Raw genomic sequence first — 144,179 nt, forward strand, 5'->3', positions numbered from 1 at the left:
GATAAGAGGGAGTTATTGGGGTGGGGGGCAATGTAACTCGCTCAGGTTGCTATCATCATCCCTTCCTTAAGTGGATCCCCATGAGAAACACAAGCAGGACCTTGAATAGATGTGCCCTGGATACATGTTTTTCTATGAAATTTTCATGTCTTTTGATGCTCCATAAAGCTTATCAGTCGAGGAGAAAAATAAAAATAAAAAAGTACTACTTGCTTCCAGGCTGCTTCAGTCAGAATTTTCACAAATGCAGGACTAAATCTATAATCCATCCTCCTCTTCCCATCCTTGGCACCTTATATGGCTCTATTCTTTTGTGAGCACTCCCAATCTGGGGATTCTCTCTTTTTTCACTGGAAACCTTGACAAAACAAAATTTTAACGACCTACTCCTTTTAGGTTGACCAAAAAATGGTTGGTTAGGATTATATTACATTAGTATATGCAGTTTTCATCCATTTAATATTATAAATATGATGTATGTGAGGGCTGTCATGACTAATAATCAGCTCAGTATTCAATATTTTTGTCAAAGAGTTACCTGTTTGGTTTCTATGTAAATTCTTACCTCATTCAGACATGACAATTGTTAAATGCCAGAGATCTTCCTTTTTATCATCATTCTTTAATTTCTGTTAACTCTGAATATCAACTTGATAAGAAAAAAAATATGAAGTTGGCATATTATCCAGTTATTTATCCCCCAAAAAACCCTAAACAACAACAAATACTGCATTAAACTTAGTACAAATTTGAAAGCTATCCAACTCCAAACTTGCAGACGGCTATAACTTCTAAGTATTTCTTCCTAACACTGACTTCTAATAAAAAAATACAGGATTGTCTATGAAGTTTTAAATCACAGATGTTATTTTTTTTAAATAATGGGTTGGTAATGTCCCTGAAAATTCTGATTTAAATGAGATCTTAGGGACAAATGTCATTTTAAGATTAAAACACGGTTCAAAATGTGAAAGACTTTAAAGGTTTACATTTTTGTGTGTAATTTGTACTATATATAGGTATATATCTCTATATATAATTCTTTTTAATAATTTTACCAAGTATCATTATTTATTAACCAAAGTCCTCTATTTTAAGCCAGAGACTTCTACTATTTCATAACCAGATCTCTTTAACTAGATTTTTATCAAAACTTATATACTGAGATGATAATGTATTTTCTTGTAGAAGCAGTGGAAGACAGGTTATTACCAAACTTATTTAACCCAAGTTATAGATGATGAAAGGGATATCTGCAATGAAAAACAAACACAAAAAACAAATATTGCAATATTTATCATTCAATAAAAATAAATATGAAATGAACATGCTGAATGCTGGAAAAGTATATCAAATTAGATCAGGAGAAGAAATGTTCAGATGAAAACTGAAAATTATGGAGGGAAGTTCCAAAAACTTTCATTGGCCTTGGAAGTTGACAGTATAAGCACTTTATGTTTCTACTTGTGCAGTGCCCAAGGACTGCAAGTTTTCCTTTCTATTCTATGTTACTATAATTGATGCAAAATGCAAGACAATTTTAAAAAGTTAACAACTGCTTTTAGTAAGACTATTTTATTTTAAAATTTTTCAAAATATAAAAATAATAAACATTATGGATATTTAACAAACAAAACATAATTCAACTATAAATAATAAAAATGTTGACAACCTCACATAAACACGTAATACTATAAACATTCTAAGCATACAAGAGTAGTTTTCTAGTTCAAGTTTTACCATTTTCAGTTCAAGTTTTATTATCACTTTAAAAAATAAACAAAAAAAGCTGCTACAGCTTAACCAATTACTTTCGCTCCACTCAAAGAGCAGGGAATTTTTCCCCCATGCCAACACACATTCGTGAAATGGGATACTTATGGGCACAGGTATTAAAAACTGGAACAATCCAGTCTCCAGACAAGAAAGAACTCCTTTGGTGTTTTTCGGTTCAACAATCCACAGAAATTGAGTTAGACTAAACCACTATTAAAGGAAATCTTGTGCCAGACATGTTGTGAAGTAACATCATACCCAAAACAGGTTCAGGATTCTGAGAATCAAAAGTAAACATCTATGAATGCTTTGCTGATACTTAAAAATTGTATCTTAAGAACATTCACTAAGGTGCTGGAATGAAGTCTTGCAGATGTAGAAAACAATCTGCACATCAACACAAAACTTGTACAATGTAAATAATACATCTCTTTAGAACTTATCAAATGTTCTATAAATATTTAAGAATTACCCTGCCTCCTGTTGAGTAAAAGACAGATGGGAATTTAAAGCAGAACAGGATTACACCATATTTTAGGACTAGAAAAGTTTTCCATTTGAAATGTGGGAAAACTGAGCCATGCTGAATGTATCATTTTCTTTATTCTAGTCATATTAACACACCACTCCTTTTATCAAAAGAGTTAATGAAAAACTGAAGAAACTATTTTCTTTTGGGGAAGCTGGACACAAATTAGTATAATGTCATTCTCCATCTTATCTTTAAATTATGGGATGTTTCTAATTGGCTGGGCTCTTTACCCGACTCACCGCAGACCACTTTTATAATTATGCTGCTAGATTAGATTAAGTTATAAGCAATCATAGATTTAAGCCTAGCAAAGTCTAGATAACAGGTTGAAAATGATATTGAAAGGTTTTGTAGCACCAATGACTTTTTCCTAAGACACTTGAGGGGCTGCATCACTTTAAAGTATTATTTATCTTGTAAACAAGACCAAAAATATTCAATTGATCTGTATTTTGAGCACAAATATTTATAAACTCTATTAAAAAAAAACAAATATAGCATGACTAGGGCAGCTGATAGTGTAAAATCTAAGTATATTGAAAAATATAAAGATATATAAAAGGCTTCCATAATGCAATCATGCAGAGGTAAACTGCTTCACTCAATTACACAAAAGTGATTCTGTACAGTTATCTACACATAGCTCCGTAAGAATCCTCTTCAGGAAAATGAAATAATGAAAATCCCTATTTTTAATTAATAAACATATGGGAACTCAAATATGTACCTGACCTACCAGATCTCACAGCAATTTTCAGAAAGTACAATGATCTCAATGAGAATTAAATCATCTCGACTTCTGATTCCCAATGGCATGTTCAATTTAGTTTGTTTTTAATTTAAAAGCAAGGGGGGGGGGAGGAAGATGACAAAATAAAATTGAGAGAGGTGGGATATGATCCACATCTATTAACCAACCAAAACTGTTAACAGCAAGTATGGTCCCTTCAGAGAATGTTTTTTGGGTTTTTAGCCCAGCAGGTTAGAACTATTCTATTACACAGGCAGAGAATCTTTCCTTAAAAAGAAAAAACTACTGAACTAATCTGGGAAAATATTTGTGAACTCCCAGCAACTATATGTTTGTTCATAAATGTGAACTAAAAGAGAAGTCCAATTTTTAAAATGCCCTGTAGGCTATAAGGTCATAATTATGTTAACAAGACCTTCCTTTAAACCAAGCCTACATTAACCATGCTGTCTCCAACTAACGTGGATCAAAATAGATAACTTACATTATGTCTGACGGGTTCATTCTTTTTTTCATGAAGACAAATGCAATGCATACTCAAGAAAAAGTGCTTGCAGAATAGTTAACTTTGCACAAAAAGGTGAAAATATGAGCATGGCTGAATGAAACTAAAAAAAAAACACAAAAAACAAGGGAGAAAAGAATCAAGTATAATTTGGACTTTTCTAAAGGAGTTGCTATCAAGTGTAACTTCCGACTTCTCAAATGCTAATGAGAATCTATGAAGGAATACTAAGAAATTAGTTTTCTGAAAACTTTATGGTGCCCATTATAAAGAGGGTATTTTGGGTGAATATTTAGAATAAAATTTAATCACACTCTTTATAAATAATTCCAAGCCATATTGCTTATAAATAAATGATACGGACATACACCTTTTAAGGCAGGGAAACTATAGTTTTAACAATGCTAGACACACAACACTATTTCCCCTTGCTTTTAAAATTGTCTTTGATATCTTGGTTGCAACTGAGGAAAATAAGGAAAAACTGTGTAAATTAGACATTTAATAGATATTTCTCAATATCTACAATCCACAGATCATTTTATACTACTTTAAAAGAAAGAAAGTTATTTTCCTTGTTTACTTTGAAGAGTTAAGAGTTTTTTAAAAATTATTTGGGTAAGTGGCCTTGGCAGTGACTTCAATAAGTATATTTAGAAGAAACAGGCAAGTTATCACCATGTGAAAAAAGTATTTTACTAATTGTTCAAAATTGTTTTAAGTGACTATCCTAACTCCAGAAATGTATCCTAAAAACCCAGGAAAATTAAAGCCAAACCAAGGTTTAACTTTTTAATCATTTTCATCATTCTAAGTTGTTCATGCTAATGAACATAGTATCATGGCTTTACAGACTTCCTAGACACAATTTCAATTTGGCTGAGACTGAAAACTTATCTCAGGTTAGGAAAACCAAGAGGATTTTCTTTTTTTTCCTTCTTAGACTGTTTAAAAATAAATGGCTATAAAGGGGAGAAAACATTTAAGAATAAGGTCAGACAAAGCACACAATCAGATTTACTTCTGGACTCAGATGTACCCTCAAAGAACTGTAAAGATAAAATGCTAATTATGGTACATGTAAACATCTATTCAAAATGATAAAGGGCAAACATAAAATGATAGTATCATATTATTATAACAGTCGTCTCCAGACAGGAACAGGTCTTGCTGTTGTAGTCACAAAGCTAAATTCAGGCAATGATGATCTCTCTCTGCTGGAAAAAGAGAAGACTATTAAAAAAAACTGTGAAAACAGTAAATAAATCTAAAAACTGAATCATACCATACACTGAACTCTAATTTTTTTTAACATTAAATAAAATCTGAGAAAGGAATCAAAATGAAAGTTCCAGACAAATTTCACAAAGATCAGCCTTGGGTTAAAATGATTTAACAAAACTTCTCTGCATCATGCTTCACTGAAACATTAAGCTGCAAAGATCACAGCTCTGCAACATGGTTACGATCTAAAATTTTTGATTAGGAAATGTCATAACTGACCACATAGTAAATTTTTATCAGTGTGGGTTGGCAAAGTAGTAATTTTAAGAAATCACGAACAAATTCCAAAATATTGATATAAAATAAAAGCAAGAACAATTGTCTTAAGTTTCCCAAGGACTTCATTTCCTTAAACTCCATGTGATAACCATTTCATTCTTCAATCACACTACATGACATAAAATACTATACTAAGCATAATGATTAACAACAAAAGTAAATAAAAAGGAACATATCAAAATGAGACACTGCTTCGTATACAAAGGAAGACTAACTTGGATGATTGGGAAGATGAGAGGATGGATGAAGTAAAGTGACAGGGAGGGAGGGATGAGGAAGAAGCAAATATAATAAATTGATACAAAAAAGTAAAATAAAAATGCTTTTAATTATACTAAGTAATGAGTACATAATACTGATAAACTGTAAGAAAGTTATTAACCAAATTAGGAATTTTTCTACTGAACAAGTATGAAATTTTTCTTTGAACAAGTTTTCATTAGAAATTACTGAGTATGTCAGTCATGTTCACCAAGGTTTCTTCCTTTCTTAGGTCTTTTAGATAGCTATTTTGGAAGATAATCTGCTGTCATCTGATAGGTATACAATGATCAGAGAGAAAAAATCTACTCTTCTCTAAAAGCCTGTATGCTGTATACATACCTCGGAGCAACTAGCCAGTTCAAGAAGTTAACAAGAACAAGGTAGTTCCTGAGATCTGGGAAAAGGAAATTTTCTTTCTGCCTTACAGATACTGTATGCTGACAATTTATTCCTAGATTACATTTCTGCTTTAATTATATGGTTTTGGAAGAATGAGAAAAGCCCTGCAAAAGACCAAAAGGTGAACTAGCCTAATAAGCCAGAATTTTATGCAGGACATTTTTGTTTTAAAAGGCTAAAAGACTTCTTGTAAGGGAAGAAAAAAGAAAATCTTACAAATATTTACATAAATTCTGGAAGGACTAAAACTGATTTTCTATAATTAGTTCACACTATAGGTAAGGGGAAAAAAGAAAGAAAATATAGACTGATAAAGTTTGTATAATATTCTACAATAGCCATTGATATTTCAACATACCAAACAAGCAACTGTTTGCCTTCTTTTTGTAACCCTTAGAGCCAGTGATTAGTGTTCCAAGTAAGACTGAAAATACAGTCCCCATAAAACAGTTCTAGTAACAAGAAATTTCCTTCAATTAAGCTCAGCCATACTTTCTACAGGCAATCAGCTAAAACAGTGAAGTCTTATCTTTATAGTAAACTACTGTTTGATACATTTGATTATATTACAAAATAAAACAAGAGCTATGGAATACTCTCCCATTCATGCAACATGATTTCATTAAATGCTTGAGTACTGGTTAAATACTAAAATTAATTTTTAAATGTTACAATTATCCAATAACAGTTAAAGCAACACTGCTTACGTAGAGACATAAAATATTGAGTGAAGTATGTAAAATGACAACTCAACCATCCCTTGAGGTAATCCTAATCAATCTTTTAAACCAATGATACATAATTTCCTTCAATTTTTTCCTGGAAAAAGTAGCTACCTACGTCTCAATCCCTTTTTCACTCCCACCTCAGCCCAGATCTATACTACAGCAAAGAACTTGTTAGAACTGCAAAATTTAAAAGCGTGTATCAAGTTTTAGGTAGCATACTGTAATAAGAAAGAGTTTTAAACTTTAAGTTTGGAAGTGAAAGGAAAGTTACAAGCAAGAAGAAAAAGTGTGAATACAGAAGTTAATCTACACTTCCCAGGTTAAAAGGAATTTGGGTAGCAAAGGCAAACATTTGGGAACACTATATACAAAACTGTACCAAGACACACTGTATGAATTATCATAACCAAATCTAAGTTGTTTCCACTGATAAGATGATAGAAACAGCAACAGCAACAACAGGTAGGGAGAATTGATATAGATATGTTAAATTGTTTTAGATCAAACACTAATATACTACCAGGGAAACTAAAGACGTGGAACGGACCTCAGAGATCATCTAGTCCAACCCCTTTCATTTTACAGACAAGGAAACAACCCTGGATAAGTTAAGAGACTTGTCTAAGGCCAGAGAGTCAAATCACAGAGCTAGGGACCAAAAGCTAAATCTCTTAACCCTTGTCCAGTACTCTACACTAGCTCATCTTTGGATATAAAAAATTAACCGGGATGGACTAGATTAGTGGTTCTTGACATTTCTATTCTTACACACTGATAGAAACCAAAAGGCGATTTTACTCCTGAATGGACAACATTTAAAACTCCAAAATTTTAATAGCCTACTAATTGTTATGGAAATTCCACTAAGACTACTTGTATATTCCTCCATCAGTATTTGTAACCCCCACTGGTGCAATACTTAACAGTATCAATTGTTTACTAAGACGGTCCCAATGACTGAGAAGACCTTCAAGAGAGATTTTTAGAAAATTGATAAGAATTAACAAGGGAGGTAATTGTCACTCCATTGTTGGAGATTTAAATATGCATTCATCCATTAATTCATCCAACAAACAACTGAATGCCCACTATGAGCCAGGCTTTATGATAATAACTAGAGATAAAAAGATGAATAAGACATGGTCCCCTTCCTAGAGGAGCTTGTAATCTAGTGGGGAAGACAGACATATAAACCAGATAAATTATATTACAACATAAGTACTGTAACAGAGATATGAACAAAGTGCTGTGTTAAAAGGGATGGTTAAGGTATGAACTGGCTAATGACCAAGAAGTCTACTAATTTTGTGTAACAACTACCACATTTATTGTGAACACAATCTCATGCCCAATCAATAATTAGGAAGGAGGTAGCAATGTAGAGGTTTAAAAAAAAGTTGGCACTGAAATCAGAATGCCTGCAATTCAAATTTAGTCCTTCTACTTACTAGCTGTCACTTTGGGCAAGTCATTTCATCTCTATTAGCCTAAGTTTCCTTATCTGTAAAATGGGAATTAACAACTACTTCAAAGGGATATTTTAAGTTTTAAATGAGAACACATGAAAGTACATGTAGAGTACTAGTATTTATAAACATATGCATTAATTTGAAAAAATCCAATAGCAATTTCATACTACGTAATATTTATAATTAAAATCATATTAATGATAATAAAAATATAATTATGGACCTAATGATTGTTGCTAATATTTAATCCCCATACTGCAGGACCCTATCAAAACATACTTGTCTTCTGATTCATTCAAAGCAACATGGTGTAAAACCTTTTAATTTTAGGTTACTACAGAATTTAAGATTAGGGAAAGTGATTAGCTATTTATGGGTTTAAGTAAATAGTATGTGATTTCAGTTACATTATAAGGGAATTTTACAATAATTGCAAAACATCATGCTAAAATTTACTAATCATATTATAAAGCCAAAAATCAGCATGGAGATTTAACTGGCCTTTGCAAGATTTTCTTTCTTTATAATACCTGTTTGGTGTAAAGAGAAGAAACGTGAGCCTCTGCCAATTTGGCATCTTTCACGACTACTAAAAAGAAAAGAAAACAAACTTACCTAATGAATCAGAATAGCACATAGTCAACATACAAGAGACTACATCAAAATATATCACAGCTCTAAGTAGAGTAAAGAAGTTTCAAGTAAAGTCACTATTTTGACAAAAGAAATCTGATAGTGAAATTTTAAATATAAACATGTGCATCAACTGCAAGCCAAAACATTCCTATGAAATATAATACCATCAAGAATATATATACAACTTTAACCCTAAGTGTGGGAAGAAAAGGAAAAGAGGAATAGCACCCACTAGCTATCCACTGGCAAAAGACCATGGTGGTGAAATTACAGTCTGTGATTGTGAGGACCCCAGTATGGGAAGAAAGTAATTTTTTTTTATGTGACTTTTAATATAATCACTATATTCTCAGGAGGGGTAGAAACACTTGCAACCAAAAGGATAAACTGTAAAAGATAAATATGTAATCTTCCACCCTCCATTCTACAAAGAATGCATTTATTTCCTGGAAACTGCTGTATCAACTTTCAATGATCATGTTCACTTGTCAGAGAAAGCCACTTAAAAATCACAATATTGTTGCAAATGTCAAAGATTTTTTATACAAGTATAGGAAATGCACACTTAAAATATCAGACTGGAACACTTACCAAACAGTGTTTTCCTAAAGTAGTATCTATAGTACATTTCTTTATTCATACATCTTCAAATGGTCAAGTTTTCTTTCATACATCCAAAATGTAATGTGATGTTTTCTTATTCACCAAATGTTAGCTCTACTTGAAGTCTGGTTCCAAACTAATCAGCCTGCTTTTAATTTAAGACATCTGTTGAAAGTTTATAGGATCAAACCAAACTGAAGTGGTATAAATTTTAAACAATGGATTGAACATTATTGTAAAGGTACTGGTAACCATTATTATTATTATTAAGAATAAGTTAGTGATTATAGCTCCTTTTGTGATAATTGGGGGGAAGGGTAGATCACCATCTGGAATGGTCTATTTATTTTAACTTTTTTTTCTTTTTTTTTTTTTCTTTTTTTAAATCAAGGAACATTGTCTTTTTTTTTTGTCATTGCTTTTTTCTTTTCTTTTCTTTTCAAGAGACCATTCCACTTTATTTTTAACATCTGAATGCATAAGGACTCAAATGCAAAGCAGTCATACACCGTTATCATTAAAACCCATATTGTAAAATACATACACAAGTCCAACAAAAGGCTAATACATAGTAAAGCCTAAGCATACTACTATGTAATATTATGAATACATAACTTGGAGACTTTAGTTAGAGTACTATGTTACCTACTCATTTTTGAAAACATTCATTAAGATCTTAAATGCAAATGCATTCCTTATTTGGAGTAAAACAAAATCCTCTAAGTTATAACAAGTATTGGTCATTAAGTCTTCAGACCTATTCATTAAATTACAAAGAACCCAAAGAATTCTGTAATGTTCAGTAGAAGTATGTAATAAAAACATTGCATATGTTTCTAGTGTGATGTCTTTACCAATTGTTTACTGAAATAAAACTCAAACATCAATCTTTCAAAATACAGGATTCAGAAGGTAGTTTTCTTCTCTTTTGTCTATTTGTGAAATCCATCTTCATCACATTTTACCAAAAATTGTTTTTACAAATATGTAAAAGTACATTAGATAATACTAATGAAACACAGGTAGAGTTCTATCATATGCAGATCAATGATCAGTCAAATCATCTTCTCCAAGAGCGAGATTCATTGTCCTCTTCTTCTTCATCATCATCTTGAAGTAATGAGTCATCCACCAAAGACTCTTCCTGAAACTTTAGGTTAAAATGCATTTAGGAATTTACCCAAAAAAAAAAAAAAAGAAAAGAAAAAAGGTGACACTTTTAAACACTGATTACTCTCAACAGAGTTGAATACAAAAGGTATTTCTATAGCTAGAACATTCAAGAAACAAAGAAAAGCAATCTTTACTCAATGGTTTCTCAATACTATCTATTCTATTGCTTGCATCAAATAGACACTAAAAAAATATCAAAGTAAGCCTTTGTACATGCCGTTTCTCCTGCCTCTCTTTATCAAATTATGCCATCTTCTATACCTACAAAACATTGCTCCACACCTTTTTTTTGTTTTAAAGAAAACATCAATAAGTCTTCTCTGACACTAAATCAACCAACAACTTGAATAAAGTTTATCAATATTTATATTTCTTTTCTGCTATATGTAACAAACATTTTCTTTTATAGCATTCTTTTCTTTTCCCCATTCCCTTCATAAAAGCTTCTCAGTCTACTTTTCAAACTTTTCAAAATACCTAATACCAGGAGCTCTCCTGCTTTTCTCCCCATTCAATTCAAACTCATGGAAGGACAAAGGTATAATCTAAAATATAAAATGACAAATCATGTATATGAGTTTCAAAATACACATTTTATTCTTGCATTTGACTATGGATATGTATAACAGCCTTGAATGCTCTTCAAACAAAATGAAGTGCCATTATGAAAATCTAACCAATGTAAAACATGGAACCATTTAGTTTCCCCACCTTACCTTTCATTCCTTAACTTCCTCAACTTTTTCCTACAGCTTATTTCATGATTAAACAAAACAGAGTTGCTTATCTTTAGGTTTTTGGTTTCAAAGGGCTCTCCACTTCACTGTTCTTCATGCTCTCACCTCTCAGCCATCAGACTACCTGCTGTTACCCAAGAAAAAATATACTCTTCCACACCTATACTTCTGCCATTTAAAATGCCTCTCTCAACTATACTCCCAGTCCCAGCTCTTGGTTATGAAAAGTTTTTTTTATCACTCAGGGTTCAGCTCCACTGCCACCACCTCCTTCAAGATTCTTCTGGAAAGAAACAATCACTCCTTCCTCTGGGTTCCCACAGCATATTGTTCAAATCTTTATTTACCATATCAGTCTGCCTTTTATTATAATTAGTTTCTTATGTGTCTGTCACCACCCCCTCTTCCATATTATAAGCTCCTTGATAACAGGGACCGTGTCTTATTCATTTTTGTGCCTATCACAGTATCTACCATATAGCAGGCATTCATTCTAATGAACTAAAATGGTATGAATTAAAATGAAACCTGAAATGTTAATAAAGCAACTGAATAGAGTATATACTCTAAAACTTAAAATATCACAAGATTTCCTGTGGATAAAAATCTAATGAATAATTAATGTTTTCTAAGAGTAAATGAAAACTGAGTATATATATGATTTTCATATATTCTTTTTGGATTAGCAATCCACAGTTCTCATTAATACATAAAATTTAAAGTTGTCTGCATTTATCTGATATCCCCTGCCTGGAAGATGGCTCAGGAATAAAAGTTTTATGTTAAAATCACAGCCATAAAATCACATTTTATATAAAAACGTAAACACTTAAGGGTAAAAACAAGTGGAAAAAAAACATACTTCCTCTTCATCAGGTTCAACTTCTTCTGTTTCAACAGCTGAAATATTAGTTATTGGTTTATTCCAAGCCAGTTTTAGATCCTGCCCTTTGAAACGAGCTCCATGAACTGCAGCCTAAAACAATTAAGAACATTGGAATATAGAATATTAATAATTTGTGAAGAAAAAAATGAAATGTTATAGTACCTAATATTTAAACTAAATTAGCTAAACACAAGTGAAAGACAGTTGTGTATTTTTGCTTTGTGGTTTACTTCTTTATTTACTATTTATTATTGCAATTTATAATGTACTTTATACTGTTATTTACTTCTAAAATCAGCCTAGTGATTGTAAATTCCTTTATAAAAAGAAAACAGGAACAATGTCTCATAATCCAGTAGAGCTATTTCACTACTGGCCAATATCTGACTAGAAGAACTATGTCTCCATGTCTACAGTAAAAGGATAACTGCTACTTAAGGCAACAATCTCAAAGCACTTCAAGATTCTGGCTGTAGATCTTAATTCTTGTTAATTCACAAATGGCTCATATAATAACTATAAACTAGAAACCTTTAACAAATATAAGAATAATTTTGCATGTGTATTTATTTTTAAATTACATCAAAAAAATCAAAAAATACCATAAAATGTCTGGCGTATCACTATTACAAAATATAAATATCTCAATGAAGAAGAAAAAAACAAACAAAAACCCTGAACTTTTCTATTGAAAACTAAAGCACTTCCCTACAAAGCTTTCAGACCTGCATATGGTAAAACTGAGTAAACAGTCAAGTCTAAGTACTTGTTACATTAAATGGCTGGTTTAGAAAGAATGCTTTCAAATTAAAGTAATGTGAACTAACATAAATCAATGTTAGCAACATGCCAAAATAACTCATAGTCACAAAAGATTTATAGCACAATCTCAAAGTACAGCATAATGTGATATGTAGAAACAATTACATGTTCAATGACATCTGACTATGAATTGTGTGATATTAAAGTCCCCAGGTATAAATTTTAAACCTGCACATATAAATTTATGATAAATTTAAAATATTTCATGCCTATTAAAATGCAGCTCAGGAGTTTTTAGTCCATGACCCCATCATGTCATATAACTAAAAATTTTTAAGTACTTATATATAATATTTAAGGCCAGAAACAAACTGTAATCTTTTTGAAGCTATAACTGTTACATAAAAATATATTCCTGTAAGGAATTCCAATTGTCTCATGCAAAATGGCTACTCATAAAACTCATGTTTTCATCCAGCTAAAAAAGGCAAAAAATGTTAAGTGATGTTTTTTTATAGTAAGTTCTTCAAAAATTTCTTATGGGAACTTCCCTGGTGGTGCAGTGGTTAAGAATCCGCCTGACAATGCAGGGGACACGGGTTCGAGCCCTGGTCCGGGAAGAACTGACATGCCGCGGAGCAACGAACCCCATGCGCCACAACTACTGAGCCTGTGCTCTAGAGCCCACGAGCCACAGCTACTGAAGCCTGCGCACCTAGAGCCATGCTCTGCAACAAGAGAAGCCACCATAATGATAAGCCTGTGCACCACAACAAAGAGTAGCCCCTGCTCGCCGCAACTAGAGAAAGCCCGCGTACAGAAACAAAGACCCAACACAGCCATACATATATAAATTTATTTAATTTATTAAAAATTTCTTATGACCTAATTTTGTAAATCTCTATATTTAGCACATACTTCAAATTTGTAAGGTGAATCTACAACTCTCTAAAGTTTTAATTTTAAAATTATTTACTGGATGCCATCATCCAGGCTCTGTTGTTCCGTTTACAGAGCACAGGCAGAGTAGATTTAGCATAAATCTAAGGGTCCTAGGATTTTCAGAATGCTAAATGAGCTCTGGTTTCAACTTCAAGTCATCTGCTACATTAGCTCCTCACAAGAGAGTCAGCCTGACCTTTGAAGCTTTGAAACCAGGCATTGACTTCTCCTCTCTAGCTATGAATGTCCTAGATGGCACCTTCTTCCAATATAAGGCTGATTCATCTACACTGAAAATCTGTGTTTACAGTAGCCACCTTCATTATCTTAGCAAGATCTTCTGGATAACGCACTGCAGCTTCTATATCGGAACTTCCATTTTTATATTATGGTGACAGCTTCTTTCCTTAAACCTCATGAACCAACCTCTGCTAGCTTCAAACTTTTCCTCTGAAGCTTCCTCATCTCTCTCAGCCTTCACAAAATTGAAGAGAGTTAAGGCTCTGCTCTGGATTAGACTTTGGCTTAAGGGGATGTTGTGGTTGGTTTGATATTCTATCCAGACCACTAAAATTTTCTCCATATCAGCAATAAGGCTATTTCATATTCTTTTTTTTTTTTTTTTAATAAATTTATTTATTTATTTCTGGCTGTGTTGGGTTTTTTCGTTTCTGTGCGAGGGCTTTCTCTAGTTGCGGCGAGCGGGGGCCACTCTTCATCGGCGAGCGGGGGCCACTCTTCATCGCGGTACGCGGGCCTCTCACTATCGCGGCCTCCCTCGTTGCAGAGCACAGGCTCCAGACGCGCAGGCTCAGTAGCTCTGGCGCACGGGCTCAGTTGCTCTGCGGCACGTGGGATCCTCCCAGACCAGGGCCCGAACCCATGTCCCCTGCATTGACAGGCAGACTCTCAACCACTGCGCCACCAGGGAAGCCCCTATTTCATATTCTTATCATTCATGTGTTCACTGGAGTAGCACTTTCAATTTCCTGCAAGAACTTTTCCTTTGCTTTCACAACTTGAATAACTGGTGCAAGAGGCCTAGCTTTCATCCTATCTTGGCTTTTGACATGCCTTCCTCACTAAGCTTAATCATTTCTAGCTTTTGATTTAAAGTGAGAGATGTGTGACTCTTCCTTTCACTTGAACGCTTAGAGGCCACTGCAGGGTTATCAACTGGCCTCATTTCAATGTTGTTTTGTCTCAGGGAATAAGGAGGCCTGAGGAGAGGGAGAGAGATGGGGAATGACTGGTCAGTGGGAGCAGTTAGAACACACATTTATTGATTAAATTTGCTGTCTTACATGGGCATGGTTTGATGGTGCCCCTAAATAACCACAGATCACCAGAACAAATATAATGAAGAAGCAAGTTTGGAATACTGCAAAAATTACCAAAATGTGATACATACAGTGAGCAAATGCTATTGGAAAAATGGCGCTGACAGACTTGCATAATGCAGGGCTGCCACAAACCTTCAATTTGTTAAAACAAACAAACAATATCTGCAAATTGCAGTAAAGCAAAGCACAATAAAACAAGGTATACCTGTATACGTGTGTGTATAAAAACCATATAGTACAGAATTAAATGGGAAATATCAGTAGGATATGTATGTATATGTACACGTGTCTATATGAACATATGCATTTTTTTCCCCACTCCCAGCTCTTACCACTGAAAAAGATTAGTTATAGTAACAAACTCAGTAGTAATGAGCATCCCTAGTACTCAGATTGTGGTCTTTAAATACCTTTCCCAGTAAAAAGAATCAGAGCTCCTTAGAGAAATGGCCAGTTCCTAGTCTGGAAGAGAAAATTTATAAGATGAACCTAGAACACCTTTTCATACCAGAAAGCAGAGAAAGTATCATAACCCACTAGAGTCCTGTCAAAAGAACTCAGGAACAAACCTATATACTAGCCACTAGCCAAAGATGGGACATCAATAACTGAGGACAATGGATCAATGCCCATGAAATGTTTAAATCTATGAATTTATAATTCCACAATACCAATCAAGTTAAATCAAAATATGAATCTTATTCTGAATCCTTAAAGGAAGTAAGTAAAATATTTATAAGCAAACCAGAGAAATGTAAACGCTGGTATTTGGTAATACTTAAGAAATATTAATCATTTTTAGGTACGATAATAGTATTGTTTTATTTTTTTAAGGCTCTAATATCGAGAGAACAGGTTCAGTATAAACACTGAAAGGTTTACAGCTGAAATGATATGATGACTGGGAATGGTTCCAAAATAAGGAGGCAGAGGGTTGTTAGTGGGTGGAATACAGACAAAATAAGATTGGCCATAAGATAATTGCTAAAGCTTGATGATGAGTGTGTAGAAGTTCATTTTACAATTTTCTCTCATTTCTATGCTTTGAAGTGTAAATAAAAAGTATGTTTAAAAGCTGAAGCATTTTATTCATAGGCTTGCTTTAGACATTTGCCTATTTAGTCTTGCATAGTCATTCAAAGTTTGCACCATATTAGGACGTAAGGAAAGCAGGCACACCCAGTGACAGAAGAAAAAATTTTAAAAAAGGCTTTGAAGACCTGACAAATGAAGGAAGAAAAAAAAGTATGAAAAGTAGTTATGAGGTAGGTTCCATATCTTACATGGAAAATGATTCTGGAAACAATTAACATCTGGAAAAGGCTGGATTAAGCAAAATTAAACAGGTGTGTTTGCCTTTTCAAGTCATTGAGATTATAATTCTAAATTGAATATACAAAATGCAGCTCTTCACAAATTTACTGACAAGAGAATCCTTTGCTAGAGGAGCTCCTATAGAACCAGTGTTCTGTAAAAACAATGTGGGGAAATCTGACCTAAGGCCAGAAGAGCTAAAGCTGCAAGCCTAGTGTACCTAACTTTTTTTTAGTAACCATATCGATAAAGCTATCTATAAAAGAAGGTTAAAACCAAGCTTATTAATGTTTGTAATAACCACAGTATACAATGTTTAGGCAGAAGTTACATTAAAGGACCACAAAAACATGTAAATTCTGATTTTTAGAATTTATAGGGAAAGACTACATGGCCACTGTCTCACAAGCTTCCGACTTAGATTTACTAATTCTCATAGCACAGTGCCCATCACATAGCAACACTTAATAACTATTGAGTAAATCAGCAAGAACACACACACAAAGACTGTGAGATACATGATTTGATTTCTCTTGAATGAATCCACTTATACATTTACTTCTTGCTATAAATTTACTATTTACTCAGTCAGCCCCATCAACTTCTACTCTTCATGCTGCACTATCCTCTATGAATCCAATTTTGTGCTTCTATCTTCAGGTCTAAAGAATGAGAGTTTTGAAATCACTCTATCTTGTTTGTATTCAGTTTCACTGATTTACCAATCAATTCTCATTCTTAAACATACACACACACACAAATATTAAAAATAGCTAACATTAAGAGGGTTTACTATGTTCCAGGCACTGTTCTAAGTATACCTTACAAGTTCTGAGTCAGTGAATCCACACAACTACTGGGAATTGAGGCATGGGTGTCAAAAACGCACCAGTAGAACAAGATTCTCTTTCTTTGTGATATAAAAAGCTATATATCTTCTTTGAGTTTGGGACTGTAGAGTTTCATCTTTGGGACTGATTCTTATAAAACAGGAACTTAACTATTCCTATTCTAAAACTGGATCCTGGCTTCTTACAAAAGTATAGGAACAATTCAGAGTAGGAAAACTAACATTCTAACCAGTCATGGGAAGAGGTTACTTTTTTCTGTCCTGTTTGGGTACTTATGCACCTTTAGTACATTAGGGGTGGTGACAGACAAATTGGAAAACAGAAAATAAAGCAGTAGGATCCATCTTCTAACTAACCAGAATCAAACCTTAGCCATCTTAACCTAAAGCTAAAATGGTTCTGTTTATATTATTACTCCTTAAAATACTTCAATCTCTTTTCTGAGGAAAATTTCTTACTTTTCAGTCATATTTGAATGTCTTGATTATCTTATTCCTGTACTTTCCTTTGAAATATTATGCATCTATTGACTTAAGGAAATAGACATACATTCAGCCATCTAATACAATGATTCAGAAATTATGAACAATGAAATATTTGGAAATAAACATTAGCAAAGGTTTACAATTTTCTTTTCTTGGGAAGGACTATCCTTTACCTTGAGTTTATATCCACCTACATTTGGTATTAAATTTTTCTTTATTTTATATAATGATGGTACAATTTTTTTTGTACTTTTTAAGCATTCTTCCTTGACAAAATTAAACACTGGAAACCTAATGTCAAACACACTAGTTTTTAAATTCCTAAACCTCACTGTTCCCTAAAATCCAGAAGTTTGAAAAACACTATTTTAGCCTATATTCTGCTTGTATAAGATTAGCTTCAACTTAATTTTCTATCCTCTTCTAAAATAGAATGTTACAAAATTTTAAGAAATTTTTTTGGCTTAAGGAAATGTTTAACAACTTCTATAACCTAATTCCAAATGTTTATCATAGCAATGGTAGTTGTTCCTTTTAGTCTGTTACGTAAATCCAACTAAAATGGTATTTACCCTGAAAAGCTAACTCTCATCAGATCTAACTTAAGCTAAGTTATTCTGCCACTTATTCAACCTTCATATAATTCACTGTTAAAATCTTTCTTTATACATTAATCCCAGGTCTTTGAAATAACTGCTATTCATTTGGAAGATATATACATAGTATAAAAATATATATTAGAATTTATATCTGAGATAGAAAAAAGCAAAACCCAAGAAGATATATGTCAACAGGTCCTACTTACCAAAAGCAAAACATCCAAAAATTATTTAAGAGGCAGGAGCGTTTTTGTTTTTTTTTTCTCAGCCACATAAGTAAACAGGGACAAGTAGTAATATATATTTTTAAAGTAGTTACTAAATTCACAAACTTGGTAATACTGTAACCATTTGAACATAACAATTACCATTGTTTTATAAGACTACTTCCTAGAAAGTAAATAGAACATAAAAAGATGGTACTCAAGCAACGTATCCAACATTACACTGAAAACTGTCACTGAAGCTGTCATTTAAAGGAGGCTCATTCTTAACTTATATTCAATAATACCTCTCAGAGAAAACTTGATCAAAAATCTACTTTTTCAATATAACACATATACATATAAGCTTATAAGAAAGTTTTAAACTCTCATCAATTATAAATTACCTTTTATTTTCACAAAAGACCTTTAAATAGAAGATTTCTTAAAACTTAATAAAACTCTAGGATGAGGAATTCCTGTTCTATAAAACTATCCACTACCCACCCGCCTAACCCTGAAACTATGTTATTCTAGGGCCCAGTTAAACACTTTTCTGAGACTTATCAGACCAACAGTCTTTTTTATAGGCTGCAATGTGCCAAGAGCAACTCCTACCAGGTAAGTTCCCAGCAATGTACCAGCAGGGAGTATTCACTACAAAGAGAATAAATCAATTTAGAAGATTTTCAAAACTTATTTAGACCACAATCATCTTAAAACTTCTGAAAACCATCCTACTCTTTCATTCACATTAGGTTAACTGTTTGGAACGCTTACCACGTTTTTCCAAGGTCAAAATGGTACATCTATTTCTCTACAACCTTGAAGAATACTAAAAATGTTCCGATGAACCCGTTACACCTCGCACTCATTTTCCTTTTTTAAATCTTTTAAACCCAGAAGAAAGACAAGGCTGCATATACTTCTGGTCATTCTTTACAAAGATAATTCAAGATACACATTTTAAGACAACTATACTAAAAGGACCCTAAAAGCTAGCGCTATATATTCCTGTCTTGGGCAAAAAGTTGTAGAGGCCTAGTTGTGGGTATGCTGAGCTACGGACACTGTAGGGTTCAGCCAACTGGGACTAGGAAGTAGCAGATGAGGGATGGTTAAGAAGAGCAGCCATCAGGATTCTATCTCCGCTTGTATCTTACCCCTCACCACTCATTCTGCCAAAGCAGACTTGTTCTGGGCCAGCTGAGAAAGGGATAATGGAAAGTGGAGTGGCCCTATCTCCTGTGAAAGAGAATGGAAGAATTCCTGATGTCTCAAGAGAGTACAACTTGACATTCAACTTGGTGATTAACTATATATTCTAAATATTCATGTTATATATAAAACTGCCTAACTGCTTTAGGACATTCTTTGTAGCCATGAATTCCACTTCCTATGGTCTATCTACTGTCACAGTGTAGTTCTTTAGTAAGTCAAAAAAAATTCATTTACATTAAAACTTAGAGGCAATATTTATAGAACATTTAAATCTGAATTTTAATAAATTAGAATATTTATAATACTTACTGCTTCAGCTTCTGCTCGTGTCTTGAATGTAATTACTGCATGAAGTGAAGAGTCATCAATCTGACAATCTTCAATTTCACCATATTGCTTTAAATTAAAAAAAAGTATTTCCTCCAAATAAATATTTTGAAACATCCAAAATCCTAATGGTTTTTAAAATATTAAGACACCAATAAATATAACCCAGAATGCATAACAATTCAGGGTGATTAGCAGAAAGAAATTATGAATAATTCATTTTAGGACGTAATATTGTATGATAAAGGGTGTTCCTATTTTCCAATATTATTTACAATTCTATACTTTCTAGAACCAGGGTAACTTACACTTGATTGAACTACTCTTTAAATAGGGAAACAATGGTGAAAGATTGAGCTTCCTTATTGCCATTCCTTCTATACTCGTTATTCCAATTCCAGAGTATGTTAAATTCTTTCTAAAGCAGAATATTTAATCCTCAGAATATTGTGTGAGCTTTTTGTATCATTCCCAATTTAAAGATGTGGGGGGAGGTTCAGAGAATTTAAGTAATTTTTCCAAAGTAACTAACTTAATTACCAGGATGAGAGTCCAGTTTTTCATTCAAAAGTTTTCGATTCAAAACTTAAATTGACCCTGCTTTTACTCTTACTTTACCCTCCTCTAGAACACACTCTTTTAGGACATTTAAAAGCTAAACATATTAAATTATGCTTGTTTTGGGTGTGCTGGATTTTATTTTTCCCTGTGTAGGAAGATTTTTCTGCAAACAGCAGAAAACAGCACCTTTATCACATAAAACTTTAGTCCTTTATATATCATTACTAATACCTCCTTATTTCTTACCCCCAAATAAAATTATAACCACAATCTCATTAAATACACACACTCCACACAGAAAAATTCTGTAGGGCGTAGTAAAGAAAACGACCACAGAATCAGTCAGATCCCAGCTCTGTTAGTACTAGCTGTGTAAACTTGAACAAGTTACTTAATCTCTTCATGCTTCATTTTCCCGATCTCTAAAATAAGAATAAAGGTACCTACCTCATAGAGTTGTCAAAATAACTCATAATATGGTGAGTTATATAAAAAGCATTCAGAAAAATACCTGCCACAAAATAAGTGCTCTGTAAGTTTTAGCTGTAATGTTTATTACTGCTACTGGTTCCAATGGATAAATTAAAGAAAGCATTTTGTTAATCACAATTTGTAACCGTCAATGATCCTTTAGTAATGTAGATTTTTTTTCTCTGATACCTGTCATATGTTCAAATCACGGGTTGAGATAGAGAAGCTATCTTATTTAAAGACTGGCAATTTTTTAAATGTGCATTACCACTACTAACTTTGAGAAGAGTTCGAATCTCCAAATACATCCAAGAATATCCATTTAGAGGCTCTGACTGTTTCTAAAACCAAAACCATTTCAGTCTCATCAAAACACATTCCTAAACTCACCTTGTTTGTCTGGATTATTTGAGCATATCCTCTGATAATTTCCTGATTAGCTGTATAACGATATGTAGTACACCTAAGTTATCTGGATCTTCTTCCCCTTGGGAAGGTGCAGAAACAGGGTGTGTAGTAGGGAAGAATCGAGCTACAGTTATTTCCAAGCTAGAAAGCTGATTCCTTATTTTCTCCCTTTGAAGCCATAAAGCAGACTTTCCAGACTCACCATCCTTAAATAGTAATCATTTTAGTTATTTCTTAAACATATACTATTTCTTTCAATACCTCTCTATGTCCTGAAAAAGTACAGTTTTACATTTGTAACTGCAGTTAACAGTCTGGAATATAACTGTCAAATATTTAAATCTGAATATTCAAAACGTTAAATTATTTGTGTACCTATCTATAAGCTTACCTATCCCTCAAGACCCAAGCTCCAGCTTTACTACCTCTTGAAACTTTCCTCTACTGTTCTTTCACCATCATATGTCTGTGTGAAAAATACTTCTCTAAGTTACTGAAGTATTTATAGTTTTTAATAAATTTAACTTGATTTTAAATTATTTGTAGTTTAACTGGTTTGTGTTAAACCATTATATGTAAAATCCTTGAGGGTAAAGAACTGGTTATTTACTTTTTATTTCCAGAGCAATTACTCTAATGCTGCAGGCAAGACCAATGGTTAGTAACTAACCTTTGGGATAGCACTAAGAATCATAACATTTAAGTTGAAAGGGCTTTAGGCAGATATGATCTCCATTCTGCACATGAACCCAACAGATCCCAGGAAATCCAAGTAAAATAATGGATTAGCAGGGACTAGAATCTTATTCTCCTTCCTCATAGAAGGAAGTCCACTGCAATTAGACTGACTCCCTTTAATTATACCCTGGCACCAAATAAGGCAATGTCAAGATCGTATTCCAAAATTGTGTCTTGTGTCATTTCTAGGTTGGCTAGGTCAAGAATACAGTATTAACAAATAAAATTCCATCTTAATTTTTAAAAATCTGGATGGCCCATGCAATATGCTAAATTTTTCCTAAAAGTAAATATCAAATGAAACTAAACGATAGGATTTCCCTCTCTGAAACAATAAGGTCTAAATCATTCCTTTCATAAGCTGAAGGCCTACTAAGTGTAAGAATAGTAACATTTCTTCCAGACAATGATTAAACAAAAAACCACTAGAGCTTGTTTTTTAAGTAATTAACAAAGGATTATTATAGATTAATCAAAACCTTTGGTGAGATTAATGGGCTTATTCATTTCATTTTCATACTTTCCCTTTAATATCCATTATCCCCAACAATGATTATCAGTATTTGTTTTGTTGGACAGTAAGAAAGTACCGCAAAATGAGGAAGAAGATCTTCTCTATCACTCTCTGTAAATGCAGAAATCTCCAATGCCCTGGGACGGTGATCCACCACAGCATGACCAGGCACACCTCGACCTCGACCTCGACCCCTGCCTCGGCCGTGAGCTGCCCCTCGACCTCTTGAATGAATTCCTCTACCACGACCAGATGAGAGAATCCCCCGTTTCGCAGCCTAGAAGAGATTAGACAAATAGGTTAAACATCACAATTACTAACACGAGCCAAGTGTTATACTCAGTCAGATGAGTCACACAATCTGACATGAGTTATACAATTTGATACATATTTACATATTCAAATAATGCCCTACAAAAGGATTTCATAATTTAAGTTAGGGTTTTAGTTTCTAAAGTGAAAAAAAATTTAGACAGCTAATGAATTTAGAAAACAAAGTAACATTAATTTAAGCAATGTTTTGAAATTAATAAATGTGCCTTATCTACTAAGACATCAAACTATATCACAAAAAGACCAGCAATTCTTGAGTTCCAAATAAGGCCCAGAGCTGAATGTTACTTCAAAAGTTAGTATAGGGACTTCCCTGGTGGTGCAGTGGTTAAGAAACCTCCTGCTAATGCAGGGGACACAGGTGCGAGCCCTGGTCCGGGAAGATCCTACATGCCACGGAGCAACTAAGCCCGTGCACCACAACTACTGAGCCTGCGCTCTAGAGCCCACGAGCAACAACTACTGAGCCCGTGTGCCAAAACTACTGAAGCCCACGTGCCTACAGCCTGTGCTCCACAACAAGAGAAGCCACCGCAATGAGAAGCCCGTGCACCACAACAAAGAGTAGCCCCTGCTCGCCGCAACTAGAGAAAGCCCGGGCGCAGCAACAAAGACCCAACGCAGCCAAAAATAAACAAATAAATAAATCTATTTAAAAAAAAAGAAAAGAAGTTAGCATAATGTAGACATACAAGATACCTATATATATAAGTGTATTTTTTCTAGTTATGGCTTTCAAATACAGTGTTTCCATTTGTTTGCCCGTTGACTTCAATATGTACAGTTATTTCAAATTCATCATTTTGATCATTTACACTAACACCATCATACAACCAAAGCAGCACAGTAACACATTCCACTTTATCGCTCTATATGAATAGCACACCATTCCTTCATTCCACAAATATTTAATGAGCACTTCCTGTGGTCTAGTCTTTACCCTCATGAAGCTCAAATCCTAGAAGGGTAGAGACATTAAGCAATCTAGTTATTTGATTATATTAATGAGAAGTGATTCAAAAAATGAGGAAATGCTCTACTTAAAGATTTGAATAGAATATTAAAGATCTGCAATGAATAAACTACTAGAATAAAAGTTCCATGAGGAATATTTTTCCTTGTTTTACTCTCTACTTTATCCCCAGCACCTAAAATAGCAGCTAGCAGATTGTAGAAACTTAATTATTTGTTCAATGCATCAAAGAAGGTACAAAGAACAAGCAAGGCAAGGGTGAGGGGTGGGGATTAGAGCATGAACAAAGGAACCAAGGCTGAAAGGAACTTGGTACTTCTAAGAAGGAATAAAATCCAGTACAGCTGGACCACATGTGATGAAGAGATGAGGCTAGAGAGACAGGCAGAGCCAGATAATGAACAACTTTAAGAACCACGTTAAAGATTTTGATTTTATCCCAAGAGCCATGAAAATCAATTAAAACATCTAAAGTTCAGATGTAGGGTGATGTAATCAAATCAGTGTTTAAAATATTATTCTGGTAAAAGGAAAAGAGAACAAGCTGGGAAACCAGTCAGGCTACTACAATAGTGCCAACAACTGAAGATAGAAGCTTAGTCTACAATGGTGGCCATGGAGATAGAGAGAAGTAAAATAAACACTTTTAAGACATACTGAAGAGGTTTCCCTGGTGGCACAGTGGTTAAGAATCCACCCGCCAGTGCAGGGGACATGGGTTCAAGCCCTGGTCTGGGAAGAATCCACATGCCGCGGAGCAACTAAGCCCGTGTACCACAGCTACTGAGCCTGTGCTCTAGAGCCTGTGAGGCACAACTAATCAGCCTACGAGCCACAACTACTGAAGCCCGCGTGCCTAGAGCCCGTGCTCTGCAACAAGAGCCCGTGCTCTGCAACAAGAGAAGCCACTGAAATGAGAAGCCCGCACACTGCAATGAAGAGTAGCCCCTGGTCACCGCAATTAGAGAAAGCCCGCGCATAGCAACGAAGACCCAACGCAGCCAAAAATTAATTAATTGATTAACTAAGGAAAAAAAGATACACTGGGGAGTAATATGTATAAAACTTGGTAATTAAACGTGTATGAATACTGAAGGAAAGGGAGAAATCAATGATGACTCCCAGATTTCTGGTTTGGGTAATTGTGTAGATGAGTTTAGGGACAAAGTAAGCACAATTTTGAACATGTTGAGCCTGAGGATGTGAGACATCCAAGTGAAAATGTCAAGCAGGCACCACTGCCAAAATCTCTGCAAGTATAAATATTTTAGTTTATTCATCTCAAGACAGTTAATTTTAACATTAGCTAAAGTAATCATCTAAAATCCAAATAACAAACTTCAAAGGTCAAGGATTAATGTCAATAACAGCACAGCATATACAAAAGTATACTCTTAGGAACTTCAAAATGCTCCTTAAAAAAGGGGTCCCTGGACAAGTAAGTTTGAGCAATACTGAGTATTTAAACATGTGTTTCTGGAGATTCACAGATTACAAGCCTCTAGAAAACCATATACAAAACACATGTTTATAGATACACTGCCAAATGTAAAATAGATAGCTAGTGGGAAGCAGCTGCATAGCACAGGGAGATCAGCTCCGTGCTTTGTGTCCACCTAGAGGGGTGGGATAGGGAGGGTAGGAGGGAGACGCAAGAGGGAGGAGATATGGGGATGTATGTATACGTATAGCTGATTCACTTCGTTATAGAGCAGAAACTAACACACCACTGTAAAGCAATTATACTCCAATAAAGATGTTAAAAAAAATAAAAAATAGAATGTGGGGAAAAAAAAAAACACACGTTTACTATAACCTCTTCCAAACTTATTTGGCCTCAAAAGCTTTTTTCACTAATACCTATTAACAAAATATGGAATTGATGTGGTGAATGAACACACTCTGGCAAACACTGCATTACTGCATATACTAATATTAATTGCAAACTAAAGTTTGGCCATCATAAAAGAAAAACAGAAGATGTCATTCAGTGTTTAGCTATATCATGATAAGAATGAAAACATGGACCAATAATATAAAGGATATTAGTAATACTATTATTTATTTGCTAAAATTATGGGCCAAAATTTTAAAAATGATAATGTATTTTTTTAAAGTCGCATGACCACAGGCACGAAATCTCCAGAATGGTGAAAACACAATTTCTATATTAACATAAAAGGAACCTATCTTTTCCAAAACTTGTTATCTTAGGCAGGACACACAGACAACCATATCAGTTTTCCAGAGAACGCAAAATATATGCAGGTTTAATATACCATCCTATGGCTTCCTATGACAGACAAGACAAGAGCCTTAAGACAAGAACAATGGCTGCTAAATGTTAAAGTCTTTAATAGCTGGATACCAGTACTCAATACAGATTTCTACTATGTTAGAAAAAGAAAATCAAGTTGCTAACGAATTTGGAAAAAAAGCATTATTTTCAGATTAAGCAAAAGGAATAAGCTAAAATACAAAAAATTAAATTGTGGCAACGATAAATATAGGCAAGTACCAACTACACTAATGACATAAATGTCCCTGTACTTCAAAATGTAATTCTGATTCTTAAACATCTTTTTGCTAAATGTTAAAAATTCTCATGTATAGAGATCAATTTTACTAGATTTTTCTTATATAATCATATAACTAAATTATAAGAAGTTAGTTTTTTTTCTCTTTAACATCCACAGCACCATCTATAGGCAAAACTTAAGTAAGCATGTTCTTCAATATAATTCTACCACTAAAAGTCTGATCCTTATAGGAACTCAACGTAACATGCCTATACATGCACAGAATATCTCCCTAAGAATAAATGAAAAGCCTTTAATAGATTTTGGTCCTAAGAAGAAAAACAAACCGAAAATAGAAAAGGAACAAAATTCACTAGAAGTAGAGGGACTTGTGTATAAAAGTAGAATGGCTATCACCCCTCATTAAATACTAAGAGATTTTCTATTAGCTCTGAAAGATTTGCTAACCTCTTCCCTCTTTTCTACATCAACTCCCAACATGCCAACGACTGCTGACCAGAATGAGAGGAATGTATTTTCAAATAAACCATCAAGACTGTAACTACTCCTCTTTAGCGTACTGTGTGGCTATCATGAAACATACCTCCAGCTGTAATTCGGTATACTTTCTCCTAAGTTCAGTGACTTCTTCTCCAGCTTGCATCTTCTTATATAAATCCAGTTCTGTGTCAAGTAATTCTTTCTGCATCTAGAAAATAGTAATAAATATTTTAGGTGATGACAATCAATATCCTGCATTTATACCAAACTTCTTACAAAGAATTTTTTACACATTCTCATTTAATCCGTACATTTCTTCTCTATCTCCAGTCCTACCATCCTAGTTCAAGCCACCAGTCACCTCTGGTCTACACTACTGCAACAGCTTTCTAACTTGTTCCTACTTCCACTGATTTCCCTATAATTCATTTTCCAGACAGAAGCCAGAGTGAGATTTCTACGGACTGATATGGAGTAATTTTCAGGAAATAACTGAAAAGAAAAGCAAAACACCAAGGTGTTAATGAGGAATATACAGTATGCTTTTATGTAAGAAAGAATACATACACACACACCAAGAGGGAGGGAAGAGTGGGGAACAGAGTGTCAGGGCTCAAAGGGGAATGGTTGTTTATATAAACCTTTTTATATAGTATAACTTTTGAATCATGTTAATGTTTTACTTATTCAAAAAATAAAATTAAATCAGCAAGAATGACAGGGAGAGCGATCCAAAACTGAATACAGACAGAAATAAACCTAACTTTATCAAATTAATAACATAACCACACGAACGGAAAAACACATGATCCTACACCACGGGTCTGACTCTATACTCTTAGTGGAGTATATTATGAGGTTGTAAAGAATGCAAACAAATTCTTAATTTTATATTTAGTTAGTTGTTGGAAGTGGTATTGTTTTAGCAATTCTGGAACTATTCGAATGGATTACAGGACTGTGCAAACGCATACTGTATTGATGTTAGTGGGAACCAAGTTGTCATCATGGGAACAGGGAGATAGGGCATAAGAGAAAGAAAAGAAGAACGCTGTGGTATTAGATTAGAATGAGAAATATCAATATAAACTCATAATTTTATATATATACATATATATATACACACACACATATATACATACACACACACACAACAAATACACACATACACACACACTAAGTATAAGTATTGTATAACTCCACGGGTTTTTTTTAAATCACTTATTGTCATCTGAAATTAACTTGCTCACTTTTTTGTATCTAATCAGTTAATCTACCTGAATTTCCTCCCTTTCAATCATTCATTCTGGAGACTTCACTGGTGGCACAGTGGTTAAAGAATCTGCCTGCCAATGCAGGGGACATGGGTTCGGGACATGGTCCGGGAAGATCCCACATGCCGCATAGCAATGAAGCCCATGTGCCACAACTACTGAGCCTGTGCTCTAGAGCCCGCGAGCCACAACTACTGAGCCCGTGTGCCACAACTACTGAAGCCTGTGCACCTAGAGCCCGTGCTCTGCAACAAGAGAAGCCACTGCAACGAGAAGCCCGCGCACCACAACGAAGAGTATCTCCCGCTCGCCGCAACTAGAGAAAGCCCGTGTGCAGCAATGAAGACCCAATGCAGCCAAAAAATAAAAATAAATAAATAAATTTATTAAAAGAAAATACCATTCATTCTGTACAGTGACATCAGATTGGTACTTCTCTGTTCATTAATATTTTATACCACCAATTACTTACAAAATAAATCTCAAACTCCTCAGTCAAGCATTCCAGTACCTATATTGTTTTGTCCTCTAGCTACCTTTTTAAGATTATCCATAACTATTTGTCTAATTACTGACTTTCTAACTAAAATTGACTTTCTAACTACAATGTGCAGGGTTCAAAAGATGAGTAGAGTTTGCTTGTTTGTGTTTATTTACTTATTAATTACTAGAGAAGGAGAAGAATGGTAGTATATAATGATCAAATTTTGAGCAAAGAATATTAGCTAAAGGAAAACTGAATCTTAAATAATGTAGTGTTTTAATGTTCTTTTAACAAGTAGTAATATGAATAACAATACAAATTGAAATACCTGAGTCTTGGTTTTTATACTTTTTGGAAGACAGCGTCCAGGAGAAGCAGCTTTGACCTCATCTTTCAACTTGGTAATATTTTTTGTCAAAATCTCTAAAGTTTTCATTATTTCTGCTTTATCTTCAGACTTCATTGCTTTGTTTTTCTCCAGTTTCGAAATTAACATCTGGCAAATTTTTAAAAACAAATATATGATACATTCCTACTATTATTTAAAAAGCAAACATGGCAAAGTAAATATAAATAACTGCTACTTTTAGTTTATGTATTCATGACAAGGCTTACAATCACTGAGATAGCAGAAGAGCAGATTGGTGATGCTAACTATCTCAATTCAAGTCTTAATCTTGGTTTACGTTGTGAAGAACTATATTACTACTTAAGTCTCTTAGAACATAAGTTCAAAGCATACAACCACAAGAAATTTAATTCAATCCCTGAAAAGTTGTCATTTTGAAATAGCAACAATCTTACTTTCTAATCCACTTGCTGATATTACTGATCCTAAGTATTCCCACTCCAAACATAGTCCGTAACCCAGAAAGAATCAGAGGAAAAGTTTTACGGTTTCCCTCCATATGAGATATTAGAAAAATGGCATATTTAGTTACCTACTTTCTTTGTCAGAGGGAACAGTAACTGGCTAGGCTAAGAACAATATGCCCAACATAGATAGGAAGTAAGAAGATAAACATGGTAATATGGAGAAGACATCACAAAGTATTATAGGTTCTCTGAGTCAAGATGGTTTCAGTTTTGGGTGTAAAGCATTGTGATGTCTCTTTATCAAGTACATACAAATTTAAATTAGAAAAGACATACATTTTAAACCAAAAGGTAAAAAGTTTGTGTATTTTCAATATTTTCAAGTGTCATAACTTTTATTACCAGACATAATCAAGAACTGACACTAATTAAATGCCATAACTAGAGCAACACTGTACAAAAGAAATACTGCAAGCCACATAATTTTTAATTTTCTAGCAGCCACCTTACAAAGATAAAAGAGATACATTAAAGTTAATTAAATACATATTCTATTTAACTCATTTTATCAAAAGTAACATTTCAACAAAAACTACTGGGATGTTTTACCATTTTTCTTCATACTACGTGCTTGAAATCTGGTATGTATTTTACACTTACAGCACATCTCAATTTGGATTAGACACATTTCAAGTACCTGATAGTCAGATGTGGCTCTTAGCTGCTGTACCAGACAACATAGGACTAGAGGATCACAAGCCAATTAAAGAAAGGTACATATGTCAACAATGAGAAAAAGGTTCCATTTACTATCTATTGAACTACTGTGCAGCAACATACCTGGATAAATATTCCTTATTTTCATTTCAAGTTGATAGTCATAGCTCCATTTAAACTAATCCATTTCCCAGTCCACTGTGCAATGTATATTACACAATGTAATACACTTCATCACCAACATTTTATCAATTAATATATACATTACTATTGATAAATATTTCAGTTTTACCATTATCAATTACAGTAAATATGTTTCTCAGGACTATCTATAGAGTGTAAGATTAAATTCACTAAAAATTATGACACTTATAAATATATTTTGCCAAATCTAACTTTAATATTTTACCTTCTGTGTTTCAATGTGCTTTTCTAAAATTTCTTGTTTTCTTTTCCTTACATCCTGCTGAAGTTTCAGTGCCTCCTAGAGAAGGGATCAAAAATATTATTAGAATATTTACCATGTACCTTTCCAATAAATGAAATTACCCAAGAAGACAGAACTGGTTGTAATTGAAGAAGCTTGGCAACAAAAATGAAATGCAAAGTTTTCCTACGTAAAGCTTAAATAAGTACACAAGTTTCAAAAATCAATCAGGAGAGCCTTTCATTCCAAGATGAAAATTAATATTTACTAATATACTAGGGAAAATAAAAGTTCAGTGGCAGCCAACATATACCTTTCTTTTAGCTCTATTTTATGATAAGCACTGAAAAAACACATACATGCAGAAAAGCTTCCCGACCTGCAAATTCTGTACACTACTATACTTACCTGTTTTTTTTTCTGTGCTTCATTATTATCAACTGCAGAGGTGGAAACAAGTAAGGTTTTTTGTGCAGCCTTCAAAGCAGCTGGATTATACACCGTTTTTGTTAGGCCAGTAGATGTAGACAACACCTACCAATACAAATTCAATTTCTCAAAAAATGTATCAAGCATTCATGATTTCCTGAGTACTATTTCCTTCAAAACTCTAAAGCACTCCTGTCAAAATCTACCACACTGAACTAAAAGTATTATATATTTGTAATAACTAAGTCACATTAGTGATTTGAAAGAAAGGGTATGAGTGAGGGATAAACTATAAAGTAAAAAAATTTTTAATTAACACCATATACCTTTAGAAGAAAAGCAAAAAGCAAACATACAGAAACTTCAAATCAATAAAAAACACTGCCATTACTGTATCACTGAGAAAATATTAGTTGTTGAATACATTACTAGTATTCCTAGTGACTAAAGCAAAAACTGTACACAAGAACACAGCACAGGAGGAAATCAGACACTGTCCTGCAAACAATTTAAAATGACCATTTGTAATATACATTTCTGAAATTAACCTTATTGCTTTCTATCTCCATTCCTTTGCTAGCACTGCTCCTACTTTAAGTGACCTTATTCCCTTAAACTCAGCTCAGGTTCAGCACAACCACTCCAGACCTCCACAAAGCTCTAATCATTTATTTCTTCTACCTAGGTCCTTTGATGAAATATTATTCCTATTAAAATATTTAGTAAAAATGACCTGATGACATATTAATTTATTTTATATCTCTCTCCCTATCTTCACTGTAAGAGCCCTGAAACAAAAATAACATGTCTTTCTCCTCTTTGTGCTTCTTCTAGTACCTAAACCTTACTACCAACTAATTATGAGACAATGGGTAAATTCAGGTACCTTCTTGGGCCTCAGTTTGCTCATTAAATAAGAAGTTCAACCTGATGGTGCCTAATGTCCTCACAAACCCAAAAATTCATTCCATGAGGGTAGGGATTTTTTTGCTTGGTTCACTGCTTTACCTTCAGGGCCTAGAACAGCACCGGGGCACACAGCAAATACTCAATAAACACTTCTGCACCAAGTTAAAATGAAATGATGGTAGATCAGAGTGGATAATATTTTCCACACAAAGGTCAATTTAAGAAAATTAAAGTGTATAGGCTGCCTTTTTTATCCTCCGAAAGCAGAAAGTTGTAGGTTCCAAAGAGTGGTTGGTTACTGGTTCTTGGAAAGGAGTTTAGAGATCCCTTCAAAGAGAGCTATGAATGCTATAAAATCTAAACATGAAACCATGTGTGTGAAGAGTGTAACTTCCCAGAGGAAAAAACATAGTTTCCAAAGTCTTAAAGGAGTTCATGACCTAAAAGAGGTTAGAAGAACTACATAAATAGAAGAGTATTAATGAGAAAAAGAGCCCTACTTTCTCGGTACTAAAATGTAAATAACTGGGTATATCAGAGAAGTAGCAATCTGGACAATACTTTCTAATCTTTTATCATGAAATTAGATCAGGGAACATCACAAAGCTTAGGCAACTCATCACTATTCTAAGTATCCAAGAATGTCTTAGCCTCTAAATGAAATAAAAACCTAGAATACTGTAATTACACTAGTTCCATATAGCACAGCTGACGTTTAAAAATAAAGGTTCTTTACAACAGTTGATGTGTATCAAACTTTGATAATTTTCTTCAATAATGAAAATACTTAAGATATCACTAACAAGTATGAAATGGTTGCATTCAGTAAAATATAAAGTAGACACAGATTTAGTTCATAGTCTAACTTGTCACATTCTCTGTAACTCTAGAGGAAAAGTTATTCCATGCTACCTTACCACACCATACAATGTCAAACTGTACGATTATATAGGGTGAGATAATAACTTTATAAAGGGAGAAACGTAAGATAATCTGCATAAGAAAGTGACTGAGTGTTTATAAACTGTTTTCGTCATGATGGTTCCATAACAAGTTGAATAGTTGTGACCAAAACAGGATTTCTATACTCAAATAAAGTTGGAAACAATATCATAACCCTACTTTCTAGTTTCAAAATGTATATTATCGTAAGAGCTGTGAGAAAGCCAGAAGTAAAGAAACCTATATAATTTGTTTAATTCAGCATTTCTCCAATTTCAGTGAGTAGGGAACACTCCCTTTCCAAGTACTGTTATTAACACCAGATATCACACTAAGGATTGCTGTTGCAAGGTGAATAAAAGTATATGATAGGGCTTCCCTGGTGGCGCAGTGGTTGAGAGTCCGCCTGCCAATGCAGGGGACACGGGTTCGTGCCCCAGTCCAGGAAGATCCCACGTGCCGCGGGGTGGCTAGGCCCGTGAGCCATGGCCGCTGGGCCGGCGCGTCCGGAGCCTGTGCTCCGCAATGGGAAGGGCCACGGCGGTGAGAGGCCCACATACCGCAAAAAAAAAAAAAAAAAAAAAAAGTATGTGATAACAGTAAGAAGACTCCTTTATTGCTACAAGCATCTTACTTCCTTGTTTTTTCCAGGAACTTCCTTCTGTAAAAACATCAGCTAATGTATTTCACTGAGCTTAAGATATCACTGCCTAGGAGACACACTGTCATTTAATATAACCCTACTAAAGGAAAAGGCTGCCAATTATAATCATAAATACCAACAACTATAAGATGTAGCCCAATTTCAGAGGTGTAAAAATGTGAAAATAAAATGTCTTAGAAACCGTGAACTATATGATTACAAATATTGCTCACTATCTGAATCTATTAGGTTCCAGAGTTTAGACAGTAAGAGTTTGAATAACAAGAAATATCTGTATTTTTCGAAAGATGAGGATAGAGTTGTCACAAAAGAGAAGAATGTAATGAACCCAAAAGAAAAGATGATGCTACGATTCTAAGAATATAATAAAAACATAGTGGTCTTTCTAAACAACCACACCTCTGTTTTCCAAAATGGTTTCTGCATGTGCTGTATTTTTACATATTGACCTTATTTCCAGTGACCTTACTGTATTCACTTATTAATTCCAATCGCCTGTGAATTCTTTTGGATTTTCTACATATACAATCATATATCATCTGTGAGTAAACACAGTTCTGTTTCTCCCTTTCCAATGTTTATGCCATTTATTTTATTTTATTTCCTTATTGTAGTGGTTAGGCCCTATACTACTGGAAAAAAGTGACAAGAGTGGACATCGTTTGCTGTTCCTGATCTCAGGGGGAAAGTATTCAGTATTTCACCACTGAATATGTTAACTGTAGGGGTTTGTTATTTTGCAAATATACTTTGTCAAAATTAAGGAAGTTTTTTTCTATTCCTAGTTTGCAGAATGCTTAATGTGACTAAATAATTTTACCACATTTCTTTTCTACTGAGATAATCACATGGGGTCCTTCTCCCTCCCTCCAACATCTACCACATACCTCCTCCCAACCCTTTATTTTGTTAATATGGTGAAATAAATGATTTTCAAATGTTAAATCAACCTTGCATTTCTGGAATAAACTCTACCTGGTCAGGATGTATTATCTTTCTCATATCACTGTACATTTGCTAACATTTTACTTAGGATTTTTGCGTTTATGTTCATGAGATATTGGCTTGTAATTTTCATTTCTTGTAGTACACTTGTCAGGTCGGGTATCAAAGCTCTCTTCAATTCGTAAGATGAGCTGAAAAGTATCACACGCTTTGTTGTTAAAATATGCATCACTAATACCTCTTACTTCCCAAGATAAAAGCCAATTCTCCAATAAAATAGAGGTTATAATCCATTAACACCTCCTTATCTTACTTCCTATATAAAATATTACAAGCCATGACTATTATTAGTACTTGTAAAAAAAAAAAGAAAAATAGATGTTTCTCACGGATAAAAATGGAATAAAAGAAGTATTTTGTAAAAATTACCTACTGCAAAAGAAGGTTATTACAAATTAAGTCATCCAAGTATCATTTTTTAATAACCAGTGCCCAAGTTAAAATCAAATACAAAAGAAACATAGTTAGGATGCCCCAAAGCAACACTCCCAATAAGCTAGTTCTCACAGGTGTCTAAAGCAGAAGTGCCTTGCTTAAATGCAATAAAAAGACAGTATTCTGGCTTCCCTGGTGGCGCAGTGGTTGAGAGTCCGCCTGCCAATGCAGGGGACGCAGGTTCGTGCCCTGGTCCGGGAAGATTCCACATGCCGCGGAGTGGCTAGGCCCGTGAGCCGTGGCCACTGAGCCTGCGCGTCCGGAGCCTGTGCTCCGCAACGGGAGAGGCCACAACAGTGAGAGGCCCACGTACCACAAAAAAAAAGACAGTATTCTGAGGAGTTATGTGTAGGAAACTTATTAATATATAATTACCATATAGTCAACTTTTATATTAAGTAAATAATCAGCCTTTCAATAAATCTCAATGTTCACTTATGACATTCCCTTAAAGCAGCATACAGATGTGTTTTCTGTAGCAAAACTTAACTGGGAATTCCAGTGAGGACGACAGGAGTTTACTTTAAAATTAAGTTTATCAAATATTTTCAGGAATTAACGATTTTATTTCTTACAAGAATACCAAGTAGCTTAAAAGAGACAAAGGGATTGAAGATCTTGCAGAGAAATATCTTAACATCAAAGAAAAACATGTTTAAGTCAGTAATCAATTTTTGCTACAACAGCTCGGTTCCCAGAAAATTCAGCATAGCAAATAATTTTATATAAATCATATTTCTCTGTAAGAAAAATAATCCTGGTAATAATACTGAGTAATCCACAGAATAATCCTGACAGAGGCCAATCCATTTTTTAAAATTAAAATTAGTCAATAACAGTTATGAAAAGAAATGATCATACATTTCCTTAATCTTTATAATAACATAGCAAAATTACACAACAAATACAAATTTTAAAAATCAAAGGGTTACTTAAATGACTGTATTTTATCGTTAAGGAAACAGAGAAAGTAAGACTTATCCAGGATCATCCAGAATGTCAGCTGCTAAAACCTAACAGCCAAATTCTCTATACGACATGCAATGTTCCTTCAATTATGCCACACAATTTCCCTTTTAAAAGTTCCATGGTACAGATGTCAGCTTATCATCATGTAAGGGGACCAGGATATATTTTTAGATTACCAAAAAAAAACCCTGCTAAGGAACAATAACATCCTGTACCATAAGTATGATATACCTAAAACTGATATAAGAACATTAAATATTCAACTGATTAGTCAGTTTACCTTCTTAGAATTTAGAAGAGCTTTACAGGGATAATTTGGACAGTCTAAACCTTTTTTAAAAAACTAACCAGGATGGACTTCCCTGGTGGTGCAGTGGTTAAGAATCTGCCTGCCAATGCAGGGGACACAGGTTCGATCCCTGGTCTGGGAAGATCCCACATGCTGCAGAGCAACTAAGCCCGTGCGCCGCAATACTCTGAGCCTGTGCTCTAGAGCCTGCAAGTCACAACTATTGAGCTTGCATGCCACAACTACTGAAGCCTGTGCGCCTAAAGCCCATGCTCCACAACAAGAGAAGCCACCGCAATGAGAAGCCCGTGCACCACAATGAGAGTAGCCCCCGCTGGCCACAACTAGAGAAAGCCCGCGTGCAGCAAGAAAGACCCAATGCAGCCAAAAATAAATAAATAAATAAATTTATTTTTTTAAAAAAACAAAACTAACCAGGATGGTATATGCAGGTGCCACCTTTATTCTTCATAAATCTCTCTAGAGTAAGCTGAGGCACTCAAACATCATTTTACTGATCACTCTACTCAAACAATACCTATTTAATAGCTATTACAGTATCTTAATATTTAGCAGTAAAAATTAGGTTTTAAGTTTCCTCTTTCTTAGCCCTCTCACATGCAATCTTAGAATAACAAAGAATCACTAGAGAGTTTAGTGGGTGCTATTTACAGGAAGGGGATAAAATTTTACATTTGTGTACTTGTTTGCTTTAACAATGACAAAAGGGCTTCCCCAGTGGCACAGTGGTTGAGAGTCCCCCTGCCGATGCAGGGGACACGGGTTCGCGCCCCAGTCCAGGAAGATCCCACATGCCACGGAGCGGCTGCGCCCGTAAGCCATGGCCGCTGAGCCTGCGCGTCCGGAGCCTGTGCTCCGCAACGGGAGAGGCCACAACAGTGAGAGGCCCGCGTACCGCAAAAACAATGACAAAAGGTATTGTTTGGATGCAAGGTTTGAGTTTTTCCCAGCCTTCAATTTAAAAAAAAACTGAAATAACATTTGATGATGGGGAACATTCTCCTACTCTTCCTAAGACTTCTCTGAATCACTGAGCTCTAAGGATTATGCAGTAAAAACCCCTATGGACTAGGGGAACAGAAATAGCCAAGAATAAGCAAAAACAAAATGCTATTCTGTAAACACGTTCACTGAAGATGACAGGAAGTTACATACTTGTAAATAATTGCTTTCCTTAGAAAATTCTTTACAATATTTACTGAGTAGGTTTTTTTTCATATATAGCCCACTACCATTAGTGATTTTTCACAAATATACTTAATGCTAACTATATTAGCAAATTTATACTATCAATTCCAAATTTGGACACCTTTCATCTAAAGCTATATAAAACACGTTAAAAAACAATAATGAGAACAAGTAGCAAAACACGCTAGAAAAGTTTTGTAAAAGCTATAATTAGTACACTTCAATTTCAGAATCCAAATCTTGACATAAACAGATCCTACACATAATCAGGGTTGTAGACCTCACCAGAATTGCTCAGCACTATACTAAGTAACAGCCCTTATATTGTTATTTTATTCCTTAGTTATTTATTATCAAGGAGGATAAAAATAATCAAAGTAAATATTTAGATGCTGCTAAATTTAGTGGCATAGACTAAGCCACACAAATTCGGGAGGGGGGCATATATGGAAAACTCTGGCGGTTTCATAGTAGAGGTTAGAGAGATTTTCAGTCTTTAAAAGAATGACTAGAAATCCGTTAGGCAGAAGGAAATTACTCCAGAAAAACCACCATCAAAAAAAAAAAAAAAAAAGAGGCAGGAAATAGCAAGAGACAATGAACAGAAAAGGGCTCATTAGGGTAGAAAGGAACAACTAAAGCAGAGGTAACAGAACCACAATAATTGAGGTATGATGAGTTATGAATCAAGCAAATTCAGCTGAGGAAATGAAAGTTTCTGTACGAAGTTAACATTAAAATAAGTCTGGGGCTTCCCTGGTGGCGCAGTGGTTGAGAGTCCGCCTGCTGATGCAGGGGACGTGGGTTCTGTGCCCCGGTGTGGGAAGATCCCACATGCCGCGGAGCGGCTGGGCCTGTGAGCCATGGCCGCGAAGCCTGCGTGTCCAGAGCCTGTGCTCCGCAGCGGTAGAGGCCACGACACTGAGGGGCCCACGTACCACAAAAAAAAAAAAGTCTGAGAGTAGAATGGTGGCAGTGTAAACTAGAGGAGGGGGATGCCAGTCCAGAGGCCAGGGAACTGAAGGAGACAAATGGACTACAAACACAAGTGAATGACTCTAAGGCTTCTAGACTGCACAAGGAAAATGGTGGCATCACTTCCAGAGGTGGGTGGCTAGGAGGAGAAATTACTTTATAGGGGAAATAATGAATCATTTTAGGCATTTTATGCCTAAAGTAATGCTGAGGTACCCAAGAAGAAAATGTGATATACAAAATGAGATTCATACTCAAATTTCTAGAATTGCCAAAGTTTAACACAGTAAATAGGAAAATAATATACTGAGGAACCAGTGAAGAGAGCAGGTCAGCTATTTCATGGGATGCTCTAATTAACTATAATGTCAATTTCCCACGTAATCTTCATAATGGAAGGAGCCATGGACTAGAAAGAAATCAAAGACCCAGATTCCAGTCCTAGCTCAGTAACTCATAGTGTATAGGTCAATCATAAAACTATTTGGGGGTTACCTTCCTCAAGGTGAGGATAAAGAAATGAGAAAGATCATCTAATTCTAATATTCTGTGATTCGACATACCTCAAAAAAGACTAAAGATCAGGGCCATTCACTCATACCTAAACAGAAAAAAATAACACATCTACACAGAACTATAAGACAGGACCAAAAATGTTCTCAATTTAATCAGCATTTGCTCCCCTCATTTAAAAAAAGAAATAACTAACTATATTGTCAGGCTATACACAATAGCTGTTTGTAATAAATAAAAAACTTATTTATATCATTCTAATTTACAAAATACTCTTTAAATAATTGATTTTATTTAATCATCATAAAACCCCATAAGACAAATATTACCATCACCATTTTACTGATGAGGAAAAGGGTTCAGAAAGGTTAAGAGCACTGCCCAAAGTCATGCAGTTAGTAAGTGAAGAGCCAGAGCTCAAACTCAGGTAAAATTCCTAATTCATGGCCCTCTCTATAAGGTTGTCAGAGTTTTCAAATTAAAATGTATGATATCTCTAAAGAAAAAATAGTAAATAAAAACAAAAAGAATGGAGCATAAGGAAATACAGTGAGCAGCAAGTATTAAAATGCTGATGCAAAAAGCAAAAAGAGGTAGGCAAATATTTTTCTTTTTCAGCAAATGGAAAGCAAAAAGGTAGGAATAAAAGATACAATTAAGAAGCAAGAGTTTGGAACTATGAAAAAAATTAAAAAATTAAGATGCCACCTGAAAACATTTATGAAGCCAAGACACACACATCATGCTATTCTTCTTACCTTTTCAGTTGCTGAAACAGATGGCTTTGATACAAAACCCAACCTGTCCTTCACAGATAACTTAGTTACATTCTAAAAAAATTAAAATGGACATATTCAGTGTTTCCCCAAACATATATAAGTCTGTAGGGATTTTGAACATTCTGATTTTACTAACATATACTGACTCTGTAAGTATACTGATGTTAATAACAAAACCTTGGGCCTTCTGCAAAGACAGAGACAGAAAGAAAATGTTTGGAAAAACGAACAGTATACAGTATTACTCAATCATGGAAAATTATGATGTAAAATAAGAGATTTGAACCAGGTGGTTGCTAAAGTCCCCTCCAGTGATACAGAACCATACATTCTTAGAATCCTATGTTGACAAGTAGAAAGTTTGTACATTCTAAATATTAGATCTGAGTAGTTAAAATACATGCCTGCTTTGTGAGCTTAAAACAAATGCCATTCTTTCCTAAATTACGTTTGTTTTATAGCCAAATACACTGTATTTGGTGATGATTTGGGATAGCAGGATTGGAGGAGTTTTTTTTTAGTACCTAATAATTTACTAATTTACATTCTGCATGTTTTTGTAAAATCTCAATATCTTACTCTTCAGGAATTATCTACAAAGACTTATTTTAACAAGGTGGCATCCATTAGCTAAGTAGGATACGACATCCTAACTATTTCACACAGCAAATATCAAAACATAAGAGACTGAGGGTGCAGAAACAAGAAAGTGCCACTCAAGTGTGGAAGGGAGGGAAGGGAATGGCATATGGAGAAGAGAATTTGAGAGTCAGGAATAAGTGATGCAAAGTTCTGAGAGAGCTGCATAAGTAACTTCAAGGTTTAAGCCTTCCCTTTCCAAAAGCTTTCAGTTTAGTCTACTGCATAATTATCTCTGGAACAACATTCTAGTTAAGTAAAAGATGATGGGAAAAATAAGATTTAATGTACTAAAACTTTACATTTTAGACAGTTTTGCTGGAAAATGTCTCCTCTACAAAGTGAAAAAGTATTTATTCTCATAAATAAGTATTAGCTATACGAAAGAATTTAAGATTCAAATACTATAGGAAAAGTAGACTGTGAAAACGTTATGGTAATGGTTAAAAAAAAATTTTACAAGTGGTGTTCAAATACGAATAGACAATCATATTTCTGCATAAAACGTATATATAATACATATATATATATATACAGACACACAATTAATTATAATTCAAATCACCAAGGGAAACTAATTGACTGAGAACCTATTACAGGACAGGCACAGTAAGACTTTTCATTTACCTGAGGAAGTTCTGAACTGGCACTCTGGGCTTCTGCTGGTTCAACAGTACTTGAAGGTACCGGACCCAACCGCTCTTTGACTGACTGCTTCACAACAGGCAAAATGGGCTGCTGGACTAAAGGCTGCATTACCTCAGAACAAGAAAAACATGTTAAACAAGTTGATTAGTTCATGAGCATGGAAGGTAACCTCTGTTATTTTGTTACTAAGTTGCCCATGCAGAGAAAGTTTTAAAAGTGCAGCTTATAATCAAAACCTAACCACCTCCCAAATTCCTTCATGCATGTATACAGATGCATAAAATATTTACAAAGTAGAGGAAAAAAATCAAAATCTGACCTTCACTATCTTGTCTCTTTTTTTAGTTAACAGAAGAAAGATAAACAGAAAAACAAACTGCTGTAGTACACATCTGCAAACAATTAAACTTTACATATTCATTGGCTCACTGATTGAAAGAGAGAAAAAGAGAGCGAAGGAAGGATTTCCAATATGAACCCACAGTCTGAGTTTCTAGAATACACACAGCTACCATGTACTGGAGTATCTCCCATGTAACAGGGACTGTTCTATAGGCTTTACACATATCATCTTATAATTATCTAAACTAGGGATTAATGTCATAATAAAATGAGAGAACAGGTTAGAGAAGTTGCTTTTAAAAAACACTGTGCCAAGGGCTTCCCTGGTGGCGCGGTGGTTGAGAGTCCGCCTGCCGATGCAGGGGACACGGGTTCATGCCCCGGTCCGGGAGGATCCCACATGCCGCAGAGCGGCTGGGCCCGTGAGACATGGCCGCTGAGCCTGCGCGTCTGGAGCCTGTGCTCCGCAGCGGGAGAGGCCACAACAGTGAGAGGCCTGCGTACCGCAAAAAAACAAAAACAAAAAACAAAAAAAAACACTGTGCCAAGAGCATTCCAAGAAAAGCATTTAATTTCACACAAATTTCTCTCTTACTTTTGGAGAAGTAGTTTGTAACTGCTGGGTGCTTCCTTCTCTGTGCCAATAAACCTTAATAAAGCGATTATTTAGCACTGCTTCTGTACTTGATATTGCTTTCTTTGCTTCTTCATATGTTGCAAATTGGATAAGGGCACCTTCAGGATCACCATTATAGGCAACCTAAAATTTAAAATATTAAGCACAGTGAATTTGTGAATGAATCTATTGCTTTATACAGTAAAATTCCCCAAGAAATGAAATATTGGTCCTCCAAGTAAGAGTCTACCTTTACACTTCCTTATATCTAGATTATTACCGTAGCCTACTTTCACTCCAGAAGAAATGGTAACTGAGGACCGTTCAGAGTGGAATCAGAGCCTCCTCTATATAACACTTAGTAGAGAATGCTCACTGCACAAATGTTAAATACAAGCATTAGAATGTTTCACTTTTTACCCCCAATATTAAGGCTATGAGAAATAATCCTTATGTCACTGAGTGACATGACTTAGATCCCCAGAGTCAGAAAAAGTCAGTAAACTACTTTGAAAGGAGTGATCTCTAATTGAAAATCACAGAAAAATCCATCTGTAAAATTTTCCAAATTGGTAACCCTCACAAAAATATTTCCAAGAGCGTAAGAAAATTTAAGGTGGGCAGGGGGAGTAAGATCTACAAAACAATAGCAACAATCACATTTTATACATAAGGAAACTAAGATTCAAAGAGTGCGTGATTCTGTAGATCCATACAATGAGTAAGTAGTAGATCCAGGGCTTTTTAGTGTTCAATTTCCTGTTCTTTCAATAATACCAGTACTTTCCGAAGTATGTCATATAAACTACTGGTGATGCAAAGCAATACAAAATAAGGATTAAGCACACAGACCCTGAATCAAGTAACCTCGCTCCAGATAACAATATCCACTCAGTAGTTGTTAAGAATTAAATAGTAATTCATGTAAAACAGGGGGGGGGCAGTTATATTAGGATAAAGCTGAAGGGTTTTTTTAAACTAACTTTCAAATATATGTATTTTATAAATAATAATGCAGGTAGTATACAGATACAGCAGTAGGACCTGTACAGAGATAAGATACCAATCTCACCAGTAACTGAGGAAATACAAGTTGAAACAATGGTGAGATACCATGTTTTAACCCTCAGCTTTAAACTTCTTTAAATTTAATATTACTAATGTAGTTAACTGTGTTAGGAAAAGAACTTTTTAAAGTCTAGATCTAAACGTGCTAGATAAATCGAATTGCCATAAAAAGATATTTAGAGATATTCAAGATGCAGTAAATAACTACAGGGTAATATGTATACTAGAGACCCACATACTTTTAAATATGTACATATTTTTACGTTTGCATACTGATTTATAGGTAGATACATACTCACAGAAATACAAAACAAAAAATCCAAAATAACACATGGTAAATTGTTACCAATAAAGTAATAATATTATGGGTATATATGAGAAGAAGAATGGAAGAGACAGAGAGCTGAACACATTTTCTTTAAATTCTATGTAAATCTCTACTGCCCCACCCTTTTTTGTTGAACTTTCTTTTCATTTTAGGGATTGACTGACTGACTGATTTGGCTGCGTTGGGTTTTCGTTGCTGCCTGAGGGCTTTCTCTAGCTGCGGCGAGCGAGGGCTACTTTTCGTTGCAGTGCGCAGGCTTCTCATTGCGGTGGCTTCTCTTGTTGCGGAGCACGTGCTCTAGGCACATGGGCTCAGTAGTTGTGGCTCGTGGGCTCTAGAGCGCAGGCTCAGTAGTTGTGGCACACGGGCTTAGTTGCTCCGCGGCATGTGGGATCTTCCTGGACCAGGGATCAAACCCGTGTCCTATGCATTGGCAGGTGGATTCTTAACCACTGCACCACCAGAGAAGTCCCTCATCTATTACTTTTATAATATTATTTTTTAAATGGAAAGAAAACAAATTTTTCCAAATATCAACTTAAGCTGTACTCTCTAACATTTATTCTTATCCAATTATGGGAAATAATTTAGTTCAAAAGAATGCTGCACAAACTGGAGAAGAAGCCCAACATTATTTGAACTTTCAACATATTACATAATGTAAACTCAATACTAAATAACCTCACAAGTAACATATAGCTAAGCCAAGGTCTAATATTAAGGGAAATCAAATACAAATTACACTGATATTTATCTTAAAAGATGTTCAAAAGTGGAAGAGTAAAAAGTAAATGTTTAAACTGATTATGGATTACCTGGTATCTGGGCCCCCAAAGTATCTATTAAATGTGTCCCACCATAGCGGCAGCAAAAATAAATCTGACTGAAGCATTCTGCTAATGTGAAACTAAGGAAATGAAAACTACTTTAAGATTAGATTTTACCACTGTGGTTATTTAACTTTGCTGTAATTTTATGATAATCTCTATTAGGTAAAAAGTGTATAATAAGATCAATCAAGTCTCCTGCCTTTTGAAAGTAAATAGTTATTCAAAATCACATTTTCCTAAAATAAAAAGTTTCACTTCATATCCAATTTTCTAAACTTAGAATATTACCAAAGTTTCCATAATATTTTCTTATAAAACTATTTTTCTTACTATATTAAGATTCCCTCTCTAGATAATTAAGCAGAGACAACAGAATCACTTCAAAGCTCTTACCTGTAAGTTAACCAAGGTTCCAAATCGACTAAAATGCTCATTAAGTTTGCTGATATTATTTAATTCTGGAGGAACTTTTCTAAGTTCAAGTTTGGTATTTTCATTTCCAAACTGAACCTTTTTCTGGAAGCCTGGGCTGTTTGTTCTATTAAAATTTGGCCTGTAACAAAAATCAAGTTAATTAATACATTCATTTATAAATCCTGATCCCTATCAAGTACAAAGGAATAAAGTTTTGCAACTTAAGTTCAATTTTTTTTTCAAAATTGAAATTGCTAGTTGATAAAGGGAATTTTTTTTCCCCTCAAAAAACGAAGTTTCCAAATGAGTAGTGTTCATTATCTTTCATGGAAGCCAAATGAGAAGGTTTCTTCCTCATCATTTGTTCCTTTTCACTTCTATTCCACTCCTACTTAAAATTCTTAGCAGAAAAGTTCTTAGCACCCTCTTTCAGTCAATTTGCCTATATAACCTTTGCCATTTCTGCAAAGGCTAACTTATTGAGATATTTCCTACTTCAAAACATTGATTAAAAGCAAGAAATGACTGTCTCGACCTCCTTCCAATTAAAAAAAAAAGTCAGAATTGTAGACCATACGTTTGACACTTGAAGAAAGGGGGTCAAAACTGTGGCCCAGGGAGGTTACATTGCTTGCCCTAAATCACAGAATTAAAGGCAGAAACAGAACTAGAAATTATCCATTATTAAACATATGTTAAAGCTCTAAAAGTGTGATCCCAGTCTTTCCTCAAACATGCAAATGAATCATCAAACACACAGCCTCCCCTACCCCCACAAAGGCTGCTTTCTAACTCCTAACAGGAACTGCCCACATGTAAAGTCTCCTCTCATACCTAACCCTTCCTTCCTTCCCTAAGAGTAGGCTCATGACTATCCTTTAAACAGCTAGTATTCAACAACATTGCTAAATTAAGGGGTGGGTTGTTGTTGTTTTTGTGAAGGTAGGGGGAGGTACAAATAGGAAAAATAATGTGCTCAACCACCACACCATTTCTATAAGAAAGTACCTTCCAAGTACCAGACTACTAACTTACATATTTTTAGAAAACAAATACTATACACTTTAGTTGGGGACTGCCTACAGAATAAATTTTATTTTGAAAGAGACCACTATACTGTCACAATAATACTGCAACGATCCTAAAGATCACTGCATAATAAAATTCCTCAATTTCCCCTGCCAGCTTACTTATCAAACCAAGTCTTCTTTGTAGGAACTCCAGGCTCCCCAGAACCAATGGTTCTTTTCCTTGACTCTGAATCCACTACTATCCTCATACTGCTTTTATTAGGAGGCTTTTCTGTTTGAAACAAAAGAAAAGAAAGCATAGATTAATATTTTCTGTTAATCGTAGCCACCTCCTTAAATCTGCATTAAAAACAAAGTTCTGGATTTTTGTCCAAATATACATTTTAGAAGAAATAGAAATATAAGTACATCTAAATACAGTCATCTAAGGGATTTTAACTTATTTTGAATTCCTTCCACGCTTAACTGAACAATAATCAGTAATTCTCATATGTCAAATTAATAATAAATAAATCATCTTGGGGCTGAGTTTATAGTTTTGAAATTAAATGCACAATCTACAAGATTTAAAATTTAACACTAGTCTAGTAATCCTAAGACTCAATAACTTGGAGTTGTGACTGAAATGAGTTGCTTATTTAAACATCAGCATATTAACAAAATAAAATCATGTTAAATTAAAAAAGGTAAATATTCAACATTGAAATGCAGTGCAAAAGAGCTGTAAATATGTGCTACTTTCAACATTTTACATACACTTAGATGGAGTCTGACAAACACAAAACTACATTTAACCTGTTATTCCCAAATGACGCCAAAGTTTAAAACATGCTAACATTAGTCCACACGGAAAAAATATATTTTAAAACTCCTTTCTTAAAAGATGGATAAATTGGTTATATAACTCCTATTCTGAGTATTTCTAAACATATAACTAACCAAAAGAACTTAGGATCTGTTTCAGCACAATCTCTCTTATGGCTACCACTATAGTCTCCATGCAGGAGATCCTCCTACCAAATCTGTTCTTCCTCTCAATGAATGATATTATCATCTGCCCAATTATCCAAAACAGAAACCTGGTGTCTTTCATTTCACCTTCTCCATTACCCCCATTCTAAGTCCCCAAATTCAATAAATTAAAGGTGTTGTCAACTCTTTCCACTAAACTTAAATCTCTTACTTCCCACTGTTACTACCCTAGTCTAGCTACTTATCATCTCTTTTCTAGAATTTTTCAAACGCCTTTAATTGGCCTCCTACCTCCCCGTTCCCATATCCCTTACTCCCTCTGTTCCTAATCAAAAAGATCTTCCAGTTTCACAAAAGTAGCACAGGATATATGTGCTTTATTGACCCCCTTTTTCCGGCTAACTCTGACTTATCCCACATCTCTACAGCAGATCAGGTGGAAACATCCAGTATCTGGCATTGCTGGCATTCACAGTGCAAGTTGTAGTTTCTTTGCCGAGTGGTATCTTCACAGGACCAGTTCTGCAACAGAATTTCTGGCCTATTCCTGCCTCCCAAACATGTTCACTAGCCCTTTTAAAGAGTCTTTGAGCTATCCAATATCCTTTTGTACTTTAATATATTCTTTATCTGAAGGTTCACCAAGAAAGGCAGTGATGTGTTTGCTCCAACTCATCTGTATTCTCTCACTCATATTCTCTTTCACTGTTATTTATTTAAAAGGAGTGCTAAACACACAGAAGCAAGTTCCTCTTGATATACAATTAGTAAATGTGTCTATTAGTTTTATTTACTGTGTTTTCCCCTGATATCTTTTTAATAAATTGTTTTTCTGCTTAACGTTTTCAGCACTGGTTTTGTTGATGGCAAATGAAAAACCACTTAGCCCTTCTTCCTACCTATCTATATCCAGTCAAGGGAGTGTCTATCAAGTTCTCCACTGCCTTAGAAATCTAGAAAGTACAATTATCACTTTTTTGATTCCAAGGCATCAAAAGGCCTAAAGTTTTTTCATTTGTTTAATAACAATAATTTCCTATAAAGTTGAAAGTATGAAGCATAAAAATATAGTTATCACATAATAGTCTGTGACAAATGTAAATGAGGCCATCTATAGGCTATTAGAAATGTATAATAATTATATAATGAACAATATTATAAACTTTTAATTATGTATATGTCCCAATCCAGGCCAGTAAATTTCAAACTAAATGGGCAATAGATGAGAACATTTTGAGGGGAGGAGGACTGAAAAAAGATAAGGCAACCAGAAGTATAGGTAATCCTCAATTTAAATGGTTTGCTAAATCAGTTGTCTGGTACATAAAAACAATGTTATTAATGGAAAATATATTCCTAAACCAGCTTACAGAAGTAGTACATGATGTACCTAAAGAAATTTAAAAAGTAATAAAATAATCATTATGTATAATGATTCTATAAGAAAAGGCATTCAAATTTCTAAGTAGGCATACCAGACATTTATATCTCAATAGAGCCATTTCCTATAACTTGTAACTACATGCATGTGGAGCTGAAATTACCACAATTCCAACTTCTATATGGTAAGATTTATGTGCAAGGGGTTTGATCCTTCTGTCTTCTCTCAATCACCAGCAAAAAACTGTCCTAGATTTGGGATGGATCTAATAAATATTGATCTATAGTGGCATACATTTATGCCACTCCAAAGCAGCAAGGTAAGAATGAGATGATTTGATGGTTCCAGCAAGAGCAAGGAATACTGGTATAATGAAAAGAAAATGAGTGCTAAGTAGTGACCCAAAGAAGGAAGGGTTTTTCTCTGAACTAGTCAGGTAGGAGACACTCAAGGGATGAGTAAATACCATGAACAGCCATAATCTTAAGTGGCTACTTTTCAATTACAAACAATCTTATTTCCCTTACATAAAAATTGTTAAGAAACCTTTTTTCTATTGCTGTTATTAATGAAAGTCATTAGAATGCCTCAAAGAGACTTTAAAAGGTGTGGGGGGAAAGGGACATCCACATGAAATGTTGTCCTGTGATCTCACAGGATAGAAATTAAAATGTTCCTCAGTCCTCCACCACAGAAAGTTCTCTGAACACTCAAAGTAGATGCTCAGAATCTGACAGTTTCTAATGAACAAACAAAAAAAGTGCAAAGTGTAAGTAAACACAAGTTTACTAAACCACATTAGGTACAGACTGTTACTTATTTAAACAAGTTGGACTTTTATTCACAACTGACAATGCATGACTTTTTTTTTTTTTTTTTTTACTAGAAATAAAAGATGGCAAGGAAAGATTGGAAAGAAAATGGGATTTAAAAGTTAGTTGAAGTAGTTAGGAAAAAAGATATATTTTTATTGGCCTGTGTAATATTTTCTATAATGTCTGACAACATTGCTCCATCTTTCAAATTAATGTGAACTCTCCCTCCTCTGAACCTTTGTATCAGTTTGCACCTCTGTATAGCACTTTTCCAGCCCTGGCTTGTGGACCAGTCTAAATTCTATATTCTTCTCCCATTTAGAAATTATACCAAAAAGTCTGTCTCCTCTAAGAAAATTTTAAAAGCTAACAAGTCACTTTCTAAAATATAATTCTTTTTGCTTAAAGTATTATAAGCAAACCAGTATCAAATTCTAACATGTCAAAAGCAAACAAAAATAAAATATGTATCAAGCATTAAATTTGTACAGCTAATTTCATGATCTAAACTACAAAAGAATTTATCTTTAGGAATTAAAGCATTATTCTTAAAGAGTTTAAATGAACCAATTAAGACTGCAAATGATAGCATATACCCCCAAAAAGCTAGAAAATAAGGACTTTGGGGAAATTCCTTTCCCCTTGGATGGCAGAATAAAATGTCACCAACACCATAAATAGGGTACCACACATTACCTTCTCTCTCATGTGAGACCAAAGGATCCAAGGAACAAACATAAGCATCATCCCTTACTCAACTCCAATAAACACAGGACCGACTGTTCTTTTCAAATGCTTTGCCACTCTTGATATTATGAAAATGCTAAGAAGAAAAGATTCATCATAGTACCTCTGGGTGGCAAATCCATATCCCCTGATGTTAGTCCTATCAAGTTAGGCCTTTGTGCATGCACTCTGTGTCGATACATTGGTCTGGAAGTGTTTGTTATGCTTGGGGCTTCAGGATTGTAGCCATCTGTGTCATATGTATCTGGTAATACAAAAACTGCAATTAAAAAACAATTATAAAACTCCTCTTGGTAATTTTTTTATACTGATAATAGAAAAAGTCAACTACGTAACATATTACTAATTCATAACTAACATGCATATGTATTTTTAAAAATAGTCTTATAAAAATTAAATGTTATTAAAAACTTAGTTTTTTAAAAAGTGTAACTGAGAACTTATATTTAATGTGCATTCACCATGTCTACATTTTATTCCATATAATTTTAGTAAGAAAAACAGACTTGATAGAGCAATTCACTCTCTAGACATTTTTAAATTCCTCACCTAAAACTCTTCTCTAAACTATACTACATTATTAATACAGAGAGGGCCAAAACCGCACCTGCAGTAAAAAGAGAGGGTGGAGCAGGAGGAGGCTGGTGATGGATGCCAGTTGTTACCACAGTAGGAACAGAGCTGGTCGCAGAGTTTGGGGGAGCATCCATGCCAGATGGTTGCAAAGGAGGAAGTGGAGGTGGTGGTCCTGTCAAAACCAAAGAATAAGAAATATCATCTGAAAGCAAACAAATAAAATAAGTTATTGTATATCCAAACGTGATATTCTCCTTTAGCAAATTATAATATCTACAAACACCAAGCTCTTACAACTATATGAGTTTTTCAGGGTAAAATATTCATTTAATGTATTCCAAAACAGGTTTGTCTTAAGCTATAAAGGACTACAGATAGCTGGGATTCATCAGTAACATGCATAATTCAGGGCCACCCTAAACCACAGTAAACCATAGGTTTGGCACAGCATGAAAAATAAGGAGTATATTCCAGATGGGAGCATCTTACTCTTAGTTCCTAACAGGCATCTATAGGATTACTTCAGATACTTTTAACAAAATCAAGCATCAAACTATCAACTTTTATAAAAGACTATGAATGGATAGATAATAAGCATAGGCAAACATATTTACTTACCTGTGACAGGTGGTAGACTGGGTGGTAATGGGCCTGGCGGTGGCACTGGGGGTCTCAGATTCACAGGTGGGGGTGTAAGAATTGGTGGTGGTGGAGGGAGTCCAGGAGGAGGTGGTCCTTCAACAACAGGAGGCTGTGCTGGGAAAGGCAGCATACCAGGAAGATTGACATCTTCTACAACTACCGGGTCACTTCCATGATCAAAAGGGCACATGTCTCCTCTCATACAGAAACCCTTTTCTGTGAGGAAGAACAATTAGAAAGAAATATGAAAACCGCTGGACATATACATTTTCTCTAAGTTAAAAAAAGTGGAGATATTTAAAAATAGGAATATTTTTAATACTGGGCAAATATAAGTAACCATATCACAAGAGCTACCTACTCATTTCCAGTAATATAAAATATATATTAAGTGAAAATATAGCTAACATACCCACTAAAAAATATTACCAAATTAAAATGAGTATACCCAGCTAGCAACATGATACAGCTTTAATACAGTTTACAAAACTTTTACAGTAAAATCTTAAAGAGTCTTCAATTCATTTATAAAATGCTTATATAGGTGATATTCACATTTCTAGGTTTTACTAACATTCTAATAACCACTGATTTCTAAAGAAGTAAGTTTTGTCAAGAATGTTTCAGTAGCCAATTCCCTGGTAGGTTACTCAGTAGATATTACTCTTGTTTGGCAAATTCCAAAAATATGTTAAGACTTGGTGCAAATAAACACTATTTAAATTAATATTCAATAGTCAGTGGTGACTAATGAAGACTTCAGTAATATACTGAGGAATTCATGAAGTGCTTGAAACTAATTTCCCACTATTTCCAATAGGTTAAGTCTTTGAGCGTGTATAACTTAAATTTACAGAAGTTACTCAGCTGGAAATATTAATTCGATACCTCATGAAATAGTTGACAGGCTTACCATCATAGTCTCTACACCGTTTCTTTGGCATTGGTGGTCTTACATACGAGTTATGGTCCACTTGGTCTTCATGAAATTCAGACCAACTTTCGGTAGTATTATTACCATGATGAGTAGGAGCAATTACTGTAATAGTGCTGCTCAAAGTAGGTACAGGGTAGTGGCCAGATGAAATATTAGGTACCGAAGAGACTGGAGTATAATTGTTTTCTAATGCATCTGCTCTATCCAGGTCATATTTAGGTTTTACCAGATCCCTTTCTGCAATAAAATATAAATGACTTATAAAACTACACTCTATTAAACAAAAAAACAAAAAACACACATGTCCCCAAGCTAAGAAATAGATACTAGGTTCGCCAAAAGGTTCGTTTGGGTTTTTCCATAAGACGTTATGGAAAAACCCAAATGAACTTTTTGGCCAACCCAATATTTTTGCTAAACATTTGGCCAACCCAATATTTTTGCTAAACATTTGAAAAAGTTCAAATTTTACACAATCCTCCTTTTAAAAACTATTCAATGTATATACAATGTTCCAAGATAAGCAATTTCTTTTCAATATGACCTAAACTAAAAAACCACACATAAACTTGTTGTACCTAATGAGATTTTTCTTGGAGCTTTACTTAGCAGAGAATTTTTAAATTTTCTTCATTGCAATCTTAGTATGCATAACTTTAGCCAACAAAACAAAATATACAAGTATGGTTATTTTTTCTGTGGTGAATATTTAGTTGTCATCCATTCAAAGGTCCTAGCATGGCTTTATACACTGAACACTATTTGTTGAAGATGAGAATGGATGTGTAAAGAGGAAGAAAAAGGAGTACATAATAAACACAAAGAAATTAACTGGGCCAAGAAAAGAAAATTTACCAAGGAAAGAGAAAAGACATTAAGGAGATCAGTTAAGTGAAGCAATGTGCAGAAAGGCCTAATACACCTAGATCACGGGGCGGGGAAAAACTCTAAGAGTAACAGAGAAATACAGGGCTTATACAAAAGCCATAAATATTATTTCCTAAAGACTAAAAGTAACTATACAATAAAGGTCGCAAGGGTAGTAAAAATCTAAGTTGAGTAAAGGTGTTTTACTCTTAAGGTGTTTAGTTGTTCTACTGCCTGCAATATATCCCTTTCAATAATACACATTGAAAGAAAAATATGCATGTTGGAAATGAGACACTCCTGTAAACTCACACATCTGAAATGAAAAATTTTAACTGTTTTCATAGTTTTGAGGTCTGATATATGATAAACTGAACATACTTAAAATGTACAATTTAATGAATTTTGATCGATGTATACACCTGTGAAACCAAACATCACAATCAAAATAAGGTATATACTGTACATACTCATCACCCCCCAAAAGTATCCTTGTTCCCTTTTATGATCCATCTCTCCTTTACTTTATCCCAGGCAACCACTGAGTTGTTTTCTGTCATCATAGATTAGTCTGCATTTTCTAAAATTCTATGTCTGTCTGTCTGTCTGTCTGTCTGTCTGTCTCTCTCTCTCTCTCTCTCTCTCACACACACACACTTTTTTGTGTGGCTTCTTTCAATCAGCATAATTATTTTGAGATTCATGCATTTTCCTGCATGTATCAATAGTTCTTTCCTTTTTATCCATTCTATGGATATACCATAATTTGTTCATCTATTCACCTGTTGATGGACGTTTGGATTGTTTCTAGCTTTTGGCTATAACAAATGAAGCTGCCATGACCATCTGTGTATGTCTTTGTGTGGAAATACACTTTCATTTCTTTTAAGTAAACACCTAGGAGTGGAATGACTGACTGGATCATTTGGTAGGTACAGGCTTAACATTTTTAAGATACTGTTCAAGTGTTTTCCAAAGAGTTCCAGCTTATCTCCATCCTCACCAACACTGGGTAAAGCAAGTCTTTTTAATTTCAATCATTCTGATGGGTGTACAGTGGTAATTCATTGTAGCTTTAATTTGTATAAAATAAAAATTTTTTAAGAAATTTTTAAAAAGTATTCACTTGGACCCACAAAATACATCAAAATAGAAAAAAATAAAGATAACACTGACAAAATTAAAACAATTTTTAAAACCCTCAAATACAGAATTTTTTTCACAATGAAAGTGCCAACCAAAATACACATATATGTGGATTATTTACCCCTGCTTCGGGTCCTGCTTCTGCTTCTAGTCCTGCTTCTATCTCTATCCCTGTCACGAAGCCTCTCTTTACTCCAACTTCGACTCCGACTCCTGCTGTAACTGCGACTTCGCCCTCGTCTTCTATTGTACCGGTCTCTGTATGAATCTCTTCGAGGAGGGTTTCGATCATAATCTCTTTTGCGAGAACGATCATCTTTTTTCCTCTCATCACGACTTCTAAAGAAATATATGATCACTTTTATGAAAATATTTAAGTGGATACAGGAAAAACTCTAATTAAATGCAAAAGTTCTATTTTATTCTTGTACCATGATTCTTTATCCCATCATCAGAATACAAACATAGGAAACTCAAAAAACTGAAAACCTGAACATGACCTGCTAAAGTACTCTAAAACCTCTAAGGAAAAAAAGAACTCTTTTGAAGTCTTCATTTTATACACAAATGCATCTATACATTAAGGGATCTGTACATATGTCCTGTAGTATATATTGTCTTGTACACAGTCTCATACTTATAGGTATATATTACATGCACTGCACTCTAAATGCTTTTGAAGCCTTAATGGGAAAAATAATGTATTTACTCTAAAGGGAAACTTTGGGCAAAAAAGGTCTCACATTAAGACTTCACTGGAATTTGCAGTTAGGAATAAAAATAATAACAATAACCAACATATGCCAAGCACTGTTCTAAATCTCACTTCCAGGACCAACAAATCACACCTAGATATTCTTGGTAGAAAAGGAGTGAGTTATCACTTTCCTAGACCAATAAAAGAGTAGATATTACTTACCCCTATGTAAAAGAAAATCAAGTCTAAATATTCATATAAAATAAAAGTAATGTCTAAACATTGAACATGGTTCAAAGAATCAATCACCTATTTTCTCTGTATCGGGAGCTTGACTGAGGAGGACTGTGATTTAGCCTTCTAGAAAACTTCTTCTCTCGCTCTTCCTCTTTTGTGATCTGATACACAAAGAAAAATGTGTGCAAATTTAACAACAGTTATTCCTTGCCATGTTACTGTTTCAATGACTTAACTGATATTAAAATATGAGCAATAGAGTCTTCTTGTGAAAGCATTAAACAAAATAAATTTGTCTTCTAAGTACAATCATTTAATTTAACAATAAAAGACAGGCTTGCTGAAAGTTAAAGTGAATGGTAAAGAAATTCATAAATGTTTATCGTAGATAACAGTAGCAAGAAAAACATTTTAAGCAAGTGTCCTCATTTTACACATCATTAATGGAAAGCCAATTTTATTCCTTCTTTCAAAAGTCCATTCAAGTTTTGGTTTCATGGATTTGATCTGGCACCAAACACATTAGGGACTAAAGGAGAATGCATTAGAACTAACCAAGTCATAGAAAAAGGAAACATTTGAGAAAAAAATACCTGTGAAAATAAACAAGTGAAAACAGTTCTCTAGTTTCTCACAGCAGTATGACAGCTATACATTCCTCTTTCCTACAATTCATATTATATAATTAATATAATGCAGCCCTGAAAAACATTCCCTTGATCAGTGCTACTTTCTCTAGACCAGTTTTCCATGCTGCCCAAAAAACTGGTTCCACAGGACATTAAGAGGTGTTATTAGAGAAAAAAGGATTCAGAGCATAAACAAATTCAGAAAATATTGAACATGAGCTTCTGTAAATATGATAGGGCTCGAGATTTTGCATGTTTAATAAAAACCCTAAGATATTCTTATGCACATAGTCTACAGATAGCATAAATATGTCCCAGTTTATGCCAGCTGTTTCAGCATTCCTTTGGGTAAAAGCCTCTCACTGTCAAGTGTCTCACACTGGATGATAAATTAAATGGAAATCCTATCAACAGACCAAACTCTGAGAAATAATACTTAAAAGCCTTCTTTTAACAGTTTGCCTTTTTCTTTCTTGTAAGTACTTTTTTTGTTCTACTCTTCCTATCCATTTCAACCTTCCCCCCTGCAAAAACAAAACAAAACAAAAAACCCTCCTGATGCACTTTTTCCCTTCAGTTTGCTTCCATGCACTCTTGTAAGTAAGTTAGGTTGACAGACTGTCACATTCCATGGTACCTGCCCAACTGCGAACTTTCACAACACCCACAGCATTTAAAATCCAGACTGCCATCTGACATTTCGGTTCTGAAAGATGAGGGATAAATATCCTTCACAACTGCTCAAGACAACTGTGGTGAAATATTATTATATCAACAGATGTAAGACTAAGGCTTACTGCTTCTCAAACAAAGAGCCCATGATTTACTCAAGATTTCCAAGAATTAAAATATAATTTGCAATTATCTGGAAAAAATTCTGGAACCAATCCAGACTTCCATCAATGGGTAAAATTTAAATAAATTATTGTATATCTCTATGTTGCATAAGCAGTTGCCAAGACAATATCCACTATCCCATTCTTCCTTACTAACAGACCCCCTATACCGTTAGGTACAAAACATGCAGTTATAAAATTATTTCTGGTCTTCCTCTGAAGACAGAAGTGATGGGGGTGTCTTATGTATATGTGCATGTAACTATATATATATATATACACACATGTGTGCAAATATGTTCAGATATACAGAGACAAAAATACATTTGAGAATTATGTAATACATATGTAAATTACAATACATATCATACATATGTAAATATTATTATATAACACATATGTAAACATAACGAACATATATTACTTATATAATCTGGAAAAAAACAGATTATCAGGTGAAAAAAAACCAAGGGCCACAACCACACCCAACACACAACGTCTTAACAATAATAGCAACTATCATTTACTGAGAACCTACTTTGTGCCACACACTCTGCCAAGTGCTTCACAGACCTTATTTTACTATTCCTCACAACAGTCCTATAATATTTCCATTTCACGGCTGAGTAAACTAAGGGTTGGAAAAGTAATAATTTCAAGGTCACAAAACGGTGGTAAAATTTTTTTTTAATTAATTTTATTTATTTTTATTTTTGGCTGCATTGGGTCTTTGTTGCTGTGCACAGGCTTTTCTCTAGTTGCGGCGAGCAGAGGCTACTCTTCGTTGCAGTGCGCAGGCTTCTCATTGGCTGGCTTCTCTTGTTGCAAAGCATGGGCTCTAGGCGTGCGGGCTTCAGCAGTGTGGCGCTCAGGCTCAGTAGTTGTGGCTCGTGGGCTCTAGAGCACAGGCTCAGTAGTTGTGGCACATGGGCTTCATTGCTCCGCGGCATGTGGGATCCTCCCGGACCAGGGCTTGAACCAATGTCCCCTGCATTGGCAGGCGGACTCTCAACCACTGCGCCACCAGGGAAGCCCCAAACAGTGGTAAAAATTTAACCAAGATTTGTTTGACCTAAAACTAGGCTAACCATGGATATATTATATTAATAGCTTAATTGTCAATGATTATTTTTGTTAAAATTACAATCTTTAAACATCAAACTGAGGAAATTTGAACTATTATGAGATTATTAAACAAGAGGGTAATCTTGTATGAAAGGTAAACACCTCTTAAAGTATGAAGTCATTTACATTGCCCTGTGAAGGTCCTTTTATTTGACTACCTTAAAAATAGTCCCCTACAGGGCTTCCCTGATGGCGCAGTGGTTAAGAATCTGCCTGCCAATGCAGGGGACATGGGTTCGAGCCCTGGTCTGGGAAGATCCCACGTGCCGTGGAGCAACTCCACATGTGCCACAACTACTGAAGCCTGCGCACCGCAACAAGAGAAGCCACTGCAATGAGAAGCCCGTGCACTGCAACGAAGAGCAGCCCCCGCTCACCACAACTAGAGAATGCCCGTGTGCAACAAGGAAGACCCAACACAGCCAAAAATAAATAATAAATAAATAAATCTATTAAAAAAAAAAAAGTCCCCTACAAAATGCATGTAGGCAGAAGCAAACCGATCTACTGACAATCTAACTATTTTCATAGAACACAGATAATAAGAGTCCATACCTATAAATACTGTGCAGAAAAGAATTAAAAGCACTCCTGAGACTGTTATCTTTAGAAAGACCTGCTGATAAGGTAAGCCCTTAGCTGGCATCTGCAAACAACAATTTCTGGAAGGTTCACATCATTCCCTGATAACAATAGCTCACTATGCCTAAACTGTCTGGATAAACAATATGGTCTATGCTGAACATCTGCTTTCCTCCTCAGAGTCTGGAATTTTGGTACATATGAGGCTGAAGATGCCTATGTAACCAGCGCTAAATAAAAACCCTGGGCACTGTGTCTCTAATGAGCGCCCCTGGTTCACACATGTTGTCACTACTTGTTAAGTGCATCTGCTTTGACTCCACTGGAAGAAACCTCTGGAAATCTGTTCCTGTTTTTCCCCAGATTTTGCACCATATACGTTTTTCCCTTTGCTGATTTTGCTTTGTATCCTTTCACTGTAAGAAATCATAGCCATGAGTATGACTATACACTCTGAGTTCTGTGAGTACTCCTAGTGAAATAATCAAACCTGGAGGTGGTCTTGAGGACTCCCAACACAGATAAAAATAAACAAAACTAAAAATAAATTAAAAAAAATAAAACTCAGTTTAATCACTCCAAATATGTTTTTAAAGAACATGTAAAGTTTAACACAAATTCTTACCTCTTCTTTTTTTATATCTTTTTCTTGGTGCTGAAAAAATTCTACCTTTAAGCTTCCTGATGATGGCTGCTCTGGAGGAGGTAGATAACTCTTTGTATTCACAGCATCAAAAAGTTTTTCCACAAATATCTGTGTCTCTAAAAATAAAACCAAAACCAGCATAGATTAAAAATCATTTGCTAAGATATTTATTCTCTACTTCTCCACATCAGTATGATGAAATATGCCTTGATTTTTATAAATCTAAAAATTATACTAAGACCAACAGCTTCCCAACCAGTGTACTATGGCACAAGTCCCATGGTAATACTGATCCATTCAATTCTCAGGATGCTGAGGGCTAGAATGGCTAGAGCCTCTGGGTCAGTCGCTCCCAGCCATCACTAGTCTCCATGTATCCTGCCTAGTGTGCCAAACAGAAATATTATCATTACTTAAATGCTGGCAAGGTGAAAAAATTTGAGAAGCACTGTGCTAGACAACATCCAAAGTAGGTTCCTAAGCAGTACTATCTTTCAGTCATTTTCTTAATCTCTCAAGAAAAAAATAACAGCATTCTTTAAGAATAAGCATATGGACGTTAATGAAAGAAAAGATTTCCATTATAAATAAGCTATGGATATAATCAGTAATAATACTATTTGTTCAACTTTGTTACAGTTAGAGTCTGTCTCTTACTGAATTCCTTTAACACTCTCTGAATCTTATTTTAAATAACTTTTTAAATTAGTATTTTTAAACCAAAGATCTTACCTTTTTGAAGAAATACATCCAGTTGATCAATACATAACGCCTTTAATTCTTTTTCACTTTTGTCTTTCTTTACCAAAGCGAGAACATATTTTGCCAGGGCTGATGGATCTGCATCACAGCTGAAGAAAAAAGCAATGTTGAAGGAAATTTAACCATAAACAATTGCACATTCTACGAATTCCAGTTACAAACTAATAGCATGATAGTTAAATGAGTTAATATATGTAAAAAAGCATCTGGTTCATAGAAAGCAATGAAGAAATATAAGTTTCTCTCCCTTATCTTAATATGCTTTACGTGGTATATGTAGTCATCATTCAGTATTCTGCCAAATACACACTAATACATGTATTAAAGATTCAGTAGGCTCTATTATTAAAAAAAGAAGTTATGACAAATTATAAACAACACCAAAACATCAAAAACTAATAATTAGTGTGGTACCTATAAAAATACCAAGAGGCGGGCTTCCCTGGTGGCACAGTGGTTGAGAGTCCGCCTGCTGATGCAGAGGACACGGGTTTGTGCCCCGATCCGGGAAGATCCCACATGCCGCAGAGCAGCTGGGCCCATGAGCCATGGCCGCTGAGCCTGCGCGTCCGGAGCCCGTGCTCCACAACGGGAGAGGCCACAACAGTGAGAGGCCCGCATACCGCAAAAAAAAAACAAAAACAAAAACAAAAAAAACCAAGAGCCTATTCTCCCCCAGAACAAGGTAAATAATGGTCAGAAAAACCCTGAAGAAGAGGACAATATAGGGAAACTTGAAAACATACCACACAATACAGAATTTTAACGAAAGAAAAGCAAATTTAGAAATAGACCCAAATATATATAGAAACATAAATTTTATAAAGGTGACATCCAAGTCAAGGAAGAAGGGATGAACTACAAAATAAATGGTACTGAGAAAACTTGGCAGCTGTCTTTCTAAAAAATTAAGTTGGACCCATAACTTATTCCATATACCACAGTAAAAACATGAAACCATTAAAGTATTAGAAGAAAACAAGAAAAAGTTATTTTACAACTCTGGAGTAATGAAGACCTTTTGAATTATGAGAGAAAATCCATATATTGCACAAGAGTAATTTGATTATACAAAAGAAGCAAAAACTTAAGAATGTAAAAAAGACTTAAAAGTCAAATGAAATACTAAACAGAAAAAGAAATAAAAATGATTCTTAAATATGAGTAAAAATATAACATCATCCATAAGAGAAATTTAAACTTAAGCTATACTGAAATATCAGTTTTCTGTTATAAAGTTGATAAAATCTAAATATATGGAAACATATTCTGGAGGCAAGACAGAAACAATCAGTTTTCATACATTATTGCTGCTGAGAGTAAACTGGTAGCTCCTAGGGTATGGCAGTAAAAAGATCACAAATACAACTGACCCAGCAATTCTACTTCAATGAATTAACTTTACAGATATACTTACATGTTCAAAATGACATGTGTACAAGTCATTCAGTGTCACACTGATTGTAAAATCAAAAATCTGCAACTGTCCATTTACAGAGGACTGGAAAAAGAAAGTATACTAAATCTACACAAGGGAATGGGATACAGCAAAAGGACAAAAAAGAATGAGGAAGTTTTCATATCATGGAGAAATTTTCCTATCAATTTGTTAAGTTTAAAAAGCGAGATAGAGAAAAAACTTGTATAGCGTATTACCATTTGTGTGGGAAGAAAAGGAGATTATATATTTGGGTTGGCTTATGTCTGAATAATGAATAGCTATAAGTATAAACAAGTAACTATGGTTATTTGTTGATGGGGGTAGGGAGTAGGAAGTGAAAAAGAAACAGGGTCAGGAGGGAAGAGGGAAAGTTTTTGATGCCCAAACCATGCCCATCCAATTGCTAAAAAGCAGATAATTGTTTTTCAACTAAGCTAAAGTTGCTACCTATTTAATTAAAGATCATTTTACAAGTTAGGGTAAATAATAATAAAATAATAGCAATAGCTAAGCACTAACATTTACTGAACCCTCATTTGCGCCATGAACAGTGCTCCACACTTTACATTCTGTATTTAGTTCTCATTTTACTGATGAAACTGAGGCTCAGGAAAAAGTTAAGCAAACTGCCCAAGACTACATGTAAATTAGTAACAGAACCAAGATTTAAACCTAAATTTCTTACTCTGAAGTCTGCTCTCTTAACCACTACACCAAATTGCTCTTACAACAAGCTACCCAAAAACCAGACCTCCAATTTACTTACTGCTACAAACATCTAGTTACAGCCACCAACTCCCTATCCATCCTAGTAAAAGCCCCCTACAATACCTCCCTTAGTTGCTGTCCAAGGCACAGTTCCTCTAATTTACTTCCTCTTGTACTCTCCCCTCAGAGTCCACTATTTCAAACAACCTCTAAATTCCTCAGCCACGTTTGTCTCACTTTCTTTCTACTCTTCTTCTATGCCACCAACTTGGCAAAATCCCAAGTTAGAATCCACCCCCAGCTTAGATTTAACTTCCTAGCTTCTCTTAGTTTCATGCCAGTAACATAAATAATGCTCAGTAAATTAAATTTTCAAAGGACACTGATGACACAAAAAGACTTACCAATTACAGTTTTTAAAAAAAGACAAATACATTAGGGAATTACAGTAGGGAGAGATGACTACAAATGAGGGGGAGAGACAGGATAACCTAATAGTTCATTTGAGGAAAAACAGATACATACATGATACATGACATCCTTCAATTCATTTTTATCGCTCTTTATTGTAACAACTATTAGCAATTTTAACTCTAACAATACTAAACACAAAATAGAAATTCCACATGTTCTACCAAAAGTTCAAATGCTAGAATATTAATAAGGAACTTATACACATTAAAGCTAGAAAATACTTTAATACATATACCAAAAAGTCTTAATTCCTATACATATCTGGAATGTAACAGTTTTACAGAATTATAGCAGTAACATGTCACTGAATCAAAAAGTACATCTTAAAGACACTGGACAGCTTTGGCTGCACAGGCTGCACCTATGGAAAATCTGACTGCAAGTGAATCAACAGGTCTAATACAACCATCTGCATTTTGCTTTGTTTGTTTTATAAGGGCTGTACAGATAAGTCTGATACAGTATCAGAGTTGAGAATTACTCTATTAAGGAACTAGTACAGCATTTATTATATAATGTTAAGACTCCTTAGTGTACATCTTTGTGGTGACTGTGACTTCAAACTCTTCAATCTTCCCTTCAAAAGGCAGAGCCCAATTCCCCATTCTTTGAGAGTAGGCTCAATTTAGTGCCTTGCTTCTAAAGAAACAGAATATGGCAGAAGTGATGGTATCTGATGTTTATGGTCAGACACCATCTAGGTCATTTGCAATTATATATATATTCTAGAGAAATCAGCTGCTATGTTTCAAGGACACTCAAGCAGCCTTACAGAGAGCACCATGTGGCTATGAAATGAGGGCTCCAGGGAGGACTAAGGTCTCTTGCCAAGACCCATACATGAATGAACATGGAAGCCAATTCTACAGACCCAGTGGAACCTTGAAACGACTGCAGCACTGACCAAAAGCTTGACCACAATCTCATGAAAGACTCAGAGCCAGAAATACCTAACTAACCTGCTCCAAATTTCTGACCCACAGGAATGATATATGTCATGAGATGATAAAGGTCTGCTGTGCTACTAAGTTAAGTTTCAGGGTAATCTGTTAGTAATTATATATCAACTTTTCTCATAGATCTATTTCCATTTATTTACAAAGACTTGAAGTGGGTTATAACCTAAACAGGAAAAAAAAAAAATCATTTCAATGGTACATGAGATTTTTAAACACTTTCTCTTTGAAATTTATTTCAATATATTTATTTATACCAACAATTTTTTAAATGCAGACAAAGTGATTTGTGGTAAGTTAATTTTTTCATGTTTATCACAATGAGCATTATTAAATAATGCTAATATTAATAATGCTAACGTTAATATTGTGCATTAATATTAAATGCACAATATTAAAGATAATATTCATGTTGGTAATTTTGTGAGAAAAATTTTAGAGCCTGCTTTTCACTTAATTGCTAGTGAAGGTGATGATATGACTCCAGAGACAATGGGCCATGAATTTTCCCATTTTTCTGAAACACCAATTAAACAAGGAATTTCCTTTAGCAAAAAGTCCACAGATAAGGATATAGGAAAGAGCTGGACAACGAATTCAAAGAAACTGGAGAGGCTGGGGTCAGCCTCTGTGATGAAATAAGCATGAAGAAATGGGACAATAACCTCATGATGTATCTATAGATACACTTATATCTGGCAATCTGATAACACTGCATGAGAGACCATGAAACAGTACTTTCTCATGTTAGGTAACCTGAATAAGCACAATCAACTAAACATTAACCTAACTAGACACCAAGCTGAACATACTTCAGTTTACTGGAAATCACTGTGATACATAATACTATCACTGTGTTATACAGTTTTATTGCAACTGTTAATGAACAAATTCAGAATCTCTACATTGAGTCCAAATGCTATAGTCTGATTGAGTATTGGTTTGATTGTTGTAGTGAATTTTCAACTTAATAACAGCCTTTCTAATAACTGTCACTTTACATTTCTCTTAGCGAAACACCAAATCTATTCCATTCCCTCCATTATTTTTTAAACAGGACACTTTAAAAGTGAATTAAAATGTTAGCAGCTAAAAATGTGGAGAAAGACTTTTGCGATTTTTAAAAAATTATTGTGGCCTAGAATACAGTTTTATAAAACAGCAAGATAAACTCCTGAACAATCTTTGCTCAACATCTTCTATTAGAAGCAATTCAAACCAAATCAAGAACCAAAAAAAGCCACAACAATCATAATGAATTAACTACCATACAAAAAAATGTTAAATACTTAAAACAGTCTGAAAGGTAGATTACTTTTTAAAATTTGTTAGACTGCAAATTACATAGTAGAAGCAAGGTTTACAATTTCACATTTAACAACAGAACAGGTAAATATGCATTTGGGAGGTAATTTTTCTTAAGTCCTATAGGAAGCCACTTCATTTTTATTTTAATAACTTTTGAAAACAAAAAAAGGTATGTAGTTACAAATTATAGCTAAGTAAAAAATAATTTGAACCACAGAAGTTTAATAATATACCAAAATGTTATGGATCAGGGACAAAAGGCAAACTGTGTGTTCTCTTTTCTATTTATCTTAATTAAAAGTACCAATGCTACTTCATCTGAACATCTAGCGATAATAATCTGCTATGCAAAATTAATGAAGTAAAAATGTTTAAATAACTGAATCAAAAGAAAACTATATTCTGATAGTAAGGGGTTACTTTTAAAAACTGTCTCCATGGTAAGCAAGATTGTTCACGAGGTACTTTACTATACCAGTTGGTACTGCTGATGATAGGTTTGTGATTTGAATGACACATTATCTTGTCAAAGCTAGTCTTTACCCTCTGCTACACTGCCAGCATTCTAGAAACATGTGAAAGAAAAGTGGGGCTGAAATCTTCTTTCAGATCAGGGAAAGAGAAAAAAAGAATCAGATTTTGAAAATGTTAAGGACAAAAAAATAATACTGAAACAGTGACAAACTTCACTCCTACCTTAGAAAACAGGCTGAATTCCCACTAAGTCTCTGTTCCATAAGTACTTCTAAGCCCAGCAAAAACATAATCTGCCAATAAAGTACAATTCTGACCACAGAGTGCTCCAACTTCAATTACCCTTCTGTGTGTGTGTTGGGGGTAGGAGGGTGGAAGCAGTGAGGGGATAGAAGGAGGGGAGCAGGGAAAACACAACAAAAACCAGAAACTACAAAATAAAGAAGACATGGCTTACCAATAGCACTGTGGAAGGTGGGGTGAAGGGGAAGCAACTAAGTATTTCAACTTACAAAAGTCAAATGAGATAAAGCATTAAAATGGAGGAAAACAAATCATAACCAGAGAGGAAACAGTGCAGCTCTCCCATGCAGTAGGGAGTGCCACTGCTTTCACTTCTAGGTGCCACCTTTTATAAATATATAAACAAAGTCAAACATTCTTAGAAAATGACCAGAATGGTAAATGGATATCATTATCAGATAACTTGCTAGGGATTCTTGTGTAGCCAGACAATACACACACAGAAGGCATTCTCATATAAACAAGTGCTCCGAAGAGAAAAAAAATGCCAGGTAATGGGATAAAGTATAGAAGAAGAGGAATGAAGGGAAAAAAAGAGGAAGAAAGAAAACGGAGGGAGGAGAAGGAATGAATGAGGAGATCCTAGATAAGATTATCAGGTAAGGATATTTAAACAGGGTCAGAATTTAAATAGGGAACAGAATGTAGTGCAAGCAAGCTTTTTGGCTTTCTGGAAAAAGGTCAGCCCAGGCAGAGGGAACCAACAGGAAAGGGCTGAGGTGGGTATCTACTGATACTTGACTCATGAGGAATAGGAGTCCAGTGCTCCATTCCATCCAAATGTGTCATGCACATTTGGATTTCTAATCTCTCACCTTTGTTAAGGATTTAAAATTTACATCAGATCACTATGAAGTCATTCAAACCAATGATTTTAAAGGCATAAAAATAAAATTGTATCAATCTCTGAATATATTCAGTTAAGGATACAACTAATAATAATACCCCTGAAAAGCATGGGTGAATATCTAAGAGGGTCTTTCTCCTCCAGCTGTATCTGGGAAGGAGAGCACATGCACTAAATAAGTTAGAAAAGCCAAAGCAATGCAGAAAATCAAATGTTTTAATAAAATCTCCAAAAAGAACTTAATTTTCTTAAGAAAGACTTCAAAAAACATGAATCAAATAACTGAGTCACTTTGCTGTACAGCAGAGATCAGCACAACACTGTAAATCAACTATACCTCAATTAAAAAAAGAATCACCCCTAGATATAAAGGTTCTAATTAATCTTCCTAACACACTCATCATATTAGTTTTTACTTTTTAATTTAGTACTTTCAAAATAGTAACGAGACAGTGAAGCAAAAAACAAAAAGCTAACACACCAGTACAATATTTCAAAAAGAAGTTTGTTTTGTTTTGCCCAAGTTTTTTAGAGGCTTTAGAAATTCAGTGGAAGATAACTGATGAAATTTTACCCAAGCTTCCATTTTCAGTAATCTTGAGAAGGAGGAGCTGGAGGTGGCAGTGGGAATTAAAAATTAAATTTAAATATGTTAACTCAGTCACTTTAGAACACGGATATACACCCACGTCTGTTCCTACCAAATTTTCACTTTATATTCAAGAAAAATATCTAATTTACATCAAAGTCATGCAATTATATTCTGTACACAGAATTACTCTTGTAAAAACCCAAATTCCATTGCAACAAACATACTATATACATTGAAAAATTCAATTACCATAGTTTATTATACGGTTTCATCCAATTCAAAAAAAGAGTAAAACATAGATTATTTGTATGTAGTAATTAGTTACAGCAAAGGTTACGCATAAAGAATTATTACATACCCACTTTATTCTACAAAATAAAATGACCACCACAAAATAAGCATATGTAAACGTGATACATCCATGAGCATCACATGAACCACTTATCACTGCACAAACTTAGTACAAAACATGTAATTATAATGCTGAATACTATTCAGTTAGTTCCTTCATTCCCTTATATTACCCCCAAGAAATGGCAGGAATTCCTCCTTACCTTGAGAGCAGTGGTTCTCAAACTTTTTGGTCTCAGAATCTTTTTACACTTTAAAAATGACAGAGGACCCGGAAAAGCTTTTATTTAAAAGCCAGTATTTACCATATTAAAATTTAAAAATGAGAAAATTCTAAATTATTTAGTTTAAAATAACTAAATAAATCCATTATGATTTAACTATAAATACCTGGGGGTGGGGGGTAGGAGGAGTAATCAAAAGGAGGAACTTATTGATATAAATAAATGGGAAGTCCAAGAGTAGGATTGACCTTAGGCAGAGCTGGATCCAGGAGTTCAAATGATGTTACCAGGACACTCCCTTTCTATTCTGCTTTCCTTTGAACTTGCTTTATTTTGAGGCAGGCACATGTGGCAACAAAAATAGCCCTGAGCAGTTCTGGGCTTACATTATTCTGACAGCTAGTGAAGCCAGAGAAAATAGCCTCCCCTCTCTCCCAGAGCATCATATTGGTCCTTGAAAATGACTGACCTTCTCCCAGTTTGAGCTATACCCCCACTGCAATGCAGGGATGGGCAGAGCTCGATAACTAATAGCCTCACCTGAAACTAAACACAGGAATCCCCTGCTTTTCAAAAGTTTGCTTTATGCCCCTTTGTGAAGCTTTTACAGAAGACCTACATTCGTAACTACTAACCACAAGAAATTCAGAAAGAATTTTCACTTTTATGAGAAAAGGTGAAAAATATAAATAGTGTCCAGCATTTGTTTTGCAGCAAGTTGTATAGAGGTAGCCCGTATCGTAAGCAGCCAGAGTGGCACTGCCCAGATCCTTCCCCAAGAACTACACTGGGCATCTCAGCATCAAGCTGCCATAGCTTTGAACTGTATCTGTGAGCAGCTATGTTTTCTCTCAATTTATTTTGTGCATCCATTGACAAGATGTGTCCTAAAGTAACTACTTCTTCACTTTACGCCATTTCAGCTTACGAAAAGTTTCACAGGAACACTCTATTTCAGATATCAGGGGAAACCTGTACCCTATATTTTTTTGTGAATAAAGTTACATTCCCACACCAAAATAAAAATTTAGTAAGAAGATTGACAATGGTTCTTTTTTTTTCTTTTTTTTTGCAAATACTATTAATGTCTGCCTTAAATAATAGACTGATACTTACATCTACTTTTATATTCAATCTGTTGTGATACCCTGTTTTGGTTGAAATATAAAATCTGGCCTCACACAGGTATACAGCTGGGAAAGTGGGGACCTCACAGACTCCATGAAAGGGTCTCAGGAAGCTCTAGGAGTCCTCACACCACATTTGAGAATCGCTGCTTTAGAAGTGATTCAGAAAGTATGTGTTAAGCGTCTAATTCAAAGACAAAGTCAGTCTTCACACTCCCAAAGACCCAATAATCAGACTGTATACTGCTCAGTGCAAAAAGCAGTAGCCCAAAGAGCAAATTGAGCACAGATAGGTGTGGTTATAGAATCATGTCACAGAATTCTCTCTTAAAAGAAAAGTGGAACTGCAGATGAAATGCTGATATGGCAGCCCACAACAAAACTCCATTATTTCTTGTACGTTTTACATTCTAATGCACAGCTGAGGAAGAATCAAATTCTCTGGGAAAGGGCTCTGGGGCTTCCAAAGGCCACCCCTTCAGTTACTTATATGTGGATTCACATTTACCTAGTTACAAAACAGATTTGAAGCGCTTATTCCCTTCAGTTACTAAGAGACAGGAGAGGCTAAGGAACATTTTCTCTCTTGACCAAGAAGGGGCAGAATTATCCAAAAGAAATAGCACTAAGACTAGAAATGTGAAAAACCTAGTTCTGTCATTCTGTTTTCAACTAAATTCTTACAAACTGTTTCCTCATATATTAAAAAAAAAAAAAATTCGGGCTAATGCTGTGTGGCTGTATGGTATACTTCTGGATTTTTTCCAATATTGCCACAACAGTTTTCTAATACTGCTATCAAATCACGTGAAATTTTTTCATTAAAAAGGGGATACTTTTCACCTCACAAATCTCAGGACTAAAGAAACTAAGCTTCAGTTTCCTTATCTGAGAGAACAGCTGCTCTGCCAAATTAGAAATAATTACAAATAAATATGACTGCAAATAAGAAAGCATTTTATTAACCTGCCAAACACCGGAACAAATGGACCACTAAAGAATGAAATAAAATAAAAATTTGAAGTAATAAGGTGCCTATTATTGCCACCCCCTTAGAATAGGTGTTAAAATCTAGCTACTATATTTTAAGCACTATTCCCTTTCAAATCTATGTTGTCTTCTAAGCCAAACTAACAGCTTTTCCTTGAAGCAGTCTGGTATTATAAAAAAAAAAAAAAAAAAGCACAGAAATGAACTCCAAAAGCCCAGGGGTTTTCAGATTTCTAGTCTGATATCATCTTACTTTATTCATTAGTTATATAATTCTGGGTTAGCATTTTATTTCTCTAGGCTTCAGTTTTCTCATTTTTAAAACAAAGGTGCTGAACCATACAATCTGACAAAGTGGGGCATTTTTTAGGAATAAGATGCAAAGCTTTCATCGTCATTGCACTCCCCTACTCTCATTCCCAGGAACTTTAACTGAACTTAAAAATAATTCAGTATGTAATCTGAAAAAAAATTTTTTTCCTCTAGGTCTTTTTCAAAAGCCATATAATTCCCTTTTCTGAACACTCATGAGCAAAGTTTGAGCCTCTGGGAAGGATAAAGAATAACTAAATTCTACTAGGTAGAAACACTTTACATAATTTTTCTGAATTGCCAGACCTTAAGATCTGCACATATTTCTACCACTGTTCAAATGTTACTACTGGTGTGCTCGTCTGTTTCAGACTAGGTAACTATGTCTACCTTTTCCCTAGAACCAATCACACTGGTTGACAAGTATCTACTAATTATCACAGTATGTAATAGCATACTAAGTCAGGGGCATATCAACCAAAACTCACACAAAAAAATTCTCAGTTTAGGTCAAACCCAATTATTACAAATACAAAGGTATGCCAACAGTTTAAAAAGCTGTCACAGATACCAAAAAAGGTCAGTAAAAAAGCTCACAAGCATTCTGACAAGTCCTTCCTAGTTGCTTTTTCTTCCATATTCTGACTGCTTCAATGGCCCTCATATATATCCAGTACATATGTTCTAAGTATATTACCTCTCTCTTCCTACCTCCTGCCAAAGCCCAAATTTAGGCATTTTACAACTCACTCTTAAAACCAGAATTAAAAAACGATTTAATCTTCCTTGTCTCCAAAATGTTACAACTTAATCAAATCTCTAAACACCATAGTTTCATTCTTAAAAAGAGATGTGACCAAGTTACTCTGCTACTTTAATTAACCTTCCCAGTATCCCATAATCTAGTCCCCAAAATGTCCAAACACTTCAACATGGTAATAAAATCTTTTTAATTTGAAACCAACAAAGGCTAGCTGGAGTCAAAAACCTTTTCCTACCCATAATGAACGGTCATAATTCCTCATAGAACATAACTATTCATCCAATTTGGGGCACTCAATGTCATCAGGAGCTTCAAAACTTTAACACAGGGACTTCCCCGGTGGCACAGTGGTTAAGAATTCACCTGCCAATGCAGGGGACACAGGTTCAAGCCCTGGTCTGGGAAGATCCCACATGCCGCGGAGCAACTAAGCCCGTGCGCCACAACTACTGAGCCTGTGCTCTAGAGCCCGCGAGCCACAACTACTGAGCCCATGTGCCACAACTACTGAAACCCATGCGCCTAGAGCCCATGCTCCGCAACAAGAGAAGCCACTGCAATAAGAAGCCCTCACACCGCAGCGAAGAGTAGCCCCCACTCAATTAGAGGAAGCCCACCCCCAGCAACAAAGACCCAACACAGTCATAAATTAATTAATTAATTAAAAAAAAAAAACTTTAACACAATCCAATTTGAGAAAGTTCTTGAAAAACTTTCACAGCCTGGTAAGTACAAGTTTATAAAACAGTTTTCAAAATAAGATATATCTCTTTCACAGTCTGTTATTATAAAAAATTAAACGTTTTGAAAATGTAAAATAAGTACTCAGCTATCATTAAAGAAAATATATAAAAATAACAAGAGTCACACTGATCATTTCTTTTTAAAATGCCCTAAAAAGGTTAAGTTATAGGTTTCAAAATACTTCTTGCACTTAAACTGTATTAAAAAGAGCAACAAATGATCTGCTGAACTGCTATTAGTGCTTATATGCAGGACTTGACATCATTCAAATGTTTTTTATTTATAATAACTGACTTCAAGATTTGGGGTTTTTTTTTCCGTATCAACTTTTAAACTGCCAGTAAGCAGTGGAAAATTAATAAATGGAGAATATAGGCAAAGCAGTTGTTTTGTTGCTCCTTCCCTTTTCTTTTGTAGGGTAACCACCCAATTCTCTGTGAAGGCCTGGAATGCCTAAGAGGAGTTTTGCTCAGCCCTCCTGTTCTACTCTCAGACTTTGCTAGCTGAAAGCTGGGAGTGCCTTGGTAGATCTCTTCTACTTCTCCTTCCTTGCTTGCAGAACTACTCTTGTGTTTTTAGTTGGTAAGTGTTGAGTGGTTGTACACTTAGTTGTTTTATGATATTGTTCTATTGCCACTGTCCTCCAATGATTATGAAGAGAAATTAGCGACCATTTAAGTCTTTGTTTTCCTGTATCTGTCTTTTTTTCTCCCTTTGGCTACTTTTAAGATTCTTTTTATTTGGTCAGCAGTTTGACTACAATATGCTTAAGGCTGTGTGTGTGTGTGTGTGTGTGTGTGTGTGTGTGTGTGTGTGTGTGTGTGTGTGTGTGTGTGTGTGTGTGTATTTTATCCTGTTTGGTTTTGCCAATTTGGATCTATGTTCTGATGTCTTTCATCAGTTTTGGAAAGTCCTTGGTCATTATGTCTTCCAACATTTTTTCTGCCTCATTTTTCTTTCCTTTTTCTAAGACTTCAGTAACTTGTATTTTAGATTACTTGATACTATCCTACAGATCTCAGATGTATCTTAAAATTACTTTTGTCCCTTTGTTTCCGGTTTGGATATTTTCTATTTTCCTACATTCAAGTTCACTGCTGTTTTTTTCCTCTATGGTGTCCAGTCTGTTGCAAAGCAGAATTCTTTATTTCTGTTACAGTTTTCATTTCTAGGTTTTTCCATTAAGCTCTTTTTAATAGCTTCCGTGTATTAGCTGAAGTTCCCCATATCTTTATGCATGCTGTCCACATGTTCAAATAAATTCTTTAGCATTTTTATCATAGTTATTTTAAAGTCCTTGACTAATAATTCTATTATTTGAGTCATCTCTGGGTATGTTTCCATTGACTATTTCTTCTCATGTGGATCTTATTTTCTTACTATTTTGTGTTCCTTGTTATTTGATCTTATGTTGAACGTTTTGTGTAAAAGAACACTGAGGTGAATGGAGACTGAAGTAAATAAGATTTACCTTCAGTAAATGCCATGCCCTTTCGTCAGGCCACTAGAGTGGAGTCACTTGTTCTGTAATTGACATGGTTTGGGCTTTGTAAGAAGCTTTAGTTTGATTCAGTTCACCACTGGCTTCAAATGTTTTGAGGGCATGATCAGGATTTTGCCTTTCATAAAAACTGGAATCTCAGCATTAACAAGATTCTGGATACTTGCCTGTGCTTTACCTCCAGGCTCCAAGCTTTTGAAACTAAAAGAAAAATATAAAACCAATGACATAAAGAGGGAAAGACCAGCAAACTAAATTCAAAGTAGGAAAAAAGGAAATAATAAAAATATAATATTGAAACAGAAAACAATCAACAAAGCTAATACTGTTCTTGGAAATGATGAATAAAATTGATAAACTTAGCAAAACTGGTCAATAAAAGAGTAATATTACCAACGTCAGGTATAATTTTTAAAAGGGGAGGGAGAGCATCACAATAGATTCTAGTCATTATATGAATAGTAAGGCAACAACAGAAACAACTCTATGTCAATAAATCTGGCAACTTAAAAGGAAAATCCTTGAAAAACATAAATTACCAAAAGTGACACAAGAAGAAACAGAATACCTAAACAGACCTACACCTATTAAAGAAACTGATTTCATAATAAAAAGTCCATTTCACAACAAAATCTTCAGTTTCAGATGGCTTCATCAGTGAAGTCTACCAAACATTTTAAAGAAAAAATAAAATGCAGATAGCCCTCATAAACAAAACCAAAACCTCTTAACAAAATATTAGCAAATCAAATCCGGTAATATGTATGAAAACGATAATACATCACGACCAAGCAGGGTTTATCTCCCGAATGCAAGGCTGGCTTAACATTTGAAAACCAATCCATGTAATACACGATATTAACAGAAAAAGAGAGAAAACCCCTATGATCATCTCAATAAATGTAGACAAAAGAATTTGACAAATTCAATACCTTTTCATGACAAAAACACTCTACAAAGTAAGAATAAAAGAGAATTTCCTCAATCTGGTATTTAAAAGGCAGTTATAAAAAACATCTAGGGATTCCCTGCTGGCACTGTGGTTGAGAGTCCACCTGCCAGTGCAAGGGACACGGGTTCGTGCCCCGGTCCGGGAAGATCCCACATGCCGCGGAGCGGCTAGGCCCGTAAGCCATGCCCGCTAAGCCTGCGCGTCCGGAGCCTGTGCTCCGCAACGGAAGAGGCCACAACAGTGAGAGGCCTGCGTACCGCAAAAAAAAAAAAAAAAAATCTAGCACTGAGGACTTCCCTGGTAGTCCAGTGGTAAAGAATCTGCCTTCCAATGCAGGGGACACAGGTTCGATCCCTGGTCGGGGAACTAAGACCCCACATGCTGCAGGGCAACTAAGCCCGCACACCACAACGACTGAGCTCGCACGCCACAACTAAAGAGCCCATGCGCCCTAGAGCCCGCACAACACAACTAGAGAGAGAAAACCCGCAGGCCACAACTAGAGAGAAGCCTGCACGCCAAAACAAAAGATCCCGCGTGCTGCAACTAAGACCTGACACGGCCAAAAAAAACAATCTAGCACTAACATCAGTTAATATTGAAACATTAAGTCTCTCTCCCCAAAGACTGAGACAAAACAAGAATGTCCACTCTTACCACATCAATTTAACTTGTACTGTCTGTCGTTCCTAACCAGTTCAGTAAGAAATGAAGGCATAAAAAATCAGAAAATAAAACTGTCATTAATCACAGATGACATGACTGGTAAAAGAAATTCCAAAGAATCTATAAAATAGCTACTATAACTAATAAGTGTACTTAGAAAGTTGCAGAATAAGGTCAATATGCAAAAATCAATCATATTTCTATAAATAACAAAGAAAATTGAAAAATTAAATTTTAAAATGATTTTATAAAACATCACATACCCAGCGAAAAAAAATCTAACAAAAGATTTACAAGGACTCCACACGGAGAGCTACAAAACATTGCCAGGAGAAATTAAGCTTGAATAAATGGAGAGATTACCACATTCATCAACTGGAAGACTAAATATTATGAAGATGTTCTTTCTTCTAAAATTGATCTCTACATTCAACACATCCCTATCAACAATCACACAGGCTTTCTTGCAGAAACTGAAAGGCTGATTCTCATCTTTATAGGGAAATGCCAAGAAGCCAGCATAACTCAATCTTTTAAAAGGACAAACTAGGAGGACTTATATAACCTGATTTTAAAACTTATTATAAAGGCAGTTGGTTTTAGACAGTGTGGTATAAGCATCATAATAAATAAATATCACTGGACGAAGACAGAGTCCAGAAATAGACTCATATATAGTTAATCATCAACCAACATGCCAAATATCATTGGACCAAGACAGAATCCAGAAATAGACTTATACATAACTTAATTATCAACCAACGTGCCAAGTCACCCAATGGGAAAAGGAATGTCTTTTTAGGAACCATTTCTGGAAAACTTAATATACTTATTAAAGAAAAAAAAGGAGCCATTTAGCCCTATCTCATTCCACATCCATTTTTGTTTGTTTGTTTTTCGTTTCTCGACTCCAAACAGCCTTGAGCCAGGGCAGCCAGTGCTTGTCTGGGAGTCCTTCTGAGTGCCTCTGAACGAAATGAGCTTTGGCAGCTGCTGGGGACTCAGGGAAGAGGCTGCTCCTGGCCAGGGTCAACCTGCCACAGGAATAGACTACTGGGCTGGCTCACCAAAACTGATACCAAACGCAAGTTCGTTTGCCTGAGAGACACACAGTTAGGCCAAACAAACCAAAATGTCGGAGTCTGGCACTGAGAAACGATTACTGCAGGGCCAAGTAAGAACAGGTGGCTTGTGCTCAAAAAACCCAAACTCCTCCATATGCATTTTTTTTAATTCATGTGAGATGAACAGACCTAAACATAAAACCAAGAGGCAGAAAATTTCTAGAACATAGAATATCTTTATGATGTTGGAGGAGATAAAGCCTTCTTAGACACAAAGGGCACTAACCATAAAAGAAAAATAAATTGGACTTAATAAAAATTAAAAATTTCTGCTCACGAAATGACATCATTATACAATAGTCCCCCCTTATCCATGGGGGAAATATGTTTCAAGACACCCACTGGGAGGGGGGGTGTGAAACCAGTGAAACCACAAATACACCCTATATACACTACATTTTTTCCCACACAGATATACCTATGATAAAGTTTAATATGTAAATTAGTCACAGTAAGAGATTAACAACAATAATAAAATAGAACAATTATAACAATATACTGGAATAAAAGTTATGTAAGTGTAGTCTCTCTCTCCTCCTTTCAAAATACTTTAGTACAAATTGAATGCCTTTTCCATCTTAAGCATTTATCACACACTGTTGCTGCAACTTTTTTGCAGTTTGAAGTGTGACAGCAAAACCAGAAAGAATTTTTTTCCTTCTTCACAATTTCACAGAAGATTCATTCTTACTGTAAATCTCAGTAACTTCAGTACTGAATTTTTTCTTTCCTTATCAAGTCGAGAATTTTCACCTTTTCGCTTAAAGGAAGCACGTTATGGCTTCTCTTTGGTATATCCACACTGCCAGCGTCACTGCTCTCGCGTGTTGTGGTCATTGTTAAGTAAAATAAGGGTTACTTGAGCACAAGCGCTGCAATACCATGAGAGCTGACCTGATAACCAGGACAGCTACTAAGTGACTAACAGGTGGGATATGCTGGACAAAGGATTAATTCACATCTCGGGCAGGACAGTGCAAGATTTCATCATGCTACTCAGAACAGCATGCAATTTAAAACTTATAAATTGTTTACTTCTGGAATTTTCCATTTAATATTTTCAAACAGCAGCTCATCACAGGTAACTGAAACCACAGAAAGCAAAAGCACAGGTAAGGGGGGACTACTGTATAAAAGTCACAGAGTGGGGAAAAAATCTGCAGTACATGTATTGTATATGAATAAAGAGCTCCTATAAGTCAACAATAAAAGACAGCCCAATTTTAAAAATAAGCAAGACTTAGATACTTTACAAAAGATATGACAGTCAATAAGCACATGGAAAGGTCCTCTATAGCATTAGTCATCAGGAAAATGCAAATTAAAACCATAAAGAGAATTAAACTGTCAGTCCAAAAAAGGAAAGATGCCATTTTATACTCACTCTAAAGGTTTAAAAACAAACAACAAAAAAAAAACCCTTGACAATACTAAATATTGCTGCGGATATGGAGCAACTGGAACTCTCATAAATCACAGGTAGCAACAATTAGGCAGTTTCTTATAATAGAAAACATACATCTATCTACCCTATGATCTAGCAAATATCCTCCTAGGTATTTACCCAAAAAAAATATTTCCACAAAGACTTGAATAAGAATATTCATAGCAGCCACATTCATAATGCCAAAGTTAGAAAGTAGATGCCTTTGTTGGAGAGGGAAAGAAAAACCCAGAAAGAGGCACAAGAGAATGTTCCAGAGAATGTTCTAGATCCTGTTTTATACGGTGATTACATAGGCATATATAACTGTCAAAACTTATGCAACTGAGCTTCCCTGGTGGTGCAGTGGTTGAGAATCTGCCTGCCAATGCAGGGGACACAGGTTCGAGCCCTGGTCTGGGAAGATGCCACATGCCGCGGAGCAACTAGGCCCGTGAGCCACAACTACTGAGCCTGCACGTCTGGAGCCTGTGCTCCCAACAAGAGAGGCCGCGATAGTGAGAGGCCCAAGCATTGCGATGAAGAGTGGCCCCTGCTTGCCGCAACTAGAGAAAGCCCTTGCACAGAAACGAAGACTCAACACAGCCAAAAATAAATAAAATTAATAAATAAATTAAAATTTTAAAAAATAAAAAAGAATCTGCCAAAAAAAAACCTTATGCAACTAATGTTTATGTTAAGTATAAATTGACACATGATAGATATATACACCATAGTACTATTTTTTCAGTAAATCAATAAAGGCTGGTTAAATAAATTATGGTACACACGTTACATTAAAATGCCATGCAACCGTTAAAAAGGGGGCAAGTCTCTTATGTATTATATTGAATGACCTCCAAGTATGAAACCAGTTATATAAAAAAAGAGAAAAATATATATAAACATATTTGCTTGTACATAAGCAAAATATCGCAGTGAGAACCAATGAGTAACATATCTCCAACATACTCCATTGTTTCATATACACACAAAATACTAAATATAACCCTAAGTTAAAAATAAACTTTTACCTATTTCAGAAGTTACAATCTGTAAACTGAAAAGGATTTTCCCACAGAAACAAGGTGGTAGGAGGGTAGTGAGTAAGTCTAGTAGGAAGCATTTACCATCCACTCGTTTCACTCATTCTCTATTCTCTGGGACTAAGGAAGCAGGAGGAAGAAAAAAAATTCCTAGAAGCCTACATTTAGCTCAAGTTTGAGTTATTCATTCTCAATATGTACACACCAAACACTGTAATATCTTATTTTCCATTTTGTTCATAATACTATCCCTATATCTTGATTTATGCATGTAAAATAATTCATTTGAAAAGAACTGTAAGCCAAAGAAAAGGAATTGCTAAAATAGACAGAAAATGCTAAATGCATTTTAACTACTCATCACTCAGATGGAAAACCCAACTAAGGTTGCAGCAGTAAAATGTGGTAATGAAGGTCATGAAAAATATTTTAGCCAATAATTAATTACAGAAAAACTCTTCTACCAGCTGTAAAATTCATCAGACTAGAATTACCATACATAATTTTTTGTGCAGCTCCATGGAGGTGCGCAATCTAGCATACAGCAGCATTCACTAATACTTTAATGAGTAAATGTTAATACTCTTCAGTGTCCTTTCCCCCTTAAAAAAATCACTTAAGCTTTAGTAAATTTGAAACCGCTGAAAGGTAAAAATAAAGCAAAACAGGCCCTGAGATTAGTAAATCTTCAAATTGCTCACTTATCTGCTTCTCTGAAATAAAAGTTTTACAGAAATGCCTCTTCTCTCTTAAGTCATGGGTGCACAAAATAGAAATTTCAACTAATGCATTTGAAACTCAGATGCACACCCCACACATGGCATTGTGCTGGGTGCTCACACAGAACAGGAGAACACTTAACCTTAAGATTTGGAGTTTATTTTCAAGGACCTTAGACTCTTAACAGTACCCTTAAAACAAGTAAGAATTAACTACTGAACAAGTTTGCAAGTGATGAGTACAAACTAGAGCTAGGAGAGGAGAGTCATGGAGGAGAGTCACTGCTTCCAACTGGATAGATGATAAATGGCTTTCTGGAAGAACTGGAATCACACTTGACCTTTGATTTCAACATATAAAAAAGAAACGGAGAAAGGCAGTACATGATAATGCACAACAAAGCTCTGGAATATAAGTGTCTTGTTTTTAATCCTGTCTCTATCATTTATAAGCTATGAATGAAGTGTATTACTTAATCTTCCTAAGAGTCAACTTCTTCATCCTTAAAATTGGTATAACAGAACCTAGCTCACATACAATGAATGCACAAGCATTAGCAAATAGCACTCAATGAAGTAGAAGCACTTACCTTCTACTTAAAGTTGAGGGGAAAAGGACAGTATGACCAATGTGATAAAGAATCAGAATGTAAAGTTCAGTTTTGCTGAAATTAAGACTTACATAAAAAGTAGGAAGATATAAACTGGAAAGATAATTTGAAACAGACACTAGAGTCCTGAAAACCAAGTTAAAAAGTATGCAATTAATTACTTAGGAGTCCTGAAGATTTTGATCTAACAATAGGATATAAACAAGTTGGGCATCCAGGCCAGAAGAACTGGAAGAGAGAAAAAGACTGGAGATAGGGAGGTCTGTTAGGAAACAAACTGCAATGGTTTAGATAAGGAGTGAAGAGTCCCCTACTGAGCACTGTCATTAGTAAGAATTATTAAAAGAAAGAGACAGAACCCAATGACCAACTCAAATGGGAGAAAAGAAATGAAGGGAGGAGAAGCCAAAAAAATGAAACTTCAAGCCCAGATAATTTGGAGAAATGAAATGGAAATAAGTGAACTTTTTATTTTCAGAAACATACAATAGTTTGAAGTTCAGATGAGAGGATCAGGTACAGAGCTAGCAATCGGAGTTAAGAGCTTAAAACTTTGAAGTGGTTAAGCCTAAACATAATTGTGTGAAAAATAAATGCATACAGGTATGTGTTGGAAAAGCTCTAAAATTCAAATGCAAATGTGTATATGCAATATCCTGGGGAAAACAGTCTTTAATCAAACTTTCAAAGCATCTACAACACACACACAAAGTTTTTAAAAACCACAGGCACGTATTACAATGGAAACCATCCATAGGAATGAATGTGAATGAGGGAGCAGGAGTAGAATGATTAAGAAAAAAAAGTCTTGGGAACAGAACTAAGAATAATACAATTCAAAGGCAAGAAAAAGAACTTAAGGAGATAGGAATGATTTGAGAAGAGAACCAAAATATTATGGATCCAAGGCATGAGAAGTTTAAAAAAAAGAAAAAGGCAGCTATCAACACTGTCTAATGTTATATACAGAGGTCAAAGAATTAAAATTTATACAAAATACTTACATTTAATAAACAAATTCATTGGTAACATTGAGGTAAGCAATTTTGGTTGAATACAAGTAGCAAGAAACTATATTACAGGCATTAAGAAGTAAATGGCTGGGGCAAATGAGTGAAAAATTAAAGGCTGACTACTGTTTCAAGATTTAACACTGACAGGAAAAGAAAGCTAGCAAAGTGACTAGAAGTATGATTTAACTTTTTGTTTTATTTTTTGCTATTGTTGCTAAGCTTTTCTTCCTTAAGGAATGGGAGACTGACTCTGTGCCCAAAGGAGTCTGTAGAAAAAAAAAGATCAAGGGAGGGAAACAGGTATAAAGTTCAGAAATAACAAGATCACCTTTCAGCTCTTCTTGTAAAACTGGAACAAAAATAAATTTTAATGTGGTAAGAAAGGTTTAATAACAAGCGTGGGTGAAGAGGAAAAGACTACAAAAACTCTAGGTTTCTTTCTTAAACTTTAAAGCACTGATAACCATGATGCTTTAGAACTTTGTTCCTTTACAATAGCAGCTACTACTCCAAAAATGTAATAGTAAAAAAGTGTATAGGGCTTCCCTGGTGGCGCAGTAGTTGAGAGTCTGCCTGCCGATGCAGGGGACACGCGTTCGTGCCCCGGTCCGGGAGGATCCCACATGCCGCGGAGCGGCTGCGCCCGTGAGCCACGGCCACTGAGCCTGCGCGCCCGGAGCCTGTGCTCCGCAACGGGAGAGGCCACAGCAGTGAGAGGCCCACGTACCGCAAAAAAAAAAAAAAAAAAAAGTGTATATACACACACACAGAGTAATAGGAAACAATACATTGTATTGTGTTGTAGTAAATTAAGAACAAGGCTCCAGAGTCAAAAACTTGAGTTTAAATCACTGTTTAGTCACATGTAAAAGCTGTGACTCTGGGCAAGTATCTCAACTTCATGCTCTAGTGCCTCGGGGTCATCACTTGCAAAATGGAGGTACAGTATTTACCTCACAGAACTTGAAATACAAAACTTTAACAATGTGTTCAAATGTTAATGGTAGCAATAATAGTAATGTAACCTATTTGTGTTTAATCAATCCGGTATTTAAGAATGGAGGGAAGGGCTAGGCTCTTTAAAATGTCTCATTTAATCCTTTCAACTACAGAAAGAAACAAGTATAATTCTCCCTATCACACCAACAAGGAAAAGGGAGGTTCATTTGCCTAGATTACTCAGTTAATAAGTGGCAGAGCTGAGATGTGAACACTGGTCTATGTGGACACAAAAATGTTTTCTTTCCACTACACAATGCTACCTCCACAGCACTACATAGTAGCAGGAGCACAAAACTAGGCGTTTTGTTCTTTACTACTAAACTCAACAAAATCTGGGCACATCATTAAGTCCATCTGTCTCAATTTTATTTTCTGAAAAATTAAGGGGTTTGACTAGATTTTGAGGTTTCCCCTAAACTAAAAATAATCCATGATTTTATTAAATCACCACATTCAGTGATGTGTAAACTCAGAAAAAGTTTTAAAATACAGCAGAAAACCTCTTCTGTTTAAAAAAACAAAAAAAAACATCGAAAGAAGATAGCTTAATTCTTTTCCAGGACTGCACATTATGAAAAAGAAATCAATGTAAAAGGGAAGACCAACATCTAATTTTATTATTAGCATGCATGACTAAGCAAATGTTTGGGAGAACAAAAACATCAAGTATTTCAAGATGACAATTTTAACACCTATATTTTCAATAAATTATGAAAAAAACTCAGAATCTTGATATACCTACAGACCTTATAATCAAATAAAATACAGATTTACCAACTTTTATTTCATGTTGAAACTGCAACCAGGTTGACTTTTTTTTTTTTCTTAATGTCCGTATGAAAACTTTCCTCCCCTAAAACCCTTCACTGGCTTCCCACTACCCTTCAATGACATCCCAAATCCTTAAAATGACTCAAGAGTCTCGTGCGATCTGGCTCCTCTCTCTGGAGCTATCCACTGGCTCTTTTTTCAGTTTCTTTCAATTCCTCCAAGACACCTCTTTTTCCCTTTATTTTAGGGCCTTCATACCATCTGTCCTCTAAAACCTTGCTGTCACAGCTCTCCATTCCCATCCTTTTGCCCCAGCAAACTGCTCTTCATCCATCCCGGTTGAGATGAAATATTATCATGCCAGGAAAGCCTTTCTTGACCTCCCAGACATATACTTTGACAGCATTCTGGATTTATAACACTCACTAGTCTTATGGTTACTTGTTCACCATCGGTCTTTCGTGCTAAGCGGTAAACAATATGAAGATGGTCATTTCATGTCATGTTTCCTACTATTTCCCCAATATCTAACACAGTGCTTAGCACAGAGTAGATTAAGTGCTCAATAAATATGTGCTGAATTAATACATTTAAACTACGAGGCAAGTCCAAAACCATCAGATACTTTACTAGCACAAATAGCTAAAAAAGTTCTATACACGTTTCGAGTTCTGTCTTATCCTTTGTGTTTCATATGCTCCTGCCTCAAATAGGTGCTATATGGCAATTACGAAGTAAAGCAAAAAAATCTCTTTAGATAACAAATACATCTTCAAGTTTCACAAAACCAAGGTTAGAAACCATAGATCTTAAATAACTGTAATCAGCGTTAAAAGTCATCTAAAAGAATGCACCTGAGGGGCTTCCCTGGTGGCGCAGTGATTGAGAGTCTGCCTGCTAATGCAGGGGGCACAGGTTCGAGCCCTGGTCTGGGAGGATCCCACATGCCGTGGAGCAACTGGGCCCGTGAGCCACAACTACTGAGCCTGCGTGTTCGGAGCCTGTGCTCCGCAACAAAAGAGGCCGCGATAGTGAGAGGCCCAAGCACTGTGATGAATAGTGGCCCCCACTTGCCGCAACTAGAGAAAGCCCTTGCACAGAAACGAAAACCCAACACAGCAAAAATAAATAAATTAACGTCAGATGCAGGCTTGTTAAAAAAAAAAAAAAGTATTCACCTGAAATGCAATTAAAGGGACAGGAACTTGGATAAGGGCTCATTTTTACCACAGTAGTGTACATTATAAAAGGACCAATCCCAGCTCCTATCACTGTCTAGGTTCTACAAGTAGTGCTTTATTCCAGCAGTAATGACTGCACTGCTACAGTCATCTGAGTAGGCTATATGATACCCGAAGATGCTTTATTAAAACTCAAGAAAAATTACAAGCAAAGTAGCTATAATCTTCAATTAGTGAAAAAAAAAAGGAAATGGTAATAAAGCTGATAAGTAATTTGAGAATTGAATGCTTAAAAAAGGGAATGCTAATTTTTTTTTTTTTTTTTTTGCGGTACGCGGGCCTCTCACTGTTGTGGCCTCTCCCACTGCGGAGCACAGGCTCCAGACGCGCAGGCTCAGCGGCCATGGCTCATGGGCCCAGCCGCTCCACGGCATGTGGGATCTTCCCGGACCGGGGCACGACCCCGTGTCCCCTGCATCGGCAGGCGGACTCTCAACCACTGCGCCACCAGGGAAGCCCCGGGAATGCTATTTTAACTCAAAACATTCGTCTAAGTTTTCTGTTCACCGAACACTTATTGAGTGCTAATTACAAACCAGGCAGTGTTCAAAGATTTTCTTAACACATACTCATTATTTTCCCCATTTTAGACATGAGGAAGGAGGCACTGAGCTAAGTAACTTACCTAGTATCATACAGCTGGTTAAGTGGCAGAGGCAGAATTCAAAGGCAGCCATTCTGGCTCCAGGGTTCTCCCTCTCAACCACTATTAATTACTACACTCCTGCCTACTCCCTCTCTCCAATCCACTTAAACAAGGCTTCTATCCATATCACCCTACTCCAGTGAAACTTTTCACTTAGTTCACCAATGACTTCTACCTTTACAAACCTAAGGGCCACTAATCTGCCTCCACCTTTTTCATCCATTATGCAGTATCACATCAAGTTGACAACCCTCCTCTTTTGTCATACATTTGTTTCATTAGTGACATGTATCCCAATTTTCTTCCTACCTCAGACCTGGACTCTCTTCGCTTCCCTATCTACACATTCTTCCTCAGAAACTTCCCAGTCTCACGGCTTTAAACACTATCTGCATGACTCCAAATATTTCTAGTCCTGGCCTGAGTTCTAGACTCATAACCAACTACTTATTTGACATCTCACTTAGGTATATAATACCTTACACTTAATGATCAAAACCAACCAACCTACTCTTCTCCCCTCAACCTGTTCTCTCCAACACGGATTCAGTTGCTTAGGCTAACTTCTTAGTTATCACCCTTGACTTCCCTTTCCCTTATCTCTCACACCCAATCGATCAGCAAGTTCTACCAGATCTATTCATTAAACATATTTAGTTCTGTCTCCACTATCACTCTAATGCAAACTATCTACAGCTCTGCCTACAACGTCCTTCAGAATGGTCTCCTTACTTCTCTTCTTGACCCCTTAACCTCCACGAAGCAGGCAGAGTTAAAACAAAATCAAATCAATCCCTGCCTGCTTTAAATCATCTAATGTCTTCCCATTATAGTTTAAATTAAATCCTAGCTCTTGACCACAGCCTAGAAGATCCTACATGATTTGGCCCCTGCATACTTCTCAAACTTCACAACCTTCCATCCTCTCCCCCATCACAAGGTTCCCTGCAGCCACAACTGCCTGCTTTCTCTTCCCAGATCACACCGTGATCATTTCCACTACAGAGGCTTTGCACTCGCTGTTCCTTCTGTAAGGAGCATTCTCTCTCCAGACTTTTACACAGATAGTTCCTTCTGTTCCTTAGGTGTTGCTCAAATGTCACCTCCTCTGAGAGGCCTTCTAATCACTCTTTTACATGATTCTCTACTGTTACAATCATCATTACTCTTATTACCTGAAATTACCTTATTTACTTGTTTATTATGTCTTACTGATTTTGGAATTTAAAAACTTTAGCCCTGACCCTCCCACAGTACATAGAAGGAGCCTAATAAATTTATTAAATGAATGGATATTCCCCATTGTATTTTAAGCTGTTTATTGTAAATCAACCAATTTTGATAAAACACTTGGCCCATATTTTGCGTGTATTAAAAGATAAATCCTTAAAACACTCAATTTTTCCAATCTAATGCATTTCAGCACTCTGAACCCCCTCAAACACACACATGCACAGAGTCCACCTATAGAAACCTACTTAAAACTGCTAAATAGTCCATATGGATAGATTGCATTTTCTTCCTCCAACCTAAGAAACGTGTAGGTGGGAAAGGGGAATTTTACTGGGCACCTTAGCACCTGTTACATCTTCAGTTAACAGAGGTGCTGATGAGCCAGACAGCACATGGGAGACATGGCCTTTCTTTCAGGGATTGTATGTAGGTAAAACGTGAGTGGCTGAGACAAGAACTGTTCTAATCCGTAATAAGGGCTATTCACCTCATTTAAAGAAACAAAAGTAGTCTAGTGAACAGCGGATTATGCTCGGATTCACCAGAAGAAATTGATCTGGGGGCCCTGGGCAAATACGAGTTGTGTGTGTAGGTTGTTGGGGTCGGTCTACAAATAACGGGAAAACAAGAGGAAGAGACATTGGTTTAAGAACCAACTCAGCGATAAGGTAAAGGTCAGCTCAGGCTCCCAGGCGTATTCTGAACCTGGGAACGAGGGTGGTAGAGGACGAGAAAACACAGAGCCCTGGGACCTGCGTTCACCGCTTCGGCCTCCACGGAAGGCACTTGAGGCAACCGTGAGGCCACCTATCTCCCACTTCCACCCCTGCAAGGAAATAGCCCCCGGATACTCACATGGGCTCGAGAGTCTTGCTGAGCCAGGACTTGAGGGCCTCGAAGTTTTCAATGATCATTTTAGAAACCATCCACAGCGGCCCAGAGGCCCGTCACACTAGTCCGCCCGCCCAGGTCGCGGTCGCTACAGCCGCCGCTGCCCCCGCCCCCTCCTCCGCGCGCCGCCCGCGTGGGCCGCGGTGGGAGGCGCCGGTGGCAGGCTCCCGCGAGCCCCGATGGGCCAACAGCTCCGGGGGGACGGCCGCAGGCCGCGAGTCCACGGGGTGCCAGGAACTTCCCCTCCCCGGACCCCGGACCCGGCTGAGGCAGCAACTGTTTGCCCGGGCCCTCCCCCTTCTCTCCACCCCAGCGAATCTTCCTGGACCAGAGCGCGACACGCTCCTAGACCCGGGCTTTCTCTCAGCTTTGAGACCAGGTGCTGGCTGGCAACGCAGAAGAGGCAAAAGTGAAAAAAGCGAAGACGAAGGGCAGCTGAATGGGAACGGTTCGGGGGGTCTTCCCGGCTCCCAGCACCCCCAAGAAGATGGCTGCCGATAAATCTCGCGAGAATTGTTGAAGTGTCGCGGTGACTCCCGGAGCCTGCTGGGAAGAGACGTAAGATCTGCGGAGAGCGCGCTAGGCAAGTTCGGCGAGTTTTGCGTCTTTGCGTGGTTTGTGGGCCCTTTGCTTTTTCGCGCCTTGATTCTCTTAAGAAATAAAGGCTTTTTTTTTTTTTGCAAGGAGGGAAAGGCCGCTGATTTCAGAATCAGCGGGAACCCCAGCCCGTCCTCTGTAACTGACGGCGTGGCGCATCGGCTGGAACGACCGGCGGGAGCGCTCCTCTGAGAGCGTCCACTCGGATGTGGCGGGATGCAGGCGACCTGGGGATTACAGGTGTGCTGCGCTGTGCTGCCTCCTCCGTTTACCTCAGGGTCCTGCAGTACTATATTCTGCATGTGCTGTGGACAAGATTGGGAAGAACGGGCTGGTCTAATATAACGCACTGAGACTGCCAGAGGCTTAGTTAAGTCTTGTCCAGAATTACTCGACTTCATGCATGGGCAGAGCACTAATGACCTAGGGATTCCTTCAACCCTTGACAGTTCTGAAATAGTTTCCAAACATCTGAAACTTTCGGACTTTTCCCCAGCCAGAAAGGAGATGAGTGTTTGTGGTTTTGGGGGGGGGGTTTGTGTTTTTTTAGTGTTAGTGTTTTTAATTCCCTCCGTTTAGAGCCGATTCAGCCCCAGATAGGGAAATTACATAATATCAAAAGAGAGCCTTCATATCAGCATCCTAAATAAAGTAACTTCCTTTTTCCTGGGTGGTCAAATAAGTTTGATTCCTGCCTCAGTTGTTCTATTTGCTATTATTTACTTCCATTAAGGTACTAGGTGGAATTTTACAAAAAGTCTAGTGCCTGTTAACTGTAATGAAAATAATTCACAATATAGACATTTAAAGTAGAACAATAAAAAGCTTTTTATGGCAGACACAGTGGTAGACTAAATTGTTAAGAACTCTGAGTTTATAATTTGCTAGAGTGAAGTGTCCTTAAGCACTAAGTGGAAAAGATTTGATAAAGTCAGAAAAGCTTGACATTTGTTTTAAAATATAGCATATAAAGTAGTATGCAAATTAGAAGGCTGCTACTGATTAACCAGGTGTTAATTAACAAGTGATTTAGCTAAGTGAAATAAGCTGGATGCAAAAGGGCAGCTATTCTGTGTTTCCACTTACGTGAGGTACCTAGAGTGGCCAAACCCCTAGAGACAGAAAAATAGAATTTTTATCAACTTGTTATCACTTAGTTGCCAGGGGCAAGAGGGGTAGGGGAGAATGGGGAGCTATTTTTTAATGAGTAAAGAATTTCAGTTTGGGATGATGAGAAAGTTCTAGAGATAGGCGGTGTTGATGGTTGCACAATAATGTGAGTGTTGTGAACTGTACACTTAAAAATGGTTAAAGTGAGGGCTTCCCTGGTGGCTCAGTGGTTGAGAGTCCGCCTGCCGATGCAGGGGACACGGGTTTGTGCCCCAGTCCGGGAAGATCCCACATGCCGCGGAGCGGCTGGGCCCATGAGCCATGGCCGCTGGGCCTGCGCGTCCGGAGCCTCTGCTCCGCAACAGGAGAGGCCGCAACAGTGAGAGGCTCGTGTACCGCAAAAAAAAAAAAAAAAAAAAAAAGGTTAAAATGGTAAATTTTTGTATATTTTGCCACAATAAAAAAATGATTTATAAATTTAATATTGCTAGGGAAAATGTAAAATCCTAATTGTTTAGCCTGCCTGTGTAATAGCCTTGCCGCGGACTGACTCCACCAGTTTTCAACCTCATCACCGACTGTTGGGTAACTCTGGCTCTGCACTCCAGCTAATCATCATTCTTCTGTTAAATGCTATATAATCCACGGAAACAGATTTGCTCACCTTTCCCTCCTCCAAACATTTATTCACATCATTTCCACAGGGAATGCTTCCACTTACTTCTTTCTCTGGCTATTCAAACCTTGCCCATCCTTCTCTCTCAGTACCACTACTACTGTATTTTTGAATCCTTCCTTATTTTTCCTAAACAATAGTAACAGGCTTTTAATTTCTCTGCCTCTTAGCTGCTTTCTTATCAGTTCATCTTCAGTTGCCTTCATCATCATTGCCTTTAATAGCAGTTATTGTAAAATTTGGATCTAATCATGTTAGTTCCCTGCTTAAAATCTTCATCAACTTCCACGTTGTCTTCAGGATAAAAAATCTACATTCTTTAACATCTGTAAAGGACCTTTTAAAATCAAACTCTTCCTATATGCCTTAGAAACTTCTTTCACTGCCTTTCAGCCTTCGCTTCAGCCACCCTGAACTATTTCATGCTCCTTGAAAGAGGTGTGTTCTCTCACTAAACTGATCCATTGCAAAATGTGTTTCCCTCCCTTACACTTGAATCCTACCCGTCCATTAAATTCAGTGCATACAGCATCACCTTTAGAAAACCATCCTTGACTTCCCTGCTCTAAAGCAGGAGTCCCTCTGAGGTTTTATGACATCAGCCTGTGCTTGCATCTATTGTAACACTCATTGCTTTATTTTTGCAATTATCTGATTATCTGCTCATTAGTAGACTATGGTTTTGAATCTCCTGTTCCATGCACAGCCCCTGATATATACAGTCATTTCTCAATTTTTTGAATGATCAAATGAAGCCCTGCCACTTCCAGGAAATCTTCCCTGAACAATGTAGCTGATAGCAATCTCTTCCACCTCTAAATCCTTAGTTACAGTGCTTGTTATCACTCCACGACTAGTCATCAGTGCTTCCTAGCATGATTCTCTTTCTTAACTATTATCATTTATCCCTCATCACTTCAGTGCTTCATCTTCTTTGGCTTTGTCTTCAGAGGTGATAATTAGCTAATGTGATAAGCAGTACAACTAAGAAAAGACTAAAACAACCCCCATAGACTACTTTATGTATTCAGTAACAAACATTTCAGAATGTCCATTATTAGGTTACCTCCTTAACATTTTCCAACATACCATGTTCCTTCAAAGCCCTGTGACTTTGTTAGCGCTGTTCCTTTTGCCTGGAATGACTTTCCTTATAGCTCAAATACCAGATGCCCTAGGCAAAGGTTGTTGCCTCTTGGTTCTTACCTGTAGAATAGGAGTTAAAACGTCTTATTTAGTTTTTCATCTGTCTGTCTAACTAGATTATGAGCTCTTTAAGGACTAGGACTCAAGTTGATTCCTGTTTGTTCTTTCTGCATGTAGCACAGTGTGTGGAACTCAGAAATGTTTGTTGAAGGATATAAGAAGGAAGTAGAGACAGGGGAAATATTTTCGATAGGCAAGTCATAATGATATACCTCCCAGTAGGCCTACATCTCCTTATAGTTTACTTAGCTGCCCTGATCCTAGGAATATTCTCTAGAGTATACTTAACTCCTCCTTAGGTTCTTCCAGTTCTCTCACCTAGCTGGTGGAGACAGTCTTATTACTCTCAGTGGTGCTTTGGGGGTCTTGATTAAACACTTAGCCTGTATTTCAACATCACAAACATATTCTGTATTTTTTCTTCTATTGTATAGTCAGTACTCTGTCCCGAGAATCACGTTTAGGTCTATATTCTCTCTGGAATACATGCCTTTATTTGGTGTAAGGTGGGGATCTAGCCTATTTTTTCTCCAAACAGCAAGCCAATTCTTCTCTATAATTCTACTGAACAGTCTCTCCCTTCCCTATTGATTTTCAATGCCACCTTTATCATATATTCATATTTCCATTTATGTATGGCTCTGGTTCTGACCTCTTTTTCAGTTGGTCTCTTTGTCCATGATGACGCCAGTACCATGTTGTTTTTATTTACCATTGTCTTATAGACTGTCTTAATATGTAATAGTGAAAAATCCCTCCCCTTTGCTCTTGTCTTTCAAATTTGACTTAGCTAACTGTGAACCCTTGGTCTACTAAATACTTCCTAGAACAAGATTGTTGAGCTTAGCAAAAAAAAAAAGGATCCTTTATTGAATTTATAGATTAATTTGGGTTGAATTGGCATCCTGTGTCGCAGTCACAGGTACTTTGCTCAGATCTACTTTTGAGAAAGGACTCACTGCCGAAGGCATGTAGTTAGCAGACAGCCTTCAGTCATTAACTTCTTCTGGGTTCACCTCAGCTTCCAAGCTGAAGTTACACTATTTTCAGGGCTACCCCTCTCTCCCATGCCCATCCTCAACTAAAGATTGAGTAAGGCATAGTATAAGGACCTAATGTCAACGTTAGGATGACAGAGGCTTTTTCAGGCCTGCATGGCAGTCTGATGCCTCCCCCTGCCTAATCCTACTTTCTCCCTTTCTCTTTCACAAATGCTATCCTCCAGTAAACCTTTTGTACTTCTAACTCCACCTCAACATCTACTTCCTAGAGAACCTAACCTATGACACAAGTCATCTGATTCATTCTATTTTTATAAATATTTTTTAAATTATAGTTAATAAAATCTAACCGTCCCTTCTGGCCCAATTACTTCTTTGAAACCATCCTTAGCCACCTTCATTTAATATGATGTCTCTCAGGACATACATTCTAACAAACCTTTGACTTTCTATGGCCATCATTGATTTAGCCCCTATCGTTTTATTTTTTAATGCACATATACTTTATCCCCTGTGGCCTCTTTAGTACCTTGTTTCATCAGTTACTTCCTTTTCTCATGTTTGCAACTCTTGTACTCTGTTGGGTCTTTCCAATTCATCACTCAACGAATGTTTACTGAAGGTCGGCTCTGTTTCAGATATACTACTACTTGCTGAGAATACAGTATGGACAAACAAGGCATGGTGTCTGCCCTATGGAGCTTATAGCCTAATTTAGAAAGGGAGACATTTAACGGAAAATCATATAGGAAAATTTTTTTTAATTTTTGTAATTAAATTTTAATACAAATTATATTAGGTATTATGAAAGAAAATAGAAATATGAACCATTATAACAATTTAGACTGGAAAGACTCAAGCATGGCTTCTCTTAGAATATAGTGTTTAAATGGTTAAGAAAGGGAGTAATGAGTAGAAGTTAGCCATGTGAAACAAAATAGAGACAGGAATATTCAAGGCAGACATAATAGCTTGTGGGGTGTTCCAGAGGTAAGGAAGAGCTAGGCTCTTAAAGAAAGCCAGAGAGGTAGGAGGGTATCAAGTTAGGGGGAAACATGGCTGTAGGTCAAATTAGGTAAACAAGAGCCACATTAAGATTTTTGAACTAGATTTTATTTAAAATATGATACACAACCATTGAAAAGTTTTTCAGTATGACAGGATGAATTGAAAACATGAACATATGTACATACTTCTTTTAAAAGAAAAAGCTTAATTAAATTTGGGAATTTTTAAATAAAAACAGAAGGGAGGCAAATCACTTTTAACATAATAATGCCAGGATTTTTATTTCGCTAGAAGTGAATCAAGAGCTGGACTTCCCTGGTGGCGCTGTGGTTAAGAATCCGCCCACCAATGCAGGGGACATGGATTCGAGCCCTGGTCCGGGAAGATCCGACATGCCCCAGAGCGACTAAGCCCGTGCACTACAACTACTGAGGCTGCGCTCTAGAGCCCGTGAGCCACAAGGAGAAGCATGCACACTGCAACGGAGAGTAGCCTCCGCTTGCCGCAGCTAGAGAAAGCCCGCGCGCAGCAAAGAAGACCCAAAGCAGCCAAAAGTAAATAAATTTATTTAAAAAAAAAAAGTGAATCAAGAGCATGTTAATAAAGGGAATACAGTTTTCTCATCTGAGACTAGGCACTGATGACTTGGAAAGAAAAATAATGCTTGCTGTGGTAAGGTATATCTTTAGGTAATTTAAGAGGAAACACTTCAGCAATTGCTGATAGTGTAAATTGGGATCAGAGGACATTCTATCATTTCCCCCTTAATAAGTTCAGAGCACTTCTAGTAAAAAAAGAGTTTGTGGGACAATCACCAGTTCTTCAGTGGGCACTCCATTTATACCTATAATTGCTTATAACGACTCCTATAGCAGTACTTTTATAGAAGGGACCCAAAACAGTACAGAGAAAGAAGACTAGGAGTTGTGCTATTAATACCCTGAGCTCTTTATTTTATTCCACGTAAGGAGAGGAAAATTACTAAACAAACAAAAATGCTGTGCAATAAAAATATAGTGTGAGCCACATATGTAATTTTAAGTTTTCTAGTGGTTACTTTTTCAAAAAGTAAAAAAAAGTGAAATTACTTTTAATGATATATTTTCTGTAACTTATCCACAATATTTTCACTTCACTGTGCAATTAATATAAAAATAATTGAGATATTTTACTATGTTGTTGTTACTAAGTCTTTGAAATCTGGCGTGTATTTTTACACTTACAGGTCATCTCAATTCAGACAAGCTGCATCACAAATGCTCAGTAGCCACACATTGCTAGTGGCTATGGTACTGAACAGTGCAGCTTTAAAACTTTAGAGGGTGCTTCATGTGGGCATTTAATTGTACTTGATGTCTGTTGTTTCAGTGTTATTGGTCGTTTTCCTCTGCTCAGTTTCTGCCCCCCATAAGAGTGGGCTTGAATTTCAAAAACCCTAATTAAGGTTCTACATCATTACTTTTGTAATAGACAGTTTTGTCCTAAGGCTACTAAGGAAATAAGAACAAAATGTAGAGATGAACCTTCTTCAAAAGACTGTTTATTCCTTCCGTGTCTTCTATTAGCCATAGTAGTATTAGCCATAAGAGAGGGAAGGAGAGGATAGGGTATACATAGTTTTCTTCTAATTCTTGGCTTGAAGACAAGACAAAGACATCTCCACAATAAATATTTGTTTTTTAAAAAGCAATGGCATGGAATGATATGACAGAGTCCCCAGAGAAGCTTTCTAGGGATCAAATGCATATTACCATTGTAAATACCTACTTCTCATGGAATACCAAAGTGAAGTTTGTGAATCTGCTCTGCTCTCTCTTGGGATGGTTTTCTCGAGCTCTTTTTCCTTACAGTAGCTAGGGAGATATCATATGTAGCATAAAAGATGATCCCCAGGAATCTTGGCTCTCAGTCTAAGCTGTCAGACTCACTTAGGTTATGGTTTTTGTTCTCCAGCGTTCATTCCTTCAACAAATACACACTGAGAGCCTACTGTGTGGGTATGAACTGCTCTAGGCCCTGGAGATACAGATGTAAACAAGACGGGCAAGGTCTTTGCCTTCATGGAACTTGTATTCTAGCCAGTCTATTAGGCCCCCCAGGGATCTTTTTGTTTTCTGGGTCTCCCTACCTTAGTATATTTTTTAAAATGTTTTTTGTTATGGAAAAAATTTTAATGTATCCAAAAGCAGAAAAAAGTATAATCTTTCCTGTCATCCAGGTTTTGCTTTTGTTTTTGTTTTTGTTTTTTGCGGTACGCGGGCCTCACTGTTGTGGCCTCTCCCGTGGCGGAGCACAGGCTTTGGACACACAGGCTCAGCGGCCATGGCTCACCGGCCCAACCGCTCCACGGCATGTGGGATCTTCCCGGACCGGGGCACGACCCCGTGTCCCCTGCATCGGCAGGCAGACTCTCAACCACCGCCCCACCATGGAAGTCCTGTCATCCAGTTTTAACAGTAATCAACTCCTAGTCAATTTTATTTCATTGACACTCCATCTTCTCTCCTTAGCCCATTTTAAATTATTTTGACAGATTATCACATCATTTCACTGACAGATGATTTTAATAATGTTACATATTTGATTCTTCTGGAAACTGAGATTTACACCTATCATCATCTGTGGCAGTTTATATAGGAGACTTTGTAAATATGTGTGTATGTATAAATATGTAATATATGTATACATGCAACATATAGATATATGCATATATATCTTCAAACTCCATCCAATCATTATTTTTTTTATAACTATTTATTTGTTTGTTTTTGGCTGCATTGGGTGTTCGTTGCTGCACGTGGGCTTTCTCTGGTTGCGGCGAGCGGGAGCTACTTTTCATTGCGGTGTGCGGGCTTCTCATTACAGTGGCTTCTCTTGTTGTGGAGCACGGGCTCTAGGCACGCGGGCTTCAGTAGCTGTGGCACGTGGGCTCAGTAGTTGTGGCTCGGGGGCTCTAGAGCTCAGGCTCAGTAGTTGTGGCGCACGGGCTTAGTTGCTCTGCGGCATGTGGGATCTCCCAGGACCAGGGCTCGAACGTGTGTCCCCTGCATTGACAGGCAGATTCTTAACCACTGCGCCACCAGGGAAGCCCCATTATTATTTGAGTCTTCCTCTTAAGTACACCTAGAATCTACTCATTGTCATTCAACCTAGACTATACACTGCAGCAAAGAAATCCATAAAATCCCATTCTAATCATCTCACTACTTAAAACTTTTTATTGACTCCCCATTTCTCAGGCTGAAGAACAAATTTATTTAAAAAAATACCGAACTGAAATTTAGTGTGTTTTATATTAAGCACTGTGCTAAGCACTTTATATTTATTATGTTAATCATCACAGCTTAGCATTTCCATTTTACTGCTGAGGAAATTAAGGCTTTGAGTTGCCCAGTAATATACAGTGAGTGCCCAAGCATGGCAGAGATTGAACCCAGGTCAGTAGACAACAAAGACCACATCTTTTAACTACATCTTTACTAGATCTATCATTAACTGGTGCTTGCCTAGTTCTCCAGCTTTATCTCTTACCTTTCACACTCTACAGTGCTGCCACACTAAAGTATTTGTAGTTCCCTAAAGAAACAGTAGTGCATGATGCAATAGACAAACTCATATATGCTGAAGTGCCAAAGCAGGAACATGAGTATATTTTTCAGAGAATTCAAGATTTCTTTTAAAGTATTAAACTACACATGATGAGAAAAACCAGAAGGACTTTCCTACATGTATTTTATTTATTTATTTATTTATTTTTAAAACATCTTTATTGGAGTACAATTGCTTTACAATGGTGTGTTAGTTTCTGCTTTATATCAAAGTGAATCAGCTATACATACACATATATCCCCATATCTCCTCCCTCTTGCATCTCCCTCCCACCCTCCCTATCCCACCCCTCTAGGTGGACACAAAGTACCAAACTGATCTCCCTGTGCTATGTGGCTGCTTCCCACTATCTACCTATTTTACATTTGATAGTGTATATATGTCCATGCCACTCCCTCACTTCGTCCCAGCTTACCCTTCCAACTCCCCGTGTCCTCAAGTCCATTCTCTACGTCTGTATCTTTATTCCTGTCCTGCCCCTAGGTTTTTCAGAGGCATTTCTTCTTTTAGATTCCATATATATGTGTCAGCATATGGTATATGCATTTTTCTTTCTGACTTATTTCACTCTGTATGACACACTCTATGTCCATCCACCTCACTACAAATAACTCAATTTTGTTTCTTTTTATGGCTGAGTAATATTCCATTGTATATATGTACCACATCTTCTTTATCCATTCATCTGTCGATGGACACTTAGGGTGCTTCCGTGTCCTGGCTATTGTAAATAGTGCTGCAATGAACATTGGGGTGCATGTAGCTTTTTAAATAATGGTTTTCTCAGAAAATATGCCCGGGAGTGGGACAGCTAGGTGGTATGGTAGGTCTATTTTTAGTTTTTTAAAGACCTCCATACTGTTCTCCATAGTGGATGTATCAATTTACATTCCACCAACAGTGCAAGAGGATTCCCTTTTCTCCACACCCTCTCCAGCATTTATTGTTTGTAGATTTTTTGATGATGGCCATTCTGACCAGTGTGAGGGGATACCTCATTAGTTTTGATTTGCATTTCTCTAATGATTAGTGAAGTTGTGCATTCTTTCATGTGTTTGTTGGCAATCTGTATATCTTCTTTGGAGAAATGTCTGTGTAGGTCTGCCCATTTTTGGATTGGGTGTTTTGTTTTTTTGATATTGAGCTGCATGAGCTGCTTGTAAATTTTGGAGATTAATCCTTTGTCAGTTGCTTTGTTTGCAAATATTTTCTCCCATTCTGAGGGTTGTCTTTTAGTCTTGTTTATGGTTTCCTTTGCTTTGCAAAAGCTTTTAAGTTTCACTGGATCCCATTTGTTTATTTTTGTTTTTATTTCCATTTCTCTAGTAGGTGGGTCAAAAAGGACCTTGCTGTGATTTATGTCATAGAGGGTTCTGCCTATGTTTTCCTCTAAGAATTTTATAGTGTCTGGCCTTACATTTAGGTCTTTAATCCATCTTGAGTTTATTTTTTCTATGGTGTTAGGGAGTGTTCTAATTTCATCCTTTTACATGTAGCTGTCTACTTTTCCCAGCATCACTTATTGAACAGGCTCTCTTTTCTCCATTGTATATTCTTGCCTCCTTTATCAAAGATAAGGTGACCATATGTGTGTAGGTTTATCTCTGGGCTTTATATTCTGTCCCATTGATCTATATTTCTATTTTTGTTCCAATACCATACTGTCTTGATTACTGTATCATCATAGTATTGAAGTCCGGGAACCTGATTCCTCCAGCTCTGTTTTTCTTTCTCAAGATTGCTTTGGCTATTCAGGGTCTTTTGTGTTTCCATACAAATTGTGAAATTTTTTGTTCTAGTTCTGCGAAAAATGCCATTGGTAGTTTCATAGGGATTGCATTGAATCTGTAGATTGCTTTGGGTAGCATGGTCATTTTCACAATGTTGATTCTTCCAATCCAAGAACATGGTATATCTCTCCATCTGTTTGTATCATCTTTAATTTCTTTCAACAGTGTCTTATAGTTTTCTGCATACAGGTCTTTTGTCTCCTTAGGTAGGTTTATTCCTAGATATTTTATTCTTTCTGTTGCAATGGTAAATGGGAGTGTTTCCTTAATTTCTGTGTCAGATTTTTCATCATTAGTGTATAGGAATGCAAGAGATTTCTGTGCATTAATTTTGTATCCTGCTACTTTACCAAATTCATTGATTAACTCTAGTAGTTTTCTGGTAGCATCTTTAGGATTCTCTATGTATAGTATCATGTCATCTGCAAACAGTGACAGCTTTACTTCTTCTTTTCTGATTTGGATTCCTTTTACTTCTTTTTCTTCTCTGATTGCTGTGACTAAAACTTCCAAAACTGTGTTGAATAATAGTGGTGAGAGTGGGCAACTTTGTCTTATTCCTGATCTTAGAGGAAATGGTTTCAGTTTTTCACCATTGAGAATGATGTTGGCTGTGGGTTTGTCATATATGGCCTTTATTATGTTGAGGTAGGTTCCCTCTACGCCTACTTTCTGGAGGGTTTTTATCATAAATGGGTGTTGAATTTTGTCAGAAGCTTTCTCTGCATCTATTGAGATGACCATATGGTTTTTCTCCTTCAATTTGTTAATATGGTGTATCACATTGATTGATTTGCGTATATTGAAGAATCCTTGCATCCCTGGGATAAACCCCACTTGATCATGGTGTATGATCCTTTTAATGTGCTGTTGGATTCTGTTTGCTAGTATTTTGTTGAGGATTTTTGCATCTATGTTAATCACTGATATTAGCCTGTAGTTTTCTTTCTTTGTGACATCTTTGTCTGGTTTTGGTATCAGGGTGATGGTGGCCTCATAGAATAAGTTTGGGAGTGTTCCTCCCTCTGCTATATTTTGGAAGAGTTTGAGAAGGAAAGGTGTTAGCTCGTCTCAAAATGTTTGATAGAATTTACCTGTGAAGCCATCTGGTCCTGGGTTTTTGTTTGTTGGAAGAATTTTAGTCAGTGTTTCAATTTCAGTGCTTGTGATGGTCTGTCTCTATTTTCTGTTTCTTCCTGGTTCAGTCTCAGAAGGTTGTGCTTTTCTAAGAATTTGTCCATTTCTTCCAGGTTGTCCATTTTACTGGTATAGAGTTGCTTGTAGTAATCTCTCATGTTCTTTTGTATTTCTGCAGTGTCAGTTGTAACTTCTCCTGTTTCATTTCTAATTCTATTGATCTGAGTCTTCTCCGTTTTTTTTTTTTTTTTTTTTTGCAGTACACGGGCCTCTCACTGTTGTGGCCTCTCCCGTTGTGGAGCACAGGCTCCGGACGCGCAGGCTCAGCGGCCATGGCTCACGGGCCTAGTCGCTCTGCGGCATGTGGGATCTTCCCAGATCGGGGCACGAACCCGTGTCCCCTGCATCGGCAGGCGGACTCTCAACCACTGCGCCACCAGGGAAGCCCCTCCCTTTTTTTCTTGATAAGTCTGGCTAATGGTTTATTGATTTTGTTTATCTTCTCAAAGAACCAGCTTTTAGTTTTATTGATCTTTGCTATTGTTTCCCTCATTTCTTTTTCATTTATTTGTGATCTGATCTTTATGATTTCTTTCCTTCTGCTAACTTTGGGGTTTTTTTGTTCTTTTTTCTCTAATTGCTTTATGTGTAAGGTTAGGTTATTTAGTTGAGATGTTTCTTGTTTCTTGGGGTAGGATTGTATTGCTATAAACTTCCCTCATAGAACTGCTTTTGCTGCATCCCATAGGTTTTGAATAATTGTGTTTTCATTGTCATTTGTTTCTAGGTATTTTTTGATTTCCTCTTTGATTTCTTCAGTGATCACTTCGTTATTAAGTAGTGTATTGTTTAGCCTCCCTGTGTTTTTATTTTTTACAGATTTCTTCCTGTAATTGATATCTAGTCTCGTAGCGTTGTGGTCGGAAAAGATACTTGATACAATTTCAATTTTCTTAAATTTACCAAGGCTTGAGTTGTGATCCAAGATATGATCTATCCTGGAGAATGTTCCATGAGCATTTGAGAAGAAAGTGTATTCTGTTGTTTTTGGATGCAGTGTTCTATAAATATCAATTAAGTCCATCTTGTTTAATGTATCATTTATAGCTTGTGTTTCCTTATTTATTTTCATTTTGGATGCTCTGTCCATTGGTGAAAGTGGGGTGTTGAAGTCCCCTACTATGAATGTGTTACTGTCGATTTCCCCTTTTATGGCTGTTAGCATTTGCCTTATGTATTGAGGTGCTCCTCTGTTGGGTGCATAAATATTTACAATTGTTATATCTTCTTCTTGGATTGATCCACCACCCCATTATGTGGTGTCCTTCTTTGTCTCTTCTTATAGTCTTTATTTTAAAGTCCATTTTGTCTGATATGAGAATTGGTACTCCAGCTTTCTTTTGATTTCCATTTGCATGGAATATCTTTTTCCATCCCCTCACCTTCAGTCTGTATGTGTCCCTAGGTCTGAAGTGGGTCTCTTGTAGACAGCATATACAAGGGTCTTGTTTTTGTATACATTCAGCCAGTCTGTGTCTTTTTGGCTGGAACATTTAATCCTTTTACATTTAAGGTAGTTACCAATATGTATGTTCCTATTACCATTTTCTTAATTGTTTTCGGTTTGTTGTTGTAGGTCTTTTCCTTCTCTTGTGTTTCATGCCTAGAGAAGTTCCTTTAGCAGTTGTTGTAAAGCTGGTTTGGTGGTGCTGAACTCTCTCAGCTTTTGCTTGTCTGTAAAGGTTTTAATTTCTCCATCAAATCTGAATGAGATCCTTGCTGGGTAGAGTAATCTTGGTTGTAGGTTTTTCCCTTTCATCACTTTAAATATGTCCTGCCACTCTCTTCTGGCTTGTAGGGTTTCTGCTGAGAGATCAGTGTTAACCTTATGGGGATTCCTTTGTATGTTATTTGTTGTTTTTCCCTTGCTGCTTTTAATATTTTTTCTTTGTATTTAATTTTTGATAGTTTGATTAATATGTGTGTTGGCGTGTTTCTCCTTGCATTTATCCTGTATGGGACTCTCTGTGCTTCCTGGACTTGATTGACTATATCCTTTCCCATATTAGGGAAGTTTTCAACTGTAATCTCTTCAAATATTTTCTCAGTCCCTTTCTTTTTCTCTTCTTCTTCTGGAACCCCTATAATTCGAATGTTGGTGCGTTTAATGTTGTCCCAGAGGTCTCTGAGACTGTCCTCAGTTCTTTTCATTCTTTTTTCTTTATTCTGCTCTGTGGTAGTTATTTCCGCTATTTTATCTTCCAGATCACTTATCCGTTCTTCTGCCTCAGTTATTCTGCTTTTGATTCCTTCTAGAGAATTTTAATTTTCATTTATTGTGTTGTTCATCATTATTTGTTTGCTCTTTAATTCTTCTAGGTCCTTGTTAAACATTTCTTGTATTTTCTCCATTCTATTTCCAAGATTTGGGGTCATCTTTACTATCATTACCCTGAAATCTTTTTCAGGTAGACTGCCTATTTCCTCTTCATCTGTTTGGTCTGCTGGGTTTTTACCTTGCTCCTTCATCTGTTGCATATTTCTCTGTCTTCCCATTTTGCTTAATTTACTCAGTTTGGGGTCTCCTTTTCGCCAGCTGCAGGTTCATAGTTCCCGTTGTTTTTGGTGTCTGCCCCCAGGGGCTAAGGTTGGTTCAGTGGGTTGGGTAGCCTTCCTGGTGGAGGGAACTGGTGCCTGTGTTCTGGTGGATGACGCTGAATCTTTTCTTTCTGGTGGGCAGGGCTGTGTCTGGTGTATTTTGAGGTGTCTGTGAACTTAGAATGATTTTAGGCAGCCTCTCTGCTAATGGGTAGGGTTGAGTTCCTGTCTTGCTAGTTGTTTGGCATAGGGCGTCCAGCACTGTAGCTTGCTGGTCATCGAGTGGAGCTGGGTCTTAGCGTTGAGATGGAGATCTGGGAGAGCTTTCGCTGTTTGATATTAAGCAGAGCCAGGAGGTCTCTGGTGGACCAATATCCTGAACTCAGCTCTCCCACCTCAGAGGCACAGGCCTGACACCCGACGGGAGCACCAAGACCCTGTCAGCCACACGGCTCTGATATTTTAAGTGCCAGAAGCCTCTTACCAGTGGTCTCAGCCACAGAGTATCCTCTTACTGACATTCTTTGCACCTTTGTAGGAGCTGCGACCCCCCGCCTGGCTGCGTGCTCTTCCAGCTCTGCACTGACCCTCCTTCCTCCAAGTGCCTGGAGGTGGTGCCCTGGGTCTTGTGTGCCTTTTTCCCTGCATGTGTTTTATAATTAGCATTAATTTTTATTTTGAATTTCAAATGGAAGAACTTAGCAGTATTCTTGATGCATGGGGCCTATAAAGTCCTTAATCTATTCCTAGCTGTCCTTTATTCTATTCCAAGCATGCTGTCCTTTATTCTCTTCTTCGAACAAGGAGCCCTTGCTGTTTAGAATGTTTACCATGCCCAACCCTATTCTTTACCTAACTCCTAATCACCCTTCAGGATTTATCCTAAAAATCACTTCCTCCAGAAAGACTTCCCTGACTAGGCCAAGTGTTCACAGTGCTTACCTTGCTTATAATTATATCACACTGTATTGTTAATATTTGTCTGTTACCACATTAAAAGATTAGGTTCCTTGAAGGCAAAAGCTTTTTCCATTCACGGTTTTATTCCCAGTGTCCAGCGTACAATAGGTAGTATTTTTTTTTTCAAACAAAGGTTTATTAGCTTGCTGCAGCAAGGAGGTGCACACATAATGGAGAGTTCAACATTTTAACAGGTGGAAGTTAAGGAAGATTATCTACAGAGTTTGCAGGACTCTAGTTAGTCATTGGATGGCCTTGGCAGAGACAGGTCAGAATTTGTAAACTAGGAAGTTGTTGGAATAATCAGCGGTCTTATCTTTAGAAGACATGCCTTTGTGTGGAGTTATTGTTAGGTTAGTTTGTTGTCTTATTTAGAACACCATGAGATGTCGTTAAGGGTCTGAACTTAGTTTGTCTTGCATATCATGGTTTTGTACAGTTTTTCTATTTTGTGACTCATTATATAGTTTTGCAAGTTGTGGTTTCTGTTTCAGTTCCCCCCTCACATCCTAGTTGCCAGCTGAACTGGTTTTCCCTTTACCAGAAGATTAATGACAAACTTCCTGTCCTCAAGGAGTTCCCAGTCTAGGCTATTACAATATAATCTGATATGTGCTGTAATAGATATATGAGTAAGGCGTTACAGAGTTCAGGAAAAATAACTAACTTTTTTTTAAAACTACCATTTTGTTTAAATCCTGCCATATGCAAAGATCTATATACAATTATGTAGTAGGCAAGTTACATATATTATTTTATTTAATCCTCAACAATCCTATGAAATTGGTGCTATTTTTCTTATCCTCATTTTAAAGTCAAGAAATTGAGATACAGAAAGGTTAATTAAACCATTGAAGGTCACCCAGCTAAGAAGTGATAGATTGAGGACTTTATTAGACAAACATTTGGAGGGTAGTATTCTAGGTGCTTTATCTCATCTCCAAAATAGACTTTTGAAGTAACCACCATTCTTTATCTTATTTAACTATTGAGGAAACTGAGACATGGGGACATAAAGTAACTCATCTAAGATCACAGAGCTCATGACCACATTGTAGAGGCAGGATTCAGACCCAGGCAGCCTGGCTTCGTGGTCCATGCACATCACCACCTTTTCTGATGCTTCTCCTGAGCACTGTTATTGGGCTCTTACATTTGTTCTTAACTGCTGTGCCATTATGCCTCCCTGGCAGAGAAGAAGCTTTACAGAAGGGTTGAGTGGGCTGGTGTGGTGGATAAGTAGGATATTTCTGAATGGGTCAGAGAAACAAGGCTGTGCCGTTCTATTCGGAGGAGGAACCCTGTGAGAAGCCCTGGGAGCAGGAAAGTCTCTGCTCACTTGGGGAATGGTGAGGTTTGAGGAACTCTGAATGCATAGGATGGGGAGTGGTGACAGCTGATAGACTTGTGTATTGGGACCAGATTTGGACTTCACAGTCACCTCTCACATTTGACTAAAAGGATGCTCCTCTTCTCAGTACCACTGTTGGCTCTGAAAAACAGTTCTGGTCATAATGCATCCCCAAAGGAAAGAGATATGTCATTACCAAAGGTACTCATGCTGGAGGCAGTTACAAAAGAGAAGGTCTAGAAGTGTGTTAAGCAGAGACCTTTAGGGGAAAAGTACTACTTAGAGATATTCTTATGTCACCGCTTTCAGTCAATCCAGATTCTTGAATAGTAGCTTTTATTTATGGAGTTCTGGGATCTGACATGCATTTACTCTTTACGTCAATCCCATAAGGTAGGTATCGTTCATGACCCAACTGTATAGATGAGAGAACTGAGGCTCAGAGGACTCAGGAGTTTGGGCAGGTCACATAGTGGGAGCTGGTAGAGCCAAGATTTCAACCTGGTTTGTCTGATTCCAGAGCCTGTTCTGCCATACAGCCCCAAGAAGTGTGTGTTCTTTTAGCTTGTGAAAGTGCAGAATATTCCAAACACAGCAGGCAGTCAAATGCCATGGAGAGCTAGTAGTCAGGAGAGGCAAGAGCAGTGGTGGGACCAAGAGGAGGGGACTTGTTGGACCTTAATCCATGCACATTCTGTATCAGACCCACCCCTCTTTGCATACATCATTGGCATTTACTGGTATTGATTAAGTAGTGTCCAGTAAAATAGTAACCCAGTGTTACTCCTTGGACAGCAAGAAATAGTCCAAAAAACTAAGGCATAAAATTCTGATCCCCCTTGGGCAATGGAGCTTCCCTCAGATTTTCTGGGACATGGGCTCATTAGACAATTAGCAGATGTGTTAGTGTTGACCTTTCTGTTACCAATCTAGTGATTTTCTTATTTGACTAATGACAGGTAGCCTCATTAGGAGCTGTGGGCACAGAGAAATCTTCATTGTCTCTGGACAAGTGATGATCTTTGTTAATTTGGGGTATGGCATTCTACTTCTTCACAGCGTCGGGGAAAAGGTAATGGCAGCAGCTAGTGAGCCCTAACTGTACATTCTGGAAATGAAGGAAATTATTTATTATTATTTTTTTCTGTAGAGTATGCTCGTGGATTAATTGCATTAACTGGTTAACTTAACCTAAGATTGACTTGTTCCTTTGGCCCTGTGGTTGTCCCTACCAGGGGCAATGGTAGGCATGTGGCGAGCCTAAGCTGTAGTTAGGCCAGCAGGGTCTGAATCCTGATGCCTTGATTTATCTTGGACAAGTCATTTAAACTTTCTGCACATTAATTTTTTCATTTCTAAAATGGGAATAATAAGATAATACATTTTTTTAAATTGTCATTTGTCATTGGCGGGGGGGGGGGCGGTTCTGTATAGTAATTGTGATGGTATTGTGCTCATGATGGTAATTGACACTTGGTCTATCTCTCAGGGTACCAGAAAGTGAAACATTAGTCACAAGAGAGATTGTTGTTTTTTTTTTAATGGCCTTTCTTTGATATTTGTCATTCTCCCAGAGAAAGGGGAAAAAATAAAATGAACTGGTTTAAAAAAGAATTAACAAAGGTTTTTTGGGTTTGTCTTCTATTTTAAGGAGCTAGAAAGTCAAAGGAGTTTAAAGGCTATCTCTACTCATACTTTCAAGCCCATGGTAAATTACTACAGTAATGGCCCTGCAATTTGTTCACACTTTCCATATCCACTTTCACAGTTTCCTCCCACAGCAATTTTGGACTTGGCCATGTGATTTGCTTTGACTAAATGAGATTAAAGCAAATATGCTGAGATAAATGTGATACAAGTCAATAACTTGAAAAGTACTTGCACATCCTTTTGAACCCTGAGAACCCCAGACCACCATGTGAAGAAGTCCCAACTAGATCCAGCCTGTGAACCACCAGACGTGTGAGAAAGACCATCCTAAACCACTCAGCTTCTGCCCAGCCAGCCCAAACTATAATGTCCCAGCAACTCACAGAATGATAAGAAATAATAAATGCTTTTAAGCCATTAACTTGAGGTGGTTAGTTATGTAGTGAACACTAACTGACACAGAGCCCAACAAACACATGCTCAGGCTCGTGGTCTCTATCAACATGTATTTTTCTTATGACACAGCTCTAACTTTCCTTCTATCATTCATTCAGCCAATATTCGTAGCTGATTTACTTTTATAAAAGGGGATTCAGGGCTTCCCTGGTGGCACAGTGGTTGAGAGTCTGCCTGCCGATGCAGGGGACACGGGTTCGTGCCCCGGTCCGGGAAGATCCCACATGCCGCGGAGCGGCTGGGCCCGTGAGCCACGGCCACTGAGCCTGCGCGCCTGGAGCCTGTGCTCCACAACGGGAGAGGCCACAGCAGTGAGAGACCCGCTTACTGAAAAAAAAAAAAAAGGAGATTCATGTTTTGAATGAAATTAAGGTAACTTATGGCATCAAAGAGTGCTGAACAGCAAGCCTAGGCAATAGGAACCAGCACACCTCTAAGAATCAGAGCAGCCAATATTTGTTCCTTCATGGACTTTTTCTATAGGGTGCTCCTGCATTCCAATGACACAATAGCAACCACCTACCCTGGGCTTCTCTGTTCAAGATACAAATGATCAGGATAAAGAAGCTAATCGATTGAGCTTGAGTCTATGTCTGTCTCTTCACCAAGGAAGAGGGATTTATTACCAGCGTAAATTGGAGGACAGGGCATGTAATCACAGATAACACTTTAACAGGAATCAAATTCTGATTCTTTTTCTTCAATAATTACCTTATTTGCATGTAATTTTCCAGAAGATGGATATTAATTTAATTTGGGAATTGTATGTCCAAAAGGCAAATTCAAATCACAAGTAAAACACACAAGCACCCGTATAGGCCAAACAAAACCAGTGGAAATTATCATTGTGAAAGACTTACTGGGAATTGAAGAAACAATAATGATCTATGAGAGCTTCTTAGCTGAGAGGTTCTGGATCAGGGTCTCTCGTGAAGTTGCAGTAAAGATGTCTGCTGGGGCCACAGTCTTCGAAGATTTGTCTGGGGCTAGAGAATCTTCTTCCAAAATAGCTGTTGGCAGGAGTCCTTTGTTCCACACCATGTGGGCCTCTTCATGAGGATGTTTGTGCCTCATGACATTGCAGCTGGCATCCCCCAAAGCAAGCAATCCAAGAGAGAGCAAGTAGGAAACCACAATATCTTTTATGAATTAGCTTTGGAAGTCTAATACTTTCAATTTCACCACATTTTACTCATTAGAGTCAAATACAGCCCACATTCAAGGGGGAAGGAATTAGTACTCACCTTTAGAAATGAGATGTATGAAAGAATTTGTGGACGTATTTTAAAGCTATGGCACTACCCTTGAGGCTGGGTGAATACCACATCAGTGATTCCTTCAGCAGCCTCAGCAGAGAATTGACTGTTTGCCTGCCTATACTACCTTGTGGGATAGAGACTTTAATGATATGTTGGTTAATGTTTATCAACTGTCTTTCTAGAAAACAAAATGTATAGATACATATGTATGTATATAAGTTGTACTGATATAAAAGATGTGTAGCACACAATTTACAAATAATGAAATATACAATACTCTTTATTATAAATTCCATACAACAAATTGGTTCTCACAAAATGTTTTAGTTGATTTTTGCCAAGTGCTTATATGTGTAACATTTTCTGCATCACTTTCTTACATCTAGACAATCAACAAAACAATAAATCAAGCCCAGCTCTGTAGCACTTGCCATTTCCAAATGCTCCCACCATAGCCAATTTCAAGTTACTGACATGATGTCACTGAATGCAGAGTTGGAAAGAAATTTGCAGTAACACACCATTATACAGTATTTTCACTATACATATACAATAGATGTAAATAACCTGAGTGGCATAAATAATAATAAAATAAAGTAGAATAATTAGGAAATCAGTTTTGAGTACTTTTTTGCCTTTTTAATAGAATTAATGTTATTTTAAGTTTAGATAATTTCATTTTTAATAGAAGCTGTTTTTAACAACTAGCTTGCAAAATTCTTGAAAAATTAACAGTCACGTTTCATAAGCTGCTAACAGCTGACATCAGCACACCATTGACTAGAAACACCTTTATCTTCCACCACATGGGGAATTCCCAATATTTCAACAATCAGAATTGAACCCATGAACCAACCACCAAAAACAACATCTTACGTAAGAAGCATGAGTAATTTGAAAGAGGAATGTCAGTAGAACAAACAACTGGAAAATACAACTGATAAAACAGAAAGATGAAAACCTGAATTGCTTTTTAAGGCATCGTTAAAGAAATTTAAGTAAAGCAGAAAATAATTAAATAATTTAGTAGATAAATAGAAGGATAAGTTGGTCACCACTGAGACACTAATCAATGGTCTGGAATATAGAAATAAAAAGAGAAGAGAAGTAGCTAGTAGTTTTGCATGGCACATCGTAATCATAGATTATGCTATCATGACAAAGAACAAAACAATATTTACAGTTACTCTAAATTGTCATGTTAATCATTGTTTATGCAAATATTTTATATTCCTTCTAACTTCAAAATATGCATATATTTTAAATCAATTAAATGTTAATATGCTAACCCAACAGGTAGGTTTTATGATTACTGTAGCTTGAAAGCCATAATAAATTTAAAAACTAAAGTTCTCTTTTACGTATTGTGGTGTATGTAGAATTCATTCCTGTACAACCCAATTATGTGGTACCATATTTAAGGATGTATTAAAGGCACATACTGAATAACGTTTTAAGATTTGTATTGAAATGCTCATCTTACTTGGCAATATTAGTGACATATTAGCAAAACTTAACATTTATAAAATTTTGGAAAACACAGTTTAGAATTACTCTCTTAAATATTGGCAAATGAATTAATGGCATTAATCATGTGCAAGTTTGTTTCTAAATAAAACCAAACTTTACTCTGATATGCTACTACAGATCCAGCAGAGGGAGCTCAAACATTTTTGTTTTGTTTTTTAACTAAAGAAACTTATTTTCTCTTTTAAAAGCTGCTGGATTCTGAAAAATGATATAGTTATTATTTAAATAATATAAATGTATTACTAAAAAGAATACCCTATTTCTTGTTAAAATAATAAATATATTCCCAAACAAAAAGATATCATTATCATTTATTTTACTTAGAAATGGCAGGCAATTAAAATTAATTCTGTCCATTTATTTTTCCAATAGCCTTTACTTAAAAAAATTTTTTTTCTTACCAAGATTTATGGTTCTGGTAAGGTAGACTGAACTAAAATGAAAACCTTCCAGTTGCAAATATAGAACATGATAGGTAAAATATGACACATTTTATTTTTTATTTTTTTTCTCTATTTTTCTTGACCAATATGGATAGAGGCTTATCAATTGTATTTTTTTTTAATTTCACAGTTTTTATTTAATCTTTTCTAAATATGGCGCTGGATAAATCCAGAACAAAATAACAAGATTTCCCAGCAAAGGAGCCAGGTTGGTATTAGCACTATCCCCTTTTGGCTACCTCCCCAACCTTTTGGGTTTTATTCTTTGAAATATGACACATTTTAAATGTAATTCTTTCATATGTAATAAAACATAAACATGTTTCCCTCAGCTCAATGCTCAGCCCCTCCACATTCATGGGTAAACATTCATTATTAATTTCTTATGTATCCTTCCAGAATTTCTTTATGAATATACAGATATATATGTGTCTTATTCTAATCTATTTTTTTTCTTATGCAAAAAGCACCATATCATATACCCTATTCTGTATCTTGCTTTTATTACTAATATATCTTGGAAATCTTTCCATAAATCTATTGTAGATTACTCCTTTTTTTCTTCGACATTTGTATAGTAGATAGCAAGTGCCTTTTAGGAATATATCACAATTTATTTACCAGTCCCCAGTTGATAAACTTTTGAGTTGTTTTCAGTCTTTTTCTATTGCAAATAATGCTTCAATAATAATCTTGTATACATGTGCCATGTTATACATGTGAAAATTATGTCTGAAGGATAAAGTCCCAAAAGTGGGATTGCTAGGTAAAAGGACATGTGAGTGTGTAATGTTGATGGATATTGACATCATGAAGGTTATACCAATTTATATTCCCTCAGGAGCAATGGAGCCATTTTGTTATAGTATTGCCAACTGAGTGTTACCAAACTTTTGAATTTTGCCAATCTAATAGATGAAAAATGTATCTAGTTGCAGATGTATTATATATTTCTCTTATTATGAGTGAGCTATCACTGTCGGAGTTATTTGCATTTCCTTTCCATGAGCTTACTGTTCATAATCCTTTGCTCGTTTTCTTTTGAGTTGTCAGTCCTTTTCTTATTAATTTTGTAGGCTGTCTCTCTTAATTAGGGAAATTAACCCTTTGTGATGTGTGTCACCACTTAGTTGTCTTTGGACTTATGGTATTTATTTGGCATGCGGAAAGATACAAACTTCCAGTTATAAAGTAAGTAAGTCATGCGGATGTAATGTATAGATGTAATACTGTATTACATGTTTGGGAGTTGCTAAGAAAGTGCATGGTAAAAGTTCTCATCACAAGAAAAAAACTTCTTTAACTATGTATGGTGGTGGATGTCAGCTAGACTAATTGTGGTGATAATTTCACAATACAAAGATTGAATCACCTGAAACTAATATAATGTATGTCAATTTCGTCAATTAAAAAAAAAAGATCAGTTGACTATATTTATGTGGGTCTATTTCTGGGCTCTCTGTTCTGTTCCACTGATCTATTTGTCTAGTCTTTTACCAATACCACACTGTCTTTTTTTTTTTTTTTTTTACCATTTAGTTTTTTTTTTTTTTTTTTTTTTTTTGTCGCACTGGTGGCATGCAAGATCTTAGTTCCCCGACCAAGGACTGAACCCCCAGAGTCTTAACCACTGGACCACCAGGGAAGTCCCTACTCATTTATCTTTTATTTATTTATTTTTTTGGCCACGAGGCATGTGGGATCTTAGTTCCCTGACCAGGGATCGAACCCGAGCCCCCTCTGCCGTGGAAGCACAGAGTCCTAACCACTGGAACGCCAGGGAAGTCCCAATACCACACTGTCTTAATTACTGTAATTTTATAGTAAGTCTCGAAGCATATCAGGTAGTGTCAGTTCTCCAACTTTGTTCATTTTTTTCAGTGTTGAATTGGTTATTTTGGGGCTTAGTCTATATAAACGTTAGAATCACAAAATAACTTGCTAGGATTTTGATTGGGATTGCACTGAATCTATAGATCAAAGTGGTAAGAAATGGCATTTTGATGATGTTGAGTCTTCCTACTCATGAATATTGAATACCTCTCTATTCATGTTGTTCTTCTTTATGTCTTTCCTCAGAGTTTGGAGTTTTCCTTATATAGCTCTTGTACATATTTCGTTAGATTTATACATAAGTATTTCATTAAGGGGTATGCTAATGTAAATGATACTGTGATTTTAATTTCAAATTCCACTTGTTCATTGCCAGTATATAGGCAATTGACTTTTGTATATTAACCTTGTATCCTGCAACCTTGATATAATAACTTATTAATTGCAGGTTATTTTTTTGTTGTTGATTTGTTTGGGTTTTCTACATGGACAATCATGTCATCTGCAAGCAACAACAGTTTCATTTCTTCCTTTCCAATCTGTATAACTTTTATTTCCTTTTCTTGTCTTACTACATTAGCTAGGATTTCCAGTATGATGTTGAAAAGCAGTGGTGAGGAGGGATATCCTTGCCTGGTATCTGATGTTATCAGGAAAGCTTTAAGTTTCTCACCATATTAGCTGTAGGTTCTTTATCAAGTTGAAGAATTTTCTCTCTATTCCTAGTTTTCTAATAGTGGTGTTTGCTCGTTTGTTTTTTAATATGTAGTTAACATAGCTGGACTCACACTCCAAAATCTGTTTTCCCCGTAGAGGGCAGCAGCTAAATTTCTGTTCAAATCTTTTGGCCTTATCTGGGCCCCTTTAATCTGTCATGTGCAAGTAGAGTTCAGGTTTCAACTATGATCTGAGCAGAGAATTTGGAACTCTCCCTTTCTGGATCTCTCTTTTAAGAGATTTTTTCTCTTTCTTTCCAGCTGCAGTGATCACCCTAAACTTGGTGCTTTGTTTCTTGTTTCTTTAAGCCAGTATGACTGTGGGTTTCCATCCAAGTTTTAGCTCCTTTACTGGAGACTGCCTGTTAAAAATCACCTGATAAAATAACCTGTTACTATCTCCTTCAAGTTCTGACTTCTCTCCAGCTTCTACCTGACTTTTGTCACTCTCCAGCTTATTTAGGTCGTTGTTTTTTTTAAGCAGTTTTTAAAATCATGATGTATATTTGAATGATAACGTTGATGCTAGTGCAGAGAATTGGGCTTAGCAAACAAAAGATTGGATGCAGGAAGCCCCAAGTAACAGACTGATGATTTCCTGAAATGGGACAATAATCATAAGAATGGAGAAGGCCAAAAAAATGAGAACATCTACAAGCTCATATTGGCGAGCTTTGTGACTCTGAGCTACCACATTTGACCCATCTAAAATTTTCTTCGTTGTATAGAAAGGATCAGAAAAGAGGTTGAAGAAGTAGCAGCCATTATTATTAATTGCTTGTCACCTAACATTCATAAGTGATGCAAAAGTAAAGAGAATTACCTGTAACTTTAAGCAAAAATACTCTTGTCTCGTTTCTCTTCATTTCACAGAAAATAAATTCAGGCATCTCCTGAAGTACCATTGATGTTCAATTGCAGAGTTGTATTATATCAAGTAGGAATTTTATCAGCTACTGGCAATAAAAGCCTGACTACAGTGGCTTAAATACCTAAGAGTTTATCATTTTACGTGTAAGAAACACAAAAGTGGGCTATCCACACTGGTACGAAGTTCTACAACGACAACGGGAATCCTTTCTTAATACATGGTTTCCATCCTCAAGAGCACAAGATGGCCACTAGAATTGCAACTGTCATATGTTATTAATTCAGGAAGGAATAAGTAGAAGGGCGAGGAGCAGAAAAACTCATCCAAGCTTTCTGTTAATAAGTCTTCTAATAAATCCCAGCCTATGACTTCTGCCTATATCTCTTTGACCAGTTACATGGTCATTCCTACCTATAAAGGAGGCTGGGAAGTACTTTTTTTTAAAGCTAGGACAATTGGTACCCTGAATCAAATTGAGATTATGTTACTAAGGATAAAGAGGAAAGTGGATATTGAATAAGCAACCAGCTGTCTCTGCCACATGTACAAAATGATTTTGTTGGAGCTCTCTCAACCAACTTAAGTCAAAAAACAAAAAAAAAAAGCATTGACCCAGATTAGCAAACTGTTATCTCTGTACAGGCATACCCAATCTAGGTACTCAAATGATCTTTGGGAAATTTTACTTCCTTTTACCTCTCACTTTTGCTTTTATCTGGATTGGAAACAGGCTTAGATGTGCTCTCCCCTCATAATGACAAGATAGCTACTAGAAAGACTAAGCTTACATTTTCTCAGTTAAGCAATCCCAGATGAAGGAGATCACCTGTTTCTTAATAATTTTAGAATGAGTCATAAGAGGGACTCGTGGTCCTTGGTATCACTTGCCTATTCCTACAGTCATTGTAGACAGGGCGTGTGCTCTCTGATTGGCCAGATCTGCATCAAGGACCCCATCTTCCTGGGTCAGTCCCGACTAAACCATATGAACTGAGTTGGAGGAGGCATGTTTCCCTAACCTAAACTCAATTCCAGCGAAAAGGTGATTGGGTACCATGCAAGCAAATACAGCAGACCTTGTGCAGAGGGCAAAAACTTTGAAGGAAAAAATTAATTTATGCACTTCCAGTCTAGAAATGAAAAGATAAAATAGGCAAAACAATGGTAATCTATAAATCCCTTGCATAATTCCTATTGTCTTCAATAATATTCAATAATACAATGTCTATAGGATGAAAGTTTACCACAAGCCAAGGCTGGTAATATTTTGAGCATTATGAAAAGCTTTTATAATTCTAAAGCAACTATGAAAATACCAAGGAGAAGGTTTTCATAAGTATGCTATTTATAGGAATATTTAATTGTGGTAACTCCCTTAATACGTAAATCATGGAGATTCAAAGTGATGTACAATCATAAATTAATCCTTTCAACACTCCATAATGAAAAAGATTATGAGGAGAATAAGGCACAAAGGAATGACGGGTTTTTTCCCAAGTTCACGAATTGAATCAGCAGCCAACCAAAGCTGCTGACTCGCAAAATATATGACTCATTCTGCTCAACATTTCCACACCTTATTTTAGCTTATCACAACTATTGGTCTTTAGGGGCATTTGTTTGTAAGTGATTGGCAGAAAATGAAAATGGCCGTATGTTTGCAGCTTAGCATCATCTGCCCTAGGGAAATAATAAACAAAAGAGGAGAGCACGAATACTCAAATGAAAAAAGCAAATAGGGCACAGCGAAAAATCTATGGACAAAATTTGCCAGTAGCTAAAAATAACTGAGTGGAGTATAAATTGGGGTATCAGAACTCTCAGTATTTGGTATGACAGTGAGTACACTTAGAAAGGTTTTTTATTTTGTTTTCTTTTAACATAATATCATACTTATAGAAAAGTTTCAAAAGTAGTACAGAGAATTCTGGAATACACGCCACCCAGATTCCTCAAATTTTATTTACAATTTTATTGTACTCACAACCTTCTTCATTCTCTCTCTCTCTCTCTCTCTCTCTGTCTCTCTGTCTCTCGTGTGTGTGCACGCGTGCATCCAAGCATGCTTGCACATACCCACCCACAACCATACCCCCAACACACAAACCTCTGAATCCTTTAAGAGTAAGTTTCAGATACAATGCTTCTTTCCTGCTATATACTTCAGTGTGTATTTCCTAAAACCAAGAACATCTTATATAGCCACAGTACAATTTTCAAAACTAGGAAATTAATACTGATATAACACTATTATTTACTATACACTCCATATTCAGATTTCACTAATTGTCCAGTAATGTCAATTATAGCAAAAGAAATTTAAGATCATGCATCACATTCAGTTGTCATATCTTTTTACTTTCCTTCAGCATGGAAGTCCTGAGATGTTCTTTATATTTTATGAAGCAGATATTTTTGAAGAGTACAGGACAAGGATTTTGTAGAGTGCCCTTCAAATTAAGGTTTGTCTGATGTTTTCTCATGATTAGATTCAAGTTATGCACTTTTGGTAGGAATATCATAGAAATGAGGCTGTGTTCCTCTCAGTGTACCACATTAGGAGGCATATGCTGTTTATTTGTCCCATTATTGTTGAAGTTAACATTGATCATTTGGCTAAGGTGGTATCTTTCATGTTTCTCCACTGTAACATTATTATCTCTTATAATTAATAAATGCTTTATGGAAACATACTTTGAGATTATGTAACTATCTTAATACTCCTCAAAAATTTACACACCTGTGTTAGCATCTATTGATGACTACTGCCTGAATTAATTAGAATGAATATCTTTTCATTAAACCTGTTTTTAAAATGTATACCAGTCATGCCATGCTAAGTGTTAACATAGTCATAGGACTTTCATTATAGGTGAATTCTTATAATCTAGAAAACACTATAATCAATGAGGAGGAGGTGAGATACAATTTCAATATGCCTAATAATGATCTAAGAACCATCAATAACCATGAGTGATCTTATTAGGGGGATGAAAATGTTCTAAAACTGACTCAATAAAGCTACTAATTGCATGACTGAATTATACACCTGAAATGAGCAATTTTATGGTATGTGAAATATATCTCATTAAAGGTAAAAAATATAGGAAGAAATATGAGTTAAGGAAATAATAAAAATGATTTAAATCAGAACACAGAAGCGAAGGCCAGTGAGAGCAACCATTCAGAGTCATGATTTGCATAAATAACAACTTGCACCTAAATCAAAGGTTCTTAACCTTCTTTTATAACATGGACCCCTTTGGCAGTCTGATAAAGCCTATGGATTCCTACTAGTAATAATGTTTTTAAATTCAAATGTAGTCAGCACTTCTTATATAGTTTGCATTTTTTAATTGTAAAATCCATTCCCCCTTTAATCTGATATGTTACTCTGTGTCTAACTAGGCATGAATAAGTGCCGGTGTGTAGCCAAGTAGGACCATTAAAGCTGCCCTGATGTTAAGAACCTAGGTGAGCTTAAGAGCAATTCAAGGGACAACAGTGTTTGAAAAAAATTGATTGATTGATTTTCATCTTTGTGGTTATGTGGACATTTGTATTAGTACTAAATAAGTTATGCATGTTAAAAATTTATTGCTGTTATATATGAGATAGATATACTCATCATGTGGTCCCTAGCAACGGCTGGCTTGTTATGTTTCTATAAATATTTTTTTATTAAATGAAAATAAATGGTTTGAATATATAGGATTACAAAGAAAATCATTGAAAAAATGTTGAAAATTTTTTCAATATTTCAAAATATTCTAAAATTTTTCAATATTTCAAAATATTGAAAAACTTAATATTATTTTTGTACTATAAAAATATATGAGCTTTAAAAAATACACTAAATAACAATAGATTTAAAATATAGGCAACTCAAATTTAAATTTTATTTTTCCCAACTCTTAGTGTGAAGGCTGTTGTTGCTTAAAATGAATAAGAATGATAAACTTTCTTTGACAGAGCAATATACATGTCATATGACATCCAGTTGACTTCCACTTTTTATTTTTTGGCTTCAAGTGCTGACAATCCAGATTCTCAAAAACATATTATCGTAAATTTAATTAAAGTTTCCATAGCTTGCTTAACAAGGAATGAGTAGATTCTCTCAAGGAATATCAAAAATCTCTAAAGCTATTTGAGTTAAATTTCTATTATGAGGTTATATAGCTTCACCATATGGAGGCCCAGAGTTGCTCTGCATTTGGCCAGCTCCACTGCAAGGGTGTCTGTGGACAGGGAGGCTGAGAGCTAACACTGCAGTACTTTTGAGGGAGTGATGAGCATAAGTGGTATTTTTAGAGATATTCAACAACTTCACTGTGATTTGAAAGTCTCGGTGATTCCTATTGGTTTATAAGGTCACAGAGACTAAGATTTTTGCCAACATTCATACTTGGAGGACTTTCTAAATTTCAGTTAAATATTACTGAAAATAAAGATGTAAATGTTTTTACCCATCAAGTTCAACTACCCACTGAATTCTATCCATAGACAGTTTGGGCATCCAAGGACTCCAGGTTAAGAACTCCTGATATAAACAAATACAGTAAATAGAATTTATAATCCTCACATTTTGACTATTTGGTACAGTTACATAACTCCTAAAGACAGCATAAATATATATATAAAGCCAAGATGTTTTAAGAGAAAAGGAAAATTCCTGGTTTTGTCAAGTCTAAAGACTCAAAAATAGAATCCTAACTCGCAGTTTCTTTCAAGATTCTTCCTCATAAAATGTGATCAAAATACTTAGCTCTGTTAAAAAAAAAAAAAATCCAGTGATGAGGCATCTCTTTCTGCTTTTTATTTCTAGCATTATTCCAGCCTGGGGTTTTTCTGCCTCATCACTTGTGATAGGAAGAAATTGATTTTTGTCTCTTATTTTTATTGCCAGTTTGGGGCTGCCTTTTTATTTTTTTGTTCTCATCTAAATTTAGATGTTGAATTCTTAAACTCATTGCAAGGAGAAGTCCAGTAATTTGACCTTGAGCAGTTAATTCTTTCCCATTACAAAATTAATTTTGTCCCAAAATATGTTATCAAGTCCTTTTGCTCTCTGAAAGAAAAAGATTAGAGGTGAGTTTTCTGCTACCTATATACTAATCAAAAGAAAAATTTCTGGAATTAGGAATTGGGATATAATAAAAGTTAAATTGCTGGAAGTCGGATTTGTGCTTTAATCCGTATTATGCCAAATCGGGCGCTTCTAAGACTGTCTTTGAACCTCGGTTCTCCTTATATGGAAAACGAGTGGTAATTTGTTATGTAATCTCTAAGGTACTTTCTACCTCTAAATTTTCAAAAATTTAAAAATTTAACAAGTCAGTACCGTATCTGCTGGACTATTTTAGTGCCCACCCTGCTTGATCGGGCTGCTCTGTCCATCCCCTAGCACTTATGAGTATCTCTTGTTAGCAACTCACAGCTGTCCCTAACCCAGGAGAACTGCTCTCTTCCCTTCAGCGGAACGGGAGACTGGAGCAGCCACACCCTGAGGGATATAGCCCCCATCAAATAATTGACTGACAAGAGACACAAAAGCTGGCTGCCTTCCCGCAAGATAAGAAAAGAATTTCCCATGGGACTGGACTGAAGCTAGCATCCCAGTGAGATTACATCCCTGCTGGGGCTTCCCTGGTGGCGCAGTGGTTGAGAGTCCGCCTGCCGATGCAGGGGTCGTGCCCCGGTCCGGGAGGATCCCACGTGCCGCGGAGCGGCTGGGCCCGTGAGCCATGGCCGCGGAGCGGCTGGGCCCGTGAGCCATGGCCGCTGAGCCTAAGCGTCTGGAAAAAAAAAAAAAGATTACATCCCTGCTAAGCTTTTATCCCCTGTACTAACCTGCCTCTCTCACCCCCATTCTCCTGAGATCACGCTCTCAACTAATCATTTCAACGAGAATCTCCATCTCAGGCTTTGCTTCTAGGGAACTTGACATAAGATAGCATCTTATAGTAGGCATTCAGCAAATCTCTGTGGACTGACTGAATGAATGGAATTAATCTGTTTAATATTGATCATAAAAGTTATAGACCAAGCCTAAGAAAGCTTCATATAGTTTTTAGCAATAACTATGTGTTGAAAATCTTTCCTAGCAAGTACTATGAACATGTCTGTCTGTGAATTTGCCTCTGCCCCTTTCTGATAAAATTAATTCATTTCCAGAAGGAGCTTCCCCCAAATACTGATTCAATGTTCAGCAGTATGAGCTATCCTTAACCCTAACCACTGGCCCAAGTGATCAAAGTAATGAACTCAATATTAGTGAGGAAAGGAAAGCTGACAGCTCATATTCCCAGAGTTCAGTGCCTTTGATTATTCATTTCTAATCCAAGGGGGTACATTATCAACTTATTAGCAATACAGTATTAAGAATGTATGAGAAGACAATGCAGTAAGTGCCTAAATGCAAGGCTAACTTTCAATTATTCAGTGATAGAGTTGAGTAATGTAGATGTGTGGGATGGGAATGGATTATACAGCTTGTACCAAACCACAGAGAACAGACAACACTCTCATTTATCAACATATCTTCTTTTAACTAATAGCACAGTTGTTGTTGTTGTTGTTGTTTTTTCAGTGCAAAAAGCAGTGTGTAAGTTTTGAAACTTTTTACTGGAAAGAAATTTCCTGTAATTACTCCTCGGAACAATCACAAATACAAGAGTAGCTCCTGTTTTGTAAGAAGAGTAAAATCCTAGATACAACTGTTTGGATTCTAGCTCCATTGGTGCATGGACCCTGTCTCTACTCAGCTCTAGTTGTCAGTCCCCTGGCCTCAGATTGTTATCTTTCAGTGGGTATTCAGTGTTAATGAGCATCTGTTTGGAGATCCTAAATACATTCTTAGTTAAATGTAGTATAAAGTTTACTATTTGCACTTGTACTTCTTGTGAAAGTGCAGTTGAGCAGAAAAAAATGCTCTTCGTTAATAATTTGTCCATGATTAAACTGCATTTACATGTTATTATGGGGCTTTATATATTACAGTGCAAGAAAACAAAAAACACTCTAGGATTTGTTTTATCCATCATGAAGAGAAAACTCAGCGTTCTGTTTACTTTTAAAGGCTATAAGAGAATGTATATATGTATATATATATGTGTATATATATATATATATATATATCTTTCTGCTTATTACAGAATATAAGATCTGCCACAGTCTTCAACCCACTTAAGTCTGAATATTCTAAACTTCTTGAGTGAAACAACTGTTTCTTAAAATGTTTGTATTCCCCACGGAGCCTAGCATACTGCAGACATTTTTCAACACGTGGGAAAAAATATTGAATATCCTTGCGTCCATTTGCTAGGGCTGTTGTAACAAAGTAACACGGTCTCAGTGGCTTAAACAACAGAAATTTATTTCTCACAGTTCTGGAGGCTAGGAAGCCCAAGATCAAGTTGTCAGCCAGTTTGGTTTCTTCGGAGGCCCCTCTCCTTGCCTTGCAGATATCCACCTTCCCACTGTGTCCTCACATGGTCTTTCCTCTGTTACTATGTCTATGTCCTAATCTCTTCTTATAAGGACACCAGTCATGTTGGATCAGTGCCCACCCATATGACCTCATTGTACCTTAATGACCTCTTTGAAAGGCACTATCTCCAAATATTCTATGGTACTGGAGGTTAGAACTTCAACATAAGAATTTGGGGGGGACACAATTCAGCCTATAACACTCCTTTATATCGGTCTTATAAATTTATAATTCTAGTTTATATACTAAGAGAAAGCAAAAATAAGTACTTAAATTATTTTAAAATAAGAGTTATGAATTATAGAATCACTCTTTTTCTAGCCATTTGTTTGGAAAATTATGTGTACTAATTAACGTTTAGTAGTTGTCATAAGCTATATTAACATTCCATCTGAGCAGAAGCAACTATTAATGAAGCTGATGAGATAAGTTGTTTCCATTCCCCAAACTAGAATATAGAGCTCTAGTTCTACATAAATAGAATACAGAATATAGAACTCATAGAAATAGAACTCACTGATTATAATAAACATGGGCCTTTTCATTGATACACTTTTTCTAAAGGGAACATTTAACAATGTTTGAAGCAGGCATTTGGAATTGCAATACGTCATCATGTGTTGTGTTTCGTAAACAAGATAATTATATTGCCTTTCACCATACAAACTAAGTTATAAAATTACTTTGAATGTCAGTTAAGTGAGGAAAAACCTGGGGGTGTTTTTCAGCAGGATTACTTTTCTTTGTTCTAACTATAATTAAATCCATTTTATTTATATGGAGGAACTTCTGTCTTGTAAAAAATAAAATATTAAAACAAACTGCACTTTGGAATTCTGGCTTTTTTTAACCAAAATAGGTTGGGATCATCAGAAGATAATGTTATAATATCCTGGGAAAATGGAAAGAAGGGAAAGATTTCTTTATGTTTTCAAGTAACTGTTCTTTTCATCTTATGTGCATAAGAGTTATTAAATTTGTGTGCATAGAGTTGTTCATCATATTTGCTTATTATCCTTTTATTGGCTGTGGGGTCTGTAGTGATATCCCCTCTTTTATTCCTGAATTAGTATTTTGTACCACTCTCTCTCTTTTTTATCAGTCTTGCTAGAGGTTTATCAATTTTACTTTTTTTCCCAAAGAACCAGCTTTTTTTTTCATTGACTTTCTGTATTGTTTTTCTGTTTTCAATTTGATTGATTTCTGATTAATGTTTATTATTTCCTTCATTCTTCTTGCTTTAGTTTTATTTTTTCTCTTCTTTTGCTAGTTCCTAAATTGAAAACTTACATTATTGATCTGAGACTTTTCTTCCTTTCTAATATAAATATTTAATGCCACAAATATCCTAGTAAGCACTGCTTTAGCTACTGTCCCTCAATTTTAAGAGTAGTTGCATATTAAGATTATTAGCACTTTGTATTATGTATCATCAACATTTCTCCCAGTTTGTCAATTATACTTTGTCTTAGTTTATGTTTTCTTTTTCTAATATATTTATTTATTTATTTTTGGCTGCGTTGGGTCTTTATTGCTGCGTGCAGGCTTTCTCTAGTTGCAGCAAACGGGGTACTCTTTGTTGAGGTGCGTGGGCTTCTCATTGCAGTGGCTTCTCTTTCTTGTCGAGCATGGGTTCTAGGTGCATGGGCTTCAGTAGTTGTAGCACACAGGCCCAGTAGTTGTGGCTTGCGGGCTCTAGATCGTAGATTCAGTAGTTGTGGTGCACGGGCTTATTTGCTCCACGGCACGTGGAATCTGCCTGGACCAGAGCTCGAACCCATGTCCCCTGCATTGGCAGGTGGATTCTTAACCACTGCGCCACCAGGGAAGTAAGTCCTATGGTTTTCTTGTGCAAAAATTTTTAATTTATTATGTAGTCAAATTTATTATTTTCTTATTGCTTCTGGATTTTGAGTCATGATTAGAAAGTCTTTCATTACATGGAGGTTGAGGAGGAATTCATCTATTTTTCCTTTGGTACTTGTATGATGTTTTTAAATTTACATGTAGATACTTAATCCACTTGGAGTTTATTTTTGTGTATGGTGTGAGATATTAATCTAATTTTATCTTTCTACAAATGGCTACCCAGTTGTCACAGCACCATGTACTAAAAAGTCTATCTTTAACCCAGTGATTTGTGTAGTCACCTTTCTCATGTACTAAATTTCCATAAATATTTGGATCTAATTCTATCTAGTCTATTATATTCCACTGGCCTGTTTGTCTATTCATGTGCCAGTACCACACTATTTTAATTATGGAGGATTTATATATACTATGTTTTAATACCTGGTAGGGCTAGTTCCCTGGTAGTGTTTCCTTTTTTCAGTGTTTTCCTGGCTACTCTTGCCTGTTTGTTTTTTTATATGAACTTTAGTATCAAGTTGTATAACTCCATAAGAGCTTATTAGTATTTGTATTGATTCTATGTTAAATTTAATCTTGTTAAATTAAGTCCCAAATTTAAGGTCTAAGGATTTTAATATCCTAACTCATTCAATTTATTCTATATCCCTTCTAATTTTATTTTATCATAGATTTGAAGGGTATGCCCTCAACATCAATCATATCATGATCCATGCCATTTATCACAGTGTGATACATTACTGGGCCAAGAATACTCTTCTGTATTGATATACTAGACATGTCCCTCTCAGGTGACATTGACCTGTGAATCTTTTGGGAATGGGTGTTCCACTCTTTTCTAATCCAAGCCATCCATTCAATCCATATTTCCCTAAATGGTTTATAAGTATATCATGATCCATTTGTCATATATTCTACTATGGTTCAAGTCACACTAGATCTAAGCCATTTTTACTATCTGCTCTAAAAACAAACATAAAAGTCCTATCTTTTAGAAAAATGTATGAAGCCAGAGACTTAGAAGCAGTTGGCCTAATTGATTAGTAAATGTAAAAACTCGATTACAGTTCCAGTTTGGGAGAAAAAAATACCCTGAAGCCAAGGAGTCTGTCTTACAGAATACATTTATACACTTTGAGTCAGAGACTTGTATGGTACTCTCTACCCCTAATGTATGGTAGTAGGAATCAAGGGGTAGAAGTAGCAGTGGCTTCTCTTACTACTAGGCCTAGCAACCCACTTATAGAATCTTTGCTTCCTGTCCTAGCAGTTTTGAGCTCCACTGGTTTGAAGGTCTTAGTTCTCAGGAGGGAATGCTTCCACCAGAAGACAAAATAATGGTTCTATCGAATTGGAAGATAAGATTACCACCTTGTCATTTGAAGGTGACAGGAAAAAAAGTTACTCTACTGGCTGGTATAACTGATCCCAATTACTAAGGGGAAGTTGTGTTGCTACCACACATAGAGGCAAAGAATAGTATGTCTGGAACCCAGGAAATTCTTTGAGATGCATTAAGGGAATATTAGACTTGCCAGTAGGGGGCACTGGTGTGACCCTCTAGGCAATAGCCTCAGTAAGACACTTGCCTTCCAGATTCCAGTCCTTAGATATGATTATTCAAAGCAGGAAATTAGTAGTCTACTATGCAGAAGAGCTCCAATCATATCTTGAGGCCATGATCTCCCTACCAGATGCCTGAACAGCTCTGGCCTGCCTTCACCGTCTGACAAATAGTGTATCACTTCCAGCCCACTCACCACTTCCTCCAGCAATGGTGGGCTTCTTCCACAGACCTGTGCCAGCTTATACTCTGGCAACTTCTTGGGCTACTGGCAGGCTGTGTTACTATGGTAGCTGCTTTCTTTCTGAAGAGGTCCAAATCTTAGTCTGGGGTAGGGGTCGGGGTAGGGGAAGCCTTCTCTTGGTACTGTACTTAGTTCCTTTATTGTCTGTATTCACAGCCTACAAATAGTAGCTGTTTTTTGGGGTTTCTGCACCTGACATTTCTGGACTCCTTTTACTCATTTCGGTAGATGACCACCTTCTACTATCTAACAATTCTTTATATTGAACTTTTCCTGTTTGAATAATTGGTTTGGTTTCTGTCTCCTGACTGGACCCTGACTCATAAACCCTTTGAGAAGAAAATCATTTATTTTTTCATCAAGTAAATTGTCTTTTGCTCACTGGATTTAGTAGGATAGGAATAAATGTCCTAAATCAGATTACATTTTGTTTTACAGTGTACTTTCTGTTCTCTAAGCTCCTGTCCCCAAAAGGAAGAGGATGTGCTATGGAACCTGATTTTATCTGTTATGAAATACACAATAGGAACCTTTGTGCTTGAGTAAGTGTTAAAATTTTGTGAAGCATTGTTGTAAATAATTGCCTAAAGTCATGATATAATAGCTAGAGTGAAAATTGATGATGGTTCATAAATTTTATCAGTTGGTACAAATGAATCAGCGGCAAGTTCACTAAGTTTTCTCTTTTTTTAGGTCTTTTATTTTCAGTGCTATAAAAAGCTCATTGTAACTCTCAGTGGTTAGAAAAAAATGCCATTCTTCTCTGCAGCAGACCTTTTTAACAAAACAATTTGTGACTGATCCCTGAAATCTAAACACAATGCAAAAATTTGGGGTAGCTTTTTAAAAATAGAAACCTTTAGCATATAACAATCAAGATAGAAACTGGCCCTTGGAGTTAAACTGAGTTCCCTACTCCCATTAAAGCAAGCTGCAAACTCTAGCTGATATTCTAGGGAAGTGTTTCTGAAACTTTAGTTGTGCCAGAATCACCTGATGGGCTTGTTAAAACACAGATTGCTGGATTCCAGTCAGAGCTGCTGATTCGGTAGGTCTGGGGCAGGGCCTGGGGATCTGCATTTCTAACAGATTCTCATGTGATGCTCATCTGGTGCTTCACGACTTAAAAACCAATGTTTTAGATATGGGAACATATGTATATGCGTAACTGATTCACTTTGTTATACAGCAGAAACTGACACACCATTGTAAAGCAATTATACTCCAATAAAGATGTTAAAACAAACAAACAAACCAATGTTTTAGGGCAACCACTCAGGACTTACTTCCTGTCTTCTCCTATTTTTCTCCCTTTCCTCTGATTTAATGCCAGACTGTTGGCACTTGCTATTATTATCCTGAGATTCATATTTTTGGCATCATATTCTGCCTTGAATTCCTGTAACTTTTTTCCTAACGTTTTTGAAACTTGGCACATTTTTTTTTCTTTGGCTTTCCTCAATCATCTGGCCTTAACATCTCCTATTGCATAGCCTTCCATTGCCTGCTTTAATCCCCAGGGTCATGCTATACTAACTTTCATTGCAGCCCCTCAGCCAATGCCCCCTTTCCTCCTCTCCCCCTCTTTTAAGCACTCAGACACATTCCTTTACTGCCCGTAATGAATGGTATGTGTGGGATTTGGAGAGGCGAGGTTAGGATGTATTGATCTTTTCAAGTTAATCCATGCTGGAAGCTAGAAGGTCATGAAGCATTCTTTAGTAATCCAATTTAAAATCCTCCTTGGGATCAACCATTTTAGAAATTTGTAGCATAATCTTCTTACCTCTTTTGAATGTTGTATAATCTTTGTTTTACTCCTGCTCTGAATCCATCTTTCACAGCCCCTCAAGCATCACTGATACCCGTACACGTTCTTTTTTTTTTTCTTTTATAAATTTATTTATTTTATTTATTTATCTTTGGCTGTGTTGGGTCTTCATTGCTGTGCGCGGGCTTTCTCTAGTTGTGGCGAGCGGGGGCTACTCTTCGTTGCGGTGCATGGTCTTCTCATTGCAGTGGCTTCTCTTGTTAGAAGCACACAGAGCACAGGCTCTAGAGCGCAGGCTTAGTAGTTGTGGCTCACGGGCTTAGTTGGTCCGTGGCCTGTGGGATCTTCCCGGACCAGGACTCGAACCCCTGTCCCCTGCATTGGCAGGTGGATTCTCAACCACTGCGCCACCAGGGAAGCCCCCCATCCCGTGCAAGTTCTTGTTCACACTACTTAGTCTTCCTTACCCTGCCTTGTCCACCTGTAATGTTCTGTTCATCTCTGAGATTCATCTCAAGCATTGCCTTTTCTGAGAATCCTTCTAGATGCCTCCTCCCCATAGGCATAGCTAATATGTAACTATACTTTATATCCCACAACTGACATGGAATTTACCTAAGTTAGGAGACTTCATCTCATGTAGTTTATTGACATGTTCTTTGCAACCTCTTCTTTAATCATAGGTTTCTATTTTTTTACTAATATTCATTTCATGATTGTCCACCAAAAAGTTGTTCTCCCTTGAGAGAAAATATTAGAACAGCATAGAAAATGAGAAGTAGGCTTTCTTTATATTATTAGTACACCATTGGTTCTCACTTTGGACCCATCCTGTCAAGCTTGTGTTTGTATCATGTGGTTAGCCCCAGTTAAGAACAGGGTTGCAACATTTCCTGTGTTTAGACTTGATACCACTTTCTGACCACCATCGTTCCGGACGTTTGTCCTCACTTCCTGCTTATGACCTCATCTTTGCCTCTTGGCCCTAATGATTTATATTAGTCCTCTGATAACCAGAAGATCATATCTGCCTAGATGTGTCCACTCTGAGTAAGCCTTTTCTGGGATCATAGTCTAAAGTGATGACTCAGTCTTGTAGAAACTGGCTTTAAAGAGTAGTAGAGGGCTTCCCTGGTGGCGCAGTGGTTGAGAGTCCGCCTGCCGATGCACGGGACACAGGTTCGTGCCCCGGTCCGGGAAGATCCCACATGCCGCGGAGCGGCTGGGCCCATGAACCATGGCCGCTGAGCGTGCGCGTCCAGGCCTCTCCACAGCCTGCTCCACAATGGGAGAGGCCACAACAGTGAGAGGCCCGCGTACGCAAAAAAAAATAAAAAATAAAATAAAATAAAGAGTAGTAGAAGTGGTCACTCTGACAAATATATCGTACACGTTTTATTGTGTAGCTTCCAGTGATACATTTGCAGCAAAGAATACCAGAAGATATGAAGCTAGCGTAGTCTTTCTCAACTAGTTCCCGGAGCAAATTAGGCCATAATTGCACTAAGGCATCCCTTGTATGCAACAAATTAACTTATCTCCTATGCATTTAGAGTAGTTCTAGTTATGTAACCATTTGGGGAGAATTGAGAAAATTGTCACTCAAATCATTTTTCCATGTTCTTTTGCTCAGGTGGGCAGAGAATGTGGCTTCTTGAGTCCTACAAGGTACATGTGTTTGGGTGGTGGAAATGGTTTTGTGATTGTCCAGGATGAGGTCCTGCCACATCAAAGAAAGTCCCTTATTGAAGCAAAGGCAGATTAAAGCTTAAGCTTTAGGGTCCCTTGCTTGCATGAGTCCTTCCCAAGGCCTTGGGAAAGACCATAGAAATTTTGAATTTGTTAGTTTTTATTTTGTCTTAAATAGGGCCCTTCTCCCAAACTGAATACATTTCAGACCTCATAAAACCTAGATTTGCTGCTGCTCTTCTTACATAAATCATGCTCACCTGAAACTCCAGGATAATTAAATTTTATGGTTTCTAAAACTGTCTTAAGCAAACTATATTACGTGTGTCTCATCCAGGTTCTAGGTACAGTTTTTTTCTCTGTCACAGACACCATCTTGCTACCTGGTCCATAGGTTATATAAAAATTGCTAGGCCTTCTTTGTGTACACTGGCACTACAATCATGTCTCATCGGCACTGGGCAGCAATGACCAACCTGCAAACACGCATGAGGCTTGGCAGGCCTGGCTGGGACCCACCACATGCAGGTGCCAGCCCCTGGAGCCAGAACTTGGTCTTCTTTCTTTCTCTTTCTCCCTTCCTCCTTTCCTTCTTTCCTTCTCTTCTCTCTCTCTTTCTCTCTCTCTCTCTCTCTGTCCTTTCTTCCTTCCTCTCCCTCTCTCTTTCTTTCTTCTTATATAACCAAAAAAAGAAGGAAGAAGTGAAGGGTGGGAGGGAGGGAAGCAAGCAGAAAGGAAAAAAAAGAAATAGCTTGCTATGTATGGTATTTAAAAATAATCTGTTTATTCTTTAGGCATATTTCTATCATTTGACATTGTCCATAGTTATATGCTTCTTATTTCCACTACATAGACATACACACATGCATCTGTGTGTGTGTAATATCACACGTATACAAATTCATATACAAAAATTTTATATATAAAAATATCTATATACATAAATTTAAATGGAGTTTACAAAAAAATTCAGTGTGAATCTCATTGTTTCTTTTGATATCTCCTCCTTCACCTACTCGCGAATATACTAACCAATAACACTTCTCAATGTGATTACTAGTGCCATTTGAGTTATATAGTGAGAAATGTATTTCTGGAGTTTTAAACCTTCTTGAACTATATAGGAGACTTATACTTTTTTTCTCTAAATTTTTTGAAATATATAATTTCTTAAATTTAGGAGAATTGATCTAAATTAGATTTTAGAGTTCCTAAAATTAGATTATGCCCAGCCTTTCTCTCCAGACCTACGACAGACTCTAAAATAACAAAATTCAAGCTCTTTAACACTATCTCTCCTACATCATCTCCTGCTATTCCCACCTTCACACCTTATGTTCCAACAAAATTGGGCTGCTTAAAATTCTCTAATCCAGTCGGCTCCAGGGCTAGTGATGGGAGTTAAGTACATACACAAAGACATCTTCCATAGCCCATCCACATGGGTTTCTCCACTTTATGGGAGGTTAAAATGCTAATAAGCATGCCAAGAACTCTAACATAAAATATTGGTAAGGAGGTTTTATTAAAGGTGAGGATATTTAGTTATGATAACAGTTTTAAATTATAACAATAAAATAAAACAAAGATACTGGAGTTAAGATTTTTTTTTTAATTACCTGACATTGCAGCATAATACAAAAATCAAATGCTGCAATTTTGCTTGCGCTGGCAATCCTTGTCATTTGAGGAGAGATCTTGTATGTAAAGTTATGAATAAACAGAACCTAAATAGAATGCCTAGGATTGCAGTTCTATACCTTATTTAGGACAATTACTGAGAGCATTTAATGGGAAATATCACCCACTGTCCCATAGGAAATAAGATCCTCCTGCCCTTTTTCCCCCAATGGAAAGAAAATATTTTATCTAGGAAGCAGAATAGAAAGCCAATTTTATATAAATAGTATACAAAACAGAGTTATTGATTTTAGACTTCATTATACCTGTTTTCAAATAAGTAAGAGGCCTACAAGAGAAATGACTAAAAAATAAAATAAAATAAAAATAAGGTTATTCCTGTTGCTTTCAAAGGTCATTAAAGAGAAAAGAGGATGAGTCACAAACCACCTCAGCAGAGCTGAAAATTGGGGCAATTCCCCAGAACTCTGTGTGTGGGGAAGTGAGGGTGGAGTGTGTGACTACTTAGAAAACAAGCACCTAGCAACAGCTAGGCAGTGACTCAGGGCAGCGACTCCTTCTGAGAGAGAGGAAATGGCTCAGCCACTACTAGAGACAGGCCTAAAGTCTGTGTCTGTATAATCGGTACATACCAGCTTCCGTTGCCTTCAAAAGAAAGAGCTGGATTGCTTCTACCTTATTCTTCTTAAACAACATTCCAGTTGCTCCTGTTTTCATATTAAATGCAATTCCGCCTGTATAGAAATGTTGGCTAACCAGCTGGAGGGAAGGGTGAGGCTGTGATATTTGTCCCCGCCCAAACTGTTGTAGAACTTCATAATGGGAAGTTAATACAGTTGGATCCTTTTGGGGGGAAACAAAAGAGAGAGAAAGAGACAAATCGGAAGCTAATTTGACAGCTAGATAAGGTGCATAGATTTTGGCTACTTGATTGGTCTTTTAGTAAAGACAAAAACAAACAAACAAACAAAAAATGGAGAGAACTACAAAGTGTAAGTTTAGCCTAGTTAAGAGAAAGAGTCATAAATAACAAGGAAGCTGAGGGAAATAATTCTGTGTGATAAAGTTTGTGGACCTCAATTATTACTGTGCATAGTATCAAAATAGAAAGTTGGGCAAATACCTAACATCTCTGAAGCAGTCTGAGTTACTTCTGAACTTAAATAATCCTGTATCCAGAAAATTAGAAGACAAAATTAAGTTTAAACTGATCTTTTGATATTGGTGAGAGCTTAATATAATAAGCTCAAAATAAGAAAATAGTCTTGTTAGAAAGCATTCTTGGTCCCTTAGATTATCTAATACCTACTGTAACCTAATCCACATATTTGAGTTGTATCTGAATTTAAAAAAATGTTGTTCCGTAGTCTAAACAAGGGCAGTCCTGAAGCCATTTTGAGAAGTAAGAATTCTGAGCCTACATCATTCCTAGTGATCCTAGAAAGTGTGTTAATGTATTAGTTCCTCATATTTCTCCAAAGAAGGCTGCCAACCATCTCTTCCTAACCTGATGCCCAAATATAAACATCCCCGTGCATTCCTAACCTCCCCCCAAACATAGCATCCCTAAAAAACAAAACAGAAAACAGGATGAAATGAAAAGTGGCAGGGACTTCCCTGGTGGTGCAGTGGTTAAGAATCCACCTGCCAATGCAGGGGATGCAGGTTTGAGCCCCGGTCTGGGAAGGTCCCACATGCCGCAGAGCAATGAAGCCCCTGCACCGCAAGTACTGAGCCTGTGCTCTAGAGCTTGCGAGCCACAACTACTGAGCCCGTGTGCCACAACTACTGAAGCCCATGTGCCTAGAGCCCGTGCTCCACAGCAAGAGAAGCCACTGCAATGAGAAGCCTGCACACTGCAACGAAGAGTAGCCCCTGCTCCCTGCAACTAGAGAAAGCCTGTGCACAGCAGTGGAGACCCAACGCAGCCAAAAATAAATAAATAAATAAAAAGTAAGAAGGGTTCCTGTAAGCTGGCTGTCCCTCTATTAAGGATCCTTTCTGAATTCCATGTCTAGCTGCAATGTGGGCTGTGAGGACTTCTTTAGTTGGTCATATTGTTACTTGGAATAAAATCAAACTTTTTAAATTTTTATTTTATTTTATTTTTTTAAATATTTGTTTTATTTATTTTGGCTGTGCCAGGTCTTAGTTGTGGTATGCGGGATCTTCCTTGCAACATGCGGGATCTTTTAGTTGTGGGGTGCGGACTTCTATTAGTTTCTACATGCAGACTCTTACTTGCTGCCTTCAGTATCTAGTTCCTTAACTAGGGATCGAACCCGGCCCCCCTGCACTGGGAGCGTGGAGTCGTACCCACTGGACCACCAGGGAAGTCCCTCAAAGTTTTTTTTATTAAGTAAGAAGAAGAGAATTGGTATTGGTTTGGTAGCTAGCTTCTTCCACAACTGTAAATCAGGACCCTAGAACTGCCATCATAATGAAGGTTTTCACTGATCCAGAATTATGTTGTTTTTGTTTGCCCTGTGGTAAAGATATGCTTGAGCCAGTGGAATGCAAGTTTCCTTGAAATTTTTATGAGGATAATTTACTTCAAGGTACAAAACTAAGATTTTTGAGTTCTGAAAGTAAGACAGGTTGCCAGTCATTTGTATTTTGCATTTAGTATATAAATATATACATGTGTATGTATTTTGTCATCCTGTATTATTCATGAACCTTAGGATATCTCCAAATTGGTATATAAGGGATGAAGTCAACCTATATATAAGGATCACCTCTTTTCTTGACCCAATCATTTAAAAATGGCACAACAAATTAGCCTAGAAAAAAAATACAAACTTTTCCAGTAAGAATGTCCTAAGAACTAAAATGTAATATGGCCTAATGTATAAAAAATATACCTTTTCCTTTATAAATTCTTACCTTTCATATAAAAGAGAGACAATTTAAGTAATGAAGATAAAGTTTTTTTGAGGAGAAAAATTATAATCCTTCTGTCAGAATTAAAGCTTCATAATCAGCACAGAGACATCACTGGCTTAAAGGAATCTACCGTGGTCAAGGCAGATCCTGCTTCTCCTGGGATATTCCCAGTGTTAAAACTGAAAATCCGGGCTTCCCTGGTGGCACAGTGGTTGAGAATCTGCTTGCCAATGCAGGGAACACGGGTTTGAGCCCTGGTCCGCAAAGATCCTACATGCCGCAGAGCGACTAAGCCCGTGCGCCACAACTACTGAAGCCTGTGCGCCTAGAGCCCGTGCTCTGCAACAGGAGAAGCCACCGCAACAAGAAGCCTATGCACCGCAATGAAGAGTAGCCCCAGCTCGCTGCCAACTAGAGAAAGCCCACGCATAGCAATGAAGACTCAACGCGACCAAAAATAAAATAAATAAATAAATAAAATAATTTTTTAAAAAACCAAAAAAACTGAAAATCCTAAGTCCTGGGAACCTTCACTTATGGGCAAACCAGGACAGTTTGTTACCCTACTTTTAGTTAATATCAGGGTAACTGGTTTAAGGTAGTATAAGAGAAATGATTAAATTTTTCCAGACTTGGATAACAGAAACCTAACAGATGATTCACTGTTAGGAAACACTGATTCCCAGAGCCAGAGGTGAAGGAGGGTGCTTCTGGAAATGGGACAGGAGCAGGTAGGAAAGAAACAGCTCAGCAGTCACATGCTTATCAGTCTTGCTTGTAGTTGTTGCCATGTTATAAGCATGTGTTTGTGGCCCTGTCTGCTGCTGACAATGTGTCATGCTTACAAACAAAATAAGTATTAATAAATGAAGAGGACTTTCATAGTAAACTTCAACCTTAACTTTAAGTATTAGGTCATAAGCCTCACGGCCGATTTTTCAAGTTCTAGTATAGGGTTGCCAGGTAATACACAGAATGCTCAGTTAAATTTGAATTTTATAAAACTAATGAATAATTTTTAAAAGTATGTATAAGCTTAGTATTGAGAATAAACTTTAAAAAGTTTAAGTGTGTCACAAATACTGCATGAGACATACTAAAAAGTTATCCATCATTTGTCTGAAATTCAAATTTAGCTGGGTGTCATATTTTTGTTTGCTAAATCTAGCAACTGTGTAGGAAGAAAATAACAAAGTGTGCCCATTGTTACCAGTACAAACACACAATTTCTTCCCTGAACAGGGCTCTTGATCTTTTTTTATCTTTCTCTCACCAGCCCTCTCTCATCACCTGCTTGGGATGGATGGGTTTGCGGGGGCGGGGGGCAGTGGTGGTGGAAGGATAGAAGGTAGAATTCCCTCAACCTTGTCCCTTTCCCTCCCTTTCCAACTGTCTGTGTCTACATTTCTATACTTTTTTAGTTCCTACCTCAGAACTGAGATCCTGCTCCCACTGAGAGTCATTTCCCTGCAAGAAAAATTCTATGATCTCGGCTCCTTCAGCTTCTCCCTCCCTGCTGGTTCATTTTCTTTGGGATGTGAACAGTCATAGCTCTGACCTTTAACCAAAGGTGCCCCTTGGCCCTCTACTGGCATCCTCTCTCTCCTCTTTTCTTTGACACTCAAGCTCTTTGAGAAGCAATCTACACTGGTGGGTTTCACACCTGACAAAGCAAGAGCATTACCTGGGAAATTTGATTAAACTATCTGCCTCGAGCTCCTTCTCCAGACCACCCAATTTCCTGGGGTGGGACCCTCACCACATTTAGACAATTCCACCTCCTCAATATCTCTGGGCTTTATCCCAGTGGCCTCTGAGAGCCCACTGTCCCCTATTTGGTCCAGGGGAGCATAACTCCTGCCAGGATTACTGTGTCTTCCAGTTGCCCTACATGCCTCTAATTGTCTGAACACACTTCCACCTGATCCTCAGATAAATTGTAAATTCCTATTTTATCTTGTCACATTCTTAATTGGAGTCCTCATCTGACTTCCCCTTGCCTTCAGGATAAAATCCACGTTCCTTAGCATGCCAAATAGAGTCCTTAATTATGTGGCCTCTCCTAACTGTGCCACCCAATCACTCACCACCCTTTTCCCCAAGAATACTTAACTACCTGCAGTTTCTTCAGGCACTGTGCATTCTCGTTTCCCAGGTTGTACTTGTGCACTTTCAAAATTTCCTCCTACTTGAAACACCTTTAACACCTTCTTAACCTCACTCCTTATTCTTATCTTAAAGATAAACGAATTACCTGTACACCTCTCTATCCTTGCTATACGGATAGTGACCTTCTTGAGGGCAGTCAAGGTATCTGATTCATTTTTGTGTACTCACTATACACCACAGTGTCATAAAATATTGTTGTAGGTATACAATAAAAGAAAGAATGCCTGGATGAACTCCTGAAGGATTGAATTACAAAATATTAAAAAGCTACAAGTTATTTCCCAGATAAGAAGAGTAAGAATGCAAATTAAACTTTCAAAAGGCAACTGAAACTCAGAATATTAAACTTAGATGTGGACAGGATCTCAGAGTTCATATAGTCTATTTTATAAATGCCTGCAGATTTTAAAAAGTTAAAATATTAAATGTAACTCAGATTGGTTCAAGATGGCGGAGTAGAAGGACGTGCTGTCACCCTCTCTTGCAAGAGCACTGGAATCACAACTAACTTATGAACAATCATCGACAGGAAGACACTGGAACTCACCAAAAAAGATACCCCACATCCAAAGACAAAGGAGAAGCCACAATGAGATGGTAGGAGGACGAGGGGCGCAATCACAATAAAATCAAATCCCATAACTGCTGGGTGGGTGACTCACAAACTGGAGAACACTTATACCACAGAAGTCCACCCACTGGAGTGAAGGTTCTGAGTCCCACGTCAGGCTTCCCAACCTGGGGGTCCGGCAACAGGAGGCGGAATTCCTAGAGAGTCAGACTTTGAAGGCTAGAGGGATTTGATTGCAGGACTTCAACAGGACTGGGGAAAACAGAGACTCCACTCTTGGAGGGCACACACAAAGTAGTGTGCACATCGAGACCCAGGGGAGGAGCAGTGACCTCATAGGAGACTGAACCAGACCTACCTGCTAGTGTTGGAGGGTCTCCTGCAGAGGCGGGGGATAGCTGTGGCTCACTGTGAGGACAAGGACACTGGCAGCAGAAGTGCTGGGAAGTACTCCTTGGTGTGAGCCCTCCCAGAGTCCACCATTAGCCCCACCAAAGAGCCAGGTAGGCTCCAGTGCTGGGTTTCCTCAGGCCAAACAACCAACAGGGAGGGAACCCAGCCCCACCCATCAATAGTCAAGTGGATTAAAGTTTTACTGAGCTCTGCCCACCAGAGCAACAGTCAGCTCTACCCACCACCAGTCCCTCCCATCAGGAAACTTGCACAGCCTCTTAGATAGTCTCATCCACCAGAGGGCAAACAGCAGAAGGATGCAGCAAAAGCAGTTCTAAGAGGGAAGTTTACAGGAATACAAGCCTACCTCAAGAAACAAGAAACATCTCAAATAAACAATCTAACCTTACACCTAAAGGAACTAGAGGAAGAAGAACAAACAAAACCCAAAGTTAGTAGAAGGAAAGAAACCATAAAGATCAGAGCAGAAATAAATGAAATAGAAATAAAGAAAACAATAGCAAAGATCAATAAAACTAAAAGCTGGTTCTTTAAGAAAATAAACAAAATTGATAAACCATTAGCCAGACTCATCAAGAAAAAGAGGGAGAGGACTCAAATCAATAAAATTAGAAATGAAAGAGGAGAAGGTTCAACAGACACAGGAGAAACACAAAGCATCCTAGAGACTACTACAAGCAACTCTATGCCAATAAAATGGACAACCTGGAAGAAATGGACAAATTCTTAGAAAAGGAAGGAACCAGGAAGAAATAGAAAATATGAACAGACCAATCACAAGTAATGAAATTGAAACTGTGATTAAAAATCTTCCAACAAACAGAAGTCCAGGACCAGATGGCTTCACAGGTGAATTCTGTCAAACATTTGGAGAAGAGCTAACACCCATCCTACTCAAACTCTTCCAAAAAATTGCAGAGGAAGGAACACTCCCAAACTCATTCTATGAGGCCACCATCACCCTAATACCAAAACCTGACAAAGATACTACAAAAAAAGAAAGTTACAGACCAATATCACTGATGAATATAGATGCAAAAATCCTCAACAAAATACTAGCAAACAGAATCCTACAACACATTAAAAGGATTATACACCATGATCAAGTGGGATTTATACCAGGGATGCAAGGATTCTTCAAGATACATAAATCAATCAATGTGATACACCATAGTAACAAATTGAAGAATAAAAACCATATGATCATCTCAATAGATGCAGAAAAAGGTTTTGACAAAATTCAACACCCATTTATGATAAAAACTCTACAGAAAGAGGGCATAGAGGGAACGTACCTCAGCATAATAAAGGCCATATACAACAAACCCACAGCAAACATTATTCTCAATGGTGAAAAACTGAAAGCATTTCCTCTAAGATCAGGAACAAGACAAGGATGTCCACTCTCACCACTATTATTCAACATAGTTTTGGAAGTCCTAGCCACGGCAATCAGAGAAGAAAAAGAAATAAAAGGAATACAAATTGGAAAAGAAGAAGTAAAACTGTCACTGTTTGCAGATGACACGATACTATACATAGAGAATCTTAAAAATGCCACCAGAAAACTACTAGAGCTAATCAATGAATTTGGTAAAGTTGCAGGATACAAAATTAATGCACAGAAATCTCTCGCATTCTTATACACTAATGATGAAAAATCTGAAAGGGAAATTAAGGAAACACTCGCATTTACCATTGCAACAAAAAGAATAAAATACCTAGGAATAAACCTACCTAGGGGGACAAAAGACCTGTATGCAGAAAACTATAAGACACTGATGAAAGAAATTAAAGATGATACCAACAGATGGAGAGATATACCATGTTCTTAGATTGGAAGAATCAATATTGTGAAAATGACTATACTACCCCAAGCAATCTACCGATTCAATGCAATCCCTATCAAATTACCAATGGCATTTTTTACAGAACTAGAAGAAAAAATCTTAAAATGTGTATGGAGACACGAAAGACCCTGAATAGCCAAAGCAGTCTTGAGAAAGAAAAACAGAGCTGGAGGAATCAGGCTCCCTGATTTCAGATGATACTACAAAGCTACAGTAATCAAGGCAGTATGGTACTGGCACAAAAACAGAAATATAGATCAATGGAATAGGATAGAAAGCCCGGAGATAAACCCACACCCATACGGTCACCTTATCTTTGATAAAGGAGGCAAGAATATACAATGGTGCAAAGACAACCTCTTCAATAAGTGGTGCTGGGAAAACTGGACAGCTACATGTAAAAGAATGAAATTAGAACACTCCCTAACACCATACACAAAAATAAACTCAAAATGGATTAAAGGCCTAAATGTAAGGCCAGACACTATAAAACTCTTAGAGGAAAACAGGCAGAACACTCCATGACATAAATCACAGCAAGATCCTTTTTGACCCACCTCCTAGAGAAATGGAAATAGAAACAAACAAATGGGATCTAATGAAACTTAAAAGCTTTTGCACAGCAAAGGAAACTATAAACAAGACTAAAAGACAACCCTCAGAATGGGAGAAAATATTTGCAAATGAAGCAACTGACAAAGGATTAACCTCCAAAATTTACAAGCAGCTCATGCAGCTCAATATCAAAAAAACAAACAACAATCCAAAAAATGGGCAGAAGACCTAAATATACATTTCTCCAAAGAAGACATACAGATGGCCAAGAAGCACATGAAAAGCTGCTCAACATCACTAATTATTAGAGAAATGCAAGTCAAAACTACAATGAGGTATCACCTCACACCAGTTAGAATGAGCATCATCAGAAAATCTACAAACAACAAATGCTGGAGAGAGGGTGTGGAGAAAAGGGAACCCTCTTGCGCTGTTGGTGGGAATATAAATTGATACAGCCTCTATGGAGAACAATATGGAGGTTCCTTAAGAAACTGAAAATAGAACTACCATGTGACCCAGCCATCCCACTACTGGGTATATACCCTGAGAAAACCATAATTCAAAAAGACACATGTACCCCAATGTTCATTGCAGCACTATTTACAATAGCCAGGTCATGGAAACAACCTAAATGCCCATCGACAGAGAAATAAAGAAGATGTGGTACATTTATACAATGGAATATTACTCAGCCATAAAAGAAACAAAATCGGGCCATTTGTAGAGATGTGGCTGGATCTAGAGACTGTCATACAGAGTGAAGTAAGTCAGAAAGGGAAAAACAAATATCGTATATTAATGCATATATGTGGAACCTAGAAAAATGGTACAGATAAACCGGTTTGCAGGGCAGAAATTGAGACACAGATGTAAAGAGCAAACGTATGGACACCAATGGGGGGAAGCGACGGGGGGCGGGGTGGTGTGATAAGTTGGGATATTGGGATTGACATATATACACTAATATGTATAAAATGGATAACTAATAAGAACCTGCTGTATAAAAAAATAAATTAAATAAAATTCAAAAAAGGAAAAAAAAGACGCAGAAGTAGAGAATGGGCTTGAGGACACGGCGAGGGGGAAGGGTAAGCTGGGGTGAAGTGAGAGAGTAGCATTGACATATACACATTACCAAATAGATAGCTAGTGGGAAGCAGCTGCATAGCACAGAGAGATCAGCTCAGTGCTTTGCGACCACCTAGAGGGGTGGGATAAGGACGTTGGGAGGGAGATGCAAGAGGGAGGGGATGTACGTATGCATATAGCTGATTCACCTTGTTATACAGCAGAAACTAACACAACATTGTAAAGCAATTATACTCAAAGATGTTAAAAAATTAATTAATTAACAGAAATACTGTAAAAAATAAGTAAATAAAAAATAAATGTAATTCCAATTTACACATACATCTTATCAGAACCAACTAAGTCGGTATTCAGCTATGTTCCCTGTTTTATTTTGGTTTTTTTTTCCTGTACTCTTAATTCTTTGACCTTTCCTTTGTTTATCTTTCTCTTTATTATAAAATCCTAGAGTGGCTACCAAATTTCTCAATGCATCCAGTAAATCCAACTAGTAACCTCAATTTGAATGATAGTATGTCTTGTCTATTCATCCCTGTATCTGAATCTCTGTGCCAAACAGGTTGAATGTTTCACAATCCATTTTCTGTCTCTTATTTCTGGCCTATAAGTAGGATGTTTTAGCTGAGTCAAACAACTTATTTCCTTCCACCTGTGCAAGCATTTATCATCAACTTTTTATGTTTTCTGCACATTTTTACTATTATTTTCTCCACATTATGTAGAAATCATAAAAACTCTGAGCAAAAATGAGTTCCTATGTGAATAATACCGTTCTCTTCAAGATATACAGGAATCACTCCTGTATTTGTGTATGGTATATTTGCAAACACATGTGCAAAATATTTATTAATCTATTTTGTTTCACCCTTTATGCACAGTTTGTCTTCTGTTGCAAAGAGCATAGTACAGTGCGTTGTGTTTTTCCAATCTTTTTTATTGTGGTAGACTACACGTAACATAAAATTTACCAGCTTAATCATTTTAAAGTGTATAGTTCAGTGATATTGAGTCCATTCAGATTATTGTGCAATCATCACTACCACTCACCTCCAGAATTCTTTTCATCTTGCAAAACTTAACCCTGTAACTTCCCCCAGGCCCTGGCAACCACCATTCTACTTTCTGTCACTATGATTTTGACTACTTTAAGTACCCTATATAAGTGAAATCATACAGTATTTGCCTTTTTTGTGACTGGCTTATTTCACTTAGCACAGTGTCTGTGGTGTTTACTCATGTTGTAGCATACGTCAGAATTTCCTTTCTTTTTAAGGCTGAATAACATTTCATTGTACCTATATACCACATTTTGCTTATCCATTTCATTCATTCATGGACACTTGGGTTGCTTCCATGTTTTAGCTATTTTGAATAATGCTGCGATGAACGTGGATGTGCAAATATCTTTTTGAGGCTCTGCTTTCCATTCTTCTGAGTATATACCCAGAGGTGGAATTGCTAGAGCATAGGGTAGCTCTATTTTTAATTTTTTTAAGAAATGTCATGCTGCTTTCCACAATGGCTGTACCATTTTACATTTTCACCAACAGTGGAGAAGGGTCAATTTCTTCATGTCCTCACCAACAATTATTTTCTGATTTTTGATGGTAGCTATCCTAATTGGTGTGAGGTAGTAACTTCTTTTTATTATTAGGATGATTTGGCCTATTTAGAATAATTGGATAGCCTACTTTTGTTTCTACTGGTTATTTTTGACTTCGTGTATGAAGCTTTTTTGTTGTTAGCAAATAACAGATAATACATACTGCTCTCATTTCCTGAATATTGATCCATAGTGTTTCTGACACCAAATGATCAGTGACCTTGAACTGATGACAATATCACATGTACTTCCTAACCTCAAAATTTGCTTTTAAAGTCAGAAAAAGTGACTGGCCTTTTTTTGTCTGTTTAATGACTATATTTGAATATATTAAAAATTACTTTAGGTCTCTTTGTTTTTAGCTGTGATAATGGTTACTATGATTATATTTTAAAAGGAGTTCTTACTTATCGTGGTAATCATTTCACAATATATGTAAGTCAAGTCATTAAGCTGTACACCTTAAACTCATACAGTGCTGGAGGTCAATTATATCTCAATAAAACTGAAAAAATAAAGACAAAACAAAATATTAAAAGTAAACAAAAAGAGTTCTTATCTTTTAAAGATACCTATTAAAATGTTTACAGAAAAAATGAAATAATGTCTGAGATTTGCTCCAAAATGATCCAGTGGAGGATGGAGGGTAACAGCAGGTAGGTTATAGATGAAAAAAGATAGGGCATCAATTGATAATTGTTGAAACTGGGTGATGGATCTGGGGAGGTTTGTTATATTAGTCTCTCTACTTCTGAAGAAATTGTCATTTTTCATTATAAAAAAAAATTTTAAGCTGTGTTTAATCTAGTAAGTTAAGTATTTTAAAGGATAATATTTGTTAAGTAAGGTGAGTGTAGCCTTTCAATTAATGCAGAAAAGAAAAAAGTGAAATAAAACATGTATATCACACTCACATATTGCTTTTCTTGCATTTGATCCTTACCATAGATGATTGTGCAGTTCTCAAATGATATTAAGCTTTTATAATATTAGAAAAAAATTTTAATTACTAAAATTTGTATAATTAATTGAATAAAATTGGGGCAAAAACACGTTACTCATAAATTGATACATAATGCAAACATGCTACTTTTGTCAAAAGACATAATACAGCTCTGTTCAACAGAACTTTCTGCAATGATGTAAATGTTCTGTATCAGTTTTTTCCAATATAGTAGCCACTATACATACAGCTATTGAGCTGGTTGGTATGACCAAGTGGCTAGTGCAACTGGGAAATAAAAATTTAAATTTTATTGATTTTCACTCGTATTTTTAAGTGCTTTTCATTAGAAGTTCTGACAAATTATATTTGTCAGTGAAGATGTATATGCCTTTGACAAGTGAAAAACATCACAAAGTTAGTCCATAAATTAAAAATTGAAGATTAGAAGTCTAATAATACTTGATCTGAAATACTTTATAGATGATGTTAAAATTCAAACTGAGAAAGCATTATAAGTTATCTCCAAATAATGTTATGTATTTTAAATTTAGTCAATTACATCTATCTTGTTTTACAATTATAGTTTTTAGTGTAACATACCAAGGATTTTTAATAGCTAATAATAGGTAACATTTATAGAATCCTTAGCAAATGTGAGGCACTATTATGGCATTTTATATATACCTAATAATTTTCTATATATTCAATGTGTTAAAGATTAACACATTTAATCCTTATACCAAACCTAACAGGTAGGGACACTATTAATAGTTCCTTTTTTTTTTTTAAGTAACTTACTCAGGTTGATGCTAGCAACTTGTGGGATTGGGATTTGAACCCAGAAATTTGGCTTAAGTTCACATTCTTAATTGCTTTGTTATAGTTCCTCTCCAGAAATAGTTTGCCTAGAAAAGGATTAAGAAAGAATGATTAATTAGTTATTAAAATGTGTTCATAAGGAGTTCTCATCACTTTGGAAAAATCCTATGCAATGTATTGCATTATAAGGTTAAGTGAAAAAGGATATAAAATTGAATACAGAGAATCATTCACTATGTTTATTTCTCCTTGCCCCCATAAAAAACAATGCTTAGGAAAAAAGACCAGAAGTAAATATTTTGTCTATCTTTTTTATATGTTCAAATTTTCTATAATAAGAAAAATGTTTATGGGACTTCCATGGTGGTCCAGCGGTAAAGAATCTGCCTTACAATGCAGGGGACGCGGGTTTGATCCCTGGTCAGGGAACTAAGATCCCACATGGCGCAGGGCAACTAAGCTCATGCGCCACAACTACTGAGCTCGTGTGCCTCAACTAAAGAGCCTGTGTGCCACAAACTACAGAGCCCACACACCCTGGAGCCTGCGCGCCACAACTAGAGAAGCCTGTGCACCGCAATGAAAGATTCTGCAATCCTCAGTGAAGATCCTGCGTGCCACAACTAAGACCCGACACAGCCAAAAAATAAATAAAATAATAAATAAATAAAAATAAATCTTAAAAAAAGAAAAATGTTTATGAAAAAACTTTAGTTATTAAAATTATAAAGCATATTTAAAATTTCTTTTTGGTTAATATTAATATTTGGTATTAGAGGAACTCTAAATTGAGATTGTTATGACGTTTATTAAAAATTCTCCTGAAAATTTTGGCTATTTATTTTCCCATATGCTCACTCTGAGAATGACTTAGTTGACTCTGAAGATACTTTTATTTCTAATAAGTTATCAAGTCCATATTCCTTAAAGATATGATTTTACTTATTTGTCTGATAAACAAAATGAAACATTTTTTCCCTGAAGAAACGAGTCATTGGTAGTCCTTAAGACTGAGCTCTTTGAACTGACATTTTAACCTCTCTAAGGCTGGCAAATAGATTGTGGGTGGAATAAAAAGTACATGTTTCACAAATGACTTTTGTCTTCCTTCATTGATCTGAGTACTTTAGAAACCAAAAATACCTTTTGGATATGCCATATGTATACGACCTAAGATGGCTTTTCCATAAAGCAGGGACTACATTGCACACACTAGTCTGGACTTCTCCTGAAATGTATGTAACAGACTTTTTGAATTGCTTACTATCAACATGAATCATTATGGTACCAGCTGCCATTTACTGAACACTGACTATCTGTAAGGCACTACACGAGGTATTTTGTTATCTTATTAAATCCTTACTCCAGTCCAGTGAGCTGGGTAATTTCATTTCCATTTTACAAATGAGAAAATTTATATGCAAAGAGAAAATTCAACATGGCCAAGGTCAGTTGCTATATAAGTGACAGAGCCAGCTTTCAAATTCAGGTCTGCCAGGGGTAGTAACTGTGAAGATTTATAACATATAACGAAATATTATTCAGCCTTAAAAAAGGAAGGAAATTCTGACACGTACTACAACACAGATGAACCTGAGGAAATTATGCTAAATGTAATAAGTCAGACACAAAAGGACAAATAATGTACATTCCACCTGTATGAGGTACTCAGAATAGTCAAATTCATAGAGACAGAAAGTAGAATGGTGGTTGCTAGATGCTAGGGGGAGAGGGGAAAGGGAAGTTAAAGTTTAATGGGTAGGGAGTTTCAGTCTGGGATTATGAAGAAGTTCTGGAAATAAATGGTGGTGATGGTAGCACAACAATGTTTGACTGTATTAATGCCACTGAAATGTACAGTTAAAAAGAGTTAAATGGTAAATTTTACGTTATATATATTTTACCATAATAAAAAGTAACTCATGAAAACTCTTTAGCAGAGTTCTAGCCCATTATAGAACAAATACAAGGTTGAGGATCATAAAAGTCTCTACCTATAATAATAAATGGAAGTGGGAAGGGGAGATCATTAGTGAGATGACATTTAAGTGGTCAGGCCTAGTTCTATTTATATTTAGGATAAATGAGGGAAAATTTCATAGAGAACTATTAGATATTTCCTAAACCGCATTTACAAAGTGTGATATTTTGGTTACCTTTTGGCATATTTCCTTGTTGATATCAAAAATTCTTTAAAAAATAAGACAGCATCCTAAGAATGGATGCTATGCATCTATTACATAGCAATGAAATGAAGGCTTGAATCAATTATAGTCAATAAATCAATAATGAGGGCCTACTTTATGCAAGGTCCCATGTTAGGTACTGAAAGTAGACACATCTTATCCTCTACAGCCAGCCTGAAGGCAGGGGAAGTACAAAAAGCTGTAAAAAAGAGAGGTGAGCAGGCCAAACGGCTAAAGCCTTTTGAAGGGAGCATTGAAAGGAATAGACAGAGAGATGGCAGCCTGACACAGAGACAAACATGCTAACTCTCACTCTCTGAAACTAAAGGTCAGATATGAAAATATATTCAAATAGACCAGATGATGATGGATAGTTCTGTACCAATTTATTCCTCCTGACCCTATTTTAGAGTATGAGTCCCCCTGTCCCCACCTTTGGCATTTTGAACACACGCATAAGAGAAGGAGGCAGAAAGTGAAGGTTTGGTTATGGTATGGTTATGGTTACCCTTTGTATGGGAGTAGAGACAGAAAGTGGGCCAAGGGTATTTCTGGGGTTCTGGAAATATCCCATTTCTTAATGGGTACTGGTAGCATAGGTTCAGTTTATGGAAAATCTTTGTGCTGTACACTTAGGAATTTTACTTTTCTATATGTATGTTTATTTCAATAAAAAAATTGTTAAAAGTGAAATAAAAACCAACCCAGCAAATCCCCTTTCCTTCACTGATTTGTGACCTCTGGTAAATTCCTTAAGATTCTAAGTCTCAGTTTCCTGATATGTAAAATGGTAATAACAATAGCACTTACAGCATATGTTTGCTGTGAAATATAGTGAGATATATATGAAGCACTTAGCAAAAATGGCGGCAGCTTTCAACAAATGTTAGCCATTATTATGATAATTACAATGGCTGACAAATATACTATGGAATAGTTTTATTCCTGGATAACAACAACTGATGTACTTTCTATGGTTACACAGATTGGAGCTATTACTTATTTTATGATGACTCACGTAGAGCATAAGCCCAGTCACTTGGCCTAGTTGGGAGGCCTAACCAGCTTCTGTGTTCTTTTAGGTAGTCTCTATCTTCCCTATATTGTAATATTTATTCCACATTTTAA

The 144,179-nt window shown here is 36.4% G+C and overlaps 1 protein-coding gene and 1 long non-coding RNA gene across 20 annotated transcripts; one reads left to right on the plus strand and one right to left on the minus strand.

Annotated features, from left to right (window-relative positions):
• Window positions 1-1,556: 1,556 nt before the first annotated feature.
• RBM26 (RNA binding motif protein 26) lies at window positions 1,557-86,430 on the minus strand. Of its 17 annotated transcripts, none has more exons than XM_073795344.1 (25): window positions 85,854-86,430; window positions 59,407-59,525; window positions 58,654-58,790; window positions 54,929-55,017; window positions 54,044-54,258; window positions 51,886-52,146; window positions 50,949-51,188; window positions 50,362-50,532; window positions 49,858-50,013; window positions 45,999-46,110; window positions 44,788-44,947; window positions 42,148-42,312; window positions 41,190-41,321; window positions 39,903-39,974; window positions 31,214-31,339; window positions 30,788-30,862; window positions 29,174-29,341; window positions 27,191-27,295; window positions 22,838-23,038; window positions 20,052-20,138; window positions 11,999-12,112; window positions 10,877-10,944; window positions 9,215-10,376; window positions 8,518-8,576; window positions 1,557-4,781 (listed from the first exon to the last, which is right to left on the minus strand). In XM_073795344.1, exons 1-23 carry the CDS (start codon window positions 85,922-85,924, stop codon window positions 10,271-10,273), a joined length of 3,150 nt encoding a protein of 1,049 aa, XP_073651445.1. In that variant the 5' UTR covers window positions 85,925-86,430; the 3' UTR covers window positions 1,557-4,781; window positions 8,518-8,576; window positions 9,215-10,270. The 17 variants fall into 17 exon arrangements, with proteins under 17 accessions (XP_073651445.1, XP_019776579.1, XP_019776577.1 ...); XM_019921020.3 differs by having other exon boundaries at window positions 1,557-4,778; window positions 8,518-8,573; window positions 54,044-54,261; window positions 85,854-86,428; XM_019921018.3 differs by having other exon boundaries at window positions 8,518-8,573; window positions 54,044-54,261; window positions 85,854-86,428.
• A 50-nt stretch (window positions 86,431-86,480) lies between these two features.
• Window positions 86,481-121,103, plus strand: LOC141277054 (uncharacterized). Of its 3 annotated transcripts, XR_012327724.1 has the most exons (5): window positions 86,481-86,726; window positions 91,779-92,041; window positions 114,060-114,152; window positions 115,099-115,164; window positions 117,169-121,099. It is a non-coding gene; the product is annotated as an uncharacterized lncRNA (long non-coding RNA). The 3 variants fall into 3 exon arrangements; XR_012327723.1 differs by having other exon boundaries at window positions 114,060-115,164; window positions 117,169-121,103; XR_012327725.1 differs by lacking the exon at window positions 115,099-115,164 and having other exon boundaries at window positions 117,169-121,098.
• The last annotated feature ends 23,076 nt before the right edge of the window (window positions 121,104-144,179 follow it).

Source organism: Tursiops truncatus, chromosome 18, assembly GCF_011762595.2.
Source record: "Tursiops truncatus isolate mTurTru1 chromosome 18, mTurTru1.mat.Y, whole genome shotgun sequence".
NCBI classification, from domain to species: Eukaryota; Metazoa; Chordata; class Mammalia; order Artiodactyla; family Delphinidae; genus Tursiops; species Tursiops truncatus.

Excerpts from the sequence above, each read along its gene's own strand:
- RBM26 (XM_019921020.3), bottom strand. The coding sequence starts at position 85,924 with ATGGTTTCTAAAATGATCATTGAAAACTTCGAGGCCCTCAAGTCCTGG. Across the intron at positions 50,014-50,361 it reads ACCCTCTCTTTTTACTGCAG|TTTTTGTATTACCAGATACA; the intron begins GTGCGGTTTTGG and ends TTTTAATTGCAG. Across the intron at positions 12,113-20,051 it reads CACGAGCAGAAGCTGAAGCA|GCTGCAGTTCATGGAGCTCG; the intron begins GTAAGTATTATA and ends TAATTGTTTTAG.